Here is a 139921-nt window from a genome sequence, read left to right as displayed (position 1 = left end):
CACAGTTCTCTCTCACCACTTCAGGTCTCCTAGGAATGGATAATAATGATGACAAATTATAAGAATAGCATTTAGAGAAACTAAACGATCAAGCTAGTCACCACTCTAGTTACTTAATGGCAGCACACTGGCTTATTTAACAGGTAGTGGTTTATGATTCCTATTCCATCACACAGAAGCACACTTTAAGTATATGCAGTGATTAGATTCCTCATGAAATCCAATCTAAAGTTAATTAGGGAGTCACTGCATGTAGTTGTTTTGTTTTTTGGTGAAGAAGACTGTCCATGAGCTAACATCTGTACCTATTCTCCTTTACTTTATATATGGGTCACCACCACAGCATGGCTTGAGGAGTGGTGTGTAGGTCCATGCCCAGGATCCAAACCTTTGAACCCTGGACCACCGAAGTGGAGCAGGTGAACCCAACCACTATGCCACTGGCCAGCCCCTGTATGGAGTTTTTTTGCAGGAAAAATTCAAACAAATAATTCCACCACTCCTGTCTATACACTATTTGAGAGTATTGAAGAAGGTGTAAACTAGACAAATGTTTACAAATGGATTTTAATTTTAGGAATAAATAGCTGCTAATTTAATTTTGGATAAACCAAATCTTAGCTGGTGCTAAAAGACTAAGATCAGGAGTTTGATACCTATTTGAGGCTTTATTACACAGACGTCTGTTTCTTTGTTTTTATAGCCGTAGTACCTCTGAATTGTTGCCTCGGAAATACGCGCCTGGGATCAAGGGAAGCCAGTGGTAAAACGCCTGAAGGTGACTGAGAAATAATGCCAAGTATACAACCTCTCGAATGAAGAGTCTTAGGTATCTAGTACATGAAGAGCAAACTATTTTGGTTCTTTTTATGTATATTGACATCTCATCTCATTTCACAAAGTGTTTAAGGCCAACCACCACCATTCTTCATAAAAACTGATTCTGGAGGAATCCATATGAGGGAAATTTTCTATGAAAACAATTAAAAAAGTTAATCTAGTGACCCTATGATCCCCACCTTCTGGTGTTCACCTCCTTGTGTGATCCCCTCCCCTGAGTGTGAGTGGGACCTGTGACTTGCTCCTCACCCACGGGTTATGGCTGAGGCAATGGGATGGCACTCCCACAATCCTCATGTCTGTCAGACTCTGTCTTGCCAGCAGTCTTGCTCTGTTTGGCCCATTGGCTTTGGGGAAGCTAGCATGCATGCTGTGAACTGCCTCTGAAGGGACCCTCACAGCAAGGATCTGCAGGCAGCTTGTGGGAGCTAAGGGCCTCCAGATTCGACAAGCTGAGGTCTACCAACAAACTGAATGAGCCTCAAAGTGGACCCTTCCCCAGTCAAACTTCAAGATGCGAATACAGACCAGCCATCACCTTGGTGACACTCTGAAGCAGAGAACCCAGCTAAACCATGCCTGGACTCTGGCCCACAGAAACTGAGATGATAGATGTATGTTTTAAGCTGCTAAAAAAAAAAATGTTGAACTAACTAGGAATATTTCTATTTTTCAGCAACTTTATATGGAGAAGGATTTTTAAGACCAACCATTCTCCCTTGCTCAATTTCCTAAAAACCTTAAAGTCTATGCTGTCCAAGAGAAAGTGGAAGGCTTTAAGAAGGGAAATCAAAATGGCAAATATAGAAGATAAATTTAGCAGTACTATTTGAGACATAAAGGGGACAGAACTTGCTAGAAGGGATTTTGCGAGATGACTAACGATGGTCATTGCTGGCAGCCACCTTTTGCTATGCTATTTTCTTTTTTTTTTCCTCTCTTCCTTCTCTCCCTCCACTCTCCTCCCCCTCCTCCTCCTCCTTCTACCTCTTTTATGTTCCAGAAAGGATGCTTGGCACTTTGCATATATTTGTTACCTCATTAAATCCTACCAGGACACAGAACACATATATTTTTCTCACACGAACAAACTGAGGCTGACATTGGTTAAGTAGTCATTCCCATGTAATGAATAAGGCAGACCTGGGCCTGCTGAACACAGAGGCCCATGTTCTTTCTACCACACTGAGGCCTAAAGAGGGCACCAAACAGTCTTAGTGTCTACAAGTACACAGGATTTGGTGGACAATCTCCACTTTACTGGAAGCTATTTCTTGTTTTTGATGGTAAAAATATCTTTTTTACTTTTTTTAAAATTGAGGTATAATTGACATACATTATATTATTTTCAGGTATACAATGTGATGATTAATATTAGTATTTATTGTAAAATGATCACCACGATAAATTTATTTACCATCTTTTTTTTTTTTTTACTACCTATGACACTTCATAATGATTTTGCCTTCAGTTCAAGAATGCGTTGGAGTAAGAGTTGTTGAATGCAAAAGTTGTTTCAAGAGAAGTTTGTATAAGAATACACAATTGTACTTGAAATAATATTTTGAAAATTACTAATGTGCATTATACTTTCCCTTTATGAATACATGACCATTATAGGTGGCCCTGGACATCCATCTTCCTGGAAAGGGAAATTAGGGATAGAACTGATAATATCAGCTTCTGACATTCAAAAATAAAATTCTGAAACAAGATAATAGCCTTGTAAGACATGCTACACTATTGTCTTCAGAAAAAAAGCATCGAAAAATCTTTCATCTCCCCCATTATCAAATTAAGGCTCAGGCTTGGCCAGCTTTATAACCGGGGGGTCCAGAAACGAAGAGGAAGGACCACAAACTGTACCTTCCCCATTTTCGGGTTAAAAAAAAACGCATCTGTGATGTATTAATTTCTGTGTCAACTTACCTGGGCCACGGAACGCCCAGCCATCTGGCTACAAATTATTTCTGAGTGTGTCTGTGAGGGTGTTTCCAGGAGAGATTAGCATTTGGCCTCCTGCAATCCACTGCCGGCCTGACTAGAACCAGGTGGAGGAAGCAGGGCTCACTCTGCCTGATTGCTTGAGGTGGAACATCGGCTTCTCCCGCACTCACACGGGGACTTACACCCATGGCTCCTGGTTCCCAGGTTTCAGGCTTGGACTGGAACGGCACCGTTGGCTTTCCAGGGCGTCTAGCTTGTAGAAAACAGATCATGGGACTTCTCAGCCTCCATAACTGAGCGTGCCAATTCCTTATAAACCTCTTCTTTTTCTCTCTCTCTTTATATGTTCTACTGGTTCTGTTTCTCTGGAGAACCCTAATATAGCATCCTATGACTTGGATGAACAGAGAAAATGCACTTTCCTTATTTTAATCCCTAGCTCGTCTAGCAGATCTGGTGATCTGCCCTATGAACTTCCACTCGCTAGTTCTTACAAAACAATCGTTTTTAATGAAATGACAATTTAAAACTTAGTTCAATCTTGTAATTTAGAAAGTCTCTTTAGATAGGGTTCACTCTTGTGGAAACAATGCTGAGGCTCCTTCTCTCCCTGAGGTGGGTCTGGACGATGAGGAGCGAGGTATTCCTCTGTGACTCTGTGCAATAGGTTGGTGGGGAAGGCACGGCCCCTGGAATCATGTTCATGTTTTGTTTTTGTACTTGGAGGCTGTGAGGAATTCCTTGTCCACTCAGTTCCTCCCAGTGCTGCTGGACTTTATGGCTAAAGTCTGAGGCTGTTGTGAGTGGAGGCTGGGCTCTCTCAGTGTGGGCAGGGCTACCAGTGGGCTCCCCTACTGCCTGCAGACCCCGGAATCTCTGCCCCATGCTCTCTCCAATCTTTCAGCCTTGTTCTCCACGCGTCTCTGGGTGCGGGTGCGCCACCTTGCTCTGCCTCTCTGGGCCTCAGGGCAGACACGCTCCGCATGGGAGCTGGGGCTGGATCAGGAAAGCTAGACACAAGCGCCTCTTTCTGTCCATCGTGCTACCTCACTACATGGATATGGAAGCTCCCTGGTTTGTGTGGGGCAGCCTCCGAGGGGGTGCTTTCCAAGAGGCTGAACAAAATGGTGTGGCCATCCTCCTCTCCCTTCCTGTTTCCTTTCTGCTTCCACTTGAATGATTTAGGGAAGAGCAGGAACAATAAAGACCACTCAGAGTGGCCAGGAGACTGTCTTGGTTTTCAGTAGTCCCTAAACAGCTCTTAGGCACACTGCCAGGGAGGGGTGTTAAGGAGCCTTAATTAGGGTTTTCAAAATCAAACGCAAGACACCACAGGATTTGACTGAGTAATCTAACTGCCACTGGAGAAATCAGAACTCCAGATCTAAGGAAAGGCCTAGAGGAAGAAGATGGCACATGAAGAGGCAAGTAGGTGGTCCCGAGGTGTCTCCTCTTCATGTTCTCTCCTTGATGTTTATGGCAAATTCCAAGCAGCAGAAAGGACTGTAGCTGCCAGTGTAAACAACGCTGACCTTGTCCAGTTCTTCCTCAGACCCTTGCACACTCATTGGTCTGGGTCTAGATTTAGAGTTACTGCAATGCCTAATGATAAATATATCTGATGTGTATATATGTATGCGTGTATATATGTCTATAACAGTCCTCTGTTAATAATCAGCATGAATATGAGCTTCCTGAGAGCAGGGACTTGTCTGATTTTATTAACTATTGAACATTCCTAGGACCTAGGGCCTAATACAGCACAGTCACGCGCTGCATAACGATGTTTCCGTCAGTGATGGACCTGATATACTTCCCATAAGATTAGTGCCATTTAGCCGAGGTGTGTAGTAGGCTATTTCATGTATGCTTGTGTAAGCACACTCTATGACGTTTATACAATGACAAAATCGCCTAACGACACATTTCTTGGATCATATCCCCGTCATTAAGCGATGCATGACTGTACTCAATAAACAGGTGTTAGGAAATATTTATAGCCTGATCAACTGATTATTGTGTGCTATGTTGAACCTCTTTTCTCAGCATGTCCTATGTTGAAGGCAATAATTCTGTAGTGTATTGGCTTTCGTAAACTTTTCCATGTAATAGTTACATTCTGGAGCTAGACTTTAGATATATAACCGCCTTTACTACAACGCTAATTTCCACCCATTAAAAGATGCTTTTACAAGATGTGGTTTTTTCCTCCACAATCAAAAGATGTAACCTTGTAATTATGGCAAAGACAAATATGGTCACATTTCAAATATCAAATAAGGTGTTAAGTTCCAAACAAAGTGATTAATATGGGTTTAGTCTACAATTATAATATTTTTTGCCATTCAATTTATGAAGCATCAATTGTGATAACTGAAGTATTTGACACTGTGAACCCTGCCCTTTTAGTTGGGGAGCCAGGAAATCTCTGCCTTAGGAGAGAGCTAAGTAACAGCACAGTGATACATGAGGAAGGGCTCCAATGAGCGACATCACTCTGAGTGCCCTGGGAGCATGAGACGAATGTTGTGAACCAGAAGAGACAAAGGAGGCTTCAAGACGTCAAGTCTGAGCTGGACCAAAATAGCTCCACCAGGCCGCTGCTCGGGGGCCCCACTCTGGTCCTTCTTTGGTCACACCCCCCACGGGAGCCAGGGTCTGTGAGGAAATACCACCCAGAGCCTGCATCCCCCTCTTTTGGACCATCCTCTGTGTCCTAGGGCCCAGAATTCCAGCCAAATACCCTGAGCCCACTTCTAGGGCCTGCACAGGCCTCTTCTGCTGGCACCACAGGCAGGTGAAGGATTGAGCAGAACGTGGAAAAGCAGCAGAGTGTGCCAAGGACCTTAGGCTGAGCACCGGGGCTGGCTCTTCCTATACTCCACATTTCTGGCATAGAACAAGAATTCTAAACTAGAACTCAACCTTCCAGGTTATTACGAAGGTCAAGGGAAGAAGATAGGACACATCTTCTTTAAAAACATTTTAGGTTAATTTGTAACATTTAAATGTTTACACATAAAGGTAATATTGATTCAGATTTGTACTTTTGCCCCTGGCCTGACAAATGTTAGGGGGGAGCCTGACCAGAAAGAATGGGGAAGGGGAAGAAGGACTGGTGTGGCACGAGGATGGAACATGCAAGAGAGAGGTGGGGGAGCCTGCTCCTAGTGGGGGGTGAGAGCGGGTCTTAGCTCTTGGCAAGAGGAGAGCAGGCAGGCTCTTGTCTTCAGTGAATAAGAAAACAGAAGCCCTTACCTGAATTCGTGTGCATGCAAGTTAATAAATCATAAGTTTAACACGATTTAGGGTGATCTTGTGGGCTGTCTGCTTTCCTTTCAATAAATTCCTTGCTGTTTAAATCAGAGTACATTTCTGAATTGCAATTAAGATTGGTGCAACGAGCACACAAGAAAGGCCAGGGGAGAGAAATCTCTTCTATAATAACACACCCAGAGACAGACAGGACACTGGGACCAAGCAAGACGCCCAGCAACAGGAGAACTTCGCTAACTGTGGCCTAGCCATACAATGGAATACTATGTAGCCATTAAAAATCACATAGTAGAAGATTATTCTGTGACTTGAGAAACTGTTCATGACATAAGTGAAAGGAGCAGGATATAAAATTGTACATGGTATAATGTCTAGGTTGTTTTTAAAAATACACCATATACATACTGAAAAGACTGAAAATAAATGCATCATAATGGTAACTAATTATTTCTGTTTGGCGAATTATAGACATTTTTCCCAGTATAGTTTTTTTAATTATAATTAAAATAATAAAATAACTATTTTTTAAAGATTTCTCCATTATTTCCAAATTTTATATGATGAATATGCATTACAGTTGTAAACTACTGTTATAAACATCTGGGGAAAAGAAAAAAAAGCAGAACTAAGAGTTACCCCTAGAGAACTCTAGTTCAATATGGTGATAGAACGTGTGTTTTCTCTGTTCCCATATGAGAACCTGTTGAAATGAAAATGACCATGAAAAGAGCAAAAGGAATAAACCCTTAACAGTAAGGAGAACAGGTGAAGTGGCGAGTCATTGGAAGAGACGGATCAAGGGATTTCAAAACGAGAAGCAGGTGCGAGCAGGTGAATCGGGGTCGCGGAGCCTGAGAGACGTGTCTGAAGACACTGGAGTGGAGGTCACAGCCAAACTTAGTGGGGAAGCAGAAGAGGCTCTAGCCCAGGAGAGGGCTGGTGGACCAAAAAGGGGTCAGAAAACAAAGATAAACTGAAGGTTAACGTTTGCCCCCTTAAATGCCCTTCCTACCCATCTGTGTAGTAAAACAACTGACATTTATCTTGAGGGCAAAACAATGAAAAGCAAAACAAGTGTGCGCCTATCCCAAGAACATGATCTGCCTCTGGAGAACCGAGGCTTTCTCCCTCTTTATTCTGAAATGTTGAGGCTCTTAGTCTGATGGCCAGTGTCCCGGCCGCACACTCGAGAGCTAAGTCTGCGGTTGACAAGACCTATCCAAGCATGCAGAGTTCTAAGCCTCACCAGTTTAAGGAAAGGCCTCTTGGGGGAAATGACCTACAACACAACAGCAGAGAAAACTCACACGAGCTACTTGGAATCATCAACCTGGCCCTTCATTCTTAAGATGAACAGAAAACCAAGGATCACTGCATTGTTGAAGACCAGTGGCAAGAGAGACAAGGACAAAGATGAGCAGAGCACCTGGGCACAGAAACACACACGCAACTTAGGGAGCACAAGGGGAAACAACCTTCTAATTCATGTTTAGAGAGATTTAAGAAGCCGGAACCCATAAAACAAGAATAGAATGCACTGAAGAAGGAACATTCAGAAATACAAATGAAGCTTCTGAAAATTTAAAAAAAATATGATTGCCAAAGCAGAAAATGAAATTAATAGAAGGACAGGTAGATAGAATCCAAAAACTCCCAGAATCTTAAGCAAATAAAGAGATGAAGGAATGAAAAGTAGCATCTGTAGTTCAGAATTTTTGTTCCAAAAAAAGAGAAGAGAGAAAATGGAGAAGAAATTATCAAAAAAGAGAACAAAACATTTCCAAGATCTGAAGAAAGACATGAGTCTGCCAAACATGATAAATGAAGCGAGATCCATGCTTAATATATCACTATGAGGTTTGGGGCACCAAGTGTAAAGAGACCATTGGGAGGTTCAGGGGGGAAAGGGGGTACACTGACCACAAATAAGGGAATGTGAGTCCAGCTGTCATATCGTCAGGAACATTAGGTGCCAGAAGACAATGAAATAATTTCTTTGTCAAGGCCTTGAGAACGCTAGATTTGAATGTAGAATTCTATACCTGGCCAAACTAATGTGAAGGTAAAATAAAAATATTTTCAGACATACAAAGACTTCAAAAATTTACCTCCATGAACCATTTCTGAGGAAGCTACTTGAGGATGAATGTCTATAAAAGAAAAGGAATAAACAAGAAAGAGAAAGACATGAGATCCATGAAGGAATTGATCAGTTCTTGGATTACCGCCTGCAACGAGTCCACATTTAAGCAGAAAGTGGAAGGCACTGGAAGGGATGTCTCAGGGGAAAAAGGGAGATTGTGATACTGGTTTTGTAAAGAAGTAAATATAATCCTAGCACACCATTTCACTTTGTAGTGAGCAACATGTATACAATAATGTAACCTTATTATTTTTCAACTTTTAGAATCAAACCATAGTCAAGACAGACAAGACAATTATGGTTACAGAATAAAACAAAAAATAAATCCAAGAGTTTTTTTTTCTTCTTTTGAGGAAGATTAGCCCTGAGTTAACATCTGCTGTCAATCCTCCTCTTTTTGCTGAGGAAGACTGGCCCTGAGCTCACATCCGTGCCCATCTTCCTCTACTTTATATGTGGGATGCCTGCCACAGCATGGCTTGCCAAGCGGTGCCATGTCTGCACCCGGGATCCAAACCGGCGAACCCCGGGCCACTGAAGCGGAACGTGTGAACTTAACCAATGTGCCACCGGGCCGGCCCCAATTCAACAGTTTATAGCAACATTGTTCATAATAGTAAAAAGTAGTAGAATCTACTAAAATGTCTATCAACTGAGATGGAAAAACAAAATGTGATATATCTATACAATGGTATATTATTCAGCAATAAAAAGGAATGATGTACTGATATTTGCTACATGGATGAACCTCAAAAACATTATACTAAGTGAAAAGAGGTAGCCACATAAGACCGTAGATTGTATGATTCCATTTATATGAAGTGTACAGAATAGGTAAATCTACAAAGTCAGGAAGCAGATTAGTGCTTGTGCAAGGTTGGAGGAGTTGTGGGGAAATAGGAAGTGACAGCTAATAGCTGTGGGGTTTCTTTTTGGAGTAACGAAAATGTTTTCAAGTTAGATTATGGTGATAGTTGCACATCTCTGTAAATACACTAAAAACCATTGAATTGTACACTTTAAATGGGTGAACTTTATGGTATGTAATTTATATCTCAATCAAGCTTTTTTTTTTTTTTTTAAAAAAGTAAAGCTAACAAGTTGGGAGGTGGAAGAGGGGCAGAGAAGAGCTGGAGTGATGATCCCTCATCTTACATATTGGGGGTCAGGAGATAACATTGAAAACTGACAGAATACAACGTGGAGGTTTAGATGAACAATTTAAAGTATAAAGGTAACCTATAGAATAATTAAAAATAATTTATCAAAAATTGGGAAGAGGAGAATGGAAGAGGAAGGTAATGTTAGTGAGCTTAGTCTTTGTCTCTCATATTACAGGCAGCATTTACACCTAGAGCTGGTGAAATAAAAACTAGAAACTCACATTATTTAAAGCTTTGAATATAATCCCAGGAACAAGAAAAGGCAGCTGCCTCTGGGGAATGGAAGTGGGATGGAGAGGAAGACTGATATTGCGTTAAAAGTTCTTTTGTACTTTTTCCCCTCAAACTATAGGCCTGTAGTGCTTTGATTAAAGCAAAAAGAAAACAAAATAGACTATGATTATAAAATAAGTGAAATAAAAAGTACTTACATGTCTCCTAAAATATGCCATTTTGTATGAAAATACACATTCTGTATTTTCAATCCCCACTTGGATCTTCGAAAATTACAGGCCACATGAAAAATTTCTGTCATGAGACCAATTTCAAAACACTGACTTCTTCCATAAAGCCTTTTAACACTGCCCCCTTGAGGTAGGAGAAAGTGAAACTTTATTTATGTAAAATTATATATTTATTTATATTATTTACGTCGTTCAAAATTTAAAAAATATTTTTTAAAACATTGTGATAAAAATTGTTCATGCAACCCTGCCCTTCAGAAACCCAGCTCTTCCCCATAGAGTACCCCCTGCTGACAGTTTCCTGTGTCTGTTCTTCCAGATACATTATGCATGTTCAAGCAGAAGTGTCTATGCGTGTATATATATATGTACACAAATAATAGAACAATACATACAGTTATATATTTTTCATTTTCAGTCTTTTATATTTTGGATCCTTTTCTATATAAATACACAAAGAGCCTTCCCTAACTGTTTCAGTAGATGTAAAATATTCCATTATATGTATGTTGGTTGATTATTTAACCAGTCCTCTACTGATGGTTAATTTCAGCCTTTTGGTTTTCCAAATGATGCTGCTGCAATGAATAAATTTGCATGTATGGCCATTTCTCACATTTTGGGAAGGGTACATGTATTTATAACTTTGAGAGATTTTGTCCAATTCCTCTCCTGAGGAATTCCTCTACTGAGTTGTACTAGTTTGTATTCCAAACAGCAAGGTATTAACAGACTGTTTTCCCACAACAATGACAACACATTTTGTTATCCAGACTCTTTTGATCTTTAACACTTGGATAGACCACAAATGGTTTCCTGCAGTTTTAATTTTAATTTCACTTATTATGAGGGAGCGGAAGCTGAGTTTGCTACAACTGCCGTAACAAAGGATCATAGACCGGGGGGCTTAAACAACAGAAATTGATTGTCTCCCAGTTCTGGAGGCTGGAAGTCTGAGATCAAGGTGTTAGCAGGGTTGGCTCCTTCTGAGGCTGTGAGCAAAGATCTGTTCCCCTCTCTTTTGGTGGGTTGCTGGCAATTCTTGGCATTCCTTGGCTTGGAGAAGCATCACTGTGACCTCCGCCTGCATCTTCACATGGTGTTCTCCCTGTGCATGTCTGCGTCCATAGCTCCCCCTTTATAAGGACACCAGTCAGATTGGATTAGGGCCACCCCAATGACTGACCTCATTATAACTTAGTTTTTTAAAGACCCTTTTTCCAAATAAGGTCACAGTCTGAGGTATTAAGGGTCAGGATTTCAACATATGAATTTTAGGGGGATATAATTCAACTCACAACAGAGCCATTTATATTTTCTTAAACCATCCTTTCATATATTTTATCAATTTTCCCATTGAACATTTAAAAATTGATTTGTAGGAGCTTTTCATATGTTAGAAAAATTGGCCCTTTGTCTAGGATGATTGGAAATACTTTTCTCAGTTATTTTTCTTTTGAAGTTTTCTTTCTTATGAAGATTTTCCTGCAGATTTTTATTTTTCACATAAGTAAATTTATCAATTTCTGGTTTATGGTGCTTCTGAGTTCTTGTATTATATCTAGAAGAATTTTCCCACTTTACAGTTACAATTTGCCTGTGGCTTTCCATTAGTACTTTTATAGTATTAGTGGGTTTTTTTGACTTTTATTCATTTGGATTTTCTCCTGGTATGAGATGTGAAGTATGCAGTCAACTTTCTTTCTGGATGGCTACTCAGTTTTCCCCTACTATTTACTGAATAATTCATCTTTCTCAGTTATTTGAGATATTGCTTTTATTTTTTATATTTATTTATTTCTTTGGTGAGGAGGATTGGCCCTGAACTAATATCTGTTGCCAATCTTCCTCTTTTTGCTTGAGGAAGAGTGGCCCTGAGCTAACATCTGTGCCCATCTTCCTCTATTTTGTATGTGGGATGCTGCCACTGCATGGCTTGATGAGCGGTGTATTTCCGTGTCTGGGATCCGAACCTGCAAACCTAGGCTGCTGAAGTGGAGCATGCTGAATTTAACCACGACGCCACCGGGCTGGCACCAAGATATTGCTTTGAACGTTTACTATGTTCCTATATGTGTTTGGGTCTACTTTTGGATTTTCAAAAAATTTGGCTCTAGTGAACTATTATTAATGAGCCAGTTCTACACTGTCTTAATTATTAAGAATTGACATTTTAAAATCTGGCAGAGCTGGAACTTTTCAGAATTTTCATGAATATTCTTGTTTATATTTTCTTTTAAAGGTCAATTTGGGAGAACTGACATTCTTATGATGTCTCTTGATCTAAGAAATTTAGGGGCCAGCCCGGTGGCATAGCTGTTAAGTTCACACCTTCTGCGGCCCAGGGCTCGCCAGTTTGGATCCTGGGTGCAGACCTAGCACTGCTTGTCAAGCCACGCTGCGGCAGGCATCCCATATATAACGTAGAGGAAGATGGGCACGGATGTGAGCTCAGGGCCAGTCTTCCTCAGCAGAAAGAGGAGGACTGGCAGCAGATGTTAGCTCAGGACTAATCTTCCTCAAAAGAAAACAAAAAAAGAAATTTATGACTTTTAATTCGGATCTCTGCCTGTGTGCAACAGTAGCATTTAAAAAAATGGAAGTATAATTTACAGACAGTAAATTTCATCCTCTTTAGTGAACAGTTCTATGAATTTTTTTTTTTTTGGAAGATTAGCCCTGAGCTAACATCTGCCACCAATCCTCCTCTTTTTGCTGAGGAAGACTGACCCTGAGCTAACATCTGTGCCCATCTTCCTCTACTTTATATGTGGGATGTCTACCACAGCATGGTGTGCCAAGTGGTGCCATGTCTGCACTCAGGATCCGAACCAGCGAACCCCGGGCCGCTGAAGTGGACGTGCGCACTTAACCGCTGTGCCACCAGGCTGGCCCCTAGACTGTTTTCTAAAGTGACTGCACCATTTTGCACTCCCACCAGAAATGTGAGAGTGCCAGTTGCTTTGCATCCTTGTCAGCACTTGGTATTGTTTACTTAACTTTTAGCCATTCTAATATAGGTGCATAGTGGAATTTTGTAGTTTTATTTACATTTATTTCAAGATTAAAGATGTTGAGCATCTTTTCATGTGTTTATTTGCTATCCACACATCATCTTTCATTTTAATCTTCTTATAAAGTTTATTCCTTGGATAAAATTTCTAATGTCAATATGTTTTTAGTGTATCTTTTGTATGAGACACATGTACATCGCTGTGGAAGTGACCAGTTGGAGCTGCTCTGAAGCAGCTGCCCTGTTGAGAGCATGGCCTGAAGGCACAGCCAGAGCTGGTCCCTGGAGGTCACTGAACTCCAGAGGTGAACAACAGAAATGGACAGCTGGCATCCAGGAGTGCCTTCCTGCCACAACAGGCGTGTGGGGTCTCTGCAGTGCTCTCTGTTGACAAAGCCAAACACTGTGCCGGCTGAAAATGGAAAGTTATTTAAGATGGTGCAGCTCCAGTGTCACAAAGTAGGGCAAAGAAAGGTGGATTTGGAGCCGAGGGACAAATGATAATAGATATACTTTTGAATATTTTTTAGGCCATTCCCTCTTCTCTATTTCTACTATGCACTGCCCTAATCAGGACCTTCTTAGCTCATGCCCGATTGCTCTAAAGCTTCCTGATTGGGGTCTTTTTGGCTCTGTTCTTGTCTCCCTGAAATCCATGGTCAACAAAGGTGACAAAGTGATTTATTTTTTAAAAGTCCAAATTTGACAGTGACACTCTCCCACTTAAAATTCCTAAGTCCCTCTTCCTAAATAAAGCATATTATGTGTTGCTTGTTCTGGTCCCTTGCCACCACACCCTGATGAGAACTTTTAGACTAAAAATGATTACATTTTCCCCTCCCTGACATTCCTCATAATGGAAGACCCTTGCCGTCACCTCACTTGGTTAACTCCTGAATTGGCCGGGAGATCGTACCTCCTCCAAAAAGCCTTCCCCGACAACTCCTCTCCCACAAACCTGGATTAATTACCCATCCTCTTCTCTCCCATAAATCCATTTATTCACTCACCTAAAGAACATCTGAGCCCTATGTTCTAGGCAATGTGCTATATGGTTCCTGCTATAATCTAGTGCTGTGTGAATCTTAATTGTGGAGTTCCCTGTGCTCTCAAGAAAAGGAATGGAATTCTAGGAGAGTTCTTTTTTTCTTAAAGATTTTATTTTTCCTTTTTTTCCCAAAGCCCCCCGGTACATAGCTGTGTATTTTTAGTCGTGGGTCCCTCTGGTTGCGGCATGTGGGATGCCGCCTCAGCGTGGGTTGACGAGTGGTGCTGTGTCCGCGCCCAGGATCCGAACCGGCGAAACCCTGGCCCGCTGAAGTGGAACATGTGAACCTGACCACTCAGCCACAGGGCCGGCCCCCATGAGAGCACTTAATAAAGGAATTTGACTTAAGCTGGGCAGTAAATGCAGACTTCCCCTAAAGAGCTATGCTGAGGGATGAACAAAGAAAGGGGAGAAGGGACACTGCAGCAGAGAAGGAAAGCAAAGGTCTCATGAGAGGAGGAGCTGAAGAGCCTTGCAGCTGAAGCCCAGAGAAAAGTGGTGTGTGAACACGGCTAAAGAAGGCAGCAGCCAGAGAATGAAAGGCCACAGACATGTCAATGACTTTGGGTTAAATCAAGGACATTCGGACATGGACTAGATACTTGATATTAATGAATTTTTGTGTGTGTGTGTGTGTGCGTGTGAGGAAAATTCACCCTGAGCTAACATCTGCTCCCTATCTTCCCTTTTGTATATGGGAGCTGCCACCAAGGCATGGCTACTGACAGACGAGCGCTGTAGGTCTGTGCCCAGAAACCGAACCCGGGCCGCTGATGCAGGGCACGCCAAGCTTAACCAGTAGGCCACCGGGGCTGGCCCAGGAATTAAGTTTCTTAAAGAAGTGATAACAGGGGCTGGCCCAGTGGCACATTGGTTAAGTTCACACGTTCTGCTTCCGCAATCCATGGTTCGCCAGTTCTGATCCCGGGTGTGGACATGGCACCACTTGGCAAGCCATGCTGTGGTAGGCGTCCCACCTACCACATAAAGTAGAGCAGGATGAACACAGATGTTAGCTCAGGGCCAATCCTCCTCAGGGAAAAGAGAAGGATTGGTGGTGGATGTTAGCTCAGGGCTAATCTTCCTCAAAAAAGAAAAACAAAAAGAAAAAGAAGTGGTAACAGTATTGTGGTTATGCTTAAACCAAACGTTCTTACATTTTTAGAGATACATAATGAAATGTCTATGATTTGCTTCAAAATAATCCAAGGGAGGGGCCAGACCAGTGGCATAGTGGTTAAGTTTGTGTGCTCTGCTTTGTCAGCCCAGGGTTTGCAGGTTCGGATCCCAGGTGGGGACCTAGCACTGCTCCTCAGGCCATGCTGTGGCAGGCGTCCTACATAAAATAGAGGAATATTGGCACAGATGTTAGCTCAGGGCCAGTATTCCTCAAGCAAAAAGAGGAAGATTGGCACCAGATATTAGCTCAGGGCCAATATTCCTCACACCAAAAAAAACTCCACACACACACACACACAAAATCCCAGGGAGATAGGACAGGTGGGTGGGCCAGATGACACAAGACTGACCATGGTTGATGATGGTTGAAATTGGATGATGGGTACATGAGGATTTATTCTTTTATTCTAATTTTGCACATGCTTGTAATTTCCAATAATCTACTCAAGAAAGATGTTGGTTTTTATTCTAAGAGCAGTGAGAAGACATGTTCGAAATAAAGTTGGCACAATTAGATTTTTATTTTTTATTGTATTTAAACACTTTTTTTGCTGAGGAAGATTAGCTAAGGTAACATCTGTCCAAGCTTCCTCTACTTTTTCTATTTTGGTCGCCACCACAGCGTGGCTGACAAATGGTGGTGTGCCCAGGATCCAAACTTGTGAACCTGGACCGCCAAAGTGGAATGTGCCAAACTTAACCACTAGGCCACAGGGCAGCCCCTAGACTTGATCTTCAGAGAGATCACTACTGCTTCAATGCAGAGATAAGACTGGAAGGGGGCCAGAGTAGCTGAGGGAGTCCATTTTAGTAGACTTTTGCAACGGTTCAAGAAAAGAGATGATGCATGATGGCTGGACTGAGGAGGCAGAAATGGAACTAAGTGAAAAAGTGCGAGAGCCATTTTGGAGAACTTGAGGGTGATGGAGCTGACGTTCTGCGAGACAGGGAGCAATGCAAGAGGACCAGGTCTGGGACTAGGAGACCATCACGGGTTTAGTCTGGGACAAGTTAAGTTGTAGTCGACTTTCAGAGGTCTAAGTAGAAGTTTCAAGGAGGCAGTATGGAGATTTCAGAGGCTGATACTAAACGGGGGATCAGTGGCATGTTACAGACGATCACTGGACTGTGATCAGTGTCTTTGCATAGATTAAAGGGAGTTTGGTGTGAGAAGGGCAGCTTAGGTTGAGAACTAAATGCCTTAAACATTTAATGACCAGGGAGAAGGATGTGCTAGAAAGGAGACAAAATGCTGGGTGGGGGTTTGGAAGGGGGTAGCAATGTTCAGAGAAGAGGAAAACAATGTGATATTGTGAGGATCTAGAAGGGAGAGGTCAAGCGTCTAATGTTTCTGAGAGTCAAGACAAAAGACAAAAACTGCCAATTTCATTTAGTGACATACAGGCATTGGTGACTTTTTAAAGGCTTATGGAGCGAGGGGCGAATGAGATTGTAATGGGCTGTGCAGCGAATGAGACTTCAGCATGCAAACCTCTTACAAGAACTTTGGCTGAGGCGCTAAGCGTCAGGATAGGGTGGTAGCTTGTTGGGGGGGGGGGGGAGTGTCGCTCTTTAGTTTTTACGAAAGGAAATATTTGAGCATGCTTGAATGTTAATTGGAAGGATCACACCGAAGGGGAATAGCTGAATAAGAGGGAAAGAAAAGCCATAATTCCTGGTGTGAGATTCCTGAGAAGCCGCAGGAGAGAGGACTCAAGACAATAGCATCGCCTTAATTATGAGGACGGACATCTCCTCAAACGGATTAGGAAGGAGGGGTGATAATACTTCAGTGTTTTTCTAAGCTGGAAGTGAGCTCAGGGAGTTCCTCTCATGTGGTTTCTCTTTGCCACCTCCCCCCATTGAGAGGAAAGGCCATCTACTAAGAATGAGGGGAAAACAGGGGGTTGGAGGTTTGAAAAAAAATGGAAGTCTGAATAGTTGAACAAAGTCTGACGTTGGAGATAATGAATTTAGAGATACTGTCTAAATTTTCTGTGTGCCCCACCAAATGCTGTGATACGGTCCCAAAATAGTGGGGTCTACCAGAGCGCCGTGTACGTCTATCACTGCGCCTACTGCTTTTTACTGTCCACTTGGGACTGGGCTTCTCCCAGCAAACAGAGCAAGTGCTACATTTTACTCGGCTTCCTATCCCTAGCTCCTAACCTAATGCCTAGCCCAAAGGGGCTTCCTCAGATATTTGTCAAATGTAAAAATAAAAGAAAGCTTCTGTCTGTATTTGCAGCAAAAGTGAAAGGGAATTTCCCCTAGCTGCTGTGACTGCGCATTATTTACCTAGCATTATTCTAAGTGCTTTACATGAATTAACTCATTTCAGCCACAAAATAACCCACTGAGGTAGGTACTATTACTACTTGCCATTTTTCAGATAAAGGAACAGAACACATAGAAGAAAATAACTTTACAAGCTCCCATGGGAGTTACGTGGCAGAGCCAGGATTTGAAGCCAGATAATCTCTCAAAGAGGGCACTGTATGAATTTGTACTTAAGGCCTCTGCAACAACTAACAGCAAGAGAATGAGTAAACACCATGCTGAGGAGAACTGTTTAGACTGGACTAGACAAAATGAGGCAGTTCCTTGTGCTTGCTCCTAATTATTTCTAGCAACTAAATATCTGTATAATTGATATTCAGAAAGAAAAAAGCTTATGTAATTATTTTAATCAATGCATCCTGCAACATCAATAACCAAAAAAGCATCCTAGTAATTTCCTACTATAGACAGACTAAAACAGCAATCACTAACCTTTATGGTTTGAATACTTTCTTGTAAAAACATCTACTGTTATGATACAAAGTTATTTCAATAAATTACATTTGGAAAAATTAATTGCATTAATAGAATTTAGATATTAGGTTACTTCTGCTTCATAGTATGTAAAACTGGCATTTGAAAAATACAAGAGGATCCATTTCAATATCCTATGGGTGTCAGACATCTGGATCTGATGTTGGCTAAAATATCAAAAATGAAGACAAGGAAATAAAGAAATGAGCATTCATCTGGCAAGGGACGAAGTATCTTTCCTTCCTAGAATGCTTTAGAAGCATTCTAAACCTTAGATGCAATGAGACAAATTCAAAAATTCCAAATCAAACGAAGACCTTTAGGAGTCACTAAAATCAGTTCATCTGAGAAACTGCGTTATTACTGCGAATCTTCATATGGTGCCTGTAGCACTGTCATGGAGTTTACAGAGATCGGCTTATATGCTGACCTTGCCTGAAAGAGCTTACAATCTAGTGGAAAGATGGAGAAACATAGGTGTGACAGAGCAATGACTGAACAGACCCTACAGATTGAAAAATTACCATAAATGTAAAACACACACTGCAAAATGAGAGTTAATGAGGACGGCAAGCATAGTTCCTGAAGGAGACAGATATCTGGAATATTCAAGACATGCAGAGATGAGAAAATCAGGATGCAAACAAGGCTTTTCTAACTGCTCCCTCTATCCTTCCTTACTCTGCAGCTGGAGAGAACTGAAAAGGAGGCATATGGGGACAGAGCTAACAGGGAAACAGAAACTTCTTGGGACTTTCAGCACCTCTGATCACTAGCTGACTCAGACTGAAACAAAGTTACTACCAGGACAGCTCCTTAACAGCTGTCCCATAACCATCTTAAATGAGGAAAAAAGAGGTAAAAGCCAGTTTCTCTGCACCAGTTAAATAGTTACATTGGTGGTGCACCTTGAAGATCACACTGGGAACTATTATATTTGAGGGAGAATGTTACAGTTTATGCAGGCAGCACACTGGCAAATACAAATTGCTGAAGGTAGAAAATACTCATAATAGGTAATAGATAAGTTTTACGTTAATGAGTTGAACAGGGGTACAACTCCTAAGAAAGAAGGAGAGGTCAGATAGTATGGCAGGAAAGACTAAGCTATGTTGATTCCTTCCCAGCTCCAAAATTATGACCCAAAATATGAAAGCTTTTTTTTTTTAAAGAGAAATACCTTCCTCAGCTGAGTCTGAGTTGGACGTTAGCCCTGATAGTACCTAAAAAGAGTAAAAAGGTAACTATGCACAAAGGATGGTGGAAAGGTATTCACAAGCCTCAAAAATCAGAGGAATGGAGACGACAGGACACTGAATGAATTATCTGGAAGGCAGGTATCTGGAGATCAGGAGTGCCACAAAAAGCATGCAGATTTAAGCAGATTATTAAACATTTTTAAGTTGTTTTAAGAGTAAAAATAAAGGAGGTAGAGCAACAGGAAATCCATCAGCTATGCATCAGAGGGAAGGTATGGTCAGGGAAGGTTGGATTCATGACTGAAGAGTAACAAAGGAAAACTTAGGTGAAAAAGGTTATAAAAAATTTCCTCATGAAGAATAAAACTAGAATTGATAGTCTGGAAAAACTAAGTAACCTGGAGCAAGCCCACAGGACGCATTGGCAGAAACCAGAAGAAACCGTCAGCGGGAAGGGAGCAGCCATGTGGTCCTCCAGTACAAGATCAGAGAGACACCGCAGGGCAGGATGGACTGTTCTGCACACTCGGCTGCTCTGACACACGAAGCAGCAGCTGTCAAGTCTGTTTCACAGACAGTACAGCTTGACATGGACACCCTGAACCAAACTTGTCACCTGAAGGGCCTTTAGAAGGAATATTCAAAATTAACGGAAATTCTAGGTGAGTCTTAGGGAAAAAATATTAAACCTACCTTTCCTGTACATCACTGATGTGCTAGTTAGGCAATGCGACACTGCACTCCACAGTTGCTTCTGATCACCTGGGAATACAGGCTTTACAAATGTTCATTTCTTTCATCTTCCTTATAACTTAGCAATTAATTTGAATTACAATAAGACTATCAATGTGCACCTTGGTTTTACTTAAGGGCATTTACGCATAACTTTTATTACTGTACTTCTACTTTTAAAAAGCATATACTTTATTAATCTGCTTATTAAAAAGAAATACTATTTTCACCTTTCAATGTTTAAAATGTCAAGTTAGGCATGGATTTGCTAATACAGTGTCAAGGAATACTGGAATTAATGTCTGGGCAAGCTTTTCCCTCCTAGTCATATTATTGGCTGACATTTAATGAATTTTGCCAATGAGTAAAATTAAGATACAAAAAAACTTATCAGATATAAGCCTTATATCAGATATAAGACTTCAAAATAGTCAACAATGGATTCTAACCAAACTTTTATACTTAATCGGTAAATAATCCACCAGAACTCACGAATGAACAATTAACTGCTTTTGATTCAAGCTAAATTGTTCTATTTTCTTAATATCTACAATGGGAAGTTTCAATTTTGAAAACAAAAAGTCAAGTAATTTCAAAACTCAGTCAAGCTTCTATAAGCGTTAGCCATTCCTCAAAATACAGATAGGAAAAGGTGTGTAAACATTTTTTGAACTGGTTCAAAAACTTAAATGATTTTAGAATAGTAATTGGAAGCACAGCTTTTAAGTATGGGAGTTGAGATCTGCGTCTTATCTGGTCCTCAGTAGTTGTGTGACCTTGGGCAAGTCACGTCTTGGCAACTCTCTCATCTGAAGGTGAGGGTTAGGACACATCATTCATTTGTATTCTCAACTTCAGCCTCCTATAGCTCTCCTAAAACTGTATGTATGTGCATTTTTTTTCTGGGGGGGGGGGGAGAAGCTGGTCCAGAGTTCTCATTAGATTCTCACAGGTGACCTTGATCTAGAAACAAACTTCAGTATACTAGGTGATCATTCTAAATTGCTCCAGCTATAAACACTGATATTCCCTTGTGGTAGGCAGAACTCTAGTGGCTCCCAAGATTCCCTGATGTACATACCTTTATAATCCCCTTCCCTCAAGCGTGGGCAGGATCTGTGAATATGATGGATATCACCCTTTGATTAGGCTACAGTACACGGCAAAGGGAAAGAATTTTGCAGGTGTAATTAAGGTACTAATCAGTTTGGCTTTGAGATAATCAAAAGGGAGATTATCCTGGGTGGGCCTGACTTAATCAGGCCAGGTGAGCCCTCTAGAAGAGAGCTTAGGGCCTTCTCTGAAATCACACCTTCTCCTGCAGGCCTTCAAGAAGCAAGCTGCCATGAGTTCTAGAGCTGCAAGGAAATAGACTCTGCCACACGAGCATGAAGAGAACCCTGAGCTTCAGATGAGACTGTGGCTCTGGCTGAGACGGTGTGCAGCCTTGTGAGATGCTGAGCACAGGACCTGGCTAGGCTGTGCCTGGACTCCTGGTGCAGGAGCTGTGAAATAATACATACATATTGTTGCCTTAAGCCATAAGCTTGTGATAATTTGTTATCCAGCAACAGAAAATACATCACTTCTCTTTAAAGCCAAAGCTTAGCTTAATTTCAAATTTTTCTTGAGAAGTGAGGCAATGGAGTATCCAAATAGGGTGCCCCACAAATGACATTAGTGTTACAATAAACAAAATCATTTTACAATGCAATAATACCTTTAAAGAAACAAAAAAACCTATTAATTGCAATGACTGAGATAAGCCTAAACTAAATGTTAAAAAATCTTTCAGATGTAATTTTTTTAAGATTGGCCCTGAGCTAACATCTGTTGCCAATCTTCCTTTTTTTCTTCTTCTCCCCAAATCCCCCCAGTACATGGTTGTATATTCTAGTTGTAGGTCCTTCTGGTTGAGCTATGTGGGACGCCGCCATAGCGTGGCTTGATGAGCGGTGCTAGGATTGTGCTCAGGATCCGAACTGGTGAAACCCTGGGCTGCCAAAGCAGAACACACGAACTAACCACTCGGCAACAGGGCTGGTCCCCCAGGTGTATTTTTAATGATTAGTTGATAGCTTCAATTATAAGAACGCTCTGGTTTTGGTTCAGGGTAATGTGGAGAGTACTAATTCCATGACACAGAATTACTGAAGTCTTTGAAAATTAGAAAGGGAAAAATATCTTTAAAGACATATTTTAGACTAGGGTTACTCACACACCTATAACATTTTTGTTTTTAAAACACTGAAGAAGGGTTCAACGCTCCAGAAAGGCATTTTAAGACATGAAAAGTCAAGATAAGCTTGTTAAAGGCTTATTATTCCACTTTTCCCCTCATCATAAATAATGCTCTATGTTAAAACAAAATCAGTTTCCTGGATCACTGGAGAACAAAAAAAGAGCTGTGTTTAAATCTGACCTGGAAAAGTCCTTCCTAGAATGCTATTAGAAAATCAATGTCCTGTAAGACAGCATAGGTAGAAATGAAATATTTAGACCACTGGGGAGCCCTTGTACTCAGAGACGTTAATATCGTCCACAACTAGTATGTACATAAGAAAAACTATTGTATATAATTGTTTGGCCTATTACAACCTCATTGGCTTACTCCGAATCAGATTTTTGTTTACTAAGAAACATGAATTATGCAAAGTTTTATCATCTTCACCTTCTGGTAACTTAAGCCTTCTGTACAAACCATGCTTTGTATGCAATCTATCATTTAGTGGCATATGTTGAAATTATATTAGTACTTAATATATAGCTCAAGCTGTCTCTCTCAGCCCATTTTGCTGGAAGAGTGAAGGAAGGTCAAAACCCTGGTTTGGCAGGAGAAAGCAGAAGCAAAGGTGGTGCCACCTGAACAAACTCTGTGGGTCAGAATATTAACATGCCTACAGTGAAATTACAGGACTTAAGAAACCTGTTACGTTGGTTCTAGGTCAAAAGCTTTAAAAAGACAAGCTAATAGAAGCCATTGAACTATACTCTAACTTTACATTAATATATAAAAAAAAATCCACACAGCGTACACACACACCCCATGTAAAACATTGCTTTAAGTTTAATGTTTATTTCCCCACGACAGCCTAGCCTGCTCTCTACTTGGATAAATTTTACAAGCTAGTTTTCTGCTGCTTCTAGTTTTAAACTTTAACCATGTTTCTGATGACAAGGAATGCTGCAAAAATACTCTAGTTCAACAAAGAGTTATGATCACAAAATAATTTTTATCCATTCTACAGTGTTTCAGAATTACCAGTTGATTTTTAAACACAAAGTAGATATAGATGCTAATGGTGGCTAATCTGGTATGTTTCTTATAGCAAACTGTTGTTCATGCAACACTTGTGCTCAAAGGGGAAGGCACAGGATTTCCTACAATGAGCCACCTTATAAAGAGTTCTTTTTGTACAAATTAATTTATGTCACATTTAATTTAGTGTGCATAACCTCAAAACTGAGGTATTATTCCAATTTATAAAAACCACTTGCATAACTTTTATGCAAGTTTTAAAAATACAAAGTTTTCTCCCTAAAGTGGCTCAAAATAGATTGTTCATGGCTGCCTACATCTAAGATAAAAAGATTCTAAAACAATTGAACAGATTAGGCATATTATTAAAGGTGTTCAAACCATTACTTGATTTGTACATCTACTCAAACCTCTTCATCGGTCTTTATTCAGCAGTACATATGCACCAAATTCCATTTTAGAAGTTTCCATATCATTTTCATAGAAAACAAAGTTTGAAAACAAGTAACATTTAAACACAGCACGGTAGTCTACCACAACTGAAACTTTTTTCTTCTTCTTTACAGGACTCAACAAAATCTAAAAATGAACAATGTTGTAGATTTACCTCATGCAAAGATCTTTATGTCATCTCTGAAAATGAAAAGGATGGCTTTTTAAAGCACATTTTACTATTTTATACCATTATGGCAATTTGTGTACTGCAACACAGTCTATTTTGAGGGAAATTTATGATTTTTTTTCATGCAAAAATCTACACAAATTAGTTTTGATGATATGGAAAGCTTATCATAGCATCAAACATTCATCTGGTGCAAATGCACAGGGAAACCTTCCTGAAAAGTTTTCTGACTTGAGAAGCAACTAAAAAGCCAGTACTAGGTAAAGTAAATAAAAATTAAAAAAAAAAAAAAAAAAAGGAAAAAAAGAAAAAGAGAGAGAGAAAAGGAGGGGGTGGGAAAAGGGAAGAGGGGAATAGAAAACACAGGCTGCAGAGTAAACCAATGTCTGCTGCTAAACCGGTCTTGGTTTTCATGTCCAGTGTACATTAACACTTATGATCTCACTTTGATGACTTCCTAGGTTTGCTATCAGCCCCCTGAAGGCAAATCAAGCTTGCATGCGTTCACATACAGCACCACAACCACACCTTGTACACAGTCACTCCAGGACTAGGCGTCTGCTTCATGAGTGAAGAGCCCTAGATTTGAAAGATGAACCTGGCTCTCTCTCACTGAGCCAGACATTCATTCCACATTGTCCATTCACACATTGCTTCATAGCAAGGCCTGGGCTCATTTTCCTTTGACTTATATGGGCATCCTATTCTCTTTTATGCTTACAAGGCTTGAAGATGACAGTACTGCACTTTCCCCTCAATTGATATAGAGCAAGTCAATGTTCCTTCTCAGGCACTGAAGATCTGTGACCTGTAGCCCTTTTTACTTTGAACAACCTAAATAAGCATTCATGTAGTTTTCATTACATTTTGCCACTCATTCTCACTCGCACCCACTCGCCATCTTGACCTCATTTGGGCATTTTCTGTGATTCCAAATGAAATCTTCACATTTTCTTTCCCGATTTAATGCAGCAGCAGATCCCATGAGCCAAGCTTGATGGATCAAACCTTTTTATATATATGTATATATATATATATATATATCTCAGTGCTGCATTGTACCTAACTTCCACAACATCTCTCTAAAACTGGAACCCTTCTGTTGGTACATTGGCAGATGAATTGAAACCAAATGTTCCACCTTGTATTGCCTCTGGAACAAGGCTAGGATCTTCATCAATCTAAGGGAAAAAAGAAAGAGAAAGTGATGATTAGTTTTTCTTTTCTTTTTTTTTTTTTGAGGAAGATTAGCCCTGAGCTAACTACTGCCAGTCCTCCTCTTTTTGCTGAGGAAGCCTGGCCCTGAGCTAACATCTGTGCCCATCTTCCTCTACTTTATATGTGAAGCACGCAGCATGGTGTGCCAAGCGGTGGTGCCATGTCCGCACCCGGGATCCGAACCAGCGAACCCCAGGCCGCCAAGAAGCGGAACGTGCAAACTTAACCGCTGCGCTACCGGGCCGCCCCCTAGTTTTAAGTATATAAATAGCATTATAGTAATATTTCCATCTCCCCTAAACAAAGTATGAGAGAGATGAGGAGTGCCAACAGTGTCCTATCATTCCTTTATAAACCTGAAACATTTTGTAAAGGCTTTTTCTTGAGGGATGCCAAAATGAGAGGAAACTTAAGAGAGTATGTAAGATGAATATCTTCCAAAAGAATGAAATAGAAGTAATAAATTGGAGATGGTCCTAGATCTCAAACTGAGAGGGTATTCACTATTATTTCCCTTGTACTTGGACAAACAGATAAAGTTTATGACATTAAAAAAATTAATGCCACCACTCTTGGAGAGTAAGTGTAATCTTTGAGTTTTTAATAGCAATTGAAGACAAATGACAATGGAGCTTAAAGTAGTAAAATAACAGCTCTGCTAATAATGGATAAATAATATTCTGTATGCTTTACATCTAAAGGTTCTTTAGTGAAACACCACAAAATTATGGACCTATAGTACAGTTCCTATAAATATGCACATTATCTGAATTTTTCTTTTCACAATCTAAGAGAGTAAAAAAGAACTGCATATTTAGGTACCAGAAATCATAAGGCCTGGTGTATACCTAATTGCAAATTAGGACTTCCAAAAATCCAACTTTAAGACATGTAATAAAAGCTATCCTTAAAAGAGTATGCTTTTTAAAATTTTATTTCTGATTTATATAACTGGCATTATATTCTAATAGCTTGATCATCAAGTAAATAGTCTATAATTTTCTTTTCTAGTACTGTCCTTGTCAGGTTAATGTTCAAACCATATATGCTTAACAAAATGCTTAACAACATTCCATTCTTTCTTGATAATGTGGAAAAGGTTGTGGTATTAAACTTAGTCTTTGAAAGCTGAGAAAATCATTCTGAAAATCCACTGGTGTCTGTATCTAATCACTATAACTTTCTAAGGAATAATTGCTTTAATTTTAGATTTAACTTTTCTAAAGAAGCAATACTAAAAATAAGTTAATACTTTAATTTCAACTACATATACTGACATCTGAAGATACTTTTGTATACTATACCTTACATTTTGTATAGCAACTTATTTTTCTTGATGTTGTATTATTTTCATTTTATCTTTCATTTTTATTTTGGTCACCAACTAACTGACAATATATTCAAATATGGATTAACTAATTACTGTCATAAAGGACTTATCATAGGATATACTAGTATTAATGTTTCATTTATAAACACGTTATGCTATTAACAATATAATATATGAGAATGATAAAGACATCAAGTGAAAATGAAGACAGACTTTTCCAGTGTCAAAAAAAATCCTTATCTTTTTTTGCCATTAGACCTAGTACTGGTTTTTAATTCCTTAAGGGGCTTTAAAATATTGGAATATTTATGTTTCTGAAATAAGTGACATTACTGTCATATACCTATTTTAACGGCATTCCAAAAAATACATACTTGTGTCCTAGCTTACTATATTATTTCATCTAGACTTATGTTTACGCATAAAACTAAGAAAACTAAAAAATTATTAAATACATCATCTGAAGAGAAGAACTGATCAATGATCTCATAGGCCAATTTGTAGATATCTTCATTTTCATGGTTTTGAAGTTGTTCAATTTTCTCCAGTCCTGCAAGAAATGTTATGAAGTGAAACAATGGTAATATTTAAGAAGTAGTGACATAAGAGTTACAATAATCTTGGGACCACATAATCCAATTTTTTGATTGCAAATCTACAATTTTGGGGAATCTATTCTAAAGGTGAATCTTAAAAATAAAAAGATTTCACGCACAAAGATATAGGATTTCTATCTTAAAAAATTAAACAGCTTAGTGTTTAAATACATATAAATGTAAGCAATGGGACAGCTATCTACTCAGCAGAATACTATATAACCAGTGTTTATAAGGAGGAATAACATAGAATTGCTTTGCTTGTTGAAAGTTAAAAGCAGATTCCTTCTACTTTCTAGCATCTGCCAAGTTTTTCTAGTCAGAATGTATGAAAAACATTTAAAATACTGGTGATTAATAAGTACGGATGTTAAGACATCTGTTAAGTATAACGGAAAATGATCAAGATCAACCACAGTATTTCAGGGTAAAAGGGAATTTTCCTTGTAAACATTAATGAATTTATTAAATCACAGGCAGAGTATATAATCTTAACCTGTTGATATGCAAATTGGATCGTTTTATTTTATAGAAGTAATAATTCATTTTAAGATCTCTTAATAAAGTAAACTTGCCCTTTCATGAGTGTTCTTCCTGTCTCTATTCCTTAAATGGAGGAAGTTGTTTTGGGCTCAATTCTCCTTATGGGGCCCTTCCATTAACAACTTTAGTTACTACAGATAGTCTGAGGACTTGTAAATCTATGGCTTCATTTCTTTCCTGAGCTTCAGAAGCTTAAAATTTAAATGCCTGCATGATAATTCCACCAGGACATTTCACTGTCACCTAAAACTCAAACTGTCCAAAACACAATTTGTTATTTGCCTTTCCTCATTTACACTGTGCCTTCTACTGTATTCTTACTTGGTGATAACCAACACCACCTTGAAATCTGAGAAAGCCTTTCCCTCAATATTCTACAATCAAATCTCAAAAACCTCAGTCTATCATTCCTTGGATCTTGTCACCTACCCTTTGTTGTCACCATTACTGCCTTCATTTATTGTGGCCCAACCACTATCGATTTTCCTAACTGGTTTCCTGCCTCCTGTCTCCAACAGTCCCATTCCCCTAATATTCATGCTCCATCTAAACATATCAATCCCCTAGGGAAAATCTTCTAATGGCTTGTCATACCCTATGGCAGAATCCACCGGGGAGCTTATAAGATATAGATTCCTGGCCTCACATCCAGTGAGGTAGGCAATGATTAAGACCTATATTTTTAATATATAAAAATAAATTTTTAATAATTAAAATATGTTTACATGATAAAAGAAAAAAACACAGCAGTAAATTGTTTTTTTCTGCTTTTTCTCTCCAAATCCCCCCAGCACGTAGTTGTATATTTTAGTTGTGGGTCCTTCTAATTGTGGCATGTGGGACGCTGCCTCAATGTGGCCTGATGAGCGGTGCCATGTCTGCATCAGGATCCGAACCGGTGAAACCCCGGGCCGCCGAAGCAGAATGTGCGAACTTAACCACTCAGCCACAGGGCCGGCCCCAGTAGTAAAATTTTTAATTATGACGGTTTTAAATTTTTCTGGTACTCACTTCCTAATTAGTTCCGTAACACTATTCCCCATCTTCTGTTACTAACTTAATAGTTACGTATTATTTTCTCTGTTGTTCTATTTGTCACTTTAGTAACTTTAAAAATGCTTATTTCTTATTATATTAATTGTCAAGGCTCTGAACTCCTCCACTAACTAAGCTGAAGACACAGGTCCTCCTACTCTTAGTTAGCTCTCGCTTCCTGTACTTGTCAACTTGCGTCAGAAATACTTTGACTTTTTTGGCTTATCCAGGTTGGTAACATTTACATTTGGTTCCACAGCTACATTTGAGGTTTCCATGTTCTGTCTACATGTTAATCCTAAGAGGGAAAAGCTAAGGTGTGTTGTTTACATTGCGGGTGGTTCTGGTACAAAGCCAGATATGGGAACCACCGCCCTATAGAATAAAATATCTGCTGTGCTACAAAGCTTCTAAGACCGAAGGGGACTGGTTATTGGCTATGTCTCTAGCCTCATCTTTTGGCAGTTTCTACCCCATACTTTGATTCAGCAACACTGAACTACTTATAATTTGCTGAATGCTGTTTCTCACCTCAGACTTTGCTCATGGTGTTATCTCTGCCTGGATCACCTTTCATCCCTTTTTACTTTATTAATCCTTATTCATCTCTCAAAATCCAGCTCAGGTGTGACTTCCTGCTTCTTCCAGGATGGATTACGTATTTCACTTTGTTGTATAATTCTATTAGGGTAATTAGCACATTAAATCAGTTCATATTTATCTCTATGACTAGACTACATGCCTTGAGGGCAAGAACTGTGTCTTGTTTCCTACTGTCTTCCCAGTACCTTAGCACAGTGCCTGTTTAATGTATGGCAGCAGTTCAGTTACTTAAGCATATGCAAGAAGCTGAGCAGGACTTATATATATAGAATATAGTATTTACTTTATTCTGTTACTTGATTATCTGAGACAGAAAAATATAGAAGTGCTTTATTAGTCAGAAAATAAAAGTTACAAAAAGAACATTAAAGTATGCAATAACAGCTTACAACAGACTCACCTCCACATTCTTCTATAAGATTGGCTATGGTTTCTGCCTCGTCTTCAGCCATTTTTAATATATTACTTAGTCCGTCGAGTACTACTTGCACAACTTGTGCATCTTTTACAGTCAGCAAATTGCAAAAAGGTGGGATAACATTTTGTTGGATTAGGTAGGCCACCTGAATAAAAACACCATGATAGAATAGACAGAACAGAACTTCGTTTGTGTACCATACTATCTCAGCGGAATAATTTTGACTTTAAATTTTGAGTATGGAAACATGATCTTATCTCTCACATGTTAAGTTAGACTACATGAATCTAACATCCTTTTCTTTTTAATGTAGTGTTTATTTTTCTTGAACTTAAGAAAAAAAACTGAAGTGAAAATGAAAGCATCACCCAACTTCATAGGAAACATTTCTTTACCATATGGAGTACTTCCTTCAAAGACCCTTTCCCCTTTAAAATTAAGAAATTATGAAATCAGTTAGGAGGCCAGATGATATCTTTTTAAAACTACACTGCTCAATGTGAGAGCATGCACTGACTCTCTGCTGTGATGTTTAGCACTCTCATATACCTGGCCAGCTCTCAAGTCACTATTCAATTGGTTCTGTACTATTTTTGTAGTATTTTTCTTTCATTTTAAAATTCTGTTATTTCTTTCCACGTACTGTATTTATACTATGCTCTGAATTCATATTTAAGTGGATTCACTGCTTGCCACAGTCTATAGCTTATGTGACAATTATCAGTTGATTATTTATCAGCTCCAAATCCACTCTTTCTACCTGTCTATGAAACATATCTGGGACCTTTAGAAGTCCTTTTCTTTTGCCAGTTGGCACAGTGGTGAGCTCTGTCACCGCGCAACCCTGAGAGTGAGTGCCTGGTTGAAGTTTGTGCGCTGGCGCCTCACAGTTCTCACCCGAGTACCTAGTCCCAGCCAAGCTTAGCTCCTTGTTTGGTTTGCTGCTGGTAAACTGCTGTTGCTGCTGTTTTGCTTTCTTTTTGTTGTTGTTCATTTGTTAGGAGAACCTGTGAGGCAGTTTCATTTTGCCCTATTAACTTAAAAAATCCTGTTTTTTCTTAATACTGTTAAAAAACAAAAAAACAATCCTGACTATAAGTGTTTCAATCTTACTACCATGGATTAGAAAATTCTTGTAGGTCAAGAAGTTGAGAAGAGAACACTTACCTACGAAATATAACTAAAGAAAGTCAAAGTAACAGTTTTATGCGGAAAAAATAACAAAATATCAGAGAATGCCCATTATCTTGCTATTCTTTTAAATCATGATTTACTGAAATCTACATCTCAGAATTATCTGTACTGTTATTTTGCCAGTCTTGAGAAATAAATAAGCACTGAACTTACTTGATCTTTCCTTCCACTAATTGTTAAATTACTTATGGCCCAAGCAGCTTCTTTCTGAGTGCCAAAATCCCCCTGTAAAAGCAAAGCAAAGGACACAAATCTCAATATAGGGTAAACTGGAAAAAATGTCTTCTGAAATGATTTCTCAACTGCTTATTTCCCTAGGTTTTCTTCTAGCCTTTCTATGCATACATAATCTTTACTTATTAAGATAAGCCTTTGAACCCAATTTACTCTAAACAATGGTGACTCCTTCTTGTGAACTCTCTTGGCAACAAACTGACTTGTATTACTGTTCAGTAATATAAGATCAAATGAAGTCAATAATGAAATAAAACTAGTCAAGAAAAATATGGGAAAATGTACAATTTCACTTTAATCAAAGTGACAAATTTGACAAAGCTAAAATAAAGAATCCTTTAAACACATAAAGTTTTAAAAACAGTATGCCTATCATGAATGACACTATGATAAAGACATTTACCCTCATGTACTGCCTTTCAAATAAAAATTGAAAAAATATATTTAAGGGCTGGCCTCATGGTGCAGCAGTTAAGTTCGCATGTTCTGCTTCTTGGCGGCCCAGGGTTCGCCAGTTTGGAGCCCGGGTGCGGACACAGCACTGCTTGGCAAAAGCCATGCTGTGGTAGGCGTCCCATGTATAAAGTAGAGGAAGACGGGCATGGATGTTAGATCAGGGCCAGTCTTCCTCAGCAAAAAGAGGAGGATTGGCAGTAGTTAGCAGAGGGCTAATCTTCCTCCAAAAAAAAAAAAAAAAGGCACAGGCACTAAATTTAAAAGGTTCCCATTGGTCAGGGACAACTCGAGTGTCAGAAAGAATAACTATAATGGAATAAAACTTACAAAATATATATATATGTAAAAATCCATAATTTCCTAATGACACTAAAAACTCCACCCAAGTCGCCTTTCGATGTTATTAGGGAACCAAATCATTCTAAAAACTGAGTGATAATGAGCAAGAACCAAGCATTTATCTTGCCTCTCCTAGGTGAAATGTATTTCAGAGTAAACCAATAGCTGATAAGAAAAAGCTCTTTACTGAAGAATCATAGCTAACACATAAAGAACGACAATTAGAAAGTCATCATTTTGCAGTTTCTAGTCATCAATAACTGCCTAAAAACCATTAGGTGAAAAATTGATGGAAAACTTTATAAAAGTCAGCTGGAGTAGGTGGCTAACACCTGAGCTCACTTATCAATCTTAGTCTCATTAGATGTAGAACAGACAGTGTCTCCTGAAGTGAATCGTTCGGAAGCAGAGAGTAGTGGATTACGTTTTCTTGCCTAAGAAACTGAATCTGATCTACCAGTTAATAGAAAACTAGCCTCTACTACTGGTTTGTAGGAAACATGGAGGAAAAGATAGAAGTATCTTCTCTGTAATTACAGATCAGCATTCAGAAAAAAACCTCAAGCTGTGATTGTGACATTTTAAATCATCTCCTTCCCAAATGTTAACGTAAGCAAGGGAGATGATAATGGCATACAATTAAAGAGCATACTCATTTGTTGTTTGATCTTGGGCAATTTATGTCTATACCATAGTTTCTTCACCTGTCAAATGTGGATAATTCTTAACCTCACAGAATTACAATATTAAATGAGGTAATATATGTAAAGTGCTTAGAAAAATATGCATTTATAATCAGTAGTAATAATATGAATTTTTAAATAAATCCCAGGATAATGATGATTTTGGTAAAAGAATGCTATAGAAGAGGGGCTAGGGGTTCCTAAAGGAAACGTTTCTTGTATATAAAACTGCTGGGCTTTAAAGCTTTAATACTAACACTACTTTACTGTAGTATTCATGCCACTCTATAGGTTCTAATTAAATAAAGAGAAAAGTACATATTCACATAAGTTGTGAAATTTAAATCCCGTTCTTCTCCCTCAGATACAAACAAGATGATTTTCTTACCTTATCCAAAAGGTGTATTATCATTGGTACAAGATTGGCGTCAATTACTGCCTGAACCTGCTGCTGATTTCCTGCAGTGATGTTGGAGAGGAACCACACTGCTTCCTGGAGAACAAGACCGCATCAATATTTCTCATTAAAAAATAAAATCTGCATCTAAACTAAGAAAAAATACATTCACTACAATGTTTAAATGATTTTTACTATGGAATGAGTTCCATAATAAAAATTTTAGGAATCTCAACTCCTTTCTCCCCTTGCCATATTTTCCTTGGACAGATTGCTACAGGCCCTAATCTAAGTCATAATGAAATAACCCTTCTAAAGAATTTCTGAAAGCAATGTTCCCAAACACTAAGACAAAAGAAGCCTGGCTGAACAAATACTAAAAAACCGATGAGCTATAATACAAATATAAATCCTAAAACTATTGTAAACAAGATTCAGCAACCCCCTCAACATAATGTGCTTTACTGTCTACCTATTCTCATCAAGAGCTCTAGCCAAACGAGATAAATCTCAATCACCCATGACAATGGAGACACGAAAAGTCACACAGTGGGTTGTTTTAGTATACATATTTCTAACAGTCCTTCACTGCACTGTTTCTCTCAAGAGCTAAAGCAGAGCCAGATGTTTGCCTGCTTCATTGGTCTACCCTCATGATCTTTTTATGCTACCTTTTACAAAACAATGGTGCTACTTCGGCCAAAATGATTACGAGTTTTTCATTTTCTAAACAAGTTTCATACGTGATAAATGCACACTGAAACCAGTTAGCATAAAATAAGACAAAGTATGTACCCGACAGCCTATGTAGGATATTACTATAACTTACCAACCTTAACAAATGTATTAAATTTACCAATTTACTAAAGTGAAACATTTTCTCTATTTACAAAAACTAGTAAACAAGTTTTACTTCAAAAACTCTTAGTATTAGCTAGTGTGCAGTAGGCTCTTCTGGATCAGATCACAGGAGCATGTTTAATGAACCTGTCAGAGATTTTAGGGTGCTAGGCTACTTAGGTGAGCTGTTCTTGGGTTATAATCATCGGCAATGTTGTAATCAACAACCCATGAATTTCTACAACAGCCTCAGATGCACTCCAGTATCAGCATCACCAGTCAGCGCCCCCTTCCCATAGCCAGCAGGAGCAGCACACACACATGCACACACACTCTCTACTAAGTACCTATAAAATATTAATTACTTAACTTACGTATTCAAAATTTCCACTCACACAACATTCAACACCCAATTATCTCTATTTCATCATTTCCAAGAGAGCCAAATTCACACTGTTTACAATTGGTTTGTTTTATGTATGGAAAATCATATACTAATCCACATTATAAAGAGCAAAATATTTTATTTGCTCTTGATGTCTAAATGAGTTTATATTAATAACCAATATTACAGACAAGTCTGAGTCCCTAATTTTACAAATGAAGACTGCTGACATTTTATATACCATTTATTAAACAGTATTTAAAAATGCTTACTTTATTAATTTTCTCTTTGGGATGTGTCAGAAGTGCTGGGAAGTGTGAAAGAGCATCACAGTTCAAAACAACTTGTGTTTGCTCATCAGTCCCAGTCACAATGTTGCCCACAGCTCGAAGCGCAGCAGTCTGGAACACAAGACGACGGAATGAGATGCTGTTCTTGTGCAATATTCCTTACCATCACAAAGGCATGCTGGGCAGGCTATGAAAGATACATTTGCTCATTCATGCCAACTGATCCTTTCTGAGCAAGCTGTGTCAGACACCGATTTAGGTACAGAGGAGTGAATAGCACAGACACAATCTAGCTTTCATGAATCTTACATTATTGGAGGAGAAGGCAGTCAATAAACAAACAAACAAGGATAATTTTAGATAGTAATCAGGGCCATAAAGAAAATAAGATACTATAGATTTCAGATTCAGTGCTTCAATAAGTTAAAAAAAAACAGCGCCTTTCTGAAGGAAAGCAGGAACCTGCTTAACGTAAGAGATTTCAGTATCAAATGAATTTGAATTGTCAATTACTTTTTTTATAGTTGTATTAGGTCATTTTCTGTCAAGTTAAAGCTTTTTTTTTTTTGGCTAGTTTTTCCTTCTACAAGACAAATACCCAGGTTTTTCTTTTTTTAAAAAAATTGAGGGGCTGGTGCTGTGGCCAAGTGGTTAAGTTCACACATTCTGCTTCGGTGGCCCAGGGTTTCGCCAGTTCGGATCCTGGGTGCAGACCTGGCACCACTCATCAGGGCATGCTGAGGCGTTGTCCTACATAGAGGAACTAGAAGAACCTGCAACTAGGATATATAACTGTCTACTGCGGGGTCTTTTGGGAGAGAAGAAAAAAAGAGGAGGACTGGCAATAAATGTTATTAGCTCGGGGCCAATCTTCCTCACCAAAAAAAAAAAAAAAAAAAAAGAAAAGATATAATTTACGTAAAATTCACCCTTTCAAAGTGTACAATTCAGTGGTTCTTAGTATATTCAAAGTTGTGCAACTGTAACCAGTAAGCAATTCAGACCATTGTCATCCCTCCAAAGAAGAGTATCTGTACCTATTAGCAGTCACTCCTGTCGCTCTCATCCCAGGCCTCTGGCGACTGGTATGCCTATCTGTACAGATTTGCCTATTCTGGATATTACACGTGATTAGAATAAAAAAGTAGGTGGTCTTTTTTGTCTGGCTTCTTTCACTTAAAATAATGCTCTCAAGGTCCATCCACATTGGAGCATGTTATCAGTACAACAGTCCCCCCTTATCTGTGGTTTTACTTTCTATGGTTTTAGTTCCTTGTGGTCAACCATGGTCTAAAAATATTAAACCGAAAATTTCAGAAATAAACAATTATGTTTTAAATTGCATGCTGTTGTCACATGATGAAATCTCATGCCATCCCGGTCTATCTAGAATGTGAATCATCCCTTTGTCCAGCGTATCCACAGTATAGACGCTATCCACCTGTTACGTCACTTGGTAGCCGTCTTGATTATCAGATCGACTGTCTTGGTATTGCAGTGCTTGTGTTCAAGTAACCCTTATTTTACTTAATATGCCAACATGCAAGAGTAGTGATGCTGGCAATTTGGATATGCCAGAGAAAAGCTGTAAAGTGCTTCCTTTAAGTGAAAAGGTGAAAGTTCTTGACTTAATGAGGAAAGAAAAAAAATCATATGCTGAGATTTCTAAGATCTACGGTAACTTTTATTACTGTATATTGTTATAACTGTTCTATTTTGTTATTAGTTATTGTTGTTAATCTCTTCCTGTGCCTAATTTGTAAATTAAACTTTATCACATGTATGTGTGCATAGGAAAAAATAGTATATATAGGGTTAGGCACGTTAGTATATACAGGTTAGTACATATAGGGAAATCCGCGGTTTCAGGCATCCACCGGCGTCTTGGAAGTATCTCCTGTGGATAAGAGAGGACTACTGCATTTCCTTCCTTTTCATAGCCCAATAATATTCTGCTGCACGGACACACCACATTTTAGTTAACCATCAGTTGATGGACATTTGGATTGTTTCCACTTTTTGGCTATAATAAATAATACTGCCATGACCATTTGTGAACAAGTTTTTGCGTGAACATGAGTTTTCAGTTCTCCTGGGTATATACCTGGGAGTGAAACTGCTAGGTCATATGGTAACTTTATGTCTAACTTTTTGAGCTACTGTCAAACTGTATTCCAAAGAGGCTGTACCATTTTACATTCCCATCAGCAATGTGTGAGGATTCTACGTTCTGTACATCCTTGTCAACACCTGTTACTGTCTTTTTGATTATAGCCATCCTGGTGGGTATGAAGTGGGATCTCATTGTAGCTTTGATTTGCATTTCCTTAATGACTAATGATGTTGAGTATCTTCTCATGTGCTTATTGACCATTTGTATGTCTTTTTTTGAAAACTGTATTTAAATCTTTTGCCCATTTTTTAATTGGGTGATTTGTCTTTTTATAGTTGAATTATAAGAGTTCTTTATATATTTTAAATACAAGTCCCTTTTCAGATATATGATTTGCAAATATTCTCTTCCATTCTGTGGGTTGTCTTTTCACTTTCCTGATGGTCTCCTCAGGAGCTCAAGTTTTTAATTTTCGTAAAGTTCAATTTATCTATTTTTCCCCTTGGTTGCTTATACTTGTGGTGCCATATCTAAGAAACTACTGCTTAATCCAAGGTCATGAAGATTTATGCCTACATTTTCTTCTAGGAGGTTTATACTTTTAGTTCTCACATTTAGGTGTTTGATCATTTTGAGCTAATTTTTATATATGGTGTGAGGCAGGGGTCCAACTTCATTCTTTTACATGTGGATATCCAGTAGCCTCAAATCATTTGTTGACTAGACTATTCTTTGTTCACTGAATTTTCTTGGTACCCTTGTTGAAAATCAATTGAGCATAAATGTGAGTTTATTTCTGAACTCTTGATTCTATTTCACTGATCCATTTGTCTATCCTTCTGCCAGTATCACAAAATCTTACTTATTCTAGCTTTGTAGTAGGTTTTGAAAGTGGATAGTCTCCAAATTTTGTTCTTTTTAAAGACTGTTTTGATTATTTCTGGGCCCTTTGTATTTCCATATGGATTTTAAGATTAGCTTGTAAGTTTCTGCAAAAAAGGGGCCTGGGATTTTAACAGGAATTGCATTTTATCTCTAGATAAATTTGGGGAGCACTGCCATCCCAACAATACTGTCTTCTAATCCATGAGCACAGATGTCTTTCCATTTATATAGGTTTTCTTTAATTTCTTTCAAAAATGTTTCGTAGTGACCCAGCTTCTTTAATAAATAAATTTAAAGGGGGAAGAAAAAAGAAGAAAGTTGTAGCATAGCAGAAACATAAAGACATAGCTACCAAATATAATGTGTCAACCTTATTTGGATATTGATTTCGTCAAACTGTGAAAAAAATATGAAGCAATCAGCAAAATTTGGATACTGAGTGGATTTTAACATTAAGATTTTTTAAAGTGCTCTAATGGTATTATGTTTATAATGGTATTGTGTTTATGTTAAAAATACACACATTTTAGAAATGCAAGCGGGATAAAATTGTATGATATCTGGGATTTGTGTCAAAATAATCTGCGGGAGAGTGAGTAGGGATATAGAGGAAACCTACATGGAGGTTCATCACACTATTCTGTTTTCCTAAATTACGATGTGAAAGTTGCAATCATTTAAAAAAAATCTCTATTAGTTATTAGGTAAAGTACAGAATATTAACTTTCCTTGAGAGTTGGCTAACGAAAAGTCCCAAGCCCCTATTTTCTCAATGAAGTCCAGTATTAAAACTGAAGATGCATTCTGAAAAGACAAAAACAAAATACAAACCAAAATCCTATACCAGGACAGAAGTACTACACTTAAGAAATGCAAACTGAATGATAAACATCTACCAAGAATGTTTACAATAAGCCAGCAATACCCCTAAATGCAAACTGTTCTATTAATCAACTTTTTCTGAATTCAGTTCAATGTTCCCTCTTTCTTTACAGTGCTTTAAATAAGGCAGTGGGTCTTCATTCTGAAACGGACGTGAGCATCATCTGAAGAGCTTTTTAAAGCCCAGGTTTCTGGGAAACATCCCAGATTCACTGCAACAGAATCTCTAGGGGTTGAGCAAGGGAAATAAATTTTTTTCTTCTTTAAGCTTCACAGTTTATTTTGATGTCCAGCCAGGGCTGAGAAATAGTAAATTAGCAGTTTTCCTTATACTATTATTGTACTTTTTAGACTCTAAGCCATTATAAGAAGAAAGCATACTATTTACTTCAGAAAGGTAGGGAGAGCTTGCTGCATCTCCCTTCAACACTGCAGTTTGACAATTACTGCTTGTAATATTTGTGTGCACTTCTCACACTCTTTTTTGGTTCTCTCTAGAAGCAAGTTCTTTGGGATAAATATTTATGTGGAAGGATTTAAAAATAATTTAAGAATAAAAATCAAATAATTTTAAATAACTGAAAGGAAACAATTTAGGAAGCATCTAAGCAGCATATTTCAGTACAAAGCCTTCTGAAGCTAAGCATTAACTAAACTAGCTAGGTGGCAGTGGAGGAGAACAAAAGACAGCTGGTGGGGGGAGGGGGCGAGTAGGAGAGTGGAAGAAAAGAAGAAAAACAGGAAGAGTAGGGAAAATAAAAGTATCAATTCTTGTTTCAGAGGCCCCCCCAAGTTGCTATATGAATTGCCTGGTCTAGATCAGAAATCAGTAATTTACAAAGGAGTCGCCCTGGTTAGTTTTGGGGTAGGAGGTGGGGACAGGGGAGGGAGGGTTTTGTTGAACTGTAGTACTTCTACCTCATTTTCTTTAAAATGAGGTAGAAGTACTTTAAATCTTTAAAATGGGGATATAATAATTCACTCTTTTCATCACAGATATGTTATTAGGCTAAAAACAGACTCTAAACTATTCAAATTGTACATCTTCGAATACCACGCTTAAAGCAATTAGTGGTAAGAGAAACTTATATTTTTATGAACAACAAACTCACCTGAACTTTAACTTCCTGGTGGCTGAGCAGAGGAACCAAATGAGGGACTATTCCAGAGTCTATTACCATCTGTATCTGCTCATTACCAGCATCAGTAAGATAAGAGAGGGCCCAGACAGTATCTACCAATATCTGGTGAATAAAACAAAAATTTAAATAGCCTTTAAATATTTTCTCATTTTAATAATTCTTAGTCATAGAGAATAATCTATGATTGTTCTATTAGCTTCTTTCTTCCTTCCTTCTCTCATCTCAATTCACTGGAATCTTAATCTTCTCTGTTACACTAAACATCATCATCTGTGAACATCTGTATCAAGTATGTGCATCTTTTAACCATATTCAGGATGTTTAGGTTAACTATGATCTTGATCACAGATTAGTATCCAATCTTAATTCCCCAAGACACAAATATACTACATAGCACATGAAATACGGAAAAAGGACATTCTCTTTCCCAAATGCCCAGACCGAGGGATAATACGTCCAAGGACACTGTGGTAAATGTATACAGTAGGAAATAATATATGTACCCAACATACACAGTGGTTCAAAACATCTGGGCTAGGTGGATATATTCAAAGTGTTCTCTAGTATCATTGGTACCATGTAGGTATGTCTAAAGCCAGTACTCCAGTATTAGGATTATGGTAGTTTTATCTTTTCTAATCAGTTTGCTTTGCCTTGTAAAACTGGAAGCAACTTTCCACATAGTGGAAGTCTCCCACAGCTGCAGATCAAGACATTTAAAGCAACCATAGGTCAACCTGTGAGATCTATAATCAAAAAATATGTTCTGGTAAAAAAAGGAAATACATAACTTATACCAGCTGCCAAAATTACTTACCAAAAAAACCCACCCCTCTGTAATTAATTTATATTAAAAATATCCTATAGATTATATTTTAAAGTACAGTGGGCCACTGTGTTTCATCTCTCTTTATATGTTAAGCCCTAATTAGAAGTTATGGCCAAAAGGAAGTATGACAAACCTCTATTGAATTGCTGCATAAATTATACAACAATTGACAAAGACATAGCAGTAATAATTGTGCCCAGAACTTTACTTCCAAAGCCTTTCTGGAATATGGACTCTGTCAAATGAGAAGCTAGAAAAGTTTGAAACCTGTTAAATTCTAAAACAATGTTATGTTAAAGACCTCCAAGAAGCTCCTAGAAGGATAAAACAGCACTTTGCCATTGTTCCTTTCAGAAAGTCAAGACAGTGCTACGGATATTTTTAATGTAAAAGGAAGACACCAAATGAAAAATTCACACAAAGTGGTCAAAATATATGAAACAACTAAATTTCAACTTACAAATGTAATTTTTTTTTCTGGAGTACTAACATCTGCCAAAATTTGATGATAGAGGCAAAAACTTCAAGTTACTAAATTACAACTAGAGTGTAATTTCAGTGTGTCACTGATGGTTTGTGGAAGCAGTTTTAATTTTTTTTAATTTTTCTGATGGCCTGATTTAAGAAGTTGCTGCTAAGTGTTTACTTAAGAAGATTTTATTTTTAGTAAACATCTTTATTTAGTAAACAATATTACTTAGTAAACATCTACTTAAAAAAAACCCATGAAAACTGGCTTGAGAAATTCAAGATACATCAAAAGCAAGAGATCAACCGGACTGGGATAAACAGGTGGGAAGAACGTAATACACCCCTGAATAAAGCCAACCAAGATGTTTGTTTTCTGCTACAGGGATAAACTTTGAGATTAATCTTTCTTAGAAATCTTTTAAAAGCAAAGTATTAAAAATTTGTAATTTAATCAAAGAACTTGGCTCTAAGGAGCCAAAAGCAAAAATTGCTTACATGTTTTTTTTTAAGCTCCTAGACTATCTGGAGCTAAAAAAACCCCTTTAGATCAAAGACCATGTTCATCTGATGGATTTTGTGAATTATATCACTGCTTGATGTGGTATCATTCTAATTTTAATTTGTTCCATACGCTATAGAGAGATCTTGGCAAAAAAGTCTTACGCTAGAAATGGTAAAGGAACAAGGCAGCTTATCAAACATTGGTCGTTAGACCAAAGCAAGTAGGTATTTAAAGGACCGCACACGTTTCTGCTGGTAGATACACGTTCTGCTCGTGTGATTCCCTTGCCCATTATATTCCTAGCTTTTCTAACACACTGAAGGCGAAACTGCCTCCTGAGCAGTCGGGGCACTTTGCCACCTCATTCACACTTCCTGAGTGGCTTTTTCCTTTGCCATCTGTATTAGTAAGAATGAGTAAGATATATTTATTATGTTTAAAATCTAGTCTGCACTGATTTTTTTCCTTGTTGTTTGGATAATAAGAGTTATCTCTACACCAAGTGAAGCCACTACCCAAATCATTATAAACGGAAAAACAGAGTAAACATGAAATTGAAGAGCAACTGATGTTCGTGGTTTGGTCTCTGTATGTGAATACAAACCCATGCATAATGGCACAAATATATTTCTCTTTTTTAATCTTTCAAAAACCCAAAATATCACTAGGTATATGTGCTCTCTCATTGTCCAGGCTGTCAAAATGAGCTTCCATAAAAAGCTCATGGAACAATCAAAGACAATCTTAGTGAGAGAAATATCACTAACTGGCAACTTTAAGAACTTTCAATGTGAGTTTTTACAACATTTGTGTATATACATACATACATATATATAAATATGTATATGCACATTAATGCTCAGACCAAAACAATAGTCAGGCGTGATTTCTTCACTGAAATTATATTTTGTGATACAAGTAAACACCGAGTAAATATAGAAAGATCAAACTATGTATTACAGCTCTTGAAACGGAAAAATCTGATAAAGTGTACTGACATCATGTTCAATATTTTCTCCCTTATGTCGCAGTGGCAGTCCTAGACATACATACATACATACAAATATAAAGATATATGATGGGAAACATTTACTCACATTTACATCTGTGTGATGAATTAAAACACAAAGAGCTGGAAGAATCTGGAGAGAGAAATATAAAGATTTTAAAACATATATAGATAAAAACATATATGTAATGGTAGCTACTTTAGTTTAAAAACAAAAAAACCACAAAAATACTTGTTTACCTCCTGAATGGTTTCCATTGGCGGTGGTGGGTCTTTGTGGCGACATAAGTTGACCATAACCCAAGTAACATTTCTTAAGAATGTTATAGGAATAGATGGACTTATGAAGGAAAGTAAAGGTTTCACAACTCCAAGACTTATGACATAGTCTCTACACTGTGGCCCATCACCTGCAGGAAGAAGAACTTATTAATTCAATAAAATATGTTGACAACATGCAATTCAGAAAACATAAATCACTGCATTCAATGTGCTGCTTCCTAAATTCTAGATATACTATTAAGTTTAATAAAAGTTATAGACAATAACCAAGTTCACATTTTAAGTCTTTGATTCAAAAGAAGCAACATAGGTACTAAGATATTCTTTTACACATTATTCATGTACTTAGGTTTATAAGCTGCTCACCTATACAGTTTTTATGCCATCTAAATGCTAGAAACCTAAGGGTTCTTTAAAATACCCTGTGAGCAGAGAACTGGTGCTTTCATCTTCTCTCAAAGGTACTCTCAGTTTAACAAACTCATGCAATAAAAAAAGATATATTAAAATACTATTAGAGAGAAAATATTTGAGAGAAAATAACTATAAATCATTCTACACACTTAAAAACTATGTCAAAAAAAGCGTGTGTGTGTGCATGCGGGGGGCGACCAATGCCCCTAGAGTAGTGGTTCCCACAGTGATTCTACTGAAACAGAAACTCACGGGTCCAGGATTCTGTGTTTTAACAAGCCCTTCATAGGATTCTGGTAACAGCCTAAAAGTTTGAGAGTCACTGCCCTAGAGAACTACCAAATTTAATTTCTATATCAAAAGTGTCACTGTAATTTCTAGTATGTGAGCCATGATGAAGTATTACATTCCACAAGCAAAAACACTTCTCCTTGCATTACAATATCTGGAGATAAATACTTGTTTGTTTCGCATCCATGTATTCTAATTAACGCCATGTATTCTAATTAACAATGTCACTAGAACTAAAACACAAAGATCAAGATGCTGCGTTAAATCTAGAATTGGGTATAAAAACAAGGAGTGAGGGACACTGGATTCACAAATGACAGCATTCCTAATAGCAATATGCTGTATGCCAAGAACAGATTACAGAGAAATTCTCTGTTTTGAAAACTCATAATCGTGGGACACTATTCTTACATCTTGGCCCCCAAAAGGGCAATAAAGAGAAGGTAATATCAAAACAATACTGAGTACTTCCATGCAAGAATAATAAACAATCTATGGCAAAAATAAACTTTAACATCAAGGGACATGATACAGTTCAGACTCCAGATTTTATCTATTCTGCACTGGAAGACAGCTCTTTGAATTTTTGGATTTGGGTAAAGTTAGGCTCTAGATAAAAAAAAAATTAGAATTGTCTTTAATTATTCTTCTTACAATTATTTATCAGAGAAAACCTGAAAGGTGTGGTAATCATGGTGCATTAAATGAGACTGCCTACAATCTACAGATATCTCCTGGATGATGATGACCTCATGATGATAATGGATAACATTACTATAATGTAATATACTAAGACCCACAAAAGATACAAAACATTTCAATTTAGACTCTTCTCAGAACTGCCATTATAGAGAAAAATTGTTGACGTTTTTCCTCTTCTTTTTTTCTTAACACTTCCTATGATAGTGGAGACAGTTGAAGAAGAAAATGGACCCCAACATAATAAAGGAAGAAGAGAAGATCTAAATGATATATATATTTCATAATTATTCAAATAATTAAGAGCTGACTATATATAATAAAATATAAAGGTGTCATAAGCAACAAAAATGTTCATTCTGTTTATTATGAATTATACATAATTATAGCTGTAATTATACAGCTATAATTTTTGTAAACTATTTCACAAAAACTAGTGCTGAAAAAGAAAAAATCTTTTTCCTTTTCCACTACTAGTTGTCATTTTTATTACATAGCATATGATAACAACTGTTGGACTGTTATTACACATTTTCTACAAACCTATGATATTTCCCAATGCCCACACTGCTTGCTCACAGACATTTTGATGGGGTGAATGGAGAAGCCTTAGGAAAAGTGGCACAGCATCTGAAGGAGGAAAAGGTAAGTTATTTAAGTTTGAAGATATTGCTATATGTCAATTATATCTCAATAAAATTGGAAGAAAAAAAGGTTAAAGATACTCTACATTAAACCAAAAATCAATCTTGTTTGTTGCTGAAACCTCAAATGAAAGAAACCTATCAAAAATATTTTAAATATATCCTCATTAAATTCTCATTAGAATAAAGTAGTAGAAAAATTTTGACTAGCAGACTACTTATTCAGCATCAAAATGACAATTTTGACATAAAGACAAATATCAAATTAAGCTGGTAAAATTTCATTCAAAATTGAACCTGAATTTAATTCCAATTTCAAGATCAATTCCTTATAGATTAAGCATTATCTTCGAATTGGGGTGGGGGGAGGACAACCCAAATCGTCCAAGTAACTTGTAAATATAGAAATTTAAAATAACTTCATGTGGGTCTTTTGACAGGCCAGTGCCACATTGAGACCTTCTGAATCAGAAAGTGATTCTGTTGCTTAACAAGGATGAGACACACAGAAAGGCCTGGATCCAAACAGAATAATACTGCACCAAACATGTGATTCTTCTATTTCCTTTCTTCCTTCTGATATTACTTTGAAAAATGCTATTTAAGGTACTGGTAGATCAATCATGCTTACTCATAATAAAAAGTATTTCATTTATCCATTATTTTTGGTATACTAAGACAGACCAGCAGCATAAAAACAATTTCTAAGCCTCTTTCTAATCTTTAAAGAGCACACAAGGGGCCAGCCCTGAGGCCGAGTGGTTAAGTTTGCATCCTTTGCTTCGGTGGCCCAGGGTTTCCCTGGTTTGGATCCTGGGCGCAGACTTAGCACCACTCATCAAGCCACACTGAGGCGGCATCCCACATGCCACAACTAGAAGGACCCACAACTAAAATATACAACTATGTACTGGGGGGCTTTGGGGAGAAGAAGGAAAAATAAAACCTTAAAAGTAAATAAATAAAGAGCACATAAAACAGAAAGGAGAAAGAGTGAGGAATTAAGACGTTGCCTTAAATTCACAAAATTTACTGAACAGTTAAGTATACAAAACAAAACCAAAAAACCCCCCAAAACCAAAAATAAAAACCACCTGAACCCAAAATTAAACCAGTTTTATTAAAACTTTACGTAATTAGTTTTTCTATTTAATATTACAACACAAGTGTCTACATAATAAAATGCTTACTTGGATAAGACTTTTGTCCCCCTTCAAAATCAAGCAGAAATTAGTACTTAAGATTTTAACAAGCTGAAACAAAAAAAATAAAATACCTAGAAATAAACTTAAAGAGGTGAGAGACCTGAAAACTATAAAACTGTTGAAAGAAATTCAAGGAGACACAAAGAAATGGAAATATATTCTGTGTGCTTGGATTGGAAGAATTAACATAATTCAAATGTCCATACTTCCTAAAGCAATTTACAGATTCAATGCAATCCCTATCAGGTTCCAATGACATTTTTCACAGACATAGAATAAAGAATCCTAAAATTTATATAAAACAATGAAAGACTCCACATAGCCAAAGGAATCTTGAGAAAAAAACCAACAAAGGTGGTGGTATCACACTCCCTGATTCCAAAATATACTACAAAGCTATAGTAATCAAAACAGTATGGTACTGGCACAAAAAGAGACACAGAGATCAATGGAACAGTCAAAAGCCTGGAAATAAACCCACACATCTCTGGACAGCTAATTTTCAACAAGAGAGCCAAGAACATACACTGGAGAAAGGAAAGCCTCTATGATAAACAGTATTGGGAAAACTGGACAGTCACATGCAAAAGAATGAAAGTAGATCATTATCTTACACCATACACAAAAATTAACTCAAAAATGGATTAAAGACTTTAATGTAAGACCTGAAACCATGAAACATCTAGAAGAAAACATAGGCAGTACACTCTTTGACATTAGTCTCAGTAGCATGTTTTCAAGTGCCATGTTTGACCTGGTAAGGGAAACAACAGAAAAACTAAACAAATTGGACTACATCAAACTAAAAAGCTTCTGTACAGCAAAAGAAACGATCAACAAAATGAAGAGACAACCTAACAATTAGGGGAATATATTTGCAAACCATATATGTGTTTTGGGGTTAATATCCAAAATATATAAAGAACTCATACATCTCAACAACAAAATTAAAAAATGGGCAAAAGATCTGAAAAGACGTTTCTCCAAAGAAGATATTCAGATGATTTGAGCAAAATGGCAGAGTGAGCAGTTTTCTTTGTCTCTCCCCCTTTGAATCTACAACTAATTGGACGTTCATTGGTCAACAAAGGAATCCACACAGCATCTCACGACGCCTGAGAGACGTGTGCTGCTACACATCTGAAGGTGGACGGACTTCCCCCTGGGAGAAGGTGGAGACAGGTGAAAACTCTCCAACCCCTGATCCCCGGACAGACTATTACCTGTAAGTGACTTTCTTCCAGCGGACACACTCACAGCATTGCCACACACAGAGGACGGGCATGTGCGGGTATCAGCAGAGCAATGGTGGAAACAGCTCACTACAGCCCTACCTAAACCCCAGTGATTGCCCCTAAGCCCAGGGGAAAATCCATGGTCCCCCCCCAGTAGCAGGGAAAGCCTCTACTTGCCATTAGCGGAGAGACCCCACCCAGCATTCAGAACGCTGGGAGGCTCCTGGAGAGGAGGATCCCAGGCAGGGCAGCAGCCTGCCAGCCGCCTCTGACTCACAGACTCCAGCTGTGTCCCAGAGGGGACAAGGGACACCCAGTGTGACTGTGTGTGAGGAAGGGGGTGCGTTGGAGTCCCAGCCGCTCTGCTCCATGGTCCAGGGGGAAAATCCACGGTCCTGCACCAGTGGCAGGGAAAGCCGCTACTCGCCATTAGCGGAGAGGCCCCACCCAGCATCCAGAACGCTGGGAGGCTCTGGGAGAGGAAGATTCCAGGCAGCGCAGCAGCCTGCCAGCCACCTCTGACTCATAGACTCCGGCTGTGTCCCAGAGGGGACAAGGGACACCCAGTGTGACTGTGTGTGAGGGCAGGGGCGTGTTGGAGTCCCAGCCGCCCTGCTCTGTGGTCCAAAGGGAAAATCCATGGTCCCACAGCAGCCACAGCGAAAGCCTCTGGGCAGCATTAGTGAAGAGGCCCCGCCTGGCAATCACAAGGCTGGAAGACCCTGAGGCAGAAGTAGCAAAGCTGGGTGAGCTAACCACAGACTGCAGTAGATACCCATAGCTCTGCTGTGGCCCATAGTGGACAAGTGAGATCTTGTGGGCCATGACAGTGAAAGAGCTGTGTATATAGGTCATCCTGCTCCCGGCCGCTGGGAAAGCCCATAACACTGCTGCAGACACTAAGGAGGGAGCGCCTCTAGGTGGTCTGCGATAGTAGGCACCAGCAACCTGAGGCCCCCTTGTGATTGTCCCCACAGCTGATGAGGGACCCCAAAGGACCACTGTGACTATGAGGAGGGGCCCAGGTCCGGGCAGCAACAGCTGACAGGGATCCTGGTCAGTGCAGATTAACAAACAGCTCCCCCTGGACTCCAGGAGAAGAAAGTGGAAGCAGTAAGTAAACTCTATCTCTATGCAGAGGCACAAATCCATGCCATCAAGCAGTATGAAAAAATATATTAAATCTCTAGAACAGAAGGAAAATGACAAGTACCCAGAAAACAATCCCAAAGACAATGAAATCTACAACCTAAATGATGATGAATTCAAAACAGCCATCATTAAAAAACTCAACGAGTTAAAAGAGAATACAGATAGACAACTCAATGAGTTCAGGAGCTATGTCACAAAAGAGCTTGATACCATAAAGAAGAACCAATCAGAAATATTGGAGATGAAGAACACAGTGGAGGAGATTAAGAAAAATCTGGACTCTCTGAACAGTAGGGTCGATAATATGGAGGACAGAATTAGCAATTTGGAGCATAGGAATATATAAATGCTGCAGATAGAGGAAGAGAGAGAACTAAGACTAAAAAGAAATGAAGAAACTCTCCGAGAATTATCCAACTGAATTAGGAGACGCAACATAAGGATTATAGGTATCTCAGAGGGAGAAGAGAAGGAGAAGGGGGCAGAATGCCTCTTCAAAGAAATAATGGCTGAGAACTTTCCAAACCTGGGGAGAGAGATGGAACTCCACGTGACAGAAGCGAATAGATCTCCAAACTTCATTGGTGTCAAAAGACCAACCCCAAGGCATATAGCAGTGAAGCTTGCAAAGGTTAATGACAAAGAGAAAATATTAAGGGCAGCAAGGCAGAAGAAAATAACCTATAAATGAACCCCCATAAGGCTGTGAGCAGATTTCTCAGCAGATACCTTACAGGCTAGAAGAGAGTGGAATGATATATTCAAAACTCTGAAGGACAAAAACTTCCAGCCAAGAATACTCTATCCAGCAAAAATATCCTTCAAATATGATGGAGAAATAAAAACTTTCCCAGATAAACAAAAGTTAAGGGAGTTCATTGCCACAAGACCTCCTCTACAAGAAATGCTCAGGAAGACCCTCATACCTGAAAAATCAAAAAACCAAACGGGGCTGCAAAACCCACAGCAACCTCTCCAACATTTGTCACTTTTTGTTTGTCAAATACACTGCTGGTGGGAATGCAAACTGGTGCAGGGTTGTGGGAGGGCACAAAGGGTGAAGTGGTGCACCTACAACGTGACTAACAATAATGTACAACTGAAATTTCACAAGGGTGCAAACTATCATAATCTTAAGAAAAAGTTAAAAAAAAAAAGAGGATATACAGATGGCCAACAAGCACATGAAAAGATGTTCAACATTACTGATTATTAATGAAATGCAAATAAAACTACAATGAGATATCACCTCATATACTCATACATTTCTGGTGGGAGTGCAAACTGGTGCAGCCACTATGGAAAACAGTATGAAGGTTCCTCAAAAACTTAAGAATAGGGGGCTGGTCCGGTGGTACAGTGGTTAAGTTTGCACATTCCACTTCGGTGGCCTGGGGTTCGCCAGTTCAGATCCCGGGTGCGGACATGGCACCACTAGGCAAGCCATGCCATGGTAGGCGTCCCACATGTAGAGTGGAGGAAGATGGGCACGGATGTTAGCTCAGGGCCCGTCTTCCTCAGCAAAAAAGAGGGGGAAAGGCAGCAGATGTTAGCTCAGGGCTAATCTTCCTCGGGGGGAAAAAATTAAGAATAGAACTACCATATGTCCCAGGTATTCCAGTGCTGGGTATTTATCCAAAGACCATGAAAACATGAATGTGTAAAGATATAAGCACCCCCATGCTCACTGCCACATTATTCACAATAGCCAAGACTTGGAAGCAACCTAGACACCCATCAAGGGATGAATGGATGAAAAAGACATGGTATATATACACAATGGAATACTACTCAGCCATAAAAAAAGATGAACTCTGGCCATTTGAGAAAACATCGACAGACCTTGAAGGTATTATGCTAAGTGAAACAACTGAAAGGGAGAAGTCAAATACCGTACGATCTCACTCATAAACAGAAAATAAAAATAACAAACACAGAAAGAGAGATTGGATTGGTGGTTACAAGAGGGGAAGTGTGGAGGGAGGAGGGGTAAAAAGGTAACTAGGCACATGTGTATGCTGATGGATTATAATTAGTCTTTGGGTGGTGAACATGATGTAATCTACACAGAAACTGAAATATAATGATGTACACTGAACTGAAAAAAGTAAGTTAAAAAAAAGATTTTAACAAGCTTAGACGAGTATACTTCTTACACACTTGAAGAGGATTTTAAAAGTACCTTCTTTAAAATGATCAATTTGTTTGGTAGAAGAATCAAATAGTATTCAAGAAAACAATACACTCCAGTTATTACTCCTAATAGTAATTTCCCACTTACATCTCTTGAACATAAAAAGAAAAACAATCCTATTATAATAAACTGAAAAAAAAAAACCCTAAAAGCCATTCTTTCAATAGGAGCACTTTATAAAGGAAGATTTCTCTAAAACATATGATGGAAATCTCATTGAGAGAGGGCAAGAGGCAGTGTAGCAATGGGAAAAACACCCTTATTTCTACAGCATCCTATAAATAAAGTATAAGTACAATAATGTGATCTGCTACTACAATTAGGAAATGTTCTCAGATTTAGAAAGGAATCAAATGAGTGTTTGGAAATAGAAAATGTCAGTTACATGATCAAAGTAACATACTTAAGTTGGCCTACGTGTTACTGGATAACTATTATTTTATAACATAAATAGTTTTATCCTTTTAGGAGAATCACTTTATCTTTTACCAACTTCTTTATTAAAAATCACAGTTTTGTCTGTTAATAACCAACTTACTGGACTGAACTACTGCTTGAGTTTGTTCAGAGGTTCCAGACGCAATGTTTGTCAAAGCCCACGCAGCTTCAAACTGTAAAGAAGGACTGCAAAACCAAGAGTTTTAAACAGTAGGGATTTTTACAGTGGCCCAAATACCTACCAACCATTCCTCTACTCTAGCATTTTCACAGTACTAAATATTTTGTTTCAGAAGGTATCTAGGTATCCAGCACTTTTTTTTTTTTTAACCTCCAATGACTTTAAAAACTCTCTAGGCATAAAAAGCATACAACCCCCTCTGGTGTCCTTCTTATTTTCAGTAAGAACTCTTTATTAAGATACCTGCACATTACTACCCCAACTTGAGTCTTCTCAAGTAGCTATCCAGCCAAACTAGTTTTTTGCCAATTTCCCAAGCTTAAAGGTTAAATGTATCATGCTTAAGTCCTTCCTCGGCCTTCATCTTCATCTCTTAGTATAAACACACCTTGCATTATTTTTTCACTTTGGCTTTTCAACTCCATCTCATAAGCCCTTTTCTCTTTTCTTTAAAGATCAAATTAACTACTAGAAAATTGTGTCTTCTGCAAAGGATACATCCTAAATTATTTCTTAAAATCATGTACTTACTTGTCATCTCTTTCAAGACAGTGGACTAAAATAGGCAATATTCCAGATTTTATTAAGTCATCAATTGGTGGATTTCGATCACTGGACAGAAGCTTCCTAAAAGAGAGATATATACATATATATATATACACACACACACACACATAACCCTCCCTTATGAAACTTAAAGACATATTATAATTCGATTCATATTTGATACAGCAATTACAATCAATCTGAGTATTTGGCACAAGTACTGTCTCTGAAATTTACTTTTTTTTTTTTTTTAAGGAAGATTAGCCCTGAGCTAACATCTGCTGCCAATCTGCCTCTTTTTGCTGAGGAAGGCTAGCCCTGAGCTAACATCCATGCCTATCTTCCTCCACTTTATATGTGGGACACCTGCCACAGCATGGCTTGCCAAGCGGTGCCATGTCCACACCTGGGATCCGAACTGGTGAACTCCAGGCTGCCAAAGTGGAATGTGTACACTAAACTGCTGCACCACTGGGCCAGCCTCTAAAATTTACTTTTTAAGTTTATATAATGCAAACTTTTCTCTATTCCCAAAAAAACTGATTTATAAATTTACTGATTATTAATAATTAGGAAAAAATGGCAGACATGAACCACTTTACCACTTTTTAAATTAGTACAGTAACATTATTCCTTTGATAAAGTCCCAGTTGTGACTTATAAAAAGACAACTAAATATTTTATATATTTTACCTTTGGACTTAATTTTTAGGTTAGAGAAGAAAACTGGGCAGACTCCTTCAACATGGTATTTACCCTACTAAGAAAGGAGTTAAGAGGTCACCAAAATACCCCAAATTATTCATACTAGGTCACAACAGAGTCAAAGGACAAAGCCAGGTAGGCTTCTGGTACATCCTTATAGCTGATACTAGTGTCCAATTCTTCATACTACTCAAAACACCAAATGAAAGCTCACCAACATTCTCATCTCAGTGACTAACGTGAAACAGAATAAGCACAGCAATACACAGGAAAATACTCAAAGAGATGTTTGAGATATTAATATAAAAGACAGGCACATCCTTGGTCTCATGGAGCTCAGAGGGTAAAGCAGCAATACCCAGCGCCCATTTGCACACGTGGAACACTGCAGGTGGCCTGACACAAATCTTCACCCATTTGAATCACCTGCATTACTACATAAAGACAATGTTTTAGAAAGCCCAATCAGATCATCCCCCTATCTAAACCAAGTGACGGCTGCTTACTTCTCTATCAATGTAAACTCCTTGACCTAGCTTTAAACCACTCCACAAGGTGGCTCCATGATACCTAACTAATCTTATTCTCTGTTAACTCAACAATAGGTCAGTCGCCTGTCCCACCATTTCAACCTCATTTCCAGGCCCTTCACATCCTATTCTTTCTGTCTATGCAAACTCTATCTAGTCAAAGTCTACATCAAGTTCTGTTTTCACAATACCCTCTCTGAATTCCAAGAGGATTTACACAGCTGTCGAGTATCACTGTTTTTTACATAGTTTCACCCTTCCAATTAGGTTCTAAATCGAATCTGAAACCTAAAGAGCAAGAATTATACCACATGCTTTTTCACAGTATTTTCCGTAACACATGACACATTCTTAGCACAAAGTAGGAAATAACCCAGTCTTTCTGAATCAAGGTTTCAGATGTAATAGAAGAAAATTTTTTTAGGACATTCTTAAAGAGAAATGGCCTTTTTTTCTTTGAGTGCATACAATATCTACAAAATATAATATAAAATCAGTTTGGCGCCACTGTCTTGATTTGTGCTAAAGTGCCAGCAGTTTTACCCACAGCCGTTTTTGCAACATAAATGTAAATGTTAACACAGTGAGAAAAGGCAAATACAGTCTTAGAATTATTGTGAAAATAGGTTTGATCCAAGTATATCCCTGCTGAAGTTGTCTCAGGATCTCCAAGAGAGCCACAGACCATAGTTGAGAACCCCAGCCTTAGGGCTTTAACTATCTTACAGAATTCATGTTGAGAAGAGCTGCTCCAAAACTATCAAATAATCAACTGTGACAATAGTAAGTTTAATGTATCAATTTCTTAATCATTCTTCCTATAAACATTAATTTGCCACTTTGAGATGTGAATACTTTTGTGATTTTCTTTCTATGTAACAAAGTCCTTTGTAAAGTTTTTTTTTAACCTGTAATGGGCAACATTGTAATTCCGTAATTTCCCTATCTGTTCTAGGTTATTTAAGGTGAATACACAAAAGTAGGAAGTCTAATAAATATAAAAGGGATTCATACACTGGATAAGATATTGGATGGGCCTGTGAATCTTCTTCCAATTTGAAATTCTACAACTAGCATCAATTTCTTGCTTAAGTATCTTTTTCTTGTTGATAATCACAACACAGAGTGTTATTCTTATATTGATAAATATACAGAAGCAACCATTATATTGTACTGCAATACACCATGTCTTCCCCAATCTATTTATTAATACAAAGGTCTCAGTAATAAGTTTTTCTGCTTTTTCCCTTAGAACATGAGAGTATAGGTTTCACAATAGAAATATGCAAAACAACTTAGTATTCAATACTATCTGGAAACAGACTGGAGCCTTTGTAGCCCTAAATCTTAATGTCTACTTGCCTGTATACTGCTATAGTAAGCTTCTAACTTTATTATTATTTTATCAATATGAGGATCGTTGAGAAGAATTAACTACTTGGGCAGGATCTGAAGAATCTGACCTCTTATAAAATGAAACCTATTAATCAGTAAAAAGTAAAGCTTTATAAATGTTTTTCTATTGGTCTATGGCAATAACCTGTCAAATCAACTTTTCTCAAGCATCTGTACATGTTTTGCACACTAAAGCTTCAGTGTATTTGTGAGTTTAGAAAATTGCTACCAGTTTTAATACTCTAAATCAGAGGACAACTTTTAAGATAAATGCAGTTGGTCTATGACTATTCTTTATTGTCTGTCATCAAAGTTGAATGACTGACACAACTACTATATAGTGAAAACCCGAAAGAGAACTCCTGTGTAAGTTATAAAATTTAAATATGTCCTCAAAGTTTAACTTACCTAGCAGCCTGAACTGCACTTAATTGAATTCCTTGGTTATCACTTGAAGCATTCTATAAAAAAATAAAATAATGTTTGATGTAGATACACAATAATTAGTTGTTAAGTCCAAAAAATAAAAATGAAGAGACAAAAAAACCCTCAACTTACTTGAACAATAGCTTCTAGAGAGGTATTTTGCTGGGAAAAAAGGTAAAGAGAAAACTAAGTTAAAAAGTCCCCTTGAAATTCTCTATTTATGTAAATTCTTTCACTGGTAATTTTAAGTTACCCGAATAACAATAACTTACCACTCTATAATCGCCATCTATATCAGAGTCTTCACAGACGTCTTCATGTGGTACATTCCTTCTCTTTAAGAGGTGTTCATCTCTTTTATTCTTTAAAAAAAGACCAGAAAAAGAACTTTAGTTAAATAAAAAAGCTAAATACTTTCATACAAACGTTAGGCAAGCCTGTGCCTACAAAGTGAAATATGAAGTGCCTTTTAAAAGTAAAACACAAGTTTAGAAAATTAAACCAAATTGTGAATTAAACACTTAAGCAACACTAATCTGAGCTCCAAACCCGCAAATGTTACATTCTTAGCGAACCGTGAACTATGCATAAACAAACTAAAAAACAAAAAAATTTGATTAAAAAAGATAGTGTACAAGTTTAAGCCAGGACCAAACATACATATTTATTGAAAAGTACTAAACTATTTTATACATCATTGGAAGCTTCTCTTTATCCCTAAAAACAAAGTCAAAGCAAAAGTTGGGCAGTTCAAAATGAGACAAAACCAAAAAAGTGTTACAAAGTCAAGGGTAGCTGGAATTTCATTTAAAATGTTTAGGACAAATTTAAAAATATACTCTTTTCAGTTCTTTTCAGGGCGTAACTGTACATAGCAGGACTATTTAGTATAACTGTATACCTATGACTTACACTTTATATAAATCATTTAAAAATTATAGAAGGAAAAAAACCATCTGATAACTTGTTTATCTCTACTTTTGGATAGTGGACAAGATGTATCTTTCCAATTTCAACAGCATGCCAAATTTAGTGAAAATATTCCAGTTTTCAAAAGAAAAATGCTAAGTCCTTGAGATTAATATACATTTGATATTTTCCGTATATGCTGTAATGTTAGAATTATGCTTAGAAGTACCCAATATTCATCATATTAATCAGACTCACCTTCCTTAATTCCACTACAACTTCGTTTCGTTGCCGTCTCATAGTCTACAAGAAATTAAAGAAAAACACTGTAAAAAATCACCTCAAATTACGTCACCCAGAGAAAATCACTATTAATATTTTGATATACATCCCTCAATCTTTTCTTCTAGTCATATCTAAAGTCATACTTTACTCATTAAAGATCATATTATATTATATAGATGATTTTCTATCTTCATTTCACATTTATATTCTCAAATACTGAAATTCTCTATGAAATCATTAATAGATCTGTAATATTGGATATATCATAAATTTTACAATAGTAACATAAGATTTATAACAATACAAAGGTAACAAAGAAGAAAAGAACTCATAATCTCATCCCCTATATGAACCATGACATTTTAAAAAGTAATACATGTAACAAGGTTACAAAATTCAACTGCTTTAAAAAAAGGGAGGGGGGAACCTTCCTGCCCATCCACTGTCTCTTTCTCTAAAGGCAAACCCATTAGATTTACTATGATTCTGACACACTTATCTATTTATTCTGTTCTTCACCCTATTTTTGTTTATTTATAGATCTTAGAGATCTTCCATGGTAGTATATACAGACCTATTTAATTCTTTCTAATGACCACATAATTCTTCTATCATGTACTATAACCATTCTCTCATTTTGTAATGTTTTCTTCTCATTTTGAAGTTACCTAACACATGGATATATGGTCAACTGTAAAACATTCAAAAGTTTAGAAACAATACAAGTTCAAGCTCTTTCTATGTATAGTTTGCCTCATTCTTTCTTTTTTTTTTTTTTGAGGAAGATTAGCCCTGAGCTAACTACTGCCAATCCTCCTCTTTTTGCTGAGGAAGACTGGCCCTGAGCTAACATCCATGCCCATCTTCCTCTACTTTATGTGTGAGATGCCTACCACAGCATGGCTTTTTGCCAAGTGGTGCCATGTCCACACTCGGGATCCGAACCAGCAAACCCTGGGCCTTGGAGAAGCGGAACATGCGAACTTAACCACTGCACCACTGGGCTGGCTCCTGCCTCATTCTTTCTAATGACTGCATATGCCAAGACATATTAAATGGAAATAGTAAGTCACAAAGAAACACTCAGATGTCTAACAAATATCTCAAACTTATATCCAAACTGAACTTTTGATCTTTAACATATGTACTCTATCCCAACTCATATGGTTCATATGCGGGGTGAGATTATGGTTTCTTTTATTCTTTGTACTTTTGTATTTTTATAAGTCTTATGTTACTGTTTAAAAATTTTATGATATATCCAATATTATGTATCTATTAATAATTTCAAAGAGATTTTCAGCATATGGCAACTCCATCCTTCCAGCTGCACAGATCAAAAATGTTGAAGCCATCCCTGATTCTTTTTCTCTCACATTACACATTGAATCTGTTAATAAATCCTCTTGGTTCAACCTTCAAAACTTACCCCAAATCCAACTACATATCACTACCTCCTCTGCCACTACTCTGGTCCAACTCACCATTCTCTCTCACCTAGATTATTGCAAAAGCTTCCTAACTGGATCCTTCCTTCTACTCTTGCCCTCTAACTTCCTCCCCGGTCCATTCTTATCACAGCAACCAAAGCAATCATCACAGGGAATCTTAATTTTTGCGTGCCATAGACTCCTTCGGCAGCCTGGTGAAATCGATGAACACCCTCTCAGATAGCATTTTTATTTATTTATTTTTTTAAGGAAGATTAGTCCTGAGTTAACATCCATGCCCATTTTTCTCTACTTTGTATGTGGGACGCCTGCCACAGCATGGCTTGCCAAGCCATGCCATGTCTGTACCCAGGATCGGTACCAGTGAACCCCGGGCTGCCGAGAAGAGGAACGTGAGCACTTAACTGCTGCGCCACCAGGCCGGCCCCTCAGGTAGTATTTTTAAATATACAAAAGAAATACATAAGATTACCAAAAAAAGTCAATTATATTGACATATTGTTGTCAAAAACATATAAATAGGAAAAAACAAATAGTAATATATGTGCTTCATTATCACATTAAATAGGATCTAGCAGTGGATCTAATAATTACTATAATTCCAAAGTAATGATGACCATAAATGGTATTTCAGGGTATCTTGCAACAGCAACAACAATGTGATTGTCACTGGTGGTGACAAAGTCACATAGGTAACTTTAATAACTACTGAGGCTTACTGGCTACATCATTAAGTGAAAGAAATACTGTTTCAGTTAGAAGCTGGTGACGACAAAGATGTAATTTCTCTTTTAAGTTCCCAGGCCCTCCTGAATTCTACCAAGAGATTTGGAGGAAGGACTCAATAAAGAATTCCTTTCTAAAAAGTCAGTCAGATCATGTTACTTGTCTGTTCAAAACCATCCAATGGCTCTCCACCTTGGAGTAAAAGCTCAGTCCTTAAAATGGCTTAAGTCCACTCAAATCTTTCCAGTTCATCCCCTCCCCAATTACCACCTCCCGGATCTCAGCTCCTATCATTCTCTTCATTCATTTTGCTGTATCCTAACTTTGCTATTCCTCCAACACATTGGAAATTCTCTCTTTTCAAGGCCTTCACTAATATACTATATAGCAATTCCTAAGACAACTCCAGAGCCAAACTCTTTGGGTTCAGTTTTCAGCCTTACTACTTACGAGCTCTCCATGCCTCAGTTTCCCATAAAATGAGGATAGTAAAAATAGCTACTTCATAGGATTACTGTAAGGGTTAAATAAAGTAATATACGTAAACTGCTTAGACAGTTCCTGGCACGTGCTGGCTGCTAGTATTACTGCTACTGCTATTCCCTCAGGGTGCGGTGCCCTTCCCTAGCTGGCGTTCACTCTCTTGTCTTTGAGCCTTTCAGCTGTCACCTCCATGCAAGACCTCCAAGGTCTTCCCTCCCTAACCAGCCAGCAACTCTCCATCCGTGTGCTCTCTATTCCTCCGCTCTGCCTTACTTTTCTCCATACTACTTATCACTTTCAAACACAGCATATATAACTTTATTTGCTTATTGGTCTGCTCCCTCTCCCACTAGAATATAAGCTCTACATATAAGTAATAACATAAAAAATAAGTACTATTTCTTCTCAAAATGTATTGGCTAATCTTACATGTGCAGAAAACTTTACCTCAATTTTTGACCAAACCAATTTTTTCTATCTTTGTTTAGGTGAAGCTTCGTTTGAAGCTTTAATTTGAGCTTTGGTACACATATGGATTTTAAAAATACCAAAACTCAATTAAAAAAATAATAATTAGGCTGCAAAATGAATAAAAATAATTAGCTAAGTACTACAGTAAGAGTTGCAACATTCACTATCATTTAATCATTATAGCCTTAAGAGGTTAAGAAGAAACATTTCTTTCTTTTTACCAATAAACTGAGACTTAACGAAGTTAAATTACTTGGCCAAGACCACATAGCTATAAGTAGAATAGGTGGGATTAGAATTCAGCTTCATACAAAGCCAACTAACTACTAAGCTATATTGTCTCCCACAAGTCTTAAAGTCAAATAGAGTTTAAGCCAATTTTAGAGCCCATGGTTCACATTAAAGCAAAAGTCCTGTTATCAAGACAACGGGCTCTGCATTATATCACAATATGAAAACAGTAAACAATAAAAAACTATGTCTTATGCCTCACACAGAAACTAAAATCTGTAAAATCGTACTACTTAGAAGATTTCAATAAAAGGTAGATTTCTGAGGGCCAGAAACATTTTTAGCCTAAGGAAAGTTTTTACTAGTAACTACTCCATCTAAAGAAGCAGGATAAAGTCTAATGGGCTTTGATTAACTTCTTTTCAATAAAGCAAACTATTAAATAAGTCCAAAACAACTACTGCATATTTGCACAAATATTTTATTACCATTACAGCACAGTCGTGCTGCACAATGACGTTTCAGTCAACAACGGACTGCATACATGATAGTGGTCCCAGCCTAGGTGTGTAGCATGCTATGTCATCTAGTCCACTCTATGACGTTTGCACAAGCACAAAATCACCTGACAACCCATTTCTTAGAATCTATCCCCATCATTAAGTGATGCATGACTGTATATCTTATTTATTAAATTTGGAGTTTCTGATAATTTGGAAGTATTAACAAAAAATTTATCAAACCATTTTAACACTGTAGTTGTGACATAAGCCTTGGGCTGTTATTACTCACAGAAACTTATTTGCAAAATGAGAGATCTGACAATCCATTACAGAGCAAGAAAGCAAGAAAGGGTTTTCTTCTCTTGAGAAAAAGCTATTACCTCCAAGGTAAAGAGAAGACAATGAATTAGTAGAAAGATATCCTATGCACCAACCTGGCAGCACTTACCCATGTTTTTTATTGTAAAAAATAAATGCCTTAAAAGTGGTATTAGATATTTAGACATTTTCAAGTCACAACCCCATCTCAAACCAAGGACTTTTACTTCTCTGGGGTCCCGTGAAAGAAGTAATAAGGTTTCTTTTTCTAAGTCTTTCTTATCTTCAAGAGCAGTGTTTTTATATACTACATACAAATCTAATAGTTGTGAATTCACATGACTTACAGCGATGCAGTAAACTGTCAATTAGAATTCCAAAAGGCTGCCAAACTGGCTACAGGCTTATTTATAGGCCAAAGAGCTATCTAAAGGACAAAAGCTGTAAATAGGGGGTTGGGGTGGGAAGAGAGGCAGAGAAAGGGACTGAGCAGAGAGTAGAAACTTCACCCAAATTTTTCTATTTCTTTTCCTGTAATGCAGTTAAAGTTTCTAAATTCAGGGAAAAGGGGACAAGAAATTGTCAAAAAATTGACGGAAGTGAATCTTACAGAATACAGAATGCTATTTCTATCTAAAAGAGATTCGGTTTTTATTTAACAAATAATTACTATGTGTTCCTTACTCGCTAGGTTCTAGGGATTAAACACTTTATTCTCATGGAGGGTAGGGTTTAATACTTTCTTTCCTATTTATGGCTACTTCATTTCTAATTAGTGGCTACTTAATTTCTAAGTCACTTTTTACCAATGTATAGTTTTTCTTTAAAACTCTAAAAACTATTAAGATACGATGATGTAATAATATACTATATGAAATTTGAATGTTTTAAATTTTCTTGAGTAAAAAGTTAGAGTTTAGACTAGTAAATCATTTCATTAGAGAAAAATATTTCAAGAAAATTCTTCGAAAGTTAGTCATACAAAGGATAAGAAACATAATGCTTTGATTTTATTTCATTCAGCCTGACTGTTATTCAGACCTTAGGAACATTAATATTTAGGTAGCAGCACAAAAAACAGAAGAGAAAAAAAAGTTTAGAAATTAATCAGGCATGAGACATTTTGTGGGGTGATGGGATATATTCTAAAACTGGATTGTGGTAACAGTTGCACAACACTGAAAATTTACTAAAAATCATTGAATTGTACACTTCAAATGGGTGAGTTTTATGCAAGGTAAACTATATCTCAATAAAGTACTTAAAAAAGTTATATATACATACACATACCTGTCCCCCCACAACATGAATTACTATTGTCTTACTATTTAGAGTCTGTTGGAAAGCATTCACTCAATCATTCAAATATTTATTAATCACCTATTTGCCAAGCACTAGAAATACAAAGATGGACCATACATAGCATATCCATAGCCTTAAGGAGGCAGTACTCTTATGACAGAGAAATATAATTTAATAAAATAGGAATAAGGTATAACATTTAGCAAACATTGGGTGCAAAACACCATTCTAAACATGATACTTGATTTTCCTCATTTAATAAATGTAATGTGTTACAATGTGCACACCACTGTTGACAGTAGACAAAGTAATACAGATAAAATATAAGCTAAATCTTTAAGACTCAATGGAAATTCACTTAGAGACAGGCATTCCAGGTAGAAAATATCACGTACACAAAATAGAGGATTATAAAAGATGGCACGTGCAGAACCTATTGAAGAAGATCAGAAGCCAGGAACGGAAAGGTAGGCAAGGAGCCAAATCAATCACGTCATGAAAAGCTAACCTGTACAACATTTCAGAGAAAAGGGAGTTACTGGTGTTTTCAACCCAAATGATCATCACATCCTAAACATACTTGGTACAATAGTTGTTCAACCCAATTTATATGGTAAACCAAAAGCTAAGAACACATAACCACAGAAATCTGTTTTCCCATTCCTTTCCTATTTCTCCCTCCTTTTGTCTCTACTTGCAGATCTCTAGCAGCAGCAGTCATGGTGCTTATTCATGCCTTTGCCAAACAGTATATAATGGTACATTACAGGCAATTTGCAGATGATTAGCAAATAAATTCCAAGTCTGCATTTATGACAATAAAATGAAAATTTTAAAAGCTTACTTAAACTGTGGACTTATTTCTCAGACATAGTATTTATTAATAGTAGTAGTAAAAAAAGTTCTAATTAGCACTACTAGTGATGGGCAAAAGTCTTCATAAACAGAATCATGTTCTTATCTCTCACAAGTAAAAAAAATTAATGGAGAATGAATGTAAGAGGAGTTTGAAAGTAAATTCAGGGTAGGAGACCAGATTTAACCTTGGAAACTATTGCAGCAGTTTTACGAATTAATTCTAGTCTATAGATACCATACTTTAAAATGATCCACATCTAAATTATAAGCATTGAAACTTAATTTAGGGCTGGCCCGTGGCCGAATGGTTGAGTTCGTAGGCTCTGCTTCGGCGGCCTGGGCTTCGCCAGTTCGGGTCCTGAGTGTGGACCTAGCACCACTCATAAAGCCATGCTGAGGGAGCATCCCACATACAAGAACTAGAAGAACCTACAACTAGGATATACAACTACGTACTGGGGGGTTTTGGGGAGGAAAAGAAAAAAATGGGGAAGATTGGCGACAGATATTAGCTCAGGGCCAATCTTCTGAGAAAAAAAGAAAATTTATTAGTACATGAATATAATTTTAAAAGTCAAAAAAATGTAAGAAATTGTTAACAGTTGTTAACTCCAAGGAATGGGAGTACAGTAGAGTTTCACTATCTATTCAATACTCAAACAATAAGGAAATTATTAAATTCAAAAGTTACACACATCTATTTGGAAAAGCCAGAAGTTAAAGGTTAGAAACAGGAAAAAGTTGAATTTCCAGAGTTTTCTATAGTCACCTATCTTGTACAAAAGGTATACATGTGGTAGACGAGAAAATGTATGCATACATACATATGTCTCCTTCCAAGATGAGTTACTACTATATGGCTATACTACTCTACTAGTATATGGCTACCAGTCCCAACTCTACCTTGAATTAATGTAATCTTAGACAAGCTACCATAATTATGGGCATTAATTCCCTCACCTGTAAAGAGAGAGGATTCAAGAGATTTCTAAGATCTTTTTGCCTCAAAAACTCTATCAATTTTATCAATTTCAAAGAAAGAATGTTGCAGGGGCTGGCCCTGTGGTGTAGTGGTTAAATTTGGTGTGCTCCCTTTTGGCGGCCTGGGTTTGCAGGTTCAGATCCTAGGTGCAGACCTACACCACGGTCAGGCATGCTGTGGCGGTGACCCACGTAGAAAATAGAGGAAGACTGGCACAGATTAAGCTCAGGGCTAATATTCCTCAAGCGAAAAAAAAAAAAAAAAGGAAGATTGGCAACAGATGTTAGCTCAGGGTGACTCTTCTTCAGCAAAAGAAAAAAAAAAACCCCAAAAAACAGTGTCACAAAAATGTTTAATTGCCATTTGTACAAGTTACTACACATAGCTCAAAACTGCAAACAATTGAAGAGCTATTTTGTAGCTCTGGTATAGCTGCTCAGCGTTTTCACATTTTGCACATTTTTTGCCTTAAATTACGCCGCAATGTTAAAAGAATATGGAAATCATTGAGCCTTCAATAGCTAGTTTTGGTAGCAGAGATAATTACCAGACAAATGAATTCTGGTGGTGTTGATGAGCTATCTGGTAAGGAAAGAAAAAAGATTAAGAAATGACCATAGTTTTGGGGAGACACATATAACCCTCTCAGAGATGGGAAATGCTGCAAGGTAAACTTTCAGAATCAATTATGGAAAGGGATTAAGGACAACACATAGAGAAATGCTACATTAAACACATATTTAAGTTATCTATGAGCAAAAGGAAGGTACTCCCTTCCCTTTTTTTCAATATAACAACCTTAATTTATTTATTTTATTTTTTATTTACTTATTTTTTAAAGATTGGCACCTGAGCTAACAACTGTTGCCAATCTTTTTTTTTCTTTTTCTTTTTTTTCTGCTTTATCTCCCCAAATCCCCCCGGTACATAGCTGTATATCTTAGTTGCAGGTCCTTCTAGTTGTGGCATGTGGGATGCCTCCTCCACATGGCCTGATGAGCAGTGCCACATCCGTGCCCAGGATCCGAACTGGCGAAACCCTGGGCTGCCGAAGCGGAGCTTGAACTTAACCACTCAGCCACGGGGTTGGCCTCTCCCTTCCCTTTTACAATGAATGGATTATAACGGATCGATGAAACGCCAGCAAGAATGATCATTTCTCTTCAAACGTTTAAATATTTTATAGAAGAAATAAAATGTCAGGAACTGACTGAATGACAGGATGAAGAAAATGCAACTCGTGAAAGATACTAGGAAAAATTATAGAGAACAAGAAATGAAATGAGATTCAACCAAATTAAGGAAGTCAACAGAACCCAAGCTTTTACATCACTGCTGAAGAAAGCTGATTTCTCTGCTTAACTGGTACATTCTCAGATGATAAAAACTAATTACTTTTTTCCTTAAGTATTATATAAACATAATTCAAATTCACGGTTTTGTTATGGAAAAGTCTACACAAATAACGTTATAGGATTCTGTGACTGGAAAGAGTAGAAATCATTTAAACTATCTCACCTTATAGAGAAAAGCACCCAGTGACTTCCCCAAGAATAGTAAGGCTCAGATTATCCTGGCCCAAGTCCAGTGTTTTTTATACTACACCACACTACTTTTTATCCTAGGTCTACTTCAGTTACATCTCTCTTCAAGCTACTCTTCCTCAGTACTTATTTTCAAAATATTCTTTAATTTTTCTTTGTGAACTTATATTCAAATATTTCAACACTAGCAATAGAAAAATCTTCATTGAAAGGCAAATTACCAAATTACTTTATTAAAACACCACTTATAGCAGCGGTTAAGTTCGCACGTTCCGCTTCTCAGTGGCCTGGGGTTCGCCAGTTCAGATCCCGGGTGGGGACATGGCACCGCTTGGCAAAAGCCATGCTGTGGTAGGCGTCCCACATATAAAGTAGAGGAAGGTAGGCATGGATGTTAGCTCAGGGCCAGTCTTTCTCAGCAAAAAGAGGAGGATTGGCAGTAGTTAGCTAAGGGCTAATCTTCCTAAAAAGAAAAAAAAAATACACCACTTATAAAGCATAACTCTAGTTATGCTCACATACTAAACGAATGTGTACATCTACATAGGAAGCCATTCATTCACCCAACAAATGTTTACTAACACCTACCATGTGCCACAAACTATTCTCTGTGCTAAGGATACAGCAGGGAACAAAAGGACAAAAATATCTGCCTTCATGGAATCTACATTTTGGTGTGGGGAGAAACAATAACTAAAAATAAAATACATGGTATGTTAGACAGTGACAAATATTAGAGAAAAAATATAAAGCCAAGAAGTGGGATATTTTTAAGTAAAGACCTTAAGAAGATGTGTGAGAAAGCCATGTGGTATTTGGCAGAATATATTCAAGGCCAGAGGGATTAACAAGTGAAAAGGGCCCAAATAAGAGAAAAAAGGAAAGGCAAGGAGTCCAGGGTGGCTGATAGGCAATGGAGCAAAGAGGAGGAGGAAATGGATGCCTGCTGTAAAGATTTTGGCATTTACTCTTAGTGAGACAGCTATGTTATTGGGCGAGTACATCTTCAGGCACTCCAAAATTAAGAGGCAGAAGACTAAGAAGGAACAGTCAGTGAAACAGAAGGCAGCAAAAATCTGAGAATCTGACAGCAAGTAAAAAATTATTTTTCAAGGAAGCATAATTAACTATGTCAAATGGTGCTGGAAGGTCAAATAAGATGATGACTGAGAACCATTACTGAATATATATTTATTTTGTAAAGTAATTTAATATGGCTAATCATCCTCATGAAAACAAAGGTTCCAATATTTCCATCTACTATGAATTCTAGTCTGTTTCTGTTACCATTTATTCCCATCCATGGACATTTAATAACTTGAAAAATACTACTCAAGACAGTTTCTAACCCACATCTCATTTATGGCGCTACAGTACTTTACCTGAGTAAGTTACAGAACTAAAAGTGAACTCTGGTATCTACAAAACGTGAAGATTTCTCCAAATGCAAACAAAACCCACTCTCTAGCCCTTCCTTGTTCCCTTAAGCCACTCTGCAGGCAGAGTCCCATTTCTGACTGGAGGGTAGTATTTCTAGGACAAGAGTGTGACTAAATTTGTGTAAACTGGCCAAAAGGATTCCCCTCTATCAATGCAGTCAATGGAGTAGACTACATTTTAACATATATAGCCCCAAATCAACCACTTATACAAGAATGAACTTAAAAAAACTTTCAACCAGGAAATATGCCAAATACACAAAAAAGTATAGAAAATCCTAACAGAAACCCATGTATTAATAAATGTTACTATTTTGTCATATTTGCTTTACTTTTTAAAGAAATAAAAATTTCAAAGTGCAGGGGCTGGCCCCGTGGCCGAGTGGTTAAGTTGGCGCGCTCCGCTGCAGGCGGCCCAGTGTTTCGTTAGTTCGAATCCTGGGCGCGGACATGGCACTGCTCATCAAGCCACGCTGAGGCAGCGTCCCACATGCCACAACTAGAAGAACCCACAACGAAGAATACACAACTATGTACTGGGGGGCTTTGGGGAGAAAAAGGAAAAAATAAAATCTTTAAGAAAAAAAAAAAAATTTCAAAGTGTTATAGATACTGCTAAAATCTCCTCTCCTTTGCCTTTTTTCCTCCCCAGAAGCAATGATTTTTATGAATTTCTTTAATTCTCATGGGTATTTTTACTGTGTTACCAACACATCTATAGTAGTTTTATTTCAGCTTTTTACATGAATGATATCATACCATACATATCCTTTTTTAAAATTAACTGTTTTTTAGAGCAGTTTTAAGTTCACAGCGAAATTGAACAGAAAGTACAGAGTTCCCCTGTATTCCCCGCGTCTCTCCCACTATCAACGTCCCATACCAGGGCAGTACATTTGTTATAAGTGATGAACCTACACTGACACATCATTATCACCCAAAGTCCAGAGTTTACCTCAGGGTTCAGTCTTGGCGTTGTAACATTCTACGGGTTTTGACAAATGTATCCACCATTACAGTATCATACAGATGAGTTTCATTGTCCTAAAAATCCTCTGTACTCTGCCTATAACCCCTGGAAACTACTCTTTTTTTAAAAAATGATTGGCACCTGAGCTATCAACTGTTGCCAACCTTCTTCTCTTTCCTCCTCTTCTCCTCCCCAAAGCCCCCCGTACACAGTTGTATATTCTAGTTGTGAGTACCTATGGTTGTGCTATGTGGGACGCTCCCTCAGCATGGCTCGATGAGTGGTGCCACCTCTGCGCCCAGGATCCAAACTGGTGAAACCCTGGGCCACTAAAGCAGAGTGTGCGAACTTAACCATTCGGCTATGGGGCCGGCCCCCTAATCATCTTTTTCAACGTCTCTACACTTTCGCCTTTTCCAGGATGTCATACAGTTGGAATCATATAGTAAGTAGCCTTTTTTTTAAAGACTAGCTTCTTTCATTTAATAATATATATTTAAGGTTTCATGTAATAATGTATATTTAAGCCATGTCTTCTCATGGCTTAACAGCTCATTTCTTCTCAGTGCTGAATAATACTCCATTGTGTGGATGTACCACAGTTTGTTTATTCACCTACCAGAGAACATCTTGGTTGATTCAAGTTTTGACAATTATGAATAAAGCTGCTCTGCGTGAACCTAAGTTTTAAATTCATCTGCATAAACACCAGAGTGTGATTAATGACTCGTATGGCAAGAGCATGTTCAGTTGTGTAAGAAACTGCCACACTGTCTTCCAAAGTAGCTGTACCATTTTGTATTCCCACTGGCAATGAATGAGAGTTCCTGCTGCTCCACATCCTCACCAGCATTTGGTACTGTTTTTTTTTTCTTTTAAATTGTGGTAAAATATACATGAAATTTACTCTCAACCATTTTTTAAAAATTAAAAAAAATATATTTAATTAACCCCCCCATAACGTAAAATTTACCATCTTAACCATTTTTAAGTATACAGGTAAGTAGTGTTGAGTAAATTCACACTGTTGTACATCCAATCTCCAAAACTCTTTTCATCCTGAAAAACTGAAAACACTATACCCATTAAACAACTTTCTCTTTCCCTCTTCTCCCAGCAACCATCAAGCTACTCTCTATTTCTATGAATTTCACTATCCTAGGTTCCTAATATAAGTGCAAGCATACAGTATTCCTTCTTGTGCCTTTGCACTATGTACTCAGGGTCCATCCATGTTGTAACATATGCCATAATTTCCTTCCTTCCTTAAATCAGAATAAAATTCCACTGTATGTATATACCACATTTTATTTGTCCATTCACCCACTGAAGGACACTTGGGTTGCTTCCACCTTTTGGCTATTGTGAATAACGCTGCTATGAACGTAAGTGTACAAATCTCTGAATCCCTTTCAATTCTTTTGGGTACCAGAAGTGAAATTCTATTTTTTTATTTTTTGAGGAACCACCATATCTTTTTCCATAGTGGCTGCACCATTTTACATTCTCACCAATAGTGCACAAGGGTACTAATTTCTCCACATTTTCACCAATACTTATTTTCTGGGTTTTCTAGTAGTCATCCTAATGGGTGTGAGGTGGTATCTGTTGTTTTGATCTGCATTTCCTTAATGATTAGTTATGTTGAGCATGTTTTCATATGCTTGTTGGCTGTTTGTATATCTTCTTTGGAGAAATGTCTATCCAAATCCTTTGCTCATTTTTAAATAGAGTTTTTTGTTTTGTTGTTGTTTAGTTGTAGGAGTTCTTTATATATTCTGGAATATTAACCACTTATCAGATTTAAAAATATTTTCTCCCATTCTATTGGCTGCCTTTTTACTATGCTGATTGGGTCCCTTGATGCACATAAGTTATAAAGTTTGATGTAGTTCAATTTATCTATTTTTTTCTTTTGTTACCTAAGCCTCTGTCATGTCTAAGAAATCACTGCCAAGTTGAAAATCATGAAACTTTTGTCCTATGTTTTCTTCTAAGAGTTTTATTGTTCTAGGTCTTACATTTACGTCTGTGATCCATTTTGAGTTAATTTTTGTACATGGTGTTAGGTAAGGGTCCAACTTCATTCTTTTGTTTGTGGATATCAAATTTTCCCAGCACCATTTGTTGAAAAGGCATTGACATTCTTCCACTGAATGATCTTGATACCCTTGTCAAAAATCGTTTGAGGGCCTGGCCCAGTGGCGCAGCGGTTAAGTGTGCACGTTCTGCTACTCGGTGGCCCGGGGTTTGCCGGTTCAGATCCCGGGTGTGGACACGGCACCGCTTGGCAAAAGCCATGCTGTGGTAGGCACGCCACGTATAAAGTACAGGAAGAAGGGCATGGATGTTAGCTCAGGGCCAGCCTTCCTCAGCAAAAAGAGGAGGATTGCAGCAGATGTTAGCTCAGGGCTAATCTTCCTCAAAAAAAACACAAAAACCCAAAACACCACTTACAAAGCATAACTCTAGTTATGCTCACATACTAAACGGATGTGTACAGCTACAAAGAAACAAAGGTTTCTTTCTGGGCTGTTTTATTCCATTGGTCTGTATGCCTGACTTTATGCCAATACCACAGTTTCAACTACTGTAGCTTTGCAGTAAATTTTAAAATCAGTAAGTGAGACCTCCAACTTTTTCTTCTTTTCCAAGATTGTTTCGGCTACTCAGGATCCCTTCAGAATCCATATGAATTTTAGGATGTATTTTTCTATTTCTGCAATAATGTCATTGGGGTTTTGACAGAGACTGCATTAAATCTGTAGATAGCTTTGGGCAGTATTGACATTTAACAATAGTAAGTCTTCCAATCCACAAACACAAGATGTCTTTCCATTTGTGTCCTCTTTAATTTCTTTCAGCAATGTTTTGCAGTTTTCAAGTGTCTTTCACCTCATTGGCATAATACTCTTGAAGTTCATCCATGTTTTGCAAATGCTAAGAGCTCATTCTTTTTTATGGTCAAGTATGGCATTTATTATGTTCAGGTACTTTCCTTCTATTCTCAGTTTGAGTGTTTTTATCATCAAAGAGTGTTCAATTTTGTCAAATGCTTTTTCTGCATCAACTGAGATCATGTGGTTTTGTTCTTCATTCTGTTAATGTTGTATATGCATTGACTGATTTTTACATATTGAACCATCCTTGCATTCCAGGAATAAATCCCTCTTGGTTGTGGTGTATAACCCTTTAATATGGTATTAAATTCAGTGTGCTAGTATTTTGTTGAGGATCTTTGCCATACTATTCATCAGAGATGCTGTTCTATAGTTTTCTAGCAGTGTCTTTGGCTTTGGTACCATGGTAACGCCAGCCTGAGAGAATGAGTTTGGAAGTGTTCCCTTGTCTTCAGTTTTTTGGAAGAGTTTGACGAGGACTAGTGTTAATTCTTCTGTAAATGTTTGGTGGAACTAACCAGTGAAGCCATCTGGTCTTGGGCCTTGCTATGTTGGGAGATTTTTGATTACTGATTAAATCTCCTTACTAGTAATTGGTCTGTTCAGATTTTCTATTTTTTCATGATTCAGTCTTGGTAGGTTGGGTATGTGGGGGATCAAAATTGGCCACCCCAAAATGTGTCTCTCTGGCATGAGGATTATTTTGGGACCATTACTTTAAAAAAATGCAGACATGAGAGAAGCTCTGAAAAGTAGAATTTTACCCTTTGCAAGAGATATTTACATTTGTAAGGGAAATCTCCATCTGGAAAGGTATCTCCCTCTCTGTACCAGGAAGAAGTGTGGATGACCTTATCTCTAGAAACTCATCAATGTGGAAGGCAGGGACTTAAATCTGCATAATAACCTTACTCTTGTTTACTGTGCTTTCCTGGTAATTTCCCATAAGTGACTCCTCCCACCCCAACATCCTCCTTTGTCTTTAGCTGAAGATGGTACTTAAGATGATAGCCTCCACCATTTTGGTGAGTTGCTCAGTTTTCCTGAGTGTCTCCTATGTATACCAGTTATAAAGCTTTGTTTGATTTTCTCCTGTTATTCTGTCTCATGTGAATTTAATTCATAGCCCAGGCAGAAGGATCAAGAGGGTAGAGGATACGCCTTCCTCCCTGCCTACAGGTGTTTCTAAGAATTTATCCATTTCACCTAACCTATCTGATTTGTTGGTATGTAAGTCAAACATATCCTTTTGCAATACTCTTTTCTCTATAAGACACGTTAGTAAAAACATTATCTTACATGAGGAAACACCAAAATATGGGTACATAAGTAACCACTCTAAGAGTTCAATAAAGGAATGATCAATACGAATTGGTGTGATGAGGGAAAACTTAATTGAGGTCTCGAGGCTTAACTTCAACCTGGAAATATCAATAAGAAATAGCAAGGTAATGGGAAGACTAGAAGGAGTTTCCAGTAGGGACCCAATAAAAGCAAAGATAGGAAAACACAACCAAATGTTAAAGGTGAGGTGTGTTCACCTGCCTCAAGTGGGAGAAGAGTCAGAGAGGAAGTTATATGGTTGGGGGAATTATAAACTAAAAAGGTCAGAATTAATTTGGTCAGATATTTTAGCTTTTGCCCCTTCACCAGCATTTATCCAGCAAGCACTCAAATATCTGCTAAACTGAACCAAGAACCAGAAATACCTAGCTTATTAAGAAATTTTGACTCTTACAGATAACAGGAATCCACTAAAAGTTTCTGAAATGAAAAGTGAAAATAGCAATGGTGTTCTGGGAAGTTTTCTGAAGTGAGTGCATCCCAGTGGTTCTCATCTGGGGTGATTTTTCCACTGGGGGGACATCTGGCAATTTCTAAAGACAATTATAGCTGTAATAAGTGGGGAGCAGCATGTTACTGATAGAGGCAAATGGATGACTACTGGGCAGAGGCAAGGGATGCTGTTAAACATCCTACAATGCACAGGACAGTTCCCCACAACAAAAAATGACCTGACTCAAAATGTCAATAGTGCCAAGGTTGAGAAACTTTGCTGTATTCTACTATGAGTTATTCTCATGAGAACCCAAATTCAGTTCAAATATATTTGAAAAAATGTACACAAGAAAAAGGAAATATTTCAAAAGATTAATAGCAGTAAGATTATAGAGTATAATTTTTTCCACTTTTCTAAAAAAATGTTTACAATTACCATGCCATTATCATTTCAAGAGAAAAAAATAAATTTGACTTGAAAAGTCTGATTTAGTCACTAATTCTAATCAGAATACACTTTTTTTTAAAAAATTTTATTTTTTTCCCCTTTTTCTCCCCAAAGCCCCCTGGTACATAGTTGTGTATTCTTCGTGGTGGGTCCTTCTAGTTGTGGCATGTGGGACACTGCCTCAGCGTGGTTTGATGAGCAGTGCCATGTCTGCGCCCAGGATTCGAACTAACGAAACACTGGGCCACCTGCAGCGGAGCGCATGGACTTAACCACTCGGCCATGGGGCCGGCCCCCTACACGTTTTTTTTTTAAAAGGTTCATTTAATTCCCTCAAGTGTTTACTTAAGTGCCACTTACATGCCAGGCTCTGTGATAAGAATTAAGAATAGAGTGGTATTCAAAATGGACAAGATCCATACTCTCAGGGAGTTTATAGTCTGAAGGGAGAAATCAACATCGAGTAAATATACTAACAAGTTCTGACCAGTGTTTTTAAGGAAAACAACGGGCGGGGGGGTTAACTTTCAATTAGCTTGTTCAGGGATGGCCTAAGTAAATGATACTGAATACTCAAAGGATAAGAAACACCCAGGCAGGTAAAGGAATGGGGATGAAGGTGGAGGGCATTCTGACAGAGCAGTACGTGTGAAGAGGAGAGCACTACTGATGTGTTAGAGGAATCAAAAGAAGAAGAATGAGAATATGGTAACTAAGGAGATAACAGGGTGAGAGGTAGAAATAGACAGGGACCAAACCTGGCAAAGCCTTGAAGGTCTAGGTAAGGAGTTTGGAAGCTAAATGTGTTGGGAAGCAACTGAAGCAGAGGAGGGGCAGGATTTAATTTACTTTATCTTATTTAAAAAAAATTTTTTTTAAAGATTGGCACCTGAGCAAACAACTGTTGCCAATCTTCTTCTTCTTTTTTCCTTTTCTTCTCCCCAAAGCCCCCCAGAACATATTCTAGTTGTGAGTGTCTCTGGCTGTGCTATGTGGGACGCTGCCTGAACGTGGCCTGATGAGCGGTACCATGTCAGTGCCCGGGATCCAAACCCATGAAACCCGGGGCCAGCAAAGCGGAGCGCGTGAACCTAACCACTAGGCCACGGGGCCGGCCCCTAATTTACTTTATTTTTTTAAAAGAACCATGCTGGTTATTTTACGAATTAGAGAGGAGCAATGGCAGAAATAAGGCAACTACTGTGGAGATGACATAATAATGAAGTAATGATGATTTGCCCCAGATTTTAACAGTGAGAAGAAAGTTAACAGAAAACTAAGAATGCAGTGATATTAACTAAATAATGTCATACTTACAACATTGTCTAAGAGAAACTGCTCTTTCCAGCGATGCTGCTATAGAAGCAGGCAAAAGACATTCCTTACCATGTGACACCCCTCCTTCTGCACATCACAGCTGACTGGTGGTGGGGGGAAGGGGAAAGCCCTGACTCAAGAAAAGTCCATCTGTAAGCAGGCCAGCAGTAAAAACCTGCTCCAGCTTGGGCAGAGCTTACCAGCTCAGATTATCTCAGCAATTTAATGAAAAACTACATAAATATGAAGACAGACAGTATCCAGGAAAGATAAAACTTAGTAGTTGAGTTAGTGGCTGGCAGAGCAGTACAGTGAAGATCCCTGAATTCCTACCACCAAGACACTCCTACCTGAGGAATCTTGGATAATGTGAGAATTGGTTCCTTAATTTTCCTAACACTCCACCCTTATTTGACCTAGTCTGAATAAGGTGTTCCTTGCACTTTTTTTTTTTTTTTGAGGAAGATTAGCCCTGAGCTAACATCTGTGCCCATCTGCCTCTACTTTATATGTGGGATGCCTGCCACAGCATTGCTTGCCAAGTGGTGCCATGTCCGCACCCGGGATCTGAACTGGAGAGCCCCAGGCTGCCAAAGCGGAAAGTGCAAACTTAACCGCTGCAGCACCGGCTGTGCCCCCTTGCATTCTTAAACGCTTAATTAACACAAGTACCCGCTAAGATGGGATTTTCATTTTACAGATATTGAGGCTAAAAAAATTATTATTAAGCTTTCCTAACAGAATATAGCTAATGATATGCAATCCTAGGTCTTCCCATTCTAAAAATCAAGCTTTTCCAGAAATCTCAAGGGAAAAGTTATTGGATACCAAACACTTAGGATGTCCTTTCCCTTCAAATTTAAGGTATATTATTTCCTCTAAACTTGAGTTTAGGAAAGCAAGATAAGAGATCTACTACAACACCAGCTCACTGTGGTTGAACATCCCCACAGGGTCAGTTTAGAGCAGGGATTCGAGAGACCTTGATCTGCTAGAATATAAACCCCATGAGAACAGGAACTAGGCCTATGGTATTCATGCCTCTATCCTCACTGCTTAGTACACAATCTCAGACACAGAAGCTGAATAAATGTTTGCTGTGCAAATGGATTCAATACAGGGAGGAAGAGATGAAGAAGTCACTGAAAAACAGCTGCCAAGAGTTCACCTGTGACCCTTAGGCAGTGGAAAGTTGTCACAATCCCCACTTGGCAGCCCAGGGTTTGCAGCTTTGGATCCTGGGTGTGGACCTACACACCGCTCATCAAGCCATGCTGTGGTGGCATCCCATGTACGAAAAAAAAAGAGAGAAAGATTGGCACAGACGTTAGCTCAGAGCCAATCTTTCCCACCAAAAAAAAAAAAAAAAAAGGGCAAGAGAAGCCCAATACCCATTAGCAGTCATTTCCCATTTCCCCCTTGTCCCAGACCCTAGCAACTATGAATCCACTTTCTGTCTCTATGGATTTGCCTATCCTGGACATTTCATATAAACGGAATTATACACTATGATCTTTTGTGAATGGCTTCTTTCAGGTAGCATGTTTTCAAAGTTCATCTTTGTTGTATCATGCAGCAGTACTTCATTCCTTTTTATGGCAGAATACTACATATTCTATTGTATGTATATACCACATTTTGTTTATCCATTCATCAGCTGATGGACATTTGCACTGTTTCCACTTTTTAGCTATTATGGGTAACGCTGTATGAACATTCATGTACAAGTTTTTGTGCAGGCATTTGTTTTCGATTCTTTTAGGCTTATATCTAGGAGTGGAACTGCTGGGTCACATGTTAACTGTTTAACTTTTTGATGAACTCCCAAATTGCATTCCCAAGTGGCTTCACCATTTTACATTCCCATCAGTCCTGTATCAGGGTTCCGCTTTCTCCACATCCTCACCAACATTTGTTATTCTCTTTTTGTTTATAGCCATCCTAGGTGTGAAGTGGTATCTCATTACAGTTTTGATGTGCATTTCCCTAATGACTAATGATGTTGATCATATTTTTTATTTGTTTATTGGTCCTAGTTAAGCTTTTTCATCATTTAAAGATAATACTGTTATTGTTTTAAAGCTGGAGAACAAAAGGGAATTAGGAAAAATTATTCAAGACATTAAGAGAAAAAATGTGAACACTCTGATATAAGACGTCGTTGATCAACAACAAAGTCAATTCTACAGATACACTTGTAGTACAATGAACATCGCCACAGATACTCAAAGGCAAAATGAGGAACCATTCTACATCTGTATTGGATGGTGGTGCTTTATAATTTTGTCTTCTATAGGCTTTTTCTTCCTTTCTTCTTATTCTAACAGACTCTTCATTCTTGTGGCAAATCTGTGCTTTAAGTGGAGGTAGCAAACCCCTCCCCAATTACAGCATGAGAGCATGCACGCGTGCACACACACAAACTCACAGTTGGACGTGTGGCACATAACCTTGTGCTGGCCACAACCATCTTCCCCTGCCCGCAGAATTCATTCAGGTATAAGGACGCAATCAAATCTTGATCAGAGTCCTCCCTAGACTTTCACTAGGATTCTTGTCATAAGTTAACGCCAGCTGTGGCCCTGGACTTCATGGGTTATGAGAGCCGGATTCCCCCATCAGGCTTAAACTAATCTGAGTTGGGTTTCTGTTCCCTGAAACATAACTACACAACATAAAAACCAGCTCTTTCAGCCTAAAGCGATCATATCTAACTGTCAATATCAACATTATGGAAAAAGAGTTTATGGTATCCTTAAAGCCACTATTCTAAAGAGAGCCAGAAAATACTGGGTTTTACACTTACTAAAGAACTGAGTAATGTAATAATTATTTGAAACCCTTAAGACTACATTTTGCTAGTTTTAGTGGACCAGCAACAGCTGAAAGTGGTTAAAGAGGACCAGGTATCTAGGCAAGATAGTAGTAAACGGGATAGGTTCATTTAATACAACCAAGTAGAGACTACTTGGAGGGCTTTCAGGATACAACTACTATAACTAAATAAATTTATGTAACACCTACTCTAAGCAACCACAAAGACACAGTACAAAAACGAAAACAAGAATTAAACTAGAATTTTCATTAAAGGACAGGAAACTGAGGGAGAATGTGATTTGCTTTCTAATATTAAAAAAAAGTCTATCATCAAATTATGAAACACCACATTACCTTAGGAGTCTAACTTTTGTTAATAAAAATTTAATAAACTTCTAGGTTTGCCAAAATACATTACAGAAAATGTAATTTACATTAAGCTTAATGTAAATTAAATTTAGGGTAAAAGTGACTAATCAAATTTTGTTCTAATAGTAAATAAGCAGTAATAGAAAAAAGTTTAGCATTTTAAATAATCAAGCTAATCTGTATCACCAGCAAACATCTATGAGCTTAAATCATTTCTCATTATGGGTACTAAATACTGTGAATTAGAGCTACCTTGTGGTAACACAGTTACAAAATATACACAATGTATTTACTAACCTATTTACAACACAGCATTAGAGAAATGAAGTCAGAAACTAGTACTTTTGTGACAATTTGGTTGAAGCATGCAGGAGAAAGGAGGCTTTCACCTGAGTTAACAAGGGAAAAGGAAGCCTTCCCCAATTCATGAGATGTGATCTGAATTATGGTGCACAGTGGCATAAAAGGAATTGCAAACAAAATGTTATTCTGACAGGAACACAGGGAGGTTATTTTGATGTAACGCGTGATTAAGCAAGTTGGTAGAAATAAAAAGAGCCTCCATTCACTTTGCTGTACTATATACCAGGTGTTGTCAAGCATTTAAATGATTTAGAGAGACTGTTAACCTCCATAACTATTAAATGGAGAAACTAGGGTTCAAATTCGGATGTAAATGACTCCACGGTCCATGTTCTTTAATCGTGATACTATAAAGCCTTTTAAGAGCTTTTATAAATTAAAAGTAACAGTGATTTGTAACAGAAACAATAAACAAAGGCAGTGGTTCTCAAAGTGTGGTCCATGGGTCCACGTGGGCCTACCAAGACCTTTTCAGGGGGTCTACAAGCTCAAAACTATTTTCACAATATTACTACTAATACTTTTATATTGTGTTAACATTTGCACTGCAGTGGATAAAACTGCTGGTGCTTTAGCATGAATCAAGGCAATGTCACCAAGGTGTAGTAGTAATCATTGTATCTCAGTTTAAAAAAAAAAAGCCAGCTCACTTAAGAATGTCCTCGATGAAATGGTAGGAAGTTATTACTTTTTTTCTGAGCCAGCCCTGATGGCCCAGCAGTTAAAGTTCAGTGAACCCTGCTTCGGCAGCCTGGGTTTGGTTCCCAGGGCGCAGAACCACACCACTCATCTGTCAGCAGCCATGCTGTGGCAGCGGCTCACACTGAACTAGAAGGACTTATAACCAGAATATACAGCTATGTACTGAGGCTTTGGGGAGGGGGAAAAAAAAAAAGGAAGATTGGCAACAGATGTTAGCTCAGAGCACATCTTTCCCAGCAAAACAAAACCAAACCAAATACAAACCTGGCCTTTCCTTTCTAAAATTTTGTGATAAAATGGGGATTACACATAAAGCACTTCTGCAGCATATCCACTTCTGCAGTAGGATGACTGTCTCAAGGAAAGTATTTGTGTGATTGTCCAAGTTGCAAATTGAATGAGCCACTTTTTTCATGAAACATCATTTTTACTTGAAAGAACAACTGACAGACAAATTATGGTTATCCAGACACTGTCTGGCAGATGTTTTCACCAAAATGAGCAAAGTGAGCTTATGGCTTCAAGGAAAACAAGTTACAGTATTTGCTGCTAATGATAAAATTTGAGCTTTCAAATGAAAGTAAGAATTCTGGAAAACTTGTATCCCCCACTATGAGCTTGATAGTTTATCAGAAAAATCTTAAATATGGGGAAGCTATGTGGTGACAATAATAGTGAACTTTCATTGTATAATAAAATGTGTCAGTATCTGGAAGATCTGCATAATTCACTGAATTAATATTTTCCAAATGACCAATACATGATGTTACAAAATCAGACATGGGTAAAAGATACATTCCAAGCGCAGGACAGACCAGTGGATTTTAATCTAACACAGTAAAAAAAGTTCACTGATGTGGCTTCAGATTCCACATTGCAACTAAACTTTAAGAAACTACTATTTGTGGCGTTATGGTACAGTATCAAAGAATAATTTCCATAATTATCTGAAAAGGCTATTAAGGCATTCCTCCCTTTTTCAACTGCCTATCTGTGTGAAGTTGGATATTATTTACACACTTCAACCAAAACAGTATATCACAAAAGACTGGAATCGGAAATAAGATATGTAAATCCAGCTATCTTTTCTTGAGCCAAAAATTAGAGACCCGAAAAAATTGTTCAACATGGCTGTTCTCCTCATCAAATTTTTTGGGTTTCGGAAAGTAAGTTACTTTTCATTAGAAACGTATATATAAAATAGCTTTATTAATGTTATTTTTATATGAGTTAATATTTCAAAAAATTCTTTGCTTTAATCTTTGAAATGGCAAATATTGATAGAAACTCACAAACAAAGCTCTTTGAGAGTCCTTAATTTTTTTTTTATTAATGTTATGATAGATTACAACCTTGTGAGATTTCAGTTGTACATTATTGTTAGTCATGTTGTGGGTACACCACTTCCCCCTTTGTGCCCTCCCCCCCCCTTTCCCTGGTAACCATCGATCAGATCTCCTTGTCAAGATATTAACTTCCACCTATGAGTGGAGTCATATAGAGTTCGTCTTTCTCTGACTGGCCTATTTCGCTTAACATAATACCCTCGAGGTCCATCCACGTTGCTGCGAATGGGCCAATTTTGTCTTTTTTTATGGCTGAGTAGTATTCCATTGTGTGTATATTCCATATCTTCTTTATCCAATCATCAGTTTCTGGGCATGTAGGTTGGTTCCACGTCTTGGCTATTGTAAATATTGCTGCAATGAACATGGCGGTGCAAGGAGAGTCCTTAATTTTTAACAGCATAAACAGGTCTTGAACCCCAAAGCGTTGAAAACTTCTGAACTAAGGCCATTACAAGCTTGTATATATTGTCTTTACTCAGGAGGTGTCAACAGAAAGATTGTATTAATTGGTGGAAAAGGGAGTTTCCCTCAGCCCTGTCTTTTACTCACCTAATGGAAAGCATAGTAAATGGACTGTGTTCTCTAGAGTTTAAAGTCCACAAATGATACACAATTTCCAAAAATCTCTCTGGGAAAAAACCGGAAACACTTATAACACATATTATACCCTAAGGACTATGCTAGGTACTTTCACAAACAATCTTTTAATCAACTTTGAGATCTGTATTAAGGCTAAGAGAAGTTAAAGTAACACAGTACCGTAGGAACAGTATAGACTTGACTTTGACACACCTGAGTTAAAGTCAATCCCTTGAACGCTATGCTAAGTCACTTAACTCTAGAGTTTTTTCATCTATAAAATGAATAAAATTCCTACTTAGAAGATTGAGAGAAATGAGAATACACTTAAAAGCATAAACAGTAGGTGCTCAAAAAGTTAGTTCCCTTCAATCACACTTCTTTGTTCTAAAATGAACCCAGCGAATACCCAAATCGTCTTTCAAGGTTAGATTTTGACGACAAGCTCTCATTTCATCACCAGAGGCCTCAAGTAGATGAATGCTGCTCCAGAAAACATTTAAAAACATTTCAAGGACCCACAACCACTATCAGGTATTAGGGATCAATGTTTAAAGACTACCTGCACATTTTTTCTAAAGCAGTTTCATTCTTTTAAAGCTAAATCACTCCTACATTCCTCCCAGTCTTGTATATTCGACAGATTAGTGATTATAAAAAACAAAGACATCTTGATATCTAAGAAAATTATCAATGAGACAGTTCTGAAATTGGTTGCCTTGTAAACGAGGAAAACTGGCAGGAAGCATAAAAAGAATTATTTAATTCCCAACTATATTTCTAGCCGATATTTCATATTGCCACATGCTTGGATTATTATATGAAAAATTAGACAGTAGTTATTTTAAGTAGAGTAAATATGTTCCAAGATTTGTGATGAGAGAGGTCAGTCTCTAAAAGTTAACAAGACTTAATAGCTTAACAATGCCTTTTCACTCTGTACAGTTTAACAAATCACCAAGGTCATTTCTAAACAACAACAAAACAGCTGATCAATTTATTAAACTCTTGCCAACCAAGTCACTATTTTTTTTTTAAAGTTCAAGCTGACTTCATATCATATTCCATGCTGTGTGAACAATCACAAGTTTCCAAGTATGTAGTATTTTAATCTTCTTTTATTTGTACGGTAAGTTTTTTTCTTAAAAGTTAGGTTTTTGTAAGATTTAATTATTTTTCTAACATAACTCGTGCTCTGTTTGAACGTGGACACTCTTGAGAACTTCTATAAAAATTATGCAGGTTTATTAGAAAGTCTACAAGAGAATTCCCCCTCTACTTTTAAAACATAAACTAGATGAGCTTAATTTGCTTTATTCTGACAAATTTTTTTCTATTTGAAGTTTTATCCCTACCCATTTCCTGTATTGCATTGTGCGTGCCCTCTCTATGGTTACTATTCTCAAACTAATAATGACAATTCTCTACCACACTGCATGAAAGAAAGCAAGCCTTGAACATCCTCTGACAGGTCCTGTAAATTATTTTAAATGGATACTGACATATGCCTTCTTTGATGCTTCTATCTTTCAAGAAGTTAGCATGACCACATTTTGGAGGAGCCAGAATGGTAGAAGGAAAGACAGGAATAAATAGCAGATTGAAACCTACGAATTAGTTTCAACTCTAACACTTAGAAATTATTATTTTAGAAGGGTCACTAATTCCCTGGGCCCAAACTGCCCTTCAATGAGCAATTACATATCTCTACATTAAAAATTAATTGTAACTTAAGTTACATATTCGCAGAGAAAAAACAAACAGCCAAGTGCAAACAAGGGAGTAAGAATCGATTATACTGAATCCTATTAAAACCCCTCCTGCGCCCCAAACAGAAAAACTGAAGGTGATACAATGCTCAGAGAACTGCCAGGCATCTTCCTAACATTCCCGACATTAACCTATTAATCTTCACAACACTCACGAAGCATACGTCAGGTACCTCTAGTTTTACAGACTGAAAGAACCATAAGACTGACTAATTCTTCCAAGGTCACACACAGATGAGATTAAACTAAACTCTAGGACGTTGTACTCTTCACAATTTTTCAAATCAACCAGTGTTAGATCAAACTGAAAAATGCTATAATTACCTCACTCTATATGCTATCCTCTGTATCTGTGCTGTCCATTAATGTAGCCAATAGCCCCATGTAGCTATAAAGCACCTGAAATGTAGCTAGTCCAAACTGAGATATGCTGGAAGTGTAAAATACAAGCCAGATTGTGAAGACTCCGTATGAAAAGGAATATAAAATATCTCATTTCTTTTTAATGCTGATTACATATTGCAAGTTATTTTGGATATATTGGATTAGATAAAATTCATTAGACAGCAGTGGTCCATTTCTTTCCAAAGACCTCCCAATGAAATAGATGTCATCATAAAATCTAAACCACAAAGCAGTGCTTTCTCAGGATCTGCTGTTGAACAACAGAGAAACTATATTTGGAAGGGGAGGAGATGAGCAGAGTAAGTGTTTTGAGGGACACAGGCATATACGTAATTAATAAATACACAAAATAGGCCATTCTGGTGTTCTTAAGGATAATAATAGACATTTCCATCTCATTACAGACATATGTGACTTTGAGTAAGTAATGAGTGAGGAGAAAGTATCACTTTCCAATAGAGTCATTTCCTTAGGTGGAAAAGTGAAAAGATTTCTATTCCTAATGTACACACAGGGTTATCAAAGTCACCAGAGGATGCCCATAAGGCACTATGAACTTCTCCAAAAAATCTGCCTAATGTGTACATAGTTATTTTAAAAAATCACATGTCATAATATTGCTTAATATAGAGTCAGCACTTTAGTCTTATTTTGACTAAAGTAATAAGAGATACAGAGAAAAGGGAAACATCAATTTAAAAAAAAAAGGATCACTTTAGAAAACAGTTTGTCAACCCCATAAAATGTTACACATAAAGTTACTATATGACCCAGTAATTCTACTCCTAGGTATACAAAGAGAAATGAAAACATAGATCCACACAAAAACGTGTACATTAATGTTCACAGAAATATTACGCATAATAGCTCAAAAGTGGAAACAACACAAATGTCTACCAACTGATGAACAGATAAACAAAATGTGGTATATCCGTACACTGGACTATTATTCAGTCATAAAAAGGAATGAAGCACTGACACATTCTTGTTACAACTTGTATGAACCCTGAAAACATTATGCTACCTGGGAAATCAAGAGTGACTGCTAACAAGTTTGGGTTTCTTTTTGGAGTGATGAAAAGTTCTAAGATTGATTGTGGTGATAGCTGCACAACGATGAAAACATCAAAAGCCCATTTTAAATGGGTGAATTCCATCTCAGTGAGGCTGTTAAAAAAAATACAGCCAGAAATGGAGGGGGGAAAAGGATTAGAAGGATTTGTCAAGCACCTAGTTGCTGTTTTTTGGGCTTTTGTAACTTTGTGGTATTTATGTTTCTAAGTTTTGTAATTTGTGATTTTTTTCTTATTCTAAATATTCATATTAGTAACATTTTTTTTCATATTATTACACAACTCGGTAAACTTACTGAAAATCACGAATTGTGCATTTAAATGGTGATTTCTATGGCACGTAAATTACATTATAGATGTTAAAATTTTTTCATTAAAAAAAGGGGTCACTGGGATAATGTCTCATGTTAACCTTAAAACAACCACAGAATTAACATCCACGGTCCCAGACACTTAATAGTCCCTCAAACTATGAAACCCACTAAGACAGCACAAAGTACCTTAGAGAGTGAATGTAAAAGAGATTTGTGTAAAGCCCCCAAAATAGTGACTACCTCAGTCAAATAAATCCTCAAAGTCCAGAAACAGGTGATGGGAAGGCGAAGATCTCAGTATAAAAAAGTACAAAGGGACAACATAAAAATACTACTAGACCACTTTCTCTTAAAAGCTAAACTCTTGATTCACATGCAGAATGGACGCATTAAAAAGAGAAACAAACAACTCTATTTACCTAGACTCTTAAAGCTGAAGGGAAGAACTCTTCTACCAGAAATCTGTGACTTGTGTGAGTGTGTGTGTTTAACCCACACACCTTATGTAGCCGGAGAACCTCGGGAGCAGCTGTACCTAACATACTGAAGGGTTTTTTCACCCTTTTAAAATAATAAGACGCGACGGTGCCCTTCCCCAGCTCACCCCACCCCCACCAGCCCTAGCAGCAGGTGGAGAGAAAGAACACTGTAGGCTAGCGGATGACAGCTTTGTATAACCCTTTGGACCTTATATGCAAGCACGCAGCTGGTGTCTCCCAGGACGGGTAAAAAGACTTGTGCACGAGCTGCAAAGAGGAGTCTCGTCTACCCAGAGGAGGGCACACCGTGAGTACATCTGGAACCAGGAGAGAAGCACGGGCCGCTGGAAGGCGTGAGCATCCCCAGGAGGGCCTCCCCGGCCGGGCCGTGTGTTCCGACACAGAAGCTGACTCCCGCAGCCCGGCCCCGGGGGCAGGCGAGAGCGGGCGTCGGGAAGCCCGGAGCCGCCTCTCGGAGGACACGCCCCGGCCGCGCGGAGGAAGTTCCGAGCCGCGCTCGGGGCCACACGCGCGCGGCCCGCCGCCGCCTGCCTCCGGCCCGCGGCGCCGCCCGGGCCCGCGCGAGGGCCCGCATCCCCGCCGGTGGGGCCGCCGCACTCCGCGGCAGCCTAGGCCGCAACCCGCCGCCCGGGCCGGCCCCAACTTCCCGGCGCGCCCGCACCGGCGTCACGGCGGCGGCCAGCGCCATGCCCGCCCGCGCTCCGGTCCGGCCGAGCGCCCCGAGCGCGGCCCCCGCCCTCCGGCGCCCCGACCCACCTCCAAGTCGCGGCCTTTGTTCTTGAAATTCTTGAGCCGTTGGTTGTCCAGTTTCTCGTTGTCCGCCATGGCCGGGCCGGCGACTCCCTCCCCCGCCCGGGCCCCGCGGGATCCGCCCCAACCACCACGCCGCGCCGACACTCCCGGAGCCGGGCCGCCGCCCGCGCCGCCCCCGCCGCCGCCTCGCTCCTCTGCCCGGCCTCCCGCTGCTCCTCCTCTCCCCGCCCGCCCCCCGCCCTCCCCGGCGCGACGGCAGCGCGGGCCGAGACAACAGCGGGCCGGGCGGCAACGGCGGCGGAATCTGCTGCCGGCTGAGGGGGAGGCAGCCTCGGTCTGAGGGCCCGGCGCCGCGGCCACGCCCATCCCGCCAACCCCGCTCGCCGATTGGTCAACCAGGCTCCGGCGCGCTCGGCCAATCAGAAAGGACGATGGGGAGCGGGGGCGGGGAGAGCGAGCGGAAAGGGGAAGCGAGCGGTGCTGGGAGTAAGGGGCCGGCGGTCGGGAGGTCTGGGCGGGGCGGGGCGGGGCGGGGCGCGAGAGGACAGAGGAGGCGGGGCCGCGCGCCTCCGTAGCCCGAGGGCGGAAGCGAGAGAGAATGAGGAGGCAAGAGGGGAGCCGCGGCTGCGGGGAGGCTCGGGACGAGTGGGTTTGTTCCGGTTGTCCTTCCGCTGCAGACGTCCGGGGCCCAGGCCCGAAGCCGAGGGGGAAGTACGTTCTCTTTCTCGGAGCGCCCGCTCTGCCAGGGCATTTCCTGCGCGCTCCGCCGACTGTACAGGAAGTGGGGGCTGCGCCTCGCGCCGTCCCCGGTGCGGGCCCCACTGCCCCACCAGCTGCGGTCCCCGCGGGGGCCTGCGTCTGAGGGCCGGGTTTCGGGGCCGGCCTGCGGGGAGACGTGCTTTGGGGGGCGCGGCGGAAGCGGGAGGGACGGTGGGTGGAAAATTAGACAAATCTGATTCATCCTCTCTGACCAAGTCCCCGCGACAGGTGGGAACTTGGGAAGCGCTGATGATGCTGTGACGATAGCACCTCCTAGGTGTTCCTTCTTAGAAAGTGCAGAAGCTACTTGGCCACAAAGTACTAACTTCTGGAAGGCGCGGTTGGTGACACCTAACATAGTAATGTAACGTTGTAACTGTTGAGAAAGGATACCGAATTCCGAGGACTTACATCTCTACCAGGAATATTATTACCAAAGGCAGAAATAACACAGGCTATAAAAGAACGTACTCAAGTATTCCTGGAAAAGGGAGAAAGAAATGGCTTAAAAATATTTAAATACCAACTAATAGCTCTTCAAATGTGCAGGGAAACGTGAGGTAGTCAGCAGCAGCTGAGGTCAGAAGGAAACGAGCAGGGTAGAAGCGTTGGGTGTGTTTAAATTTGGCGAGGCAGGGGGAGGAGACCCTAATTCAAACTCCTTTGGGAACTTTTATTCCTCGTCCCTTTCCCTCGCACTTCCTTACTAGCCTATTTTTTTTTTAGTAGAACAGCGTGCAGAGATAAAACGTTTAAAATGAGAATAGTACCTTTAAAGTCCTCAATACTTTGTATACTTTCAGCTGCCTAGGCAAACAGAAGCTGTACCTGGAAACAATTCACATCGAAGGTTAACTTGAATGTAAATTCAGTGCCCATTTTAAATTTAAATGAGAATCATTTAATTGAAGTAACATTGCACACTGGAGCGCTGATGTTTTCAAAATGAGTTTAGGATAAGCAATTTCACTTGAAAAGCTGGGATATGTGTGAGTTTTCCACCAACATGGATATCTGTCATGAGCAGAATTCAAGAAAACAAATTACTGGTGAATTCCCACCCTATGATTAGAAATTAATCTTGTCGACATGCGTGTATAGATGAATGTTTTCTATTTCTTGGAGTAAATTCCGTGACAGCCTTCATGATAAAGGTTGTGAAATTGTCTGCCATTATGTCTCCCAGCTACAGCTGATTGTGAGTAAACAACTCGAGATTCTCTGCAGAATACTCCTAAGAGAAGGTGTGATCGCAGTTACCCACCGAGAGAGATGGAGTACAGACAGGAAATGACCACAAAGTGATTTTGGTTTTTTATTTGTTTAAGGTCTGTCTAAAGCCTGTCTCCCTCTCTAGACAATAAGTCATGGACCATATTTTGTTCTCTATGTACCTGGCACCTAGTAGTACTTGGCACATAGTATGCAGTCAGTGACTGTCGAATGTAAGACCTGAATCTAAACTTCTTTGACTTATGTTCCGTAAGTTAAAGAACAAGCTAACACTTCTTGATAAAAGGTGTGAATTGAGTTGTTGCTTCTAATTTACAGTAAGTTCCTTCAAGGAATTCTTAATTTGGTATCATGCTCATTCCAGGGTTCTGGGAGTAGATCAGACATAGGTTTCAGGGCATACCCCCTACATGTTTAAAAGTAGTTGTGACACTCTTTGCTAAGATGAACAATTATCCTTAATTATAATGCTTAAGTAATCTGTTTGCTGGCCTAAATTTTTCACTTGAAATTGTCACTACGTGTTTGCCACCCAGTTTACATGTTTAGTCTCTGTACTTGAGTTCTTCCCCGATAGAAGATGCATAATTTATCAAAGGGGTAAAGCAGTTCTTCTGGAGTTGGTAATACAGCAGTGCATTGCTTAACAATGGCAGGTATTTGTTCTGAGAAATATGTTGTTAGGTGATTTTGTCGTCATTCGATCATCAGAGTGTGCTTACACAAACCTAGATGTTATAGCCTACTACACACCTAAGCTGTGTGGTACTAATCTTAAAGGACCACTGTCATACATGCAGTGCATCGTTGACCAAACCGTCCTTGTGCAGCCCATGACTGTAGCCCTAAATGCAGATTGGCAACCTAATTAGTGAGATACAGTAGCTCTAACTGCAGTTTTAGAAATTTGACGTGCTCAGTAAGGAAGTAGTAAGATGCAGCCATTGATACCATTTCAACATAGACTATTTAACGTTTAACAAAGATGTTTTCTGTGTTTATGAAATATTGTTATAACCAAACACTATAAAACCTATATATGAGACCTGTTTTCAAATAGGATATTCAGTGCCAGGTAACTTAATATCCTGACTTGTTAATTTGGTGTAGGAAAAATCTGAAATATTATGGAGATACTTATTTTCAATGTGTCATGAAATTCTCCTCTTAGAGTCACTTTCTGAATAAAGAATCTTCCTCTCTTCTGCAACAGATATTTGTGAGAGGGTTTGTGAAGCTTTGCATAGGGTTTTAGTTGATCAAATGTAATTTCAGAAAGAATTATAATTGATAATTCTTTCATTTAAGCAGTTTGGGGTGGTCTCATGATGCATACATTAAATTGACGATTGTGGAATCGCTCTTTGGTCTATAATGTGGCTCTTACAGTTTCTGTTACTGTTTAGGGAATATCTTGGATTATGTGTGATTTCTTGAGCAAAACTCTAGGTAGTATTTCCTGAAGTGAGATGCAATTTTATATGTTGCTAAATCTTACTAAAATGTAATTTGTGTTTTTACAGTTGGAGTAGTTCTTTTTTCCAGAGGAAAACATTGGACCTTTAGTAATATACCTTTATTTTCTTAGGAAAACGTAGTTGGTGAGGTATTCGGGGACTTCATTCATTTCTCTTTATTGCCAGGATTTTTCTGACTTATAACTTGAGGAGCCTGGAGAAAACTACTTCTTTATTTTGACTAAAGTCCCTGAATGGTAAGAGATGATGAATTAAAAAGTTAGCTGTTGATATTAATTTGATTGGAGAGATGAGCCACCCAATTTTTCTCTCTCAGAAACTATTTTCTTTTTACATTTTCGACTAGTTAATTGGAGAAAAACTTAGAAATTGGAGAAAAACTAAATTTTTTAGTTTAGTTGAGAAAAACCAAATTTGTACATTCATGTGTACAAATCATTAAGTATTGGTGGATATCTATTTGTATTGCTGCCAGGCAAACATGCATAGATTATCTAAAGCTTTTTTCACTTGCTTTTTACTTGAGCCTAAAATATTGGAAAATGAAAGGATATATATTTTTTAATTTTTAAAGAATAAATACCACAGAAAGAGCCACTTAAGAAGCCAAAGAGGCTGATCGTATGGCCACAGCAGTGTTTCTCAAACGGAGTTTCTCAGAACTGGATTTTAGAGAGTGTTCCTTAAAAGAAAAGTTTCCTTGGTGTAACAGTTTACGAACTTGGGGGTGGGTGGGAGTGGAAATTTTGAGACATTAGTGTTAAGCAGAACACTGTTTGGAAACTTGAAATCAGTGAGCCTAGAAAGATCACTATCCCCCCTCAATTAAAAAATGTTGTGTTAATAGCATCAGCCAAGTATAGTGACTTACAAATGAGTGATACTTCAAAAGTTTGCTTGAAGATTAGTTCTTTGAAACATGTGCGTGAGAACATGGTCATGACTAGTGAGGGGTGTTCAGGTTAGCTCACAGAGGCTTATTTAATTTATCAAGTACTTGTATGAATGCCACGGAACCTAGACGCAATATGTGGCAATATTTCTATGAGGAAAATATTTGGATTTACAACACTGGTCAGGAGGAACACCTCTCTTCTCTTTGCCACTATGCACCAGGAACTGTGTTAGGTGATGAAGTTACAAAGATGACAATGTTCCTTCCCCTTAGAATTCCATGAATCAGACATTCTGCAAATTCATACTTTACCTGATGTTTCGGGTGCCTGACCTGGCTCTCACCGTTGGACTCTCATGGTTTCTAGTAGCCCAAACTGGTGAAGAGGAAGGTTAGGAGTCTAGGCATCGGGAAGTAAGGGACTGGGGGTGGATGAAGTTTAGGCCCAAACCTCTCCTCTCAATACTTCTCACTTCAGGCAAGCTCCCAACCCCTATTTTTTTAAACGTTTTTTGTTTTTCTTCTTCAGGTATTTTATTAAAATCGTAAAGGTTTATAACATTGTATAATTCCGAGTGTACATTATTATTTATCAATTTCTATGTAGACTGCATCGTGCTCATCACCAGTAGTCTGATTTCTATCCATCACCATCCATATGTGCTCCCTTACCCCTTTCACCCATGCCCCAGCCCCCTTCCCCTCTGGTAACCACTAATCTGTTCTCTTTGTCCGTATTCCACATATGAGTGAAATTCTGCAGTATTTGTCTTTGTCTGGCTTATCTCACTTAACATCATACCTTCAGGGTCCATCCATGTTGTTTCAAATGGGACGATTTTGTCTTTTTTGTGGTTGAGTAGTATTCCATTGTATATGTATACCACATCTTCTTTGTCCATGCATATCGGGGCAGTTGGGTTGCTTCTACATCTTGGCTATTGTGAATAATGCTGCGATGAAGATAGGTGTGCATAAATCTTGTTCAGTTGTTGATTTCAAGATCTTTGGATAAATACCCAGTAGTGGGATAACTAGGTCCTATGGTATTTCTATTTTTAATTTTTCAAGGAATCTCCATACTGTTATCTACAGTGGCTGCACCATTTTGCATTTCTACCAGCAGTGTATAAGGGTTCCCTTTTCTCCACATCCTCTCCAACATTTGTTATTTTTGTCTTGGCAATTGTAGCCATTCTGACTGGTGTAAGGTGATATCTTGTTGTAGTTTTGATTTGTATTTCCCTAATAATTAGTGAAGTTGAACATCTTTTCATGCTTCTGTTGGCTATCTGTATATCTTGTTTTGGAGAAATGTGTATTCATATCCTCTGCCCATTTTTTGATTGGGTTGTTTGTTTTTTGTTGGTGACTTGTATGAGTTCTTTATATATTTCAGAGTTTAACCCTTTGTCAGATATATGATTTGCAAATATTTTCTCCCAGTTGGTGGGTTGTCTTTTCATTTTGTTCCTGGTTTCCTTTGCCTTTCAGAAACTTCTTAGTCTGATGTTGTCCCATTTGTTATTTTTTATTTTTTTCCCCTTGCCTGAGTAGACATGGTGTTCAAAAATATGCTGCTAAGACTGACGTCAAAGAGTGTATAGCCTATATTTTCTTCTAGAAGTTTTATGGTTTCAGGCCTTACCTTCAAGTCTTTAATCCATTTGAGTTAATTTTTGTGTATGGCAAAAGATAATGGTCTACTTTCATTCTTTTGCACATGGCTGTCCAATTTTCCCAACACCATTTATTGAAGTGACTTTCCTTTCTGCATTCTATGTTTTTAGCTCCTTTGTTGAAGAATAACTGACTATAGATGTGTGGTTTTATTTCTGGGCTCTCAATTCTGTTCCACTGATCTGCATGTCTGTTTTTGTGCCAGTGCCATGCTGTTTTGATTACTGTAGCTTTGTGGTATATTTTGAAATCAGGGATTATGATGCCTCCAGCTTTGTTCTTTATTCCTCAGGATTCCTTTGGCTATTCAGGGTCTTTTGTTGTTCCATATAAATTTTTGGATTCTTTGTTCTGTTTCCGTGAAGAATGTCATTGGGTTTCTGACTGGGATAGCATTGAATCAGTAGATTGCTTTAGGTCACATGGACATTTTAACTATGTTTATTCTTCCAATCCATGAGCATGGAATATCTTTCCATTTCTTTATATCTTCTTTGATTTATTTGAATAATGTCTTACAGTTTTCAATGTATAGGTCTTTCACCTCCTTGGTTAAATTTATTCCTAGATATTTTGTTCTTTTTGTTGCAACTTTAAATGAAATTTTATTCTTGAGTTCTTTTTCTATTAGTTCATTATTAGTGTATAGAAATGCAACTGATTTTTGTAAGTTGATTTTGTACCCTGCAACTTTGGTGTAGCTGATTACAAGATTGCCTGCTACATAATTGCTCAGTAATTGTTATCTGCTTATAATAGTAGAAATACAAAGAACAACAATGATAGTAATAAAATACTTCATGTAGATAAAACACTTAGAATATAGTAGGTACTCAATATTCTGTAAAAATTATTACTCTCATTACAAAATTCTTTCTCATAAAGCATAGGGTTATAAGAGGTTCCAGTACATAAGCACCCCCTAATTCTTTTATATATTCTTTATTTTCTAATATCTTCCCTCCCCTCTGAATAAGCTCTGTGGATTACGCCAATACCAATTTCCTGGTTTGTTTGTTTGTTTTTAAGTTTTCTTTTTCTTTCTGCTCTTTGTCCCCAAATCCCCCCAGTACATAGTTGTATATTCTAGTTGTGGGTCCTTCTAGTTGTGGCACTTTTCCTGGTTTTGATAGTGTAGTATAGTTATGTTACCACAGCAGGGGGAGGCTGAATGAAGGATATATGGGACTGCCTTGTTTTTTTTTTGCAACTCTATGAATCTTTAATTGTTTAAAAATGTAAAGTTTTTGGAAGTGGCATCAGCAACATGGTGGAGTGAGCTGTTTCCTTCCTCTCTCCCCTTCTGAGCTACAACTAAATGAACATTCATTGACCAATGCAGGGTACCCACACTGCACCAAAAGATACCTGAGAGACCCATGCAGCTGAAGGTAGATGGACTGGCTCCCTGGGAAGTGGTGGAGATAGGTGAGTACTCCCCTACCCATCCCCAGCAGCTGTATGTCTGTGCCTGAACACTTTCCCAGTCTGCGTGGGTGCCCATAGTACTGCTGCAGTCCCAAAAGCAGGAACCTGCCTCGGTGTGACTGTGGGAATGAGCGATGGCAGCCCGTGGCCCTGGCATGAAAGCTTTCCTGGTCGGTGGAGAGCCCATCCTGCCACTGTGGTCCCAGTGAGTGGCCCAGGCATGGACTCTGCAAAGAAGCCCCGCCTACGAAGCACAACAGCCGGCATGACCTTAAGGAGAGGCAATGGTAGATACATGCGCAGGCGAATGCTTTCCTGGCAAGCAGGAGCCCAGAGTACCGCTGCAGCCCCACAAGTGGGAATGCACCTTGGCATGGGAGCAGCCCTAAGCCCACATGCGACCACTTTCCCAGCCAGTGGAAGCACCCACCATACTGCATAACTTCCCAGCAGACAGGGTGCAATCAGGAACACAGCTTCTGCTTCCCACCAGCAGTTGCAGGTGGAATCTGTGACCTGATACTACCACAAATGCACTGCCAAAAGATCAGTTCATCAAACACCATAAAAAACTACAGTGACAATTCAGAGCAGAAGGAGAATGACAAATCTCCAGAAACTGACCCTGAATTCACAGAAATTTACAATCTAATTGACAGAGAATTCAAAATAGCTGTCATAAAGAAACTCTGGGGCCCACCTTGTGGCCGAGTGGTTAAGTTCATGCACTCTGCTTCAGCGGCCCAGGGTTTTGCTGGTTCCGATCCTGGGTGCCTACGTGGCACCACTCAGTGGGCCGTGCTGAGGTGGCATCCCACATAGCACAACCAGAGATACTCACAACTAGAATATACAACTGTGTAGTGGGGGGCCTTGTGGAGAAGAAGAAGGAAAAAAAAAGGAAGATTGGCAACAGTTGTTAGCTCAGGTGCCAATCTTAAAAAAAAGAGACAAAAAAAAAAAAAGAAACAACAAGTTATAAGAAAACTCAGAAAGATAATTCAATGAGCTCAGGAATAAAACTAATGAGAAGAAGGAATGCTTCACCAAAGAGATTGAAACTATAAAAAAACCCTAGCAGAAATTCTGGATATGAAGAACACAATTAACGAGATAAAAATCATCTAGAATCCTTAAAAAATAGAGCTGATGTTATGGAGGAAAGATTTAGTGAGTTTAAGGACAGATGTAAAGAAATGCTTCATGTGGAGGAGGGGAGAGAACTAAGATTTTTAAAAAATGAAGAAATTCTTTGAGAAATATCTGACTCGAAGCAACATAAGGACTATAGGTATTCCAGAGTGAGAAGAAAGGGGAGAAAGGAGCAGAGAGCTTGTTCAAAGAAATAATAGCTGAGAATTTCCTAAACCTGGGGAAGGAACTGGACTTACCAGTACGTGAAGCCAATAGAACTCCATTAGGAGTTCATCAGTGCTAAGAGACCTTCTCCAAGGCATGTAATAGTACACCTGGCAAAAGTCAATGACAAAAAATATTAAGGGAAGCAAGGGAGAAGAAAATTACCTACAAAGGAATCCCTATCAGGCTTTCAGCAGATGGGCAGAAACCTTACATGCTAGGAGAGAGTGGGATGATATATTCCAAATTCTGAAAGACAAAAAGTTTGAGCCCAGAACCCTCTATCCAGTGAAACCATCCTTCAGATATGATGGAGACATAAAAGCTTTCCCAGATAAACAAAAGCTGAGGGAGTTCATTGCCACTATACCTCCCCTACAAGAAATGATTAAGGAGGCCCTCATACCTGAAACAAAAAGACAAAGCTTTGAGCAAGGAGATAAATAGCCACAATCAGAAAACTGCAGCTCTCTTTCAGAACAGGGTAGCAATACTTAATAAAAACTTAAAAGGTAAGGGGAAGGAAAGCATCAAAGGTAACTATAAACACTTCAACTTAGTCACAAACTCACAACACAAAACAGAACAATTTGTGCCAACAATAACTCAGAAGGGGAAGAGGAAAAGGATGGAACCTGGTCAGGCTAATGGAGATAAGAGGCTATCAGAAAATCGAGTATCTCATCTATGACATGTTTTATACAAACATCATAGTAACCACTAAACAAAAAATTAGAGCAGAGCCACAATTCATAAAAAAAAAAAAGAGATAAATCAGGAAACCATCACAGAAAACCACCAAAATGAAATGGCAGTCAAAAACACAAAGGAAGAGAAACAATGGAAATATAGAATAACCAGAAAATGAGATAAAATAGCAAAGGAGAAATAATAAAATAGAGACAAATGAAAATGAAAATACAACATACAAGCTCTTTTAGCATTCAACAAAAGCAGTTATAAGAGGGAAATTCAGAGCAATACAGGCCAACCTCAAAGAAAAAAACTTTCAAATAAGTAATTTTAAACGACACCTAACAGAACTAGAAAAAGAAAAACAAATGAAGCCCAAAGTCAGTAGAAGCAGGGAAATAATCAAAATTAGAGCAGAAATAAATGAAATAGAGATTTAAAAAAAAAAAAACAGTAGAAAAGATCAGTGAAACTAAGAGCTGGTTAAAGGAGAAGATTAAAAAAACTGAAACCCTTAGCCAGGCTCACTAAGAAAATAAGAGAGAAGGCTCAAATAAATAAAATTAGAAATGAAAGAGGAGAAATTACAGTGGATACCACAGAAATACAAAGGATTATAAGAAAATACTGTGATAGACTATATGCCAACAGGCTGGATAACCTAGAAGAAATGGATAAATTCTTAGACTCCTACAACCTCCCAAAACTGAATCAAGAAGACATACAGAATCTGAATAGGCCAATCACAAGTAGAGAGATTGAAACCGTAATCAAAAACCTCCCCCAAAATAAAAGTCCAGGACCAGAGGGCTTCTCTAGAAAATTCTACCAAACATTCAAAGAAGATTTAATACCTATCGTTCTCAAAGTATTCCAAAAATTGAAGAAGATGGAATGCTTCTTAACTTATTCTATGAGGCCAACATTACCTTGATACCAAAACCAGGCAAGGACATCACAAAGAAGGAAAATTACAGGCCAGTATCATGAATGAACATAGATGCAAAAATCTTCAACAAAATATTGGAAAATTGAATACAGCAATACATTAAAAGGATCATAGAGGCCAGCCTGGTGGTGTAGTAGTTAAGTTTGCACATGCTGCTTTGGCAGCCGGGATTTACAGGTTCCGATCCTGGGAGCAGACCTACACACCGCTTATCAAGCCATGTTGTGGTGGTGTCCCACATACAAAGCAGAGGAAGAGTGGCACAGATGTTCGCTTAGTGATAATCTTCCTCAAGCAAAAAGAGGAAGATTGGCAACAGATGTTAGCTCAGGGCCAATCTTCCTTACCAAATGAAATAAAAGGATCATATACCATGATCAAGTGGGATTTATACCAAGGACACAGGGGTGTTTCAACATCTGCAGATCAATCAATGTGTTACACCAAATGTGGAGTAAAAATCACATGATCATCTGAATAGACACTGGGCAAGCATTTGACAAGATCCAACATCCATTGATGATAAAAGCTCTCAATAAAATGAGTATAGAAGGAGGGTAACTCAACATAATAAAAGCCATATATGGCAAACCCAGAGCCAACATCATACTCAATGGGGAAAAACTAAAAGCCATCCTTCTGAGAACAGGAACAAGACAAGGGTGCCCACTTTCACCACTCCTGTTCAACACAGTACTGGAGGTTTTGGCCAGAGCGAGTAGGCAAGAAATAGAAATAAAGGATATCTAAAACGGAAAGGAATAAATAAAACTCTTGCTTTTTGCAGATGACATGATTCTATATATAGAAAACCCTAAAGAATCCATCAGGAAACTATTAGAAATAATCAACAACTACACCAAAGTTGCGGGGTACAAAATCAACTTACAAAAATCAGTTGCATTTCTATACACTAATAATGAACTGACAGAAGGAGAACTCAAGAATACAATCCCATTTACAATTGCAACAAAAAGGATAAAATATCTAGGAATAGGGGCTGGGTGCTTGGCTGATGGCTTAAGTCTGCATGGTCTGCTTTGGCAGCCCAGAGTTTCACTGGTTTGGATCCTGGGCATGGACATGGCACCGCTCATCAGGCCATGCTGAGGCGGCATCCCACATGCCACAACTAGAAGGACCCACAACTAAACATACAACTATGTACTTGGGGGATTTGGGGAGAAAAAGCAGAAAAAAAATTATCTAGGAATAAATTTAACCAAGGGAGGTAAAAAACCTATACACTGAAAACTATAAGACGTTACTGAAAAAAATTGAAGACGATATAAAGAAATGGAAAGGCATTCCATGCTCATGGATTGGAAGAATAAACAGTTGAGTATAAAAGGATATAAATCAGGAACAACCAACTGGAAGAGATGCATAGGGTGAGGAACGGGGAAAGGGTACAGAGCTTCCACGCCCTCCCCGGGTGCACCAGCCTCTCAGCACCTCCACAAGTCCAGCAACCCTGAAGCTCTCCGGACCTGTCCTTTTTGGAGTTTTGTGGAGGCTTCATTTAATAGGCATGATTGATTTAAATCATTGGCCAGCACGGCATTATCTGTTTTCTGTCTACTCCCAGCACTACTCTCACTTCTGATCACAGAAAACAGAAGAGTGTTTCTTCCTAAACAGGCTCTAAGTAGGTCTAGTCCCAAAACGCCTAAGGCAGTTGTTCTCAAACTTTAGAGTGCTTTAGAACCACCTGGAAGGCTTAAACCCAGATTGATGGACTCCATCGACAGAGTTTATGATTCAGTAGGTCTGGGATAGCATCTGAAGGTCATGCCGTGCTCATGGTACTGGTTCCTAGAACATACTTTGAGAACTGCTAGATCTGGCCTAGTGTTTCTTGTAGAAGGTGGTTTCAGCCTAAGGTGAGGATAGAGGTAAAATACGGGTAATTAGGCATCGCAGTAATAGATATGTTGTGCAAAATTTCAAAGTACTGCATATGTAGAATAATGGTTATGTAGTTACTTGAGAAATGTATTGAATGATGTTTCAGAGACAGAATTTACAGGCCAGTAATATCCAATTCCGTTTTACTTTCTGAATAGATTTATGCAATATTTTCCTGAGCCCCTTTCTGCCTCTAGTTTTTTCTCTTGAGTTTTTTCAAATGCTGTTTTGTTGATGACATTCTTCTAAGAGCCTAGCTCCACTGAGCCTGTGAAGTTGACTCTGAATTCCTTGGTGTTAGCTTAAATCTCGTCCTGTGCCACTGCCTTCACAGTCTCTTTCTGGACTGTCTCCTCTCCCTTCTCATTCTGTCATCCTCTGCACTGTTAAAGACCTCTAGGAGCTGTTTCACATTCATGATGTCTCAGAGTTGGAAAGGAGCACGAATGTTGTCTAGTTCAACCACCTATTTTGTGTTTGAATTCTCACTTCAGCATTCTCATACAATACGACACATTTACTAATGGGAAACTCAATATTTCTTGAATCATAACCCATTCAATCTTCAGAGGATATCATCAGAAAGTTCTTCATGTCAAACGTGTGTATATAATATCATTTAAAAGAAAAAGTCACTGTAATATTTAAGGTAGAAGCAGTTAAGTACCAATGGAGATAACAAAGGGCAAATGCGTTAAATAGAGCTCTTTTTTGCATTTGTGAAAATGGTAGATTCCTACCTTCAGTAGTATGTTACACCCGGATTAGGAGTCCTGTTTTGAAATTTGAGAATAGTAGTGCTAGTCAGACTGTTGAAAATTAATTCTCATGAATATAAGTGGTTTTAACTTTAATGAAGACAGAACTGATGCCCTAAAACAGATGACTGCCTTGGATAATCGTATATAAGTGGGACTCTGATGTATGTATTAGTTATTTTGCCCTGTTACTGAGCATAGATTATATGTTACCTATGGTACCATGTATACACATATAATTCTGAAGGTGGATTAAAAATAGTACAAGATTGAACACTTTTAAGGCACGGAAATTAGTCTTGAAGTACACAACCCCTCATAGGATTTCTCAGTTTCCTATTTATAGTCTGTCACTATGTTATACAAAACCCTGAAGTCTCTTGGAGAACTTCTCAAATGGTTTCAACAGATTCTCCAGATGCCTGTAGCTCCCAGTATCATTTAGACTTAGTTACCACTGATTACCTGATTACTTATGGTGAACTTCCAAAAAATCTTTAACAGTAAATCTTTTAATGTTTTCTCACCCCTTCCTCACTCGATTGAATTCTAGAAACCCTTGTCCTTTCACCTGCATGCTTACCCCAGCACTCCGTAGGCCCTGTTCAAAGTTACTTATAACTAAGGAGAATAAGAGCCTAGTAAGTGTCAGACCATCTTATTTAGAGCCCTTTAGGTATGAGAATGTCTTGCTCTCTTGCCTTTTGGCTACAACCTTAAGATCTGCCTAATCAAACCTTGATGTTCTCCATGGCAGAACGTAAGCTACCATGCTGATCCCAAGTTAGACTTCCCAGGTTTTTAGTTCTACTTATAAATAAAATCATCAGAGGGAACATTTAACTTGTAGACAGATCGAGTCAGCTAATGACTCGTAATACTATTATTTGGTTAATTCAAGGGTATCATAGAACCATTTAGAGGAGTAGAAAAATATTTATCCATACCTACGTGGCCTAGAAGAGCTATTTAGTTTCCAGAGATAGGAAATTCCTATTTATATTTTCTGTTCTTATTTTTTTTTATACTTTTACTTGCCACATGAAGAGAGGAAAAAAGTTACCCATCATTTATTTGTCCTGATGGTCACCATCATGCAACCTCTTTAAAAGTAAGTGAAATGTGTCACAGAAGTCTTTTGAGAGCTGCACGTGTCTGTCTTCTCACTGAGTCTCTCTTAGTCCTCTTAGAGGCACTCTTGTGGCATGCGAAGTGATCCAAAGGGTACATTCGCAAATCGTTCATCTCAGCACCCTTAATGTGCTAGCTCCTTTTAGGAATAATTTAAACGCACTTTAGATTGCCCTTACCACAAAGTATTGCCCTTATTAAAGTACCCAAAATAACAAAGAGGCGGGGAGGAGATTAACAACATGTACATTTCCACCCACCCATCCAATATTACCATTAAGTGTAGTGTATATCTCAGCATATGTTTGGAAGTGTAATGTATAGTATAGTGGGACATATATCTAAGTGTATAGTGTGGTGCATAGCTAGGGTCAGCTTCATGCACATGTGACCTATATAGTTGCACAGGGTCCTGTGGTCAGAAGGGCACCATACTTGGCTTAATGCTCTGCTGTCACCATCTTGAAATTCTTAATTTTTTAACAAGGGGCTCCATGTTTTTATTTTGCACTGGGCCTTGCAAATTATGTAGTCTGCCATGGATAATGCAATGTGTATTCTTCAACTCTGCCTAGCCACAATTCTTTATGACAAATGTTCCTTCAATCTTTAAAAAAAAAACCTACATAATATTTCTATTATAAATGTAAATTAGTAATGTAAGGATACTTAGGATCATATTATTACCCTTCTGCAATCAGCTTTTTCATTTAATATACTAGGGATATTGCTCCCTGTCATTTATCTCATACTTTGTGATGGCTGAAGAATATACTCTTATAAGGGTAAACCATAGTTTATTTAATCTCCCCCTGATGGACACATACTATCTCCTGTTCTTTGCTGTGTTGGAGTGAACATCCTTGAATGTATACCTTTGTTCACTTGCCCCACTATTTCCTTAGCAGAAATTTCTAGAAGTAGAATCATGGGTCAAAGGGAATGAACATTTAAAATGAACATTAAAAATTCATTAAATACATACTACCTGATTGCTCCTCAAAAAAATTATGCTAGGTTATACTAGTTTGAGTCCTACCAATAGACCTCAGGCGCTGCTGTTGCCCCTGTGCTAACTGAACATAATAACTCAACTTCATCTCTGCCAGTCCGATAGTGCTGTGATTTATTTTTTTTTAAAGATTGGCACCTGAGGTAACAACTGTTGCCAGTCTTCTTTCTTTTCCTTTTTTTTCTGCTTCTCCCTAAATCATCCCCCTAGTACATAGTTGTATATTTTAGTTGTGGATCCTTCTAGTCGTGGCATGTGGGACGCTGCCTCAGCGTGGGCTGACGAGTGGTGCCATGTCCATGCCCAGGATCTGAACCGGTGAAATCCTGGGCCGCGGAAGTGGAGTGCGCCAACTTAACCACTGGGCCCCGGGCCAGCCCTCAGTGCTGTGATTTCTAATGGCCTTTGCCTGAGTTACTGGCTTGCTGGGATGTCACTGATTCTGCTAACATGGAATGGCAGTTTATTGAATCAGACATCAGTGCACCTATCAGAGTGAGGACCTTCCAGGGGCTGATTTTATACCAACTTTCCTCATCAAATATTTGAGGCATTCTAAGCCCTCAACTTTTCTTTTAAAGTAATGTTTTTGCTTTCCATGTGTAACATTCAGGGATGCTGTAAGTGCCCAAAGAGACCCTCAGAGACATTGATCTTACTATCTTGCTGCTCTTAACCACCCAACTTTTAAAAACCTTTTTTATTTTGAAACAATTTCAGATTTTCACTGAAGTTGTAAGACAATTGTACAAAGAATTCCTATATGCTCTTCACCCAAATTCCCCAAATGTTAATGTTTTGCCATGTTTGCTTTCACATCCTCTCTCTTTTCTCTAAACTCTTTTTTTTTTAAGATTTTATTTTTTCTTTTTCTCCCCAAAGCCCCTTGGTACATAGTTGTATATTTTTAGTTGTCCGTCCTTCTAGTTGTGGCATGTAGGATGCTGCCTCAGCGTGGCTTGATGAGCAGTGCCATGTCTGCGCCAGGATCCGAACTGGTGAAACCCCGGGCCACTGCAGCAGAGCGCTTGAACTCAACCACTCGGCCACTGGGCCGGCCCTCTAAACTCTTTGAGAATGAACTGTAGACCCCAAATGGTTTAAGTTCATTCTCTTATATAATCATGGTATAATTATTCTAAATCAGGAAAATTGATACAAACTTGTTATCTGTAGACATTGAAATTTCATCAGTTTTCCCAATAATGTCCATTATATAAAAAGAAGCAAAAGATTTTTCTGGTCTAGGATTCAAACCAGGATCACACATTACGATTAGTTCTCATGAGTCCTCCCAACCACACACACCTTTTCTTTTGGTCATATTTTCCTAGATAAATCATAGGTTGACATAGAGTAATACTTCTTGGCAATTTGAATTTCAAAAATCTACTCAGTTAGCTCTTTTCTGTATATATATGTTTTAAAGCAAAGTTGCTTAAAAAGGAAAACATGAGATCCATCAACTTAAAGAAGTGACACATTCTGACTATAGATAATAGAAAATTTCAGCAGTAAATCATAAGCTGTTAAAAAAGAAAATTTCAAAAATCTTTTAAAAGTGCTCTGGATTTTTAAGAAAAAAATTTCCAGGGCCTTTCTAAAAAGATTATTTGCCACCTTTGCTAATGGTACCAGGTGTTAAGAAGTCCTATTTGATTGTATACAAATAAAATTACCTCTCATCTAAGTTCCTACAGAGCCGAGGGAGGGAATAAATGAAACAGATGTAATGAGAAATGACTCAACACTGGAGACAAGGGCATTTGTGTTCTTAGTAGAATAACGAAGCAGCTTTCCTTTCTCTTGAATCTTTTGTTAATAATGAAAATAGTGTAAAGTATACTAATTAAGTTTTAACTACGGTTAGCACATGAATAGATTCTCTGAGGCACTGAGGATTTTGGAAAGTTGTGATCAGTTGATCTGAGAGCTTCTACAGCTTAAAAGTGAGTTCATAAAGAAGGTTCAGATGGATGTTATTTTTGTTTTTTTCCCCTAAATGATCAAGTATTTCAGGGCATTTTCTTTATTGAAGTTATGATAGTTTACAACCTTGTGAAATTCAGTTGTACATTATTATTTGTCAGTCATATTATAGGTGCACCACTTCACCCTTTGTTCCCACCCCCACCCCCTGTTCCTCTGGTAACCACTAATGTGTTCTCTGTGTCCACGTGTTTAACTTCCACATATGAGTGGAGTCATACAGAGATTGTCTTTCTCTATCTTGTTTGTTTCACTTAATATAATACCCTCAAGGTCCATCCATGTTGTTGTGAATGGGACGATTTTATCCATTTTATGGCTGAGTAGCATTCCATTGTGTAAATGTACCAAATGTTCTTTATCCACTCATCAGTTAATGGGCATTTAGGTTGCTTCCACATCTTGGCTATTGTGAATAATGCTGCAGTGAACATAGGGGTGCATAAGTCCCTTTGAATTGCTGATTTCAAGTTCTTTGGATAGATACCCAGTAGTGGGATGGCTGGGTCATATGGTAGTTCTATTTTAATTTTTTGAGCAATCTCCATACTGTTTTCCATAGTGGCTGCACCAGTTTGCATTCCCACCAGCAGTGTATGAGGGTTCCTTTTTTCTCCACAACCTCTCCAACATTTGTTATTTTTTGTTTTGGTTATTTTAGCCATTCTAACAGATGTAAGGTGATATCTTAGTGTAGTTTTGGCTTGTATTTCCCTGATGATCAGTGGTGATGAACATCTTTTCATGTGCCTGTCGGCCATCCGTATGTCTTCTTTGGAGAAATGCCTGTTCATATTCCCTGCCCATTTTTTGATCGGGTTGTTTGATTTTTTGTTGTTGAGTTGTCTGAGTTCTTTATATATTATGGAGATGAACTGTTTGTCAGATATATGATTTGCAAATATTTTTTCCCAATTGGTGGGTTGTATTTTTGTTTCAATCCTGTTTTCCCTTTCCTTGAAGAAGCTCTTTAGTCTGATGAAGTCCCATTTTGTTATTCTATTTTTTCCCTTGTCTGAAAAGACATGGTGTTCTGATGGATGTTTTACTTATTGAAGGAACGTTCAAAAAGTGATCACTGAGTGTCAAAAAATGTTTTGACCACTTTGAATGAAAACTCATTATTCTTTTACTTTTTCCCTTTTACAAGTGGGGACTGGAGGCATGGAGAGATAGAGCAGTTCATCCAGGGTCACACCCAGCTAGGAGGTGGCTAGGGAACAAAGGATCTCAAGCAAGACCTACAGGGGCCAGAGTGGTTTAATCCCATCAACTCTCTAAACTGAGCTGTCAGTTTCACTTCAAGGTTGGGCCTCACACTGAGGAGAAGTGGCTGGAGGCACAGTTGAAATTCAGCAGGAGAGGGGGAGTGAAGAAGGAAAGAGAAGGTCCAGACTAATGTGGGAGAGGGGAACAGTCAGGAAACAGCATGCTGCCTTGTTTTTAACAACTGAAGTTACAAAATCTGAAACAAGCTTCCTCCTTAAAGTTCAGGAAAACTAAATTCACATAAACATGAGCAACAGAAAAATCTCAGGGTCTGATGCCATATGAAGTTATTGTAAGGAACAAGAATAAGGAGTAAGATAACATCCATACAGACAGTAAAAGCATGCTAGAAAGACATACTCAAAAAACGGATCCAAAGCACCATATTATTTCAAAATGAGGTAAATACATTAAGAAAATTATATGAGCAATGAAAGAGCAAAATAAATTAAAATTCAAAAAGTGACAGAACTCAAGAAAGACTTAGAAATTGAAGCAGTGGTGCTCAGCTTTCCTGTTTAGAGCCTAGCTCAGGGTTCGTACCCTGAGGACACACGGCTGCCTCCTGAGGCAGCTACCTGCAGCTTTATTCATAAGAGTGCTGAGCTGCTTCACTTTTAAAAGTGGCTTTAAAAGACTTTTAAATAAATGTTGAGTGATTTTAGTAAAGATGATTAATTTAAATAAAATGTGAAAATTTCATTTTATAATTTTCTGGCTGCTTCAGGAGAGAATTATAATTTAAATCTCAGGCCCCATAGTTTCAATCCTGAGACTGTGGTGCCTTACTACATTAAATGTGATTTTGTGAAAAGTGAATAAAATGTTTTTGGAAGCCAAAACCATAATAGTGAATTTAGTACGTAGCAGCAAATCTCAATCTATTGTGGAGATGTTATACTGATGTAGAAACTCACCCAAAATTTATTAGAATAATCTTTTGTAATGTCACATTGTATTATTATAAATTGGAATTTTGCCATCATAAAGATGTAAAGTATATGTTTAAGAAAAGGATGCTGTTAGCAGAAGAATTGAATGGTAAGCTTAGAACAATCATTCTCAGGGTGAGAGAGCATGTGTAATTTTAAAAATGTGTTGAATATAACTATTGTTTTCCTAATACAACCCAAAAAAATTAAGTTTGGTAAGATGTGTTCAGTTGGTAGATGAGTTGTTCTGCTGTGAGAAGGCACTGTAGTGGAATAGAGTACAGTCTGAGATGTAGTGACATAGACCCTGGTGTGTGCACGTGTGTGCGAATGTGTACACTGGATGTGGATAGGTGTAGACTTGATATGTTCAAATCATTCGAATCATGGTGGTAGAGTTCCACACTCTAGTACATACTCAAGCCCATCCCGCCCTGGTTGAAAACTACAATATGAAATATTAAGGGTAAATGGGAAAAATATTTGGACTATGTGCAGAGTTTATGTATTCTAGTGTAGATTATCCTGGAAAACTTTCCTACCCCTTAAATTTTTTGTACAAAAACATCATGTTAAATGACTGTTGAAAAGTCTTAAAGGAAAAAGGATGGTTTTGTCAGCAAATTGTTTTTAAATTCTCCATAACTGGGTCCATTTCTTTGAACCAACATAGAAGTGAAGGAGGAAAAACATTTTTTTAACCAGATTTTGATGGACAGAGAAGTCCTAAGTTCTGATTTGGACCTCTCCAAAACAATTTTGGATCTGGACTTTGGAGCCCTAAATGGGCCCACCTCACCAAGAAAGAAACAGAGGTGACCTGGATCTCTTTGCTGCTCTTCATTAATAAGTTAATTTACTAGTACAACTGAGCCACAGATGAGCACAGATAACACTAGTCAGTTTATCTGGAGCTAACGTCCATGGTGAATTTGGACCCTGGACTCCAGGTGGGCTCTGCCTGCTTTGTTCCCTAGCGCCTGCACCTCAGTGCCTTACACAGCCAGGACTCTCTTACCCAGCCACTGGATCCTTTCATGACTGGGCCAGATTCTATGCCTTTTTTTTTTTTTTTTTAATGCATTTTCACTGCCCATGGCACATGCATTGGAGCTTGGAAGTTAAATAAGAGATAATTTCTTTGTCTCAGCCTATTGTATTTCTTGTGAGCAGCTTTAACAACAAAGTTGTTGGAGCAAAACATTCGATTAAAAAGAGATTTGAGGGCTTGCCTGGTGGCACAGTGGTTGAGTTCGCCTGTTCTACTTCGGCAACCCAGGGTTCACGGGTTCGGATCCTAGGTGTGGACATGGCACTGCTTGGCAAGCCATGCTGTGGTGGGCATCCCACATATAAAGTAGAGGAAGATGGGCACGGATGTTAGCTCAGGGCTAGTCTTCCTCAGCAAAAAGAGGAGGATTGACAGCAGTTAGCTCAGGGCTAATCTTCCTAAAAAAAAAAAAAAAAAAAAAGATTTGAATTTTGAAGAGTCCAGTTTATTTTTGGTATCATGACCCTGGGAATACAGAGAATAACTTGTGCCTATTGACTGTGTGGAGGTTCTGCTTTGTTTTTACATAATATAATAGAGGATTTTATAGTAAGAGTATCAGTAGGTTCTCTAGAACTTTGGGGAAAGCACTGACTATCTCCAAGGCAGATACAAAAAACAGCTTAAGTAGTTTTGTTAAATATAGCTAACTTTGCTTTGTGTGTTTGTGTGTGTGGTTTGTGGTTATTGTAAGATAATACATGCATGTGGTAAAAATACATAAAATCAAACAGTAGGAGGTTATCCAATGAAAACCAAAGCTTCCTCGCACATCTGCTCCCCAGTCTTCAAGTTTCCCTCTGAAAAAGGCAATAGTTCTTGAAGCTAAGGTTGATGAGCAGGTGGTGAATTAACCCTTTTGCAACTCAATCTTAGTCTACAAAGACTTAAAAAAATAGCGTGTGGGGTTATAAACCTCAGCTCTGTTGGAAAGAGCCACACAGCATTGGTTTCCTGAGAGTCATCATTGGTGTTGCTTACATGTAAAGTGGATATGATGTAAGGTTAATAAATGATTGCACAATAAAAATTAGAATGCCCTGTTGTGGGTCATTGAATAGGTACCGCTCGAGTTACACTTTAACCATGCTAAAGAAACCAAACTTTGGAAACAAGTGGTAATAAGTGAAACATTCATCAGAGATTTGGACCAATTTCGTCTTCATGTATAGTTTATGGAAAATTTCTCTTCCCTCAATGTCATAGAATTTGAGTGACTATATAAAGGAATTGTTATATTTAATAGGAGTTTCCAAAGAGATAGGCGTATTACAAGATAAGTCCATTTTCTGTATTTATAAACCTAATTGTAAATGTTTTATCTTTGTATTCACTGCTGTTTGATTTTTTTGCCACATAAGAAATCCTTGTCTTTTCATGGTCAATACCCGCTTGTCTTTCATATCTGAATAGTACATTTCTAAAATTGTGGTGAGTGTAATCTCCCTTTACAGCTGCTTGCAGTAAGCTACAACCCTAGAGAGAACATAGAATAGGTATTTTCTGTAAATAGGTTATCTTCCAGATGTTTTGGATTGTATTTTGATAGCTCAGAACCTAATATTTTATTAGTGTGATCTGAGTTATTGTCTGCCAGTGCATTTATCTTAACACTTATTTATATTGAATTCACCTGTCGTATTTCCACATTTTTTAGAGCCCTTATTGATCTGAACTGCATTTTACAATCCACACAATAAACATTCATTTTTTTAATTAATTTTTTTTATTGAAGTAACATTCCTTTATAACATTATGTAAATTTCAGGTGTACATCATGATGTTTCAGTTTCTTTGTAGACTAGATCATATTCACCACTCAGGGACTACCATCCCGTTACCATACACGTGTGCCCTGTCACCTCTTTCGCCTTCCTCCCTCTCCCCTTCTCCTTTCGTAACCACCAATCCAACCTCTGTATCTGTCTGTCTGTTTCTTGTTGTTGTTTTTATCTTCTACTTATGAGTGATATCATATGGTAATTGACTTTCTCCGTCTGACTTCTTTCACTTAGCATAATGCCCTCAAGGTCCATCCATATTGTCACAAATGGCAAGATTTCATCTTTTATTTATTTATTTAATTTTATTAAGGTCATGATAGTTTATAACTGTGAAATTTCAGGTATACATTATTATTTATGTCACCATATATATGTGCCCCTTTACCCCTTTTCCCGAACCCCCACTCTCCTTCCCCTCTGGTAACCACTAATCTGTTCTCCTTGTCCATGTATTTGTTTATCTTCCACATATGAGTGAAATTGTGCAGTGTTTGTCTTTCTCTGTGTGGCTTATTTTGCTTAAAAACATACCCTCAAGGTCCATCCACGTTGTTGCCAATAGGACAATTTTGTCTTTTTTTATGTCTGGGTAGTATTCCATTGTGTACATATGCCACATCTTCTTTATCCATTCCTCAGTTAATGGGTTGCTTCCACTTCTTGGCTATTGTGAATAATGCTGCAGTGAACATAAGAGTGCATAAGTCTCTTTGAATTCTTGATTTCAAGTTCTTTGGATAAATACCCAGTAGTGGGATAACTGGGTCATATGGTATTTACATTTTTAATTTTTGGAGGAATCTCCATACTGTTTTCCATAGTGGCCGCATCATTTTGCATTCCCACCAGCAGTGTATGAGGGTTCCCTTTTCTCCACATCCTCTCCAACATTTGTTATTTTTTTGTCTTGGTAATTATAGCCATTCTAACAGCTGTAAGGTGATATCTCATTGTAGTTCTGATTTGCATTTCCCTGATGATTAGTGATGTTGAACATCTTTTCATGAGCCTGTTGGCTTTCTGTATATCTTCTTTGGAAAAATGTCTGTATCCCCTGCCTGCTTTTTGATTGGGTCGTTTGTTTTTTTGTTGATGAGTTGTATGAGTTCTTAAATATTTTGGAGGTTAACCCCTTGTCAGATATATGATTTGCAAATATTTTCTCCCGTACAGTGGGTTGTCTGTTCGTTTTGTTCTTAGTTTCCCCTGCCTTGCAGAAGCTCTTTAGTCTGATGAAGTCCCATTTGTTTATTCTTTCTTTGTTTCCCTTGCCTGAGTAGACATGGTCTTCGAAAAGATGCTTCTAAGAGTGATGTCGAAGAGCGTACTGCCTATATTTCCTTCCAGGAGTTCTATGATTTCAGATCTTATATTCAAGTCTTTAATCCATTTTGAGTTCATATTGTGCATGGCAAAAGATAATGGTCTACTTTCATTCTTTTGCATGTGGCTGTCCAGTTTTCCCAACACCACTTATTAAAGAGACTTTCCTTTCTCCATTGTATGTTCTTGGCTCCTTTGTCAAAGATTAGCTGTACATGGTTGTCTGGTTTTATTCTGGGCTTTTGATTCTGGTCCCTTGATCTGTGTGTCTATTTTTGTATCAGTACCATGCTGTTTTGATTACTGTAGCTTTGTAATATGTTTTGAAGTCAGGGATTGTGATGCCTCCAGCTTTATTCTTTTTTCTCAGGATTCTTTTAGCTATCCAGGGTCTTTTGTTGTCTTATATCAGTTTTAGGATTCTTTGTTCTGTTTCTGTGAAGAATGTCATTGAGATTCCGATTGGGATTGTATTGAATATGTCGATTGCTTAGGTCATATGGACATTTTAACTACGTTTATTCTTCCAATCCATGAGCATGGAATGTCTTTCCATTTCTTTATATCTTCTCTCATTTCTTTCAATAATGTCTTACAGTTTTCAGTGTATAGGTCTTTCACCTCCGTGGTGAAATTTATTCCTAGATATTTTATCCTTTTTGTGGCAATTGTAAATGGGATTGTATTCTTGAGTTCTCTTTCTGTCAGTTCATTATTAGTGTATAGAAATGCAACTGATTTTTGTAAGTTGATTTTGTACCCCGCAACTTTGGTGTAGTTGTCGATTATTTCTAATAGTTTCCTGATGGATTCTTTAGGGTTTTCTATATATAGAATCATGTCATCTGCAAAAAGCAAGAGTTTTATTTATTCCTTTCCATTTTAGATATCCTTTATTTCTATTTCTTGCCTACTTGCTCTGGCCAAAACCTGCAGTACCGTGTTGAATAGGAGTGGTGAAAGTGGGCACCCTTGTCTTGTTCCTTTTCTCAGAAGGATGGCTTTTAGTTTTTCCCCATTGAGTATGGTGTTGGCTCTGGGTTTGCCATATATGGCTTTTATTATGTTGAGTTACCCTCCTTCTATACTCATTTTATTGAGAGCTTTTATCATCAATGGATGTTGGATCTTGTCAAATGTTTTCTCTGCATCTATTGAGATGGTCATCTGATTTTTATTTCTCATTTTGTTAATGTGGTGTATCACATTGATTGATTTGTGGATGTTGAACCATCCCTGTGTCCCTGGTATAAGTCCCACTTGATCATGGTCTATGATCCTTTCAATGTATTGTGTATTCAGTTTGCCAATATTTTGTTGAGGATTTTCGCTTCTATGTTCATCAGCAATATTGACTTGTAATTTTCCTTCTTTGTGTTGTCCTTGTATGGCTTTGGTATCTGGATGATGTTGGCCTCATAGAATGAGTTGGGAAGCATTCCATCTTCTTCAATTTTTTGGAATAGTTTGAGTACGATAAGTATTAAATCATCATTGAATGTTTGGTTCAATTCTCCAGAGAAACTATCTGGTCATGGACTTTTATTTTTTGGGAGAGTTTTGATTACTGTTTCAATCTCTTTTCTTGTGGTTGGTATATTCAGATTCTCTATTTCTTCTTGATTCAGTTTTGGGAGGTTGTGTGAGTCTAAGAATTTATTCATTTCTTTTAAATTGTCCAATTTGTTGGCATATAGTTTTTCATAATGTTCTCTTATAATCCTTTGTATTTCTGTGGTATCCTTGGTAATTTCTCCTCTTTCATTTCCAATTTTATTTATTTGAGCCTTCTTTTGTTTTTTCTTAGTGAGTCTGTCTAAGGGTTTGTCAATTTTGTTTATCTTCTCAAAGAATCAGCTCTTAGTTTCATTGATTCTTTCTACTCTTATTTTGGTTTCTATTTCATTTGTTTCTCCTCTAGTTTTTATTGTTTTCCTCCTTCTGCTGACTTTGGGCTTTGCTTTTTCTTTTTCTAGTTCTGTTAGGTGTAGTCTAAGATTACTTATTTGAGATTTTTCTTGTTTGTTGAAGTAGGCCTGTATTCTTCTGAATTTCACTCTTAGGACTGCTTTTACTGTATCCCGTATGAGTTGGTATGATGTATTTTCATTTTCATTTGTCTCCAGATGTTTTTTTTATTTCTCCTTTAATTTCTTCATTTATCTATTGGTTGTTCAGAAGCATGGTGTTTAGTCTCCACGTATTTGTGATTTTCCCAGCTTTTCTTGGGTAGTTGATTTCTAGTTTCATAGCATTATGGTCAGAAAAGATACTTGATACCATTTCAATCTTCTTAAATTTATCATGGCTTGGCCCTGTTTCCCAGCCTATGGCCTATCTTTGAGAATGTTCCATGTGTACTTGAGAAGAATATGTATTCTGCTGTTTTTGAAGAGAATGTTCTGTATTTTCTTTGAAGTCCATCTGGTCTAGTTTTTCATTTAATTCCATATTTCCTTGTTGACTTTCTGTGAGGATGATCTATCCCTTGATGTAAGTGGGGTGTTGAGGTCCTCCACTATTATTGTGTTACTGTCAGTTTTTCCCTTAGGTTTGTCAGTAGCTGCTTTATGTACTTTGGTGCTCCTGCGTTAGGGGCATATATATTCATAAGTGTTATGTCCTTTGGTGGAGTGTCTCTTTTATTGTTATATACCGCCCCTCTTTGTCTCTCATAGCCTTCTTCATCTTGAAGTCTACTTTGTCTGATATAAGTATTGTGACACCTGCTTTCTTTTGTTTGCCGTTTGCTTGGAGTGTTGTCCTTCATCCCTTCACTCAGGGTCTATGTTTGTCTTTACAGCTGAGATGTGTTTCCTGGAGGCTGCATTATTGTTGGGTCTTGTTTTTTAATCTGTCTCACCACTCTGTGTCTTTTGATTGGAGAATTCAATCCATTTACATTTAGAGGGATTATTGATATATGAGGGCTTAATACTGTCATTTTATCTCTTGTTTTACAGTTGTTCTGTATTTCCCTTGTTTCGCTCTCATGTATTTCTGACTGCTATTTCAGTATGATTTTCTATCATGGTTTTCTCAGTTTTCTCTTATGTCTCTGTTCTGATTTTTGTTTAGTGGTTACTTTGAGGTTTGTATAAAACATCTCATAGATGAGAGGCCATTTTCTGATAGCCTCTTATCTCCTTAGCCTAAGCAGGGTCCATCCCTATCCTCTTCTCTGTCTAAGTTATTGTTATCACAACTTATTCTGTTTTGTGTTGTGAGTTTGTGATTAAAATGGAGTGATTATAGCTTTTTTGATGCTTTCTTTCACTTTATCTTTAATGTTATAATTGTTTGCTAACCTGTCCTGGTAGAGAGCTGCAGTTTTCTGATTTTGTCTATCTCCTTGCTGAAGGCTTTGTAAACACTTTTTTTCAGGTATGAGGGCCTTCTTGATCATTTCTTCTATGGGGGTCTTGTGGTGATGGGCTCCCTGAGCTTTTGTTTATCTGGGAAAGTTTTTATTTCTCCATCGTATCTTAAGGATAGTTTCACTGGATAGAGTATTCTTGACTAAAGTTTGTGTGTTTCAGTGTTTTGAATATATCATTCCACTCTCTCCTACCCTATGAGGTTTCTGCTGAGAAATCCACTGAAAGCCTGCTACAGGTTCCTTTGTAGATAATTTTCTTCTGCCTTGCTGCCCTTAATATTTTTTCCTTTTCGTTGACTTTTGCAGTTTTACTAATGTATGCCTTGGGAGGGTCTTTTAGCATTGATGAAATTAGAAGTTCTGTTGGCTTCATTTACATGTAATCCAGCTCCTTCCCATGGTTTGGGAAGTTCTCAGCTATTATTTCTTTGAACAAGCTCTCTGCTCCTTTCTCCCTCTTTTCTCCCTCTGGAATACTTAAAATCTGTATGTTGCATCTCCTAATTGAGTAGGATATTTCTTGGAGAATTTCTTCATTTCCTTTTTTTTTCCCGAGGAAGATTAGCCCTGAGCTAACTACTGCCAGTCTTCCTCTTTTTGCTGAGGAAGCCCGGCCCTGAGCTAACATTTATGCCCATCTTCCTCCACTCTTTATGTGGGACGCCTACTACAGCATGGCATGCTAAGTGGTGCCATGTCCTCACCCGGGATCTGAACTGGCGAATCCCGGGCTGCTGAGAAGCAGAACGTGTGCACCCAAACACTGTGCCACTGGGCCGGCCCCTCTTCATTTCTTTTTAGTCTTAGTTCTCTCTCCTCCACCTGAAGCATTTCTAAATTTGTCCTCTAAATTACTAATTCTGTCCTCCATGATGTCAGCTCTATTTTTTAAGGAGTCTAGATTGTCTTTTATCTCATTCATTTTGTTCTTCATCTAGCATTTCTGTTTGGTTTTCTTTTAGAGTTTCGATCTCTTTTGTGAAGAATTCCCTCTGCTCATTAGTTTTATTCCCGAGTTCGTCGAGCTGTCCTTCTGTGTTTTCTCATAACTCATTGAGTTTCTGTGTGAAAACTGTTTGAATTCTCTTTCATTTAGATTGTAAATTTCTGTGACTTCAGGATTTGTCTCTGGACACTTGTCATTTTCCTTTTGGTCTGAAATGTTAATGTATTTCTTCATGCTTTTTGATGGGGTGGACCTTTGACAGCACATAGTGGTAGTATCTGGTTGCAGATTCCACTTGCCACCACTGGATGGGGGGCAGGAACTATCTTTTCTGAGCCTGCTGTGTCCACTGGCGGTTGTGCCCATCCATTGGAAGCTGTGCCTACAGGGTTCCTCTGCGTTTGCCCACTGGCCCCTGCTGCTTCACACATGCAGGCATAGGCACTCTGGCACGGATCCCCTGCTCTGGCTGATTGGCCGAGCTGGTGTGCCAGGAGGGATGAGGGGGACAGGGCACTCTTTTCCTCACCCATGCTCCTGCTCTGCACTCATTGCTGGCCCACGTGAGCTGCTTGGCTTGGTGTGGGGGTCCCACAGAGATTGAGCCACCTTGGTGTGGAGCATTCCTGTGGGCTGAGAAGCAACTGTGAGAGTGAAGCCATTCCCGCAGAGGGCTGCTTTTTCCCCCATCTCCTCAGTCATGCGCCAGCCACTGAATGAAGTCCCTCATCCTAGATTGCTGCCGCTGAGGAGGGAGGAGGTCCACTTACCGCTTTCCACTGCTTCCTGGGGATCTAGCACCCCCACCTTCAGACATATGGCTGTGTGAATCTCTCTGACACCTATTGTGCTGTGTGGATGTTCTCTGTTGGTTAATGAATGTCCTTTTTGTTGTAGCTTCGTGGGGACAGGGTACAGGGACAGCTCCCTCTGCCATGATGCTGTTGTTACTCCAATCTTCATCATTTTTTTTTTTATAGCTGAGTAGTATTCCATTGTGTATATACACCACATCTTCTTTATCCATTCATCCTTTGATGGGCACCTAGGTTGTTTCTAAGTCTTGGCTATTGTGAATAATGCTGCAATGAACATGGGGTGCATATATCTTTACACATTTGTGTTTTCATGTTCTTTGGATAAATACCCATTGGTTGAATAGCTGGATCATATGGTAATTCTGTTCTTAACTTTTTGAGGCATGTCTATACTGTTTTCCACAGTGGCTACACCAGTTTGCATTCCCACCAGCAGTGTATGAGGGTTCCGTTTTCTCCATATCCTCTCCAACACATTATTTCTTGTCTTGTTAATTATAGTCTTTCTGATGGAAATGAGGTTATAGCTCATTGTAGTTTTTTTTTAAATAAAGATTTTATTTTTCCTTCTTCTCCCAAAGCCCCCCAGTACATAGCAGTATACTTTTTTTGGTTGTGGGTCCTTCTAGTTGTGGCATGTAGGATGCTGCCTCAGCATGGCTTGATGAGCAGTGCTAGATCCATTCCCAGGATCTGAACCCTGGGCTGCCGAGGCAGAGTGCATGAACTTAACCACTCAGCCAGCTCCTCATTGTAGTTTTGATTTGCATTTCCCTGATGATTAGTGATGTTGAACATCTTTTCATGTGCCTGTTGGACATTTGTTTATCTCCTTTGGGAAAATGTCTGTTCAGTTCTTTTGCCCATTTTTTAAATTAGATTGTTTGTTTCTTTGTTGTTGAGATGTTTGAGTTCTTTGTATATTTTGGATATTAACCTGTTATCAGATATATGGTTTGCAAATATCTTCTCCCAGTTGTTAGGTTGTCTATTCATTTTGTTGATGTTGTCTTTTGCTGTGCAGAAGGCTTTTAGTTTGATGTAGTCCCATTTGTTTATTTTTTCTTTTGTTTCTCTAGTCTGGCAAGATGTGTTATTTGAAAAGATGCTGCTAAGACTGATGTCAAAGAGCATACTGCCTATTAAACATTCATGTCTTTATCCAGCAAGCATTCATTGGATATCCACTATGGCTCAAAGTTGGATAAGACACAGTGCTGTTTCTAGCAGCCTTACAATGTTTGATTTGAGAGGTCAGCCAACATGGAAAAGCAAAACACACTTGGACAAATCAATTTTATGAAATGTTAATACAGAAGTATTCACAATCTGGACACCACCTTCGTAGTGTAACACAATAATAATATTGGCAGAATAAGCTTTATTCTTGCTTAGAGAAACAGTCGCCTGCTATCCTCAGGTAATTGGATGAGAACTCAGAAATGTTCATCTGTTATATTCAGAAAAGAATGTTTGGTCACTTGTAATTTTTATTTGTGTTCTACAAACTCTGAAAGATTTATTTGGTCCTAGTTCCAAAGGTTTCACTTTCTGGTAGCTACCACATCAGCAAGGGTAATATTAGTTAACTTGGGGTGCTTGGTTTGCCTAGTACTAACTTGCTAGAGTTCGTTATGGGGAATATTGTTACACTAAGATAGTGTCATTAGCATTTCCATTCAGAAATAAATTGAAGAAAAAGTCCAAAAGTTGCTCTGTAACATTGTGGTCTGCTTCTGTAGCATATATATTCTATCTCCCAACTCTTAAGGGATATTTTATATTGAAAAGCAAAAGTCATGAGGTTCAGTTATTACCTAGTCACTACAATCTCCTTATTATTGTTGTTGTTACTGTAGGCAAGAGCAAGGAGCATCTTACATCTTTTAACTGAAGCCTTTTGAACTTCTCCCCAAATCTATTTCTATCTCGTTCTTCTTTTTATTAGTAAATGGTAACTCTGTCCACCCAGTTACTCTTGCCAGAAACCTGGTGGTTATGCTTGGAAATTCCATCTCCCTGTACTTCATGTCCAATAAGTGGCCTTTCTACCTTCAACATATTTGTTGAATTTGTTCACTTCTCTCCATCTCCATTGTCATTTCCCTGGTCCTAGCCACCACTGTATCTCTCTAGACAACTGTGAAAACTTTCACACTGGCTGCTTCATGTCCACACTTGCTGCTTCTCCAAGCCATTCCACTCCTCAATAGGTATGAGACTGATGGTTTAAAGGGAGATCACATGATGTCATTTGTCTTAGTCTGTTTGGACTGCTGTAACAAAATACCACAGGCTAGGTGGCTTATAAATAACAGAAATTTATTGCTAACAGTTCTGGAGGCTGGGAAATCCAAGATCAAGGTGCCAACAGATTCAGTGTCTGGTGAGAGTCCTCTTCCTTGTTCATAGCTGGTGCCTTCTCCCTGTGTCCTCACGTGATTGAAGGACTAGGGATCTCCGGAGCCTCTTTTATAAGAGCACTAATTCCATACGTGAGGGCTCTGCCCTCATGACCTCATCACCTCCCAAGGGCCCTACTCTCTTAATATCATCATCTGTGGGGGTTAGGATTCAACATATGATTTTGATGGGGAGACAAACATTCAGACTATTGCAGTCATTTCTATGCTTAAAATCTTTCAGTGGCTTCTCACTGCTCTTATGTTAAAATGTAAAAATCCTTAACGTGGTCTGTCAGGTCCTACATGATTGCTACTGTCATTTTGAGCTCTTTGTCTCCATGCCCCAGCCATATTGGCCTCCCTCCTCTTTCAGTGCACCTCAAACTCCTTCCCGTCTCAGAGCCTTCCCAAGTGTTGTTTCCTCTGCTGCCCGGTCCTTTCTCCATCTCCTGGTGGGGAAACCTATTCTTCAGGTCATAGCTTGAACGTTACTTTTCCCTCAATCCTGATCCTGCAAGCTAGACTGGATTCCCTTGTTATATTTTTCTCAAAGCATTCTATTCTTGTCCCTCTCATCAGTGATAATTATATGGTTATTTGTGTAATTATTCATTCAATGTCCATATTTCCCACTATTATAGCTCCATGAGTCCAGAGACCTAACCTGTTTTTGTTCATATTGTATTCCATGCACCTAGAGCATCTCTTAGCACAATAAGTTATCTCATAAGCATTAATGGTCACTAAAATCTTGAAGGAGTCACAGTTTTTATCATTTATATTTGTGTCATTTTATGGGAGAAATCACATGCGTAGTGGAATATACAGATTTGGGGGCATGCCCATACTAAGACTGACTCTTTCATCAATGTTGGCTTTTGATGGAGCTATGAGGGGCTTGCAAGACTAGAATGGGTTCTCCTGTCTGAGTCCATTTAAGCAAAATCCCCAGGAAATCTTATGCCCCATTTATTGAAAGTTTTCATCATAGCATATTGCAGTTTTTCTTTCTTTTCCAGATATTATGCTATCCTAACGTTATTCATTAATATTGCTTAATGAGTCAAAGAGAAAACTCTTACTCTTAATTTAATAAATTATTCCTTTCAGAATCTTTCCACTTTAAAGTTCTGTAAAGGAGGAACGAAGGGCCTTTACCTCAAGGTATTTAAGTCCTCTTCCATCAGATAGAACTGATTCTCAGTCACAGAGGCTACAGTGTTCCTCAAGGATTATCCAGACTTGTGGTCCACTTCTTTCTCATTGATGTGGAAGAGCCTTGTTATGAATATCTCTTAAATTTTGGTAGTAAGTATGTGAGTGTTTGTTATATTTGAAGTATGTTTTAAATATTTCATAATTAAAAAAAAAATTTGAGAAAAAGTCACACAACTTGTTTTCTGATCTCCTTCTATTAATACAGGGTTCCTCAATCTTTGGCACTACTGACCTTTTGGGCAGATAATCCTTAGTTGTTGAGGGCTGTCCTGTACATTGTAGGATCCTTGGCCTCTACCCACTAGATGCTACCATCTTATGTTCTGTCATTTCTGTTCTCACAGTTGTTAATGTATTTTGGGCCCTCATTACCTCTCCACCTAGACTCCACATCACTCCCTGAACTAGCCCATTTATCCAATATCCAACCTTGTTAATATGTCTTCCATGTTACCATAGGAAGACTAATACTTATAATTTATTTAGCCTCTACTATGTGCTATGCAAGTGTTGAGTGTCAACTTATTTGTCAACTCTTATCTGACATGATGAAATTAAGAAACAAAGATGTTAAACGACTTGCCCCAAATGATACTGCTAGTGAGTACAAGACAGGATTCAAATTTAGGTCTGCTTAACTTCAAAGCCTGTGGGTGATCTCTATGTTATCACACTGCCTAAATGATGATTTCCTTAAACCTGAGTGGAACTTGTTCCTTCCTTTTCACATTTTCAGTGGCTTCCCAGCACATTCCCTGGGTAAAATGATCTGTCCATTCCTTTCAGCGTCTTGCTCCCATAAGTGTTTCCATGCACAATGTATTCTTATCTCACTGGATGGTGACCGTTTTTCCAGACTTGCCATGCCTTTGCCCATGCTGTTTCCTCAACCTGAAATGCAACTTCCATCTCTTTTTCTTCTCTAAAATTCTAATCACCTTTCAAAACCTAGCTCAACTGTGTTTTTTTTCAGTGAAACCTTTCCTGATATACCCAGGATGAATTGTTTCTCCTTCACTCTCATAGCACAATACTTGTTGCATATAGCTTTCACCTCATTCTGTTTTATTGGGTACTTTTCTACGTTTCTGTCTGTAAATAGCTGGAAGGCAGGGATCACTTCTTATTTACATTCTGCCGCATTCAAAAAAGATTGAGACAACTAGAGGCTTCCTCTTTTAGTTCTGTATTTCCTAGAACACGTCACATAGGAGTTTTTAGAAAACATATACACACTACTACTCAATAAAAATTGGTTGAATACATAGATAAATGAATGAGCGAGTACATGACAAAATATGTATGATTCATTTTTTCCTGACTATGTGCATTATTGAAAGTTTGGAAAATACAGGGAAAAACTAAATAATTCATATTCTTACCACATAGGTTTTGGAAAATAACCCTCTGATTAGCTGATATCAAGAAATGGCTTAGAATATTACCAAAGGTGTCATTTGGTATAGAGTGGACCTAATGGCCAGAAGGCCAGAGGCACAGATCCCTGTTCCCTCAGAGGAGGGCACTTGTATCAGGAAAGGCTGGACACATCGAGGGACTGTACGAGTATTTTTATGTCTAGGTATAAATTCGAAAGCTACAAAGGGATATGTAGTGAAACGTAGATTTCCCTCCTCTCTTGTCTTTCAGCCACCTACTTCTCCTTCCTAGAGGCAATTATTGTTACCAATTAGTTTTACAGATTTTAAAAGATGATTATTCCAAATAATAATAATTCCAAATAATATTTATTTGCAAACATAATTTTTATACATTACTCTTATGCTTTGGACAAAAGCTGCTATTAAAAGTCTAATATCTCAATGATAACCCTGATTTAGCTAGAAGAATTACCAGTAAATTGATTTTGTGAACTAGCAATTCTTTTCAAGCACAGGTGAATGAGTAGTGTTGAGGTTGCTGTAATCATGCTATATTTGTCGATTGTGGTAGTTTTTGCTTCTTCGTGGCTTACAGTAGGGCTTCTGGAGAAAAAGCACATAACCACGTAATTTGACACCTTCAAAACTATCCATAAGTCATTTCTCCCTGTGTGTGGCCAGTTTAAACCTTTTGAATTCCTCAACTTTCTGACTCTGCCAGTTTCTTCCTCACTCTTAGCAGATGACCTTGCCTCCTCTTCGCAGGGAAAAAGACATCATCATCAAGCTGTTTTCATCTAACAAGCTTCTTTCTGCTAAGCAGATGTACATGTGTGAGTTTTAGGAGGACCATCTCATGGTATTTTGTATGGAAGGAGATGTTCTCGGGTGTGGATTTATGTCGATTCATGGTCAGAGCTAAGTCAGATCATTAAGAAAAGATTGAAAGACTGCGACAAGGAAATATGGGGAAAGAAGTGCACGGATGGACATCTATAGATTGTGCCCAGAGTGTGAGAATAACTGTGTCTCGTGAGGAAGCTTGACAAGGACTTCTGCAGAGGAGATTCTCAATAATTAGGTGGACAAATGGCCTTTCCCCAGGGGTCTACGTGTTTGTTCAGTAGGCTCATTTAAAAAGTCTCCATAGTGGCCGAGAAGGATATTATACGTAAGTTGAGCATCAACTTCCCGCGCTGGGGCTGACTCACAACTGCACCTTCTGTGTGCCGAACATACCTGTGGCCCTGACCCAGCCCGCAGCCCTGGAGCAGCAGTCAGCATCTAGTGGCAGACTGGCTACATAAGCCTCTTTCCCTCATGGAGAAGGCAGCACTTTTTCCTCATTGTAAATATATATTTACTGTGGATAGAGGTTTACTTTCCCTGCATGCTGAATTTTTACCTGCATCATTATCTGTAGTTCTACTAATTGCCTAATTCATTTGTAATGGTATCCCATTAGCCATTGCTTCTGACCAGAGAATTTGTCTATCGGTGAATGAAGTTAAAGCGCTGAGCTGATGCTGTTGATGAGCTTCACTCGTCTTACCATGTATCCCATCACCCAGAAGTGGATGGGCTTTTAGAAAGGTAGATGGCCCTTTGGAGACCTAGTTAAGGTACCAGCTGGGAAACAACACTTTGTGAGGTTGTAATGCCATCAGTTAGGATGAAGTAAATGCATATCTTCCATGGTCACAATATATGGTTTCAGAAACCAGTGGATGCGAAATAGGAGTGACACCTCCCACTGATAAACCTAATGACCCACTCCCCAAATTTTTGCTGCTTGTGCCTGTGACTTTTAACTCTGCTGGTCTCACAATCTTATTATCCAGGGAGGAACGAGTCCATCGGGAGACACCAAGTAGTTACATGGAACAGGAGATTGAGACTGACACCTGGTCTTTTTGGATTTCTCATGCCTTATGTACAAGGGTGGCGAGGGCAGGGAGTGGGGTGGGGGGTGGGTGCAATTACATGTATTGGCTGAGGTGCTTGGTTTTGATTTTAAAGGGTAAATAGGATTTCTTCCATACAAACAAAGGCAAGGAGCAGTGTGTTCAGAACCTAGAGCATCTTTTGCCTCCTACCACCACTATGCCCAGTGGTAAAGCCAATGGAAAACCTCAGGAGTCTTTATGTCAGAGTCAAAAAGGCTCAGACCTTTTAGGGAGGAAGATTTGGGTCGTCTCATGAGGTAAGTGATTCCAACCATTTAAGCTTCTGGCTTAGAGCAAAGGGAGCATAGGATAAGTAGTAGCAGAAGAAAATTATAAATGCCAGGTACAGCCTCATGGCCTAGAGTAGCTATCATTATCTTCTTCTTTGCTCTGGTTTATTTTTTTACCTTTCCCTTTTTATTTGTCGTTAAATTCACAATTTTGTCCACAGATTTCAGAATATCAGTACTGAGTTGTGACTTAACCAGAGGAGGAAAAAACATTAGCCAAAGATAAATGAAGTTATTGATGAAATTCTATGTCTTGAAGGGAGAGAATGAATGTAACTTCTTTTGTACAAGAAATAATTGCATTATTAGAGACAGGAACATGTTGTTGCAATCTGTGGTTTGTAATTTTGAGTGTGGGGAGAAGGATGAATGGATGCTGAGTAGTGAGAGGGATGAACAGTGACAGATATTACTGATTGGCTTCTTCCATACCTTTTCAATCCATTGTAGCATGCCTTCCTGGGCTTTAGAAGCTGGAAAGCTAAAGACTATATTTCCAAGACTCGTTTGAAGTGTAGCAAGCTTGCTCATGCTTTCTGCCAGGCAGATGCACCCCTGCCAGACTTGCCAGGCAGAATGAGCATTGCGAGGCAGAATGAGCATTGCAAGGCAGACGCCACACAGTGCTTCTGGCAAGGACAAATGGACAGGCTTATGTACTTTTCTGCTGCAGCTGTTGTAGGGGTTGGAGTGACCAGATCCTGGATTTATGAGTATCAAGCAGCAGATACTGGCAACAAGGATGTATCTGCTACATAGTTCCCATGATGCGGTTGGGGCTTTCTCCTGGCTGTGTTGTCAATGTGCAACAAGCAAGCTTGGTTCCTGGTGTTCCCAGACATCCTGTAAACTAACCAATACTCTGTAATAAATCCCTTTCTGTTTAAACTAGTGAGAGTGTACTCTGTTGTCTAAAATTAGTACTTTAACTATATATCTCTAAACTAGTCAATGGGAAGGGGAATAGGACTCTCTGATTTGGGAGTGGGGGTGGATGTTTGAGAATCAGATACAATAACCCCCTCACCTCCCATTCAGTCCTCAACCACTGAAATTTGGCATCTACCTTCTCTGCTACTGCTTTTGTTAAGATCGCCAAGACTTCCCTGATGGAACCTCCTGGCAGCATTTGACCCTCTTGCCCACTTAATACTTTTAGCAAAATCTCACTTCCTTTAGCTTCTGTATATACAATCTTCTGGTTTCCCACCTTTTTCACTGTTTCCTCTCAGTATTCTTTCAGGGACCTTCTGTCTCTGCTGATGATCATTTAAAGATGAGTATTCCTCAGCGTTCTATACGAAATCTGCTTCTTTCCTCGCTCTGCATATTGTTCAGCGATGATTTTAGATTTTCTCCACTCCCATGGCTTTAATTGTTGTTGGTGCTGTTAAGTAGATTTTGACTGCTGGCGACCCTATGTACAGCAGAGCAGAACAGAACTCTGCCCAGTCTCTCTGCGCCGTCCTCTCACCTGCTGGCGCCGTGTCAGACAGTGCTCCACTGCTGTTCATTGGGTTTCCATGGCCGATTTTTTGGAAATGGGTGGCCAGGTCCTTCTTCCTTGTCTGTCTAGTCTAGAAGCTCTGTTGAAACCTGTCCACCACTGGTGACTCTGCCGGTATTTGAAATCCCAGTGGCAGAGCTTTCAGCATCACAGCGACGCGCAGCCACCACAGTATGACAACCGACAGAGGGGTGGTGAGGTTCCCTAATTGGGAAACGAACTCAGGTGGCCCAGTGATAGCACCAGATCTTAACCACTGACCACCAGGCCTGGCTTTAATTAATTCCTATATAATGCTGACTTCCAAATTTATTTCTTCAGGACAGTGCTCTCTCCTAAACACCAGCTACATTCTGAATATCTCTGCTTCCGTGGCTCCTAAGGACTTTAAACACAGGATAGACAAAACAGAACTCATTAGTTTCCTCCTCTTACCTCATCACAATCCCTCAAACTAGCAAACTGCTTCTCAGTTATGGGCCCATTCCTGGTAAGTGGCATTCCTGTCAACAAGATTGTTCAAGCCAGAAGCTGGGTGCCACACTTCACTCGTTGCTCTCCTCTTCCTAGCCAACCAGTCTTCCAGTCTTCCCATTTCTACTTCCCAAATATCGCTCAGTTCATCTCTACTGCCTTAGTTTTAGATACCATCAATTCCAACCTAGTTTACTGCAACAGCCTCTAACCAGTCTCTTCCTCCAGTCTTACCTCCTTCTAGTACATTCCTCAAATTGAAGACAGACTGATACATCCAGAACACAGGCGAAGTCATGCTCTTTGCCTGTCCATAGAATAACATCTTAACCCCCTTCACAGGGCTTGCAGAGTCTTCCATGGGCCGACTTCTCTAGCATCATTTAGTGCACTCCTTGTTTCCTCTCCAGCACACGTTATGTCCAGCCATACTAAACTTCTCTCAGGTGCTAGAATATGCCATGCTCTCTTTGGCCTGTGGAACAGCATGCTATTTCTACTCTAAAGGAACTGATATCAACTTAGATATTATTTTCTTCAGCAAGTCTTCCCCCTCTGGCTTGTTGACCCTGCTTTTTTCTCCAACAGCAGGGAAATGCCTTCTACTTCCCCATATTAATACATTTGCAACCTGCACTTGTAACTCTTGATTACTTTTCTGTCCTTCCTGGATACACCTAGCCCTGTCTAGGCAACAGCTATGTCTATTTTGTTCATTATCAGTGGCCCCGTCACCTAGCAGAGTACCTGGCAGTTAAATTTTGTGAAATGGGTAAACAGTTGACACAGTTAATAAGGTAGTATATGATAGGGGAGTAATAAACAATTAATTATTCATTAGTTCACTGCCTTGTGACCATAATTGTCAAAGATTTAGCTAAAATGAAAAAGAGTTGCGTAAGTCTACATCATGGTCAAGCCTCTTTTCCTACATCAGTGATACCAGCATTGTGTTTCTCTAGACTCTTACAAACTTAAAAAACATGTTTTATTGAGATACAACTTGCAATAAAATGTATAATTCTTAAGTCTAAAGCGTGACTGATCTTTTACGTACGTACACACGTGTGTGATCGCTACTCGGATCAATGTGTAGAACACTTCCAGCGCCCAGAAGGCTCCCTCAGCCCGCCTTCCAGCCAGCCTCCTCTCAAAGGGCGCCACTTCCAACTCTTAGCACCACAGATTTGTCTGCCTGATTTTGAACTCTGCATAATGAAATGGCTTCTTTTACTCCACATTATGTTGGTGAGTTTTGTTCTTTTTTGTTGCTGTACTCGTTTGATTGTATGACTACCTTGTACTTTATCCATTCTGTTGTCAAAAGACATTTGAGTTGTTTCAAGTTCGGGCTGTTATGAACATTCTTGTGTGTGTCTTTTGGTGGACACGAGCACTGATTTATGCTGGAGGTATAGACAGGAGAGGGTTTGCAGTATCATAGAGTATGCATAAGTTGAGCTTAAGTGGATGTATTATCAAATATTTTACCAAAGTCATTATACCAACTTGTGCTCCCATCAATAAATGTGTGAGAGTTCCAGCTTTCTACATCCTTGATGTTACTTCACATTATGTGCTACCAACTTATAGAAATTTACATAATCATCTGAGATGAAAACTGAAATTACTGTAATAGTATAAAAGCACTCAAAATAGGCTTCTTGAGCTAGTGTTCACAAAAGAATGGCTAATAATTTAGTGAGCATGCAGTGCTTGCCAGGCCTGCTCCTCTCTGTGTGGGCTACCTCATTGAATCATCACTACAGCTCTGTGAGGTCGATTCTCTTATCCCCGCTGTAGGGAGGAGGGATCTGTGGCATAGGGGGACATAGCACTCAATCACAGACCTTTAAAGAACTGGATGGGTTAATGCAGCCCCTCACTGCTGACAAAAAAAGCCAGCCTAGAAAGCCGGCTGCATCTTATGAAAGGAAGGTCACCTGGTTTGTTAGAGGTCAAATCTGGGTTGGAATCCAGATCTCCTAACTTCTCATCTAGCATGGATAATAAATCAGTAGTGCACAAACTAGATAAAATTAACAGTAATCAAAACAAGCACATTTTGAAAAAGTACTTCATTCTCTTCAGAATTTAGTTATTATGACTTCGGTTTGTGGAATAGTTTCACAAAGTTCTAAAACGATTTTGCAAATATCAAGGTCATAGAAAAGTGTTCACATTTTGTGAAGTCAAAAGCTTACATAGTTGAGGGGGGAGGATGGCTCATTAAGAAAAAGAATATAAAAAATCTTACTTTTACAAAATGCTACAAAAACATGTGAGCACATTGCTGGGGACTGGGGGTAGCCAGCCTCCCTTCATGAGGATTTCCCACAATTAACCCTGTCTCCTGGTATTCATGCCCTTGTATAATTCCCCTTCCATATTGTATTGGGATTGGTCTGTGAGACCAATAAAATACAGTAGAAGTGATGTTACTTTAGAAGCTAGGTTATAAAAGACATTATGACTTCTTCTTTCTCTCTTGGATAATTCACTTTGGGGACCCCAGCTACCATGTTGTGAGAACCTTTGGACAGCCCTGTAATGAAGTCAGTAGTGAGAAACTTGAGGCCTCCAGCCCACAGCCATGTGAGTGAGCCATTTTGAGAGTGGATCGTCCAGTCCTGGTCAAGCCTTTAAATAACTACAGCCTTGACTACAACCTCATGAAATATTCTGAGCCAGAACTACCCAAAGAAGCCACTCCCAGATTCCAGACTCAGATACTGTGTGAGATAATAAGGTTATTCTTTTAAGCTAATAAGTTTTGGAGTAAGTTGTTATACAGAAGTTGGTGACTAATACAGGTCCCTCACAGGGCCTTTGAAGAGGCCTAGAAGTTTGAGTTTCATAAGGTTTTTGGAAATTATCTCTGCCTATGTTAATGGCTAAGTCTACTAGATTTTTGTGGCAAAGACAGCTAGTTTTCCACCAACATTTGTTCTTTGTTTCTTCCACAGAGGCTGTAACTAGGTCATGCCTGTCCAGCCACGAGCCACAATGGCCAGCCTCCTTTGCAGCTAAGTGTTTGCTTCATGTGGTTCAGCTCTGGTTCGTGGAGTGCAGCAGAAGGGCACTTCTGAACCGCCTTTCCAGAGGACAGTGTGATGCTCCTTTCCCCATCCTTGTGGCCAGGATGCTGACAAGCAGAGTAACCTTGGCAGCCACATGTTGCAGATGGCACAGACTGTGTCTGGGCCGGATCCCTGAATGACTTCATGGAGCAGAGCCTCTACTCCTCCAGGCCAGAACACCCCCTGAGCCATTTCGTTAGAGAGAAATAAGCTTTTAGTGACTGTCTTTTAAGGTCTATATATTAAAACAAGTGAGCCTACCCTAACTAATTAGTTAGTTCTTCAAAATTTAGATACTTAATTTTTTACCCAGGGTCTAGTCTTGGTGTTATTTACTTCTATATTTGTTTGGTAATTTATCAACTTTTTGTTCTGCAAAATTTCAGACATACAAAAGTAGAGGAAATGGTATAATGAAGTCTTATGTACCTATGACTAAACCTCAACATTTGTGTTATAAGGCCTTTCCTATTTCCTACGTGTATGCCATTTCCTGCATATTTATGGCCATACCTCTGTCATCGGTACCTTCTTTCCTCTCTGCCCCGTTCTGGATTATTTTAAAGCAAATTTCAGAATCTCAAACATCATTCATTTCATTGGAGACTTTTAAATGCCACAAGAAACCTCCTCCAACCTCCCTGGAACTCAAGTGTTATTGTGAAACTGTGGATATGAAAACGGGCCGTTCCCATTGTGTTACAACGTATGATGAAGACAATGCAAGCTGAAAGGTTAGGCTCACCTGCCGGTGCGAGAGGCACACCCTATCCCCAGAACATACCAGAATCTACCTTCACCCCATTCAAGGTGGAAGCTTGGAGCTTATAAGGAGACCTGGCAGTACCAGGCAGTCTGAGAATATGGGGCGACCAGCAGTGGGTCAAGAATTGAAGCCAGATAACTTGGGTTCTAAATATCTAAACTTCGCTCAGCTACTTACTAGTTGTATGCTCTGCAACCATTCACTTAATTATTCAGATCCTCAGGTTTTCTCATTTATAAGATGGAAATAATACCTATTCCATCACTGGATCTGTATGTTAAAATTAGCTAAGATTTTTAAAATTATGAACTTTATATGATGATCAGTTTATAACTTGGAAGTAAATATAAGCTAAGATTTTAATTCTTATTTAATGTTTTCCTCTAGAGTAGTAGTTATAGTCTACAGGAATCTATTAAAATCAGTGTTATTGGTGGCAGTGATTATTTTTTCTAATGAGTTTTTGGATCTAAATCAGCAGCACCATCCATGAAAGGGAAAATGATGCTGCAGTTTGGTTATTTCAAACATCTTTAATCTGAGAAAAGTGGACAGTACCATAGTGAGCTCCTGCAGGGCCAAAGAGCGAATAGACTCTTAACTCAAGTTTTCCCTCAGGAGGTTAGCTTCTCCCCCCCTTCACCAGCATCCAGTTTGACCCAGCCAGTTCTGCATAAGCTGGGATATGGAGATTTCCAGATCTTAATGACTTCCCTCATACATCAAAATGTCTCTTTCTGCATTACTGAGCTCAGTTCCAACTGGGTCACAGCGTTGAGCAAGGTAGACTTAAAAAGGACGTAGAATAATTCATGTGAAATGTAAGCAAGACATTTTCCTCCTCCCCTGCTGGATCTGCATGCAATGTTTCCCCTTCTGGTTTCTGTTTTTTAGGTACATTATAAGTACCTGGTAAGTTAGAACCTTTTAACTTTTTAACTTTCAATTTTAGAATAGTTTTAGATTTACAAGAAAGTTGCAAAGATAGTGCAGAGTTCCCGTCTGCCCCTCACCTGGTTTCCCCTACTGTTAGCATCTTACATTGCCAGGCTACATTTGTCACGCCTAAGAAACCAACACTGGTATGTTGCTATTAACTAAACTCCAGACGTTATTCCTATTTCACTAGTTTTTCCACTAATGTCCTTTGTCTGCTCCAGGGTCCCATCCAGGACACCACATTACATTTAGTTATTGTGTCTCCTTAGCCTCCTCTGATTTGTGACAACTTTTTAGCCTTTCCTCATTTTTAAGGACCTTGACAGCTTTAAGGAGTACTGGTCAGGTATTGTATACGATGCTTCTCAATTTGATTTTTTTCTCTAGTTAGATTGGGGTTATGGGATGGAGAGGCTGACCACAGAGTTGAGGTCACCTTCTCATCACACCGTGTGTCAGGGAGGTGTGCTGTCAATATGACGTCACTGGTTCTGTTGACCTTGATCACCTAGCCTAGGGAGGGTTTCCAGGTTTCTTCACTGTGAAGTAACTTACCCCTTTCCCATGCTCTATTCTTTAGAAGCGATGACTGAGCTCAGCCCATAATCAAGGAGGCAAGAGGGATAAAGCTCCCAAAACAAACCTGGAAGAATTTGAGAGCAAAAATAATGCAATATGAAATTATAACCCAAAGTATAAAATAAATGTCCAGGACTCCATACTCATATAAATAAATGACTAAAAAAATGAACAAAGGAGAAGAGACAAATCTTCCTTCTATTAGAATTCCAAATTAAAGCATTTTGTTACACAGCCTATTCTGTTTTTACTTTAAAAGTACTAATAGACTTTATTGTTAAGAGCAGTTTTAGGTTTGCAGAAAAATGGAACAGAAAATACAGAAAGATCCTACATATGACTCCCACCCCCGTTTCCCTTATTGTTAACATTCTGCATCAGTGATTAACTTTTGAACTTTCAGCTGTCTTAGAAATGAAAAATGGAACAGTGCTGTGTGGCAAGAGTCTTTGGACTCTCAGTGAATAACAGTACTTTCCTATGAATGGAAATAGGCATCTTGGAATATGAAGACAGATACCACGAGACTCCAAACTCTGTTATACCAACAGGGGCTAGATCATTTAAAATTTTCTTTTCTGGGAGCTAGCCCCGTGGCCGAGTGGTTAAGTTCGCGTGCTCTGCTTCAGTGGCCCAGGGTTTCTCTGGTTCGGATCCTGGGTGCGGACATGGCACTGCTCGTCAGGCCACAGTGAGGCAGCATCCCACATGCCACAACCAGAAGAACCCACAACTAAAATATACAACTATGTACTGGGCTTGGGGAGAAAAAGCAGGGGGAAAAAAAGAAGATTGGTAACAGCTGTTTGCTCAGGTACCAATCTTTAGGAAAAAAAATTTTTTTAATTTTCTGATTTTAAAACTCTTAACTCATCTTCAAAGCAAAAAAAGAGTAGATGTCATTACAAATATCATAGCAAGGTTGCAAGCTCTGTGATTTTATACTTGTGAGAACTAGTTTCAAAGTGGGTTCTCAATTCAATTCTTTGAATTAAATTGAAAAGGAAAAGTGCATCTGAGAGGAGCGATCAGCATCTGAAGAGATGATGAAGTTCGCATGGTGGCTGCCATGTGAAGATGCTGCAGGACACTGAGATACCCACAGGAAAAAGATTTCTGTCTCTGCTGGTGAGGTTGTGAGGAAATGGGCACCCTCCACATTTTTGGGGAACATTGATAAACCCCTCTTAGAGGCATTTTGACAGTATCTGTCAAATTTCCATATGCATTTACCCTTGAATCCAGGGAAATCCCATTCAGTTTGGACTCAATCTGGAAGTTATTTCTTCCCAAAAGGAACTGAACTGGATGTAAACCTCACTGAAAGCCTCAGTATGGGCAGAGCACAGAGATCCTGCTCAGAGATTGACATGGAGCTGTGAATGTGGAAAAGGTGCCGACCATAAGCAGGAAGGTGCTGGTGGCGGGCTCAGCACAAAGTATTCAAGGGACGCTAACCCCCATAGCCATTTCTGGGGAGATGTCTTTGTAAAATCTGAACTTCAAGCAATTGCAGATACAGATTTTGACTCTTAAATGACTTGTGAGGAAGCAGTGGTTTCTGGGCACACTGGTGTGTGGCAGGAACAGAGTGTTCCGTGCAGAGGATCAGTAAAGCCCAGGTGATCTGAGAAGTGAAATCCAGTTGAGAACAGAAACATTCCCTAAGAATTCCCACCGCTTCTTGAATAAAGCGACATTGGAATATGACTCCAAACTGCCTCTAGGCAGTGTTTGTAGTAGTATTAGATGCAGGTGTGTTAGTGAACGGCATGCATTTTCTTTTATACTCTGATTCAGTTTCAGTTTGCATTGTTTTCATAAAGCCGCATGCTGAAGAGCCCCCCAGTGTTGTTATGAATAATGACCAGGGCTGGGGGGTCCCGAAACACGGCTGCCTGAATGAGGTGACTGGCTGGCCCATGGCCCTGGCAGCGTGCTGCTCAAGTGTCTTGTCTGATGTGCTACCCGTTACACTGGCCCTGGGCAAGAAGGAGTGTTCATCATCGTGTCTCTGGCCTCACAAGAAAGGAGCGCTTTATGTTTAGTCTGTTCTGTTCCAGAAGGCAAGGAAGTTTGTAACATATTAGAGGAATAATTTAATATAATGAATACTTTTTAAGTTTTTATGCTGTGAAGTGATGGTTCTCTAACATTACCAGGCATCAGAACCACCTAGAGTGCTATTAGAACACGGATTGCTGGGCCCCACCCTCAGAGATTCTGATTCAGTAGGTCTGGAGGGGGCCCAAGAATTTGCACGGTAAGCTTCCGTTATCTGGAACATCCACGTGTTATATTTCTTACTCTTCACGCTGTTGAACTTAAGGTGTTATTGCCAAGTGACCTGGAAAATAGAGTGCTCATTGGAACCGGCCCTCCCTCATTACAACTTCTCCTTCCCCAAAGGCTTCTGGGCCACTTTTCTGTACTTCCTCCATCCTCTACCAATACTCACCTCCAAATTGGAATCTGAAATGGGGATTTCACTCTTGTCTGTTATTATCTTCTCTCTTTCCTCCAGTTCCTGGTGCTAGTATATGTAAAGGAATAGTGACTAATACATGGCAGTATGTAAATAAGCAGTTGTGTTCAGGAGTTCAAAAAAAGGGGTAATTAAGAAAGACCCATGGTGAACATGAAGTATAAGCTCAACCTTGATGGATGGTGTTTGACTAGGCAGACAGGAGGCAGCGGACATTTCAGACCAAGGCAGCATCTTGGGCAAAGGCCCAGAAGCAGGACAAGCAGAGAGTAAGGCCTGAGAGAGGGGGTGTGCTGGAGGGAGCTAAGAAGGAAGATCGAATGGGTAGGGTGGGGCTGGAGAGCCAGGCAGAGTTCACAGTTGCTTTAGTGAGACGGGAAGCATGGAAGGTTGTGTAGTGGCTAAAGGCCTGTGTCAAGCAGATTAGTTAGGCAGTGAGTGTGCAGGACGGCTTGAGAGTGGAGGCCACGTGGCAAGCTCTTCTGGAAATGCAGACCTGTGCAAGCCAGCGCTGGGCTGCTGCTTATCACCTGAAATGTCTCATTCGCAGCCTAAGGCATTGTAGATGTCACCTCAGTGTGTCTGGGCAAGTGGGGCCACGGCATGTTCTGCTCACCTTCTTGTATTTTAACTTTCTAAAAATCATTTCCACTTACTTTCAATATTTTCTGTGCAGTTGTTCAGACTTATTTTAGACAAAGCCTTATCTTCTCAAGCTTAAAACTCTACTCTTTCTTTCACAATATTGGTTATTACTTCCCAACTAACCTTTAATTTCCTTGTACCTATTCCCTTTCTCATCCTCAAAGCCTTTTCTTTCCTGCCTCAGTAACCTTTTCTCCTTATTTGACAATCTAAAGCTAAATTATCTTTACATTCTTTTTCCTGGCTTAATTTGGAGGTAAGCACTTTCTTTTGCCTAATGCTCAAACTCACTAAAATATATGGTGACATGATTTTTTTCACCCAATGTTGCTTCCGCTTAATTTATGTCATAGATGATTCATAGATCATCTCAAAACAAAGATGGGATATTTTCCTTATTTGAATAAGGGAGTATGAGCACTGTCCCCTCTGTTATATGTGTAACCACATTTCCCTAGGTTGTACTGGGGACACAGCAGCATGTGGCTCAGTCTCTACCAGCAAAGATGGAGATCCCAGGCCTGAGCTCCTTCACAGCAGCCTGAAGGTGGCTGCTTCAGAGGGGGTCTTCCTGGCTCCCAACACCCTCATTTACCCTCTTCATGTCAGCCCTGTGGTTTCCGCTACCCTGACATCCCCCTCATTCCCAACACAGGCATGTACATGGTTGCTCCTTAATTCCATTCTTTTTTGTTTGTTTGCTAAAGAGGATTCTCCCTGAGCCAACATCTGTTCCAGTCTTCTATTTTGTATGAGGATCACCACCACAGCTGATGAGTGGTGTAGGTCCGTGCCAGGAACAGAACCCAGGCTGCCGAAGTGGAACACGCCAAACTTTACACTAGGCCATGGGGCTGGCCCCCTTAATTCCATTCTTAATAACTGTCAAGCCACCTCTCTCCTGGCTTACCTTCTTCCTGGGCCCCAAAGCAGATGTACTTTATGCTCTGTGGTTACGGGAGCTGTAATAAACTGCCCCTTTCCAGCAACACAGCATGGGCCCGGAAGCTGGGCTGAGCTGCAAGCACAGGAATACCTCACTGGGCTGCCTCATAGCCATCCTCCCTTTGCTCTCCTCCAATAAACTCAGATCAAGCAAGTGCACCTCAACTCTCAGAGAACAAACAGAATCATGAATTACATTGCAAGATGTATATAGCTGATTCATAAACTTCAGGAAGTTTTATCATGGTTCCAAAACTACAAAATTTTGTCTTTGGATAATTTGGAAATGATGCTGAGGTACGTTTCTCCACCCCTCCTGCTTCTTACCTCACTCCGTAGATGCTATGCACGTGGCCTCAATGTGTCAAGGAGTGGGGTTCCTGAGGTTCTCATTCAAATCAGGTACAGCTCTGTCAGCACCCCAGAGACCTTCAAAATGTCTAAATTTCCAACGTACATAAATTAGGTCCTATTCATTCATTCAGAATGTATTTTTTGAGCATCTACTCTGTGCCAGGCATGATTCTTAGCCCTTGGGTGATAGCAGTGGAGACATACAAAATTTCTGCTCTCAGAGAATGTATGTATAAACAAACAATTTCAGATAGTGATAACTGCCATGAAGAAAATAATACAGGTAATGTGATAGACAGTGGTGGGGATGGTGAGGGAGACTTTTCTGAAGGGGCGACATTGATCTGAGAGCTTTGTAATAAGAAAGGCAGCCATGAGAAGCCCTTGGCAAAGAATACTCCAAGCGGGAGGAGGATTGAGTGTAAAGACCTGAGTTGGAAGTGGGAGGGCCATTGAGCCTGGAATGTAATGTAAGTGGAGGATGGGAAGTGAAGGGAGTCATGTGGGGTGAGACGGGAGAGGCAGGTAGGAGTCACGTCCTATAGGCCTTGTTGGCCTGGGGAAGAAGATTGGATTTTCTCTAGGTACTATAGGAACCCATTGCAGAGTTTTAACTAGTGGAAGATCGTGGTCTGATGTAAGGTGTTTTTTTTCTTATTAGTGTTTTTTAATATTCATGTAACATAAATGTTACTGTTTTAAGTGTACAACTCATTGGTTTTAGCATGTTGTAATGAGTGTGACCATTAGCACTAATTCCAGAACCTTTCCATCATCCCCAAAAGAAATCCTGTACTTGTTAGCAGTTATTCCCTTTGACTCTTTCCCTGGCCCTTGGCAAACAATAATCTGCTTCGGTCTCAAGAGATTTGCCTATTCTGGACATTTCATGTAAGTGGAATCCTACAGCTTATGTGTCTGGCTTCTTTCAGGTAGCGTAAAGTTTTAAGGCCATCCATGTTGTAGCATGTAGCAGGACTTCATTCCTTTTTACAGCAGAATAAGTTTCCATTGTATGTGTATACCACATTTTGTTTATCCATTCATCTGTTAATGGACATTTGGGCTGTTTCACTTTTTGGCTATTATGAATAAAGCTGCTATGAACATTTGTGTACAAACTTTTGTATGAATATGTGCTTTTATTTCTCTTGGGTATATACCTAGGAGTAGAATTGCTAGGTCATATGTTAACTCTATGTTTAGCTTTTTGAAGGCCTGCCACATCCTTGTCCAAAGTGGCTGCATCACTTCACATTCCCACCAGCAGTGTATGAGAGTTCTGGTTCCTCCACATCCTCACCAACACTTAGTATCTGGTTTTGTGATGGCAGTTATCCTAGTGGATGTGAAGAGATATCTCATTGAGGTTTTGATTTGCATTTCCCTAATGACTAATGATGTTGAAAGTCATTTCATGTGCTTATTGGCTATTTGTATATCTTCCTTGGGGAAATGTCTATCCATGTCCTTTGCCCATTTTAAAATTGGGTTATTTGTCTTTTTATTGTTGAGTTGTAAGAGTTCTTTATATAGTCAGGATACTTGGCTCTTATCAGGTATGATTTGGAAAAACTTTCTCCCATTCTATGAGTTGTCTTTTCACTTTCTTGATATGTCCTTTGACCCTAGATAAGTGTTAAAAAAAATCATTCTGGCAGCCATGTGGAAGATGGAGTCTTGAGGGGCAAGAATGGTTGCAGGGAGATTAGTTAGGAAGTATTGCAGTGACTGAGGCTAGAGATGATGATGGCTTGGATGGTAGACAAGGTTCTGGCTTTAAATTATTGCCAGCTCTAGGTAGGCAGTGTTAGATCAGCTGTTTCAAATTTTATTCCACTTTATATGTTTTGAAACCAAGAGAGAAAATTGTGACACAATTAACATTTATGTGGCTTGTCCATAGACTCGAGAGTCAGCTCTACCATGTGGTCTCAAGTGGCTCTGGATTTGTTACACAATTTCTGACTAAGGCTTTGGATTTTCGAGACCCAATTGCAAATCTCACCCATAAAAAGTTGGTAAATTTTATTAATAAACTCATACACAGGAGTGGAAGCTCTCAAGATAAAGAGAATATGCCATTTTCTTGGGTTGAGGTAAAAAAACAACTCAAAGGCGTGTGCCTGGATCCTCCTCATTGATGTTTCCTCAGGAAATCAAGGAGGAATTGGGGTGATCTGAAAGTTTGCTTCAGTCTGACTATAAGAGCAAAGGATGTGGAAGAATGAAAACAAAATAAAGGGAGACGAGATGATTAGGCGGAGGGAGAGTAGACTTTTCTTAGGAAACTGTCCTAGTCTGTTTAGGCTGCTGTAACGGAATACTACCGACTGAGTGGCTTATAAACAATAGAAATTTATTTCTCACAGATCTGGAAGCCAGGAAGTTCAGGATCAAGGTGCTGACAGATTTGATGTCTGATAAGAGCCCATTTCCTTGTTCCTAGACAGCTTTCTTCTCACTGTGACCTCACATGGTGGAATTCCATTCATGAGATTGACCCAATGAGAGCTCTACCCTCATGACCTAGTCAACCTCCCAAAAGCCTACTCCCAAATACCATCTTGCTGGGTGCTAGGATTTAACATGAATCTGGGGAGGACACAAACACTGAGTGTATAGGAGAAACAGAATGAGCGCTTTGTCGAGAGACTAGACATAGGAAGATCTGCATAAGCTCTTGGAGACAAGTTGGGATATATGCAAATGGAGTAGGAGGTGTACTCAGGTTTAATTGTTCATAAAGAGGGTATTAGAAAAGATCAAAATGTTTTAATTATTACTAGTTCAGGAGTAGTGACTGCACCCATTAAAAAACAAATGAGAAGAGATAAGCCCACTGACTGAAGTCATCGCCTCTGCCCGCAAGAAGCCAGATCCAGGAATGAACTGAGAGGCTTCTCTGAAAGGCGCAGATGAAGAATCCACAGTAAGAGCAATTGGGGAACAATCTTTTGAAGACTGGGGTAGTTATACCAAGTAGTCACAAAGAATTTGGACAGATTTGAGAGAAGACCAAGAAGATAAGCACAAAATACTCAAATGGTTGTTACATGGTTTAGATCTGGAGAGAGTTAATGCAGGTGGCCAGCAGATTTTGCTGTGCCTTGAGGGCACATGTCAGAGAAATTTATGGAATTGGCATTTAAGGGATGTCACAGCAGGGATGAGAAATAAAAATGGAGAGCCACACAGAACAACAATCAACTGAGTTGGGGCCCAGATTGGATGTGAGTTTGATGGGATAGTATCTTCCACGTGGGACTAGCTAGCATGGCAGGAGAAGGTGGGCAAGGTTTGTTTGAACAGTGTAGCTTTTGGTAACCTTAGAATTTGATTTCATATCTCTCACTAAGGTGGACCCCTACACATCAAATGCTGGAGGAATATGCTAGAAAAACTATTTTCTGAGCCACAAGGCAAAGATGAAATAGAAGAAGGAAGGCGCTCAAGTCCAGCTGTATGTGTGTTAGAAAAAGAAAGGAGCCAATTTAAGAAGTAGGTTAACTTTTTAGAAATTCAGCTAAGTCTTTCTGGAAGGAGCAAGGTAACAGCAGAGGGGAATGAAGCACTAGAGGCACATGCTAGCACTCTAGGTGGAGATGCTCCAGACACAGATGCTACTCAAGGCCTAGGATATTCAAAAGTGGAGGAAAGACAGGGAATCATTTGAGAGGAACTGATTCCCATAGACCCTGAGAAACACAAGCTCTGAAGCATCAACAGTAATTCAGTTCAGGAATCTGCTAAGAGTAATTATTCAGCTGAATCAAAGATGACATAGGCAAAAATCTCTTTCCTAGACAGATTTTAGAGTCCTAAGCAATTTCATAGCAAGAGGCAGTGAAGCACCCTCTGTGGCCTAAGACCGAAAAGGCCTGCTCCGGGGTTGTTGATGAGGCGCGCAAATCAGTTCAGCACTGGGGCGCCAGAGACATGGGGCTCAAAGGGAAAATGCAAAATTAGAGATTATGAATAAGCAGAAGGCAGTGGCATGTCAAATAAAGCCTGGTGATTTGGGCTGTCACCACTGCAAGTGTCTAATTGTGCAAGACTGTAAAGTCTCAAATCCTACTATCTTAGAAAGAAGACTACTTGCAGATCCCCGGTACTGACGCCCCTCCCCCCATATGTAGCTATGGTGTCAAAATTAACAGCCAGATGGGAGATTGACCCTGATTCAGTGTAACTCAGAGATTGTGGACTTCAGATCATTAGCCTAGACTCACTGGCATCATGTAGAGGTTAAGCCAAGTTATTTTCTTGGTCTCACCTCCTTTCATCCACTATCACTGAATCTTTCCTAGGGTCTTTGGCAACACTAACTCTGGGCTCTGGAAACGTAATTTTACTTGTGATGACAAGACTGAGTCATTTCCTAGATTTGGTAGGTTGGGGCCATTGCTGTGATAGTCTTTAGTGTTCTGTTAAGTCTTGAAGACTTTAAACACAGGACGTACTGGAGGTGCATTCAGTATGCACCCTTAAGGACCTCATCTATTCCATAGAAGATAGTCCAGGTTGTAAGTGCCAAAGACCCCCCAGCTCTACTTGGCAGCAAAGACCCTTCTCGCTGAAAGTAGGCAGAAATAAGAGATTGGAGAGAATGGAGTTTGGACTTACATTTCTTTGGCTCTTTAACTCGCAAGTATAAGAGAAGGTGATTTTGGACTTTAATTCTTTTGACCTCTAAAATCTTTGAACTAATTTGCATGGAATTTAATTTAAATTTTTTTTTTTAACGAAGATTAGCCCTGAGCTAACTGCTGCCAATTCTCCTCTTTTTGATGAGAAAGACTGGCCCTGAGCTAACATCCGTGCCCATGTGCCTCTACTTTATATTTGAGATGCCTATCACAGCATGGCATGCCAAGCGGTGCCATGTCCGCACCCGGGATCCGAACCGGTGAACCCCGGGCTGCCGAGGCAGAACGTGCACACTTAACTGCTGCGCCACTGGGCCGGCCCCCTGGAATTTAATTTTTGACTTTTAATTTCCTTGCAGGAAAATCTATTAAAAAACTTAGTTAATATTTGGGACTTTGTATGTTGATGGCATTTTTATGACTGGATTGTTTATGCTGTTACCTTATCTCATTTCCAGGTCTTTGTTGAGATATGTTGGACAATGTGGCTGGACATAGTTTGTGAAGGGAAATAGAATAGAGAAAAAATTTCTAGCCTTGGATGCAGGTTTTAGAGTTAATTTAGTTAATGTGTTATTCTGACCCATTTTAGAGCCTCCTGGAGTAAAAACTAAAACACTGCCCACCAGCGTCCCCAAAGAGCTGTAGTTGGTCTTGGGGAAATAATCTTTTGAAAGTGGAACCAAGATTGCCAGGTAGATTGGTAACCTCGTCTCCCAAGGAGGGCAGGCACACTACTAGTTAATAGTTAAGCTTCGTGGAGTAAGAGAACAAAGTCTGGGGAGTGTTGGAGTTCCTGTGACTTCTTGGTAAACTTCCTCATCTTTCCTCCCCATCACTCCTCCTCCCAGAACTTCTCAGACTTGCAGCCAACACAGGCAGTGCTGCACGATGCCCGCAGGCTCCTCCCTGCTCTCCCTCCTTGCTCTTGAAGTTCTGCCTGTCCACTGCACACGTGTGTTCCACGCTGTTCCTCCTACTCTGAGTATCTTAGGAGCAGGCACTCTGCCCTGCACAGGGAGGTCTGTGGTGGCCCAAGCAGCCTTTGATTGGATGGGAAGCCTGTCCAGCTGTGGGTTCACGGTATTAGGCTGCATTCACCCGCAGGCAGAAGAATGAGCTATCAAGATTCGGGGCTGGCCCTGTGGCCGAGTGGTTAAGTTTGCGCGCTCTGCTTTGGCAGCCAGGGTTTTGCCAGTTCAGATCCTGGGGGAAGACATGGCACCACTCATCAAGCCATGCTGAGGTGGCATCCCACATGCCACAACTAGAAGGACCCACAACTATGTATCAGAGGGCTTTGGGAGAAAAAGGAAAAATAAAATCTTTTTTTAAAAAAAGATTAACTCTATTACTGATAAATATGATATTTTGATCTCCATTTGTGTGACTTCCATGTCTATGATTCAGTTGGTTCTTAACTTGGACTGGGAACCTAAGTGTCAATTAAACTCTAACTCTGACTGTTAGAAATAAAAATTACTATAAATTTTTGAAGGTAGAGCTAAGAGGGCTTGCTGATTAATTGTGGGGTATGAAAGAAAATGACAAATCCAAGGTGATTCCTAGCTTTCTGTCTTGAGTGACCAGGTTAATAGTGGTACTACAGACGTGCACTGTATAACGATGTTCCCATCAACCGCAGACCACGTGCACAACAGTGGCCCTATAAGGTTAGTACTATACGGCCTAGGTGTATAGTAGGTTATACCCTCTAGGTTTGTGTAAATACTGTAGGGGAGGAAGAAATTTTCCTCTACCCTTCTAGGTTCTTCTGGCCGGTCTAAGAATTAAATCAACATGAGACAGAATAACAGGAGAAAAACAAACAAAAGTTTAATAACATGTACACATGGAAGAAACCCAGGAAAACTGAGTAACTCACCAAAATGGCCAAAGCCACCACCTCTGAAGACAAAAGAAGATGTTGGGGTGAGGAGAGTCAGGGACTTCAAAGGGAAGGAAGGCAATTCACAGGTAGGTAAAAAGAAGCAAACGTTTGGAAAAGAAGTGTTTGTTTGGCCACAGAAACAGAAGAGCATAGAGGGGAGCCCAACAAACAGGCTTTTCTAGGTTCCTCCCTCCCACCTAGTTCATGTTTTGCCAAGATGATAGCTCGCTTCCTGAGACAGGTTTGTTTATCTGAATTATTTTGGGCAGTTAAGGAGAAGGTAACAAGAAAAACTTTCTGAGTCTTTTGTTTCTTAAAAATAATCAGCCTAAAATTAAAATAATCCTCATGTTAAAGAGACTCATTTTGGGGTGGCAAATTTTTTCTCCTTCAGTACACTCTATGCTGTTTGCATAATGACGAAATTGCCTAACAACGCATTTCTCAGAACTTATCCTCGTCGTTAAGTGACTCACGACTGTGTTTAATGACATAAGAACCCCAATTCTGAGATTAGTGTATACACGTGGTGAGAATGACGTGTGTGTGTCAGGGAAGGCTGCACATATGGTGAGTGATTTAGCAAATGGTAGAGGGAGCGCTATACATACAATATAGTGAGAATGGTTTAGTAAGGGTGGGATGGCTTGGAGCCAGGAGCATAAGTAGGAGGCCACTGATATAGTTCAGGTTAGAAATAAGGACTCAAGTATGGTACTGAGAATAGAGAAAGGAGGGTTAATGTAGGAGACATTTAGGAGGAGGAATCAGTAGAACTTGGTGACTAGTTGGATACAGATAAAGGGATAAGGAAAGGGAGTCAAGAAGAACTCCAGTTTCAAGTTTATGAACTTGCCCATCTAAGTTAAATATCTGGTAGAGACAAAAGATGTTAATTTTATTCTGCCATTTTAAATATGACAACTCTTTTAGCCACAATGAAGGCATGCAGGCTACAGGGAAAGAAAAATGGAAAGATAAACATCTCCAGAGCCTGTCTCCTATTCAAAAGAAAAAATGAAAAAACTATCTTGAATCCTTAAAAGCAGCAGCTAAGATTAATCCTTTTGGTTGAAGTGGTCTTCCTTTGGAAGATGATAAACTGTATAAGGAGCCATTTAGTAAATATTTTAGGTTTTGCGGACCCTATGATCACTGTTGCAACCGCTTAACTTTGCTGTTGGATAGCAGAAGCAGTGATAGACAGCAGGTCCGTGAATGGGCATGGCTGTGTCCAGTAAGACTTTACTTAT

General features: G+C 39.0%; 1 protein-coding gene and 1 non-coding gene across 2 annotated transcripts; both read right to left on the bottom strand.

Annotated features, from left to right (window-relative positions):
* Positions 1–22860: 22860 nt before the first annotated feature.
* On the bottom strand, positions 22861–84672 carry KPNA4 (karyopherin subunit alpha 4). Its single transcript, XM_023623208.2, has 17 exons — positions 84343–84672; positions 55598–55642; positions 54703–54792; positions 54563–54592; positions 54413–54465; positions 51360–51455; positions 50748–50833; positions 44323–44409; positions 42334–42503; positions 42182–42226; positions 39253–39384; positions 34243–34371; positions 32737–32841; positions 30790–30861; positions 29425–29587; positions 26703–26797; positions 22861–24880 (listed from the first exon to the last, which is right to left on the bottom strand). The coding sequence occupies exons 1-17, from the start codon at positions 84409–84411 to the stop codon at positions 24782–24784; spliced, it is 1566 nt and encodes a 521-aa protein (XP_023478976.1). The 5' UTR covers positions 84412–84672; the 3' UTR covers positions 22861–24781.
* On the bottom strand, positions 33700–34021 carry LOC111769145 (small Cajal body-specific RNA 7). Its single transcript, XR_002801941.1, has one exon. It is a non-coding gene; the product is annotated as a small Cajal body-specific RNA 7 (non-coding RNA).
* Positions 84673–139921: the final 55249 nt, after the last annotated feature.

The sequence above is a fragment of the Equus caballus genome, chromosome 19 (genome assembly GCF_041296265.1).
Source record: "Equus caballus isolate H_3958 breed thoroughbred chromosome 19, TB-T2T, whole genome shotgun sequence".
In the NCBI taxonomy this organism is placed as follows: domain Eukaryota; kingdom Metazoa; phylum Chordata; class Mammalia; order Perissodactyla; family Equidae; genus Equus; species Equus caballus.
Note: the sequence above shows the minus strand (reverse complement) of the source record. Positions and strands in the feature narration are given on the sequence as shown.

Excerpts from the sequence above, each read along its gene's own strand:
- KPNA4 (XM_023623208.2), bottom strand. The coding sequence starts at position 84,411 with ATGGCGGACAACGAGAAACTGGACAACCAACGGCTCAAGAATTTCAAG. Across the intron at positions 50,834-51,359 it reads TGTCTTGAAAGAGATGACAA|TCCTTCTTTACAGTTTGAAG; the intron begins GTAAGTACATGA and ends TTGGTTTTGCAG. Across the intron at positions 42,227-42,333 it reads CAATGGAAACCATTCAGGAG|ATTCTTCCAGCTCTTTGTGT; the intron begins GTAAACAAGTAT and ends TTCTCTCTCCAG.